The sequence below is a fragment of the Embiotoca jacksoni genome, unplaced genomic scaffold, assembly GCF_022577435.1.
Source record: "Embiotoca jacksoni isolate LCO1_2020_lvr unplaced genomic scaffold, fEmbJac1.0.p SCAF_10, whole genome shotgun sequence".
Classification (NCBI taxonomy): domain Eukaryota; kingdom Metazoa; phylum Chordata; class Actinopteri; family Embiotocidae; genus Embiotoca; species Embiotoca jacksoni.
This window is the reverse complement of record NW_027185230.1, coordinates 12,088,223-12,197,682: the sequence shown is the minus strand read 5'-3', so window position 1 is coordinate 12,197,682 and position 109,460 is coordinate 12,088,223. Positions and strand designations below refer to the sequence as shown.

General features: G+C 45.2%; 1 protein-coding gene across 2 annotated transcripts; it reads right to left on the bottom strand.

The window, feature by feature from the left end:
• Positions 1-9,479: 9,479 nt before the first annotated feature.
• On the bottom strand, positions 9,480-81,759 carry gfra2b (GDNF family receptor alpha 2b). 2 transcript variants are annotated; one of them, XM_069167074.1, is made up of 10 exons: positions 81,037-81,759; positions 76,759-77,058; positions 48,789-48,866; positions 34,624-34,823; positions 33,777-33,964; positions 20,404-20,513; positions 19,853-19,993; positions 17,602-17,786; positions 12,651-12,698; positions 9,480-11,032 (listed from the first exon to the last, which is right to left on the bottom strand). In XM_069167074.1, the coding sequence occupies exons 1-10, from the start codon at positions 81,104-81,106 to the stop codon at positions 10,889-10,891; spliced, it is 1,464 nt and encodes a 487-aa protein (XP_069023175.1). In that variant the 5' UTR covers positions 81,107-81,759; the 3' UTR covers positions 9,480-10,888. The 2 variants fall into 2 exon arrangements, with proteins under 2 accessions (XP_069023175.1, XP_069023184.1); XM_069167083.1 differs by having other exon boundaries at positions 19,853-19,987.
• Between the last annotated feature and the right edge of the window lie 27,701 nt (positions 81,760-109,460).

The following is a 109,460-nucleotide window of genomic DNA, read 5'->3' as shown; positions in this document are numbered from 1 at the left end:
CACGACGCAATAACACAGCAGAACACAATAATACAACACAGCCAATACGAAACAACACAATAATACAACACAACTAATAACACAACACAATAACACAGCAGAACACAATAATACAACACAACGAATAACACAATACAATAGTACAACACGACGCAATAACACAGCAGAACACAATAATACAACACAGCCAATACGAAACAACACAATAATACAACACAACTAATAACACAACACAATAACACAGCAGAACACAATAATACAACACAACTAATAACACAACACAATAGTACAACACGACGCAATAATACAACACAATAATACAACACAACCAATACGAAACAACACAATAATACAACACAACTAATAACACAACACAATAACACAGCAGAACACAATAATACAACACAACTAATAACACAACACAATAGTACAACACGACGCAATAATACAACACAACCAATACGAAACAACACAATGATACAACACAACTAATAACACAACACAGTAACACAACACAATAACACAGCAGAACACAATAATACAACACAACTAATAACACAACACAATAGTACAACACGACGCAATAATACAACACAATAATACAACACAACCAATAACACAACACAATAGTACAACATGACGCAATAATACAACACAACCAATACGAAACAACCCAATAACACAACCCAATAATACAACACAACCAATACAAAACAGCACAATGCAATAATGCAACACAACCAATACGAAACAACACAATAACACAACACAATAACACAACACAACCAATACGAAACAACACAATAATACAACACAATAATACAACACAACCAATACAAAACAGCACAACGCAATAATGCAACACAACCAATACGAAACAACACAATAACACAACACAATAACACAACACAACCAATACGAAACAACACAATAACACAACACAATAACACAACACAACCAATACGAAACAACACAATAATACAACACAATAATACAACACAACCAATGCAAAACAACACAATAGTATAACACAATAATACAACACAACCAATACAAAACAACATAATAGTACAACACAACACAATAGTACAACACAACACAATAATACAACACAACCAATACAAAACAACACAATAGTACAACACAACACAATAATACAACACAACCAATACGAAACAACACAATTACACAACACAACTCAATAACACAGCACAATACAATAATACAACACAATAATAAAAAAAACACAACTAAACAGCAGCGCCCCCCAGTGGCAGCTGCTAAACTGCTGCTCCTCATTCATACAACAATATAACTAACATAAAACATAAAACATAAAGCACAACACAACTAAAATAACACAACAATTGAACAAAACAACAGATTTAGAGCCACTTTCCGCTTTAGTACTTTAATTTTAAAGTTAGCCACCTATTCACGTTTAGCGGCTACAACAATTTCAACTGTTTATCCATTTTAGCTCCGACTCACCATTTCACAGCGTTACCTTTATCGAACTAATTCAACTGTTCTTAAATATTACATTTTGCGAGCCGTTGCAACCATTTATAGATTTCGTCTCTGTATTTTGATTTATTAACTTTTTGCGTGAGGAGCATTTTTTTTACTTTATTCCAACCACTTATCCAACAATTTGTTTGTCTATTTCAATTTAAACTATTGGCTAACCGTTCGCTTCACTTGGTCACCTTTCGTGCGCTCCCGATCACGAAGTTCAGGCGGCCTCCACATTTTGTTTTAATCAAACCGGATGTTTTCATGTACCTTCACACTGCTGAAGTCCCCCTTTAGGTACAAATGTGTCTGCGAATCACTGCTGCACCTTTACCTAAAATATCAATAAGACCAAATTATACTGATACTGAAGCAAATATTTTTGTTTTTTTACTCCATGACAATGTAGTTGACGGGACCGACCACCAGAGGGCGACGGCGGGTCTTCACGCAGCAGCGGCTAACAGCGTTTCTCAAAGCAGAAGAAGAGAAAAAGTGAAAGCGGATAACCAGGAAATTCCCATTCAAACTAAACGTCTCGGAGCAGAACCCAGACGCAGAAGTAAAAACTCTTCAACGCCCTTGTTTGTTTCTGTGGACAAACAGTGAAATATCTTATAATAATTGAAGTAAAAATGAAGAAAAATAAACACTTGATTTTAAACTCTGAGCGGTTTGTGTGCCGTGATGCGTTCCGGTGTCCTCGGAAAAACGGATGCCCTGACATGCACATTTTGTTAGAATATATTAGCGTATAATTGATGAAAACTTCTCAAAGATGAAGATTTCCAGCTTTTTATTTTAAAAATTATTATATTTTTTTTTTCTATTTTCTTTAAATAATTGAGGTTGGACAAAACAAACATTGTTAACATTTCTTCATTTTTTTTTCTTTATTTAATCAATTCTCCTTTTTCAATGCACGATTCAGAAATGAAAGCATCTTACGTTTTGCAATGCCAAAATATAGTTTTTTGCTAATCTATTTATTCATTTACATGATTTACCTTTCTATTGTTATTTATTGTGTAGTGCCTTTAAGGTTTTTTTTCACAGTCTTATTGATACTGTAAATATTTATGATCGTGCTTTTAATAAAGTTTGAAAGAGAAACAAATTATTATAAGGGGGAAACATCTGCAGGAGCTTGAACTGCGATGTAGTTCCTGCTGTGGCCACTGGAGGGCAGCAAGCCCTAACGAGTCTGAGAGGTGTCAACACTTTCCGGTAAGGACTTTCAAAATAAAACAGAGCAGACAGCAGTCATGACATCAATGCTGGGAACAGGAAGAAGCTATTTTTTTTACTGAAGTAAAATAGGAACACCGCGGTAGAAAAATGCTTCATTGCGAGTCAAATAAAAGTATAAATAAGAGTTTTGCTTGTAAACATCTGGATTGAATATCTGGGATTCATAAAAAGTAAAAATTAGGAATTAGACATTTATGTTTAAATCAATCATAAATTTGACCCTAAACCTGTTAGAGGTCATGTTGTGTTTTTTTTTTATTTGTTTTTTTTATCAGCATTCTTGTGTCTCTTTTTGGTTGTTTTGAGTCTCTTTATGGCTATTTCGTGTCTCGTTGTGCGTCTTTGTGATTGTTTTGCGTCTTTTTGTGTCTCTTTGTGGTGGTTTCGTGTCTCTTTCTTGTCTGACGGACGTGTGGCGGCAGGTTTGGACGGTTTCGTGAATTGCAGGGTTGTTGTTGGTTGTTTTCTTCTGCAGAATCCGGCCGAAGTCTACTCGGCTCGGACTTTTTTTAATAAGCCGCTTCACGAGCAGAGTCCCCCCCCCCCCCCCCCCCCCCCCCCCCCCCCACACACACACACCACACATCACGGCTTTCGTGTCGAAGCCTCAGTCCACCTGATTCCTTACATATCTGCCCTTTTGTCCTCCGGCCGACCGTCTGCTGACGCCCTCCCCGATGCGCCGCGTTGCTCCGCTGCGTTCAGCATTTCATCATCAGAAAAAAAAAAAAAAAAGAGGCCGTTTGAGCCAAAGCCGCATCTAAATCTGCTCTTTGATGTTTCACGGGAAACACTCGACTCCTCGCTTTCAGCTCGGTGTCTCCACTCCACAAAGCGTGCGCACACACACACACACACACACACACAGAGACACAAATAAACATGATTAAATGTGTAAAAAGCCAAGCGGCTCCGAGCCGGGCTGCAGGGCCCGGATCGTCACCGCATGAGTCAGGCTCAGAGATCTTCACTCCCTTTTCACACCGATTTAAACTCGATTATTCTGTTCGGAGGCGGGGCCGCTGGGCGGGCGCGTCAGCTCTCGTTAACCGCCGGCCCGCACTCGGTCCCTGCGGCCTCGCCCCCCGCGCTCACCTGACCTCATCTGGTGGCTGATTACGGCTCCCTCCCCGGTCCCCTCTCCGGCCGCCGCGTCCTGATGGAGACGAGGTGGAGCAGCGACACCGTTGCTCCGAGCCCGGCTGACATTAATCATTACAGTAAATGTCCGACCCAGTTAGCCTCTTACCTCGCTCGCCGACCCGCCCCGTGCCGCCGGAGAGGAGCCGAGGACTCGACTGCACGGCTCGGCACGTCGCTCCGTTTACTCGATGGATTTAGTCCTTTCTTTAAAACACGTCCAGCTTCCTGCTTCCATAATGTGACATGTTGATCCTTATTTTTTTTTTTTTTTTTTTTTTCACGCCGCACGAAGTAGAAAAGCACCAATAACACGTGACGCTCGCTGCGTTCAAACGGGGTCGTATTCACCGTGCACGCGTGAAGGGTCCGCGGGAACGGCGCCCTCTTGTGGCGCTCACGATGTCGGCGCTCCGAGTTTTCTTCGGGGCTCGGGTGCACGAGTTGTGACGCGTTTGCTGACGTTTACAGAAACGTCGGAAGTTCGTGTTTGGTTGGGCGTTCGGCTGATACGTTGTAATTTTAGTCACGTAGCGTGTCGTCTTCATAACTTAGATAAATAACCTGCGTCTGAGAAAAAGGCTGACGGCCTCATCTTTTCCCGCATTACGTTACCTGCCTGTTAGCTAAGTTGTTTGCTTCTGCGGCTTCTAGACGCTCGTCCTGGTTGCCGTTGCCTGGCAACGGTGTATTTACGACTTAACCGCTTGAACGCACACGACCGCCCGCGTTGCAACCACGAGCTCACGGGTTCTGTTTGAACGCAGCAAATTATGCCAGCTACTAAAACCAACGAAAACTTACAAATAGCGAAAAAAAAAAAAAAAAAATCAATGAAATTTACTTAAAAGTAAAAACTTTAAAAAAAAATTATATTTTTTTATTAGAGCTCACAACTATATAAAATAAATACAATTCACTTAAAATTTTAATAGAATATAAGACGTAAAAACCAGGTAAAATTGTATAAATAGACAAAAAATGAATAAATGCATAAAATAAGTAACATTTAATTAAAGACCAGATTAAAAAGGCAGGTCAGGTTCCAGAGAACGTGGATCGCAGGAGGTTTTTTTTTTTTTTCGTTTTCACTCTGGGTGTAATTAGAAAACACAAAAGGACCCGAAGGCTCTATAAGGCTCATACAATGAAAGTAAATCTGATAAATAAGTGTCACGGCTGTTAAAAAAAAAAAAAAAGAAAAAGAAAAAGAGATGAGCCTGTTACCTAACGAATCACTGAAAGATACCGTAATTAAATAAATATTCATCTAACAGATAATCTAACACACAGCGCTGACAGATGAAGGTGTGTGTGGGCAAAGACCTGGAACACTCTTATATTTATGGCAGAGTTTGTGAAATGAAAAAAAAAAAAAAAGAAAAGAAAAACAGGCTATTGAATAAATCGGAACTCTCCCACGCATCCTTGGCTGCATTTCTTCTTCTTTTCTTTTTTTGTGATTCTTAATCTCATTTCTTTTTTTTTTTTTTTTTCAGTCACGCCACACAATCCACACAAACGCAGTCCACGGGTCGTACCACGCGGGCGGTTAAGTCAAACACAAACGGCCGTTCGAACGTCCGCTCGAGGTGAAATAACCTCACGGGGGTTTTGTGGCGTTTCATCTCGGACCGCTGCTCTTCTCAGTGAGTGTGTGTGTGTTTGCAAACTGTGTTTTTACGCCAGCACGCAAACAAGATCGAGAGTTTGTCTGAAATCTGGACAATTAAAAAAAAATATATATAAAAAAATAAAACGTTAAATAAAATCGTATCCAAACCACATCTGGACCGGTTTTGAAACGTGACTCCAATCAGATTGCGTCTCAGACCCGACCGCAGACCGAATATAAAACTGGATGTCGTTTCCGGGTCTCATGAATTGCGCCTTATACTGCAATACCACCGAGTGCCACTAGAGGTTGGCTCCAAAAAAGTTAATACATTTTTTTCCACTAGTTATTTTTGGTCTTGTCAGCTAAAATCGCCCCTTCTTATTAGTTGTCTGGCCGTCAATCTTGAAAATAATGCCGTCTAAAAAAAAAAGCTCTGTGTTTTGGGGGTGGTTGGGGGGAGGGGCGTGTCTGTTTGATTGACAGGCCTTACAGCTATCGGTGGGCGGGACGTAGTATCGTCGCGTTTCCAATCGGATCGAGTCAAGTTTCCCCAGCCCGCCCAAATACGGTCACTTCCGAGCGCCGAACGAGCAACGATGGCGACGGCCAAAACATGAACCGTTTACAAACCGGCGGGGTGACGTCGCCGCCGGCCGCCGCCCGGTCGGCGGTATCAGAACGTCTTCTGGGACGTTTCGGAATCAAACCCTCCAGAAGATTTCCACGCGTGGAACTACGCGCGACGACGAAACATACGATCGGCGCCGGCCGACGCCACCTTTAACTCCCGGTTCGAGAGACGGATGAAGGAGGCTTCGAAACAAAGTGAGCGGCAAAGAGACGGATCGGAGAGACGGTGGACGTAGAAAGGAGGACGGAGCCGACGTGACGGAGGGAACGGAGACGGGGCGGCCGGAGGGACGGCTTCGCGCAAACCCTGCCGTCAGCGTCGTCCCAATCGAAACCGAGGGAGAAATCGGCGCCGGGGATTAGGCGGCGGCACAACAGAAAGCGGGGAGAGGAAGTAGATGTAGAGGAGTGACAGTGTGACAGAGCTGTGTGAAAGGCAGAGATAAGAGCTGTGAAATGAAGACGCATCGCCCACACACGTGTACGGTCAGCGGATTCTTTTATTCCTTTTCATTCGCTCGTCTTCTTTTTTTTTTTCTTCTTTGCTGCCAGATTGCAGGAAACAGTCCCAACCTGTCAACACATGCCGCGCCGCACGTCTCCGCGCTAATCTGAGCGCGAGTCGGGGCGGGGGGTGGGGGGGAAGAGGGGGAGAGGGGGGGCGTTTTAATCGCCGCCGTCGTCAAGCGGCTTTCTGCTGACGCTCGGTTAAAAATACAGGCGGCGGAAAAAAAAAAAAAAGAAAGAAAAAAAAAGTCAGGTCAGAGGTCGGATTTTAAAAAGCCTCTTCAGAGCGCATTAAGGGAAGGACGGGGATCGCTTTACGCCCGAGAGCTAAACAAAGCGGCGTGATTCAGCTGAACTGGGAAAGAAAAAAAAAAAAAGGGTGCAATTATTTCAGGGGGTTAAATACGACCGGAACACACAACCGCGAAACGTAAACACGGCGTGAATTTAGATCCCGGCGACGCCGCGACCAAAACACGATCCGCTTTTTTAGAAAGATGCGACGTCAAAACTCTACGTCGGCGTTTTAGCGAGCCCCCCCCTCCCCCCCCCAACCCCCCACGGCGTCCGTCCAGAAGCCCGCCCCGGGGCGAATGATTCGGTGGGGGGGGGGGGGGGGAGATACAAAAGGCACCGAGGGGGAGAAGACGAGGCCGTGATCTAAGTCGTGGAGACCGACTCGACACGACAAGCCCCGAGAGGCTAAAAAAAGCAAAAGAAGGAGAAAAAGTCAGCAGCTGTTGTTACAGATGTTACTTTTATTTAGATCTCCAGACACATATTTCAGTTACACTGCTGTAGCGCTGTTAAAAGTTTACAAATAGATCGGCACACATTGACAACCTCGATGTCACCTTCGTCCTCCGCTCGTCACTCCGTTCCCACTCATCGCGACCTCGACGACGCGACCGCCTTCACGTCGTCGTCTCCGGCACGCGGTCATTATTCTGACGATTTTTCGGGGGGGTTGGGTGGGGAGATTTTTTTTTTCCTCGGAGCCCCCCCCCTCCCCCCGACAGTAGTCGGGGTAGAAACTGTAAAAGTTTGTCCTGAGGGTGGCGCTAGAGATTCAGATAAGATTTGTTTTGTGATTTTTGTGCTTTGGCTTATTAAATCGTCCCGTTATGGCTTGGATTCATGAATAGTAAATCCAGTCGTTTAGATAATCAGACGCTGTTGATGTGAATCTAAGAGTGCTGGTGGTGTTCCCCAGGGACCCGTTGTTGGAGCTTTTTTATATTTCTCGTCTGCGCATCTTCGTCTGTTTATTACTTTTCGCTGATGACACCGTCTTGCTCCTTTTTAAATAAACTCATATTTTGGAGGCAAATTCAGAATTTTATAAATGCTGACACTTTTTAAACTAACGTGTAATTTTTGAATATATACGCTTTCGTGGTATTTTCAAATAAATGATTGTAAACTATTACACGTAGATGTTTCTGATGTTTGCCTGACGATGACCTGAATATTAAAATTTTTAATGAATTAATTGACTTTGAAGTTTTCCTGCCCTGAAAGTTTTGTTGGTTGAAAGGACAATTTGCCCTGGTATTGGTGCTAATTCAGGGCTCGAGGGATCCACAAAATTATCACGACTCATCCTCCAGGGATCATGAATATTTATACCGAATTTAAAAGCAGGTCTCGCTTGTTTAGACCGAAGGGTTGGATATATTCATTACCGTTTCCTGACCATTTTATACCATGATTGTGGCACGAGAGCAACCTCAGAGTCACCATAAATGTTTTAACTTCTCTTCTGGGGACCATGAATTGATCGACTTTAAGCTTACCAGCCGTGAAAATGTTGCCGGTTAAAAGGAAAATTTGCCCTGATATTGGTGCTAATTAAGCGCTCAGGGGATCCACATAATATTATAAATTCATCCTGTGGCGATCATGAATACTCGTACCAAAATGTAAAAGCAGGTGTGGCTAGCTGGGACAATCACGTTCCGGACCACTATGTTGGACATGTTCACGTTTTTTTTTTGGGAACATTTCGGCATGACCGTGGCACCCGAGAAACCTCGGGGTCACCTACAAATGTTTCAACCTCTCTTCTGGGGACCATGAATTGATCGACTTTAAAGGTTTCCTGCCATGAAAATTGGTTCAGAGGAAAATGTGCCCCGATATTGCTTCCAACAAAAATAATTAGGATTCATCCTCTGGGGATCACCAATATTTGGACCAAATTGAACAGCGTGTCTGATTACTTTGGACAATCGTGTTTTGGGCAAAAGTGTCGGGACACCCGAAGGCCGTCTCCCTTGACCGCCAGCGAGGCGGGTAATAATCACTCCTTCTCTTTCGAGCTCGTGAGAAAGAACAGCAAAGTAAGGCCACGCCGTAATCGCAGAAACTGATCTCTCTTTGCCTTCCAGCTGAGGGAGGGCAGGAGGTGACGACCAGCTCCAGACCGACCTGGTGGCCATCTTACAGCACAACAGGTTCATGTTCCACATCCTGGCAGCTTCTATGAAACATATATAAAAAAAAAAAAAAATACCCCACAGAGTGGCCAGAGGTAAAGTACACACTGAGAAACACACACACACACACACACACACACACACACACACACACTCGCGCGCACATACGTTGAACACATTTATGGAAGCGAAACAAAAAAGGGTGCAATTATTTCAAGGGGGTTAAATACAACCGAAACACACAACCGTGAAACGTAAACACGGCGTGAATTTAGATCCCGGAAATATCGGACTCGGCTCGGATTTAAGCGGTTTAAATTTGAACTTAAATCTGCGAAAAAAAAAAAAAAAAAAAAAAAAAATCGGGGGGGGGGGGGGGGGGGGGGGGGGGAGAATTGGCACGCTCCTGCAAATATCGCAGAGATTGCGACAAATTCGACAAACAGACTTTAAAACTGTTATCGCGATATTTCGATTCGTTTCTCAGTTTCTTTATTATCTCTTTAAATTTCCGCGACAGATCGACGTCGGTGTGGGGGGGGGTGGGGAGTTCGAGACGCGTGATTACGTTTCGCCGGTTTTGTTTGCGCGGCCGATTCCAACGATATAAAAGTTCCCTCCTTCGTTCGCTTCCAACACAGATAACGTCCACTTTCGGCCACAGACTCCCATGCAGACGACACGCGCTCGCACCCGCGCTCACGCAACTACACACTGACGCATGTGAAATATACACTCGTCCACCGGGACGACCTTTTTTTTTTGTCTTTTTCTTTTTACATTTTTTGCACATTAAATGAAGTTTGTACAGAATGTCGACAACAAAAAAACAAAAAAAAGAAGAAGAAAAAAAAAAAATGAAGATAAAGACCCGCAAAAAAGCACACTGGTGAACAGCATGAGTGTTTGTGTCCGTGTGGGGACCCTGTTTGCCCGCTAACGAGGTCTAAGGGGAGGGTGACAGTGTGTGTGTGTGTGTGTGTGTGTGTGTGAGTGTGTGTGTGAGTGTGTGTGCTTTGTATGTACTGTATGTCGTATAGATTTCTTGCCGCTGGAGAGGTCCGGGGAAAGTGATGAATGGAGCTGACAAACACCGTGGAAGGATCTGTCCCATCTGTCCAGCCCCGTCGTCTCTGTCTCTCTCTCTCTGTCTCTCCAACGCTGCCAACTTTAAGACTCGTCGTCCGTGTGTGTGTGTGTGTGTGTGTGTGTGTGTGTGTGTGTGTATGTATGTGTGTGTTTTATGTGTGTGTGCGCGCGCGGTTTTCGAGGCTCGACTCAAAGTCCCTGCGTTTTTCAGTCCGGCTGTCTCAGATCCAAAAAGGCTGGAGGGGGTTGGGGGGGTGTGTGTGGTGGGGGGGAGGGTGTGTGTGTGTGTGTGTGTGTGTGTGAGGGAGGGGGGGGGGGTGTTTGAGTCCGAGCCGGGCTCCACGAGAAGCACACAAACCCTGCAGACGTTGGAAGTGGAGTGACTGTGATCCAAAATCCCGAGAGTCTCTCTCTTTTGTGTCCGCCTTCGTTACTCTCACACAAAACACGCCAACGTCCTCCGTCCTCCTTAATGGTGTGTGCGTGTGCGTGTGTGTGTGTGTGTGTGTGTGCGCGAGCGCGTTGCAGAGAGACGGCTTCGAACGTCCTCCAGAAAACTCTCTCCCTCCTCGAAAAGGCCGTTGTTGATGTCTGGACGTCTGTTGGTTGACATTTAGGTGTCTGCGCGCGTGTGTTGTGTGTGTGTTGTGTGTGTGTGTTGTGTGTGTGCGTGCGTGCGTATGTGTTTGTGAGTTCACATTTATGAGACGGAGAGTAGTAACGCTGGCAGAAGGGACACACACACAGTCACAGAGATGTGGCGGAGGAGTGGAGCTGATCGCCGGCTGCTGCTCTTCGGTCCTGCAGAATCCTGAGAGTCTATCGACCCCTGGGCCAACAGAGCCTGAGCGGGGGGGGGGGGGGGAGGAAGGGATGGGGATGGAGGGATGGGGGAGATGGGTAACAAGATGCAATCAAATAGTTCAGAGACCGTTCCTGTTGGACGCAAAGCACAGCGATGCAAGTTGAAACGTCGAGAATAAAGTTAAAATGATATTTCGGGAATGAAGTTGAAATGTCAAAACAAAGAGTCGAAATGTCGAGAACGAGGTCAAAAATGTTTGGAAAAGGTCGAAATGTCGAGATAAAAACGTCGAGCGTGAAGTCCAAGTGTTGAAATAAAACATCAAAATGCGGAGAATAAAGTTAAAAATTGTATTTTGAGGGTGAATTTGAAATGTTGAGGGGAAAAAAAAAAGTCAAAATATGTCGAAAACAAAGTCGAAATGCGGAGAATAAATGTTGAAATAGAAAGTCAAAATGTCGGGAATAAAGTTTAGATTACATTTTTAAGTTAAAAAGTCAAAATGTCGAGAATAAAGTTTAGATTACATTTTTAAGTTAAAAAGTCAAAATGTCGAGAATAAAGTTTAGATTACATTTTTCAGTTAAAAAGTCAAAATGTCGAGAATGATGTCAAATTGATGAGAGCAAACTGAGAGCAAAGAAAAAAAACAGAAATGCCGAATAAAGTTGAAATGTTGAGAATGAACTTAAAATTATATTTCGAGAAAGAAGTCAAAATGTCAATGTAGTTTTTAAGAAAAAGTCACAATGACGAGAATGAAGTTGAAATGATGTTTTTAGAATAACATTGAAAGATAGAAAGTAAAAAAAAAAAATCAAGGAAAAAAAAGTCAAAACGTCGAGAATGAAGTCGAAATGATGAAAATTGACTTGAAATTATATTTCACGAAAAAAGAAAAGACGAGACTACAATTGAAATGGTGACATAAAAAGTCCAAGAATAGAGAAATATTGAAAGTACGGTAGAAATGTTGATATAAAGAGTCAAAATAAAAGTAGAAAGGTTGAGGACAAGTCCAAATGACGACAATGAAGTTGGAAATTATATTTCAAGAGTAACATCAAAATGTCGAGATAAAAGCTCAAAATGTAGAGAAACAAAGTCGAAATGACGAGAACAAAATCAAAATTTATTTTAGGAGAAAATGAATTTGACTTTTATTCTCAACGTTTATACTTTATTCTCGCAAGCAAATTTAAAAAAACCAAAAATCCTCCAGCTCTGTTCCCTAATGTGGCCCTATTACTCGTAGTTGTTTGTCATGTGAATATTTCATGAGATAACTGAAGTATTTCTTTATCTGCTGTTGCAGTTTTAAAAGTTTTAAGTACAAATATGATTAAATATGACATTTTTTTTTTTCCCAGCGGTCTCGTCGCCACCTCCGGCTTATACGGAGGACCTAAATATTTGAATCTGTGTTGAATATTTTAAATTTAACCGGCTAATTATTTTTGCTTTACGTGTGTTGAGTTAGAGCAGGTGATAAAACATTCAGCGCGGTGAATGTTTTACATGCAAATAAGCTGTGAGGCAGAGGTGGGAAACCGACAATAGTTCCTAGGTATCTCTTAATTAAAATGCTATAAAAAAGCGATATAATTAGTTTCTAAACTGTCGAACCACAGGGAGACACGAAATGAAAGCTGCTCACCTCCTCGCACTCGAAGTCGTCAGAGGGAACGCACTTCTGACCTCCATCCTGTAAAACAAGAGCTCGTTGTGAGAAACTTTCAGGTCACAAACACACAGTCAGCCATTTATTCTATACGACGACATGTTTAACGACATAATATACGACGACGTGTTTAACGACATAATATACGGCATGTTTAACGACATAATATACGACGACATGTTTAACGACATAATATACGACGACGTGTTTAACGACATAATATACGACAACATGTTTAACGACATAATATACGGCATGTTTAACGACATAATATACGACGACATGTTTAACGACATAATATACGGCATGTTTAACGACATAATATACGACGACGTGTTTAACGACATAATATACGACAACGTGTTTAACGACATAATATACGACGACGTGTTTAACGACATAATATACGACGACGTGTTTAACGACATAATATACGACAACATGTTTAACGACATAATATACGGCATGTTTAACGACATAATATACGACGACATGTTTAACGACATAATATACGGCATGTTTAACGACATAATATACGACGACGTGTTTAACGACACAATATACGACGACGTGTTTAACGACATAATATACGACGACGTGTTTAACGACATAATATACGACGACGTGTTTAACGACATAATATACGACAACATGTTTAACGACATAATATACGGCATGTTTAACGACATAATATACGACGACATGTTTAACGACATAATATACGGCATGTTTAACGACATAATATACGACGACGTGTTTAACGACATAATATACGACGACGTGTTTAACGACATAATATACGACGACGTGTTTAACGACATAATATACGACGACATGTTTAACGACATAATATACGACATGTTTAACGATATAATATATGATGACATGTTTAACGACATATACAATATGTTTAACGACAATATACGATATGTTTAACGGCAGAATATACGACATGTTTTACGACAATATACAATGACATATTTTACAACATAATATACATGTTTTACGACATAATATACGATGACATGTTTAGCGAGATAATATACGATATGTTTAACGACATAATATACAATATGTTTAACGACAGAATATACGGCATGTTTTACGACATAATATACGACGACGTGTTTAACGACATAATATATGACGACATGTTTAACAACATAATATACGACGACATGTTTAACGGCATAATATACGACATGTTTAACGATATAATATATGATGACATGTTTAACGACATAATATACAATATGTTTAACGACAATATACGATATGTTTAACGGCAGAATATACGACATGTTTTACGACAATATACAATGACATATTTTACAACATAATATACATGTTTTACGACATAATATACGATGACATGTTTAGCGAGATAATATACGATATGTTTAACGACATAATATACAATATGTTTAACGACAGAATATACGGCATGTTTTACGACATAATATACGACATATTTTACAACATAATATACGATATGTTTAACAACATAATATACGACATGTTTAACGACATAATATACGACATGTTTTATGACATAATATACAATGACATATTTTACAACATAACATACGATATGTTTAACGACATAATATACGATGACATGTTTAACGACATTTTTAACGACATAATATACGACATGTTTTACGACATAATATACGATGACATTTTTTCAGAGGTAAGAGAACAAAAGTCCGATCCTTTCCAGAAGAGCTTTTAACGTCTGCTCAGAAGAACAGATACGGTTCGGTTTTATCAGATCGCCACGACTCACCGAGTGTGTTTAACTTTCAAATCTATGAATTCACGAAGACCATAAATTGCTGGTTTTCTTCCACCGGAGCCGACTACAAAGCCGACCGAAACCGACGCTACGTCTGAAATCTGCGACGGCCGACGCTTATGTTCCGCAAAGCTCGCGCGGAGGTCTCCGGGGTTTTTTGACGGCTGCGAACACGAGGCCTCTCAACATCTCTTCAAGCGGTCGATCCCGTCGTCGAGTCTCCTGCCAGACGTCAACGAGAAGGCCGCTGAAGACGACGAAGGCGACGCCGCTCCTGAAAAACCGCTGACGGGACCCGGCGACAGCGAGGAGTCCTCAGATGTTTGACGAGACGATATGCTTCAACTCGTGCGGTAAAAAAAAAAAAAAAAAAAAAAAAAAAAGTTCAGATCTGTTTCTTAAATGCGGCAGAAAAAAAAAAAAAAAAAAAAAAAAAAAAGCGTCGCACGAGACAAAAACCGAACGCCGTCAGAGCTGACTCACTCGTATGAGACACGAAATGAAACCGGGAGGCCTGTTGAGCTTCACTATCATTGAAATGCAGCGCAGTAATGATGACAAAGATGCAGACTTCTGTTTGCTCTCACACACACACACACACACACACACACACACGCACACACACGCACACGCGCACGCACGCACACACACAGCAACATTTATCTCCGTCCTCCATCGGCCTCTTTGTCGCCGCTTCATAAGCATATCCCCCCCCCCCCCCCGCCTCCCCTCTCCGTCGCCTGGGTGGGAGAGCCAATCAGATCTTATCGCCCGACGAGGACGAAAGAAAAATTCTCTTTTCAGCGACGGGGGACAAAAAAAATCATGGAGATGCATCCACACACGCGCGCACACACACACACACGGTTGTTGACGGCGACCATTAAAACATGCAGATGAGTTATTATCCCACGGACCGCTGCGGCGCTAACCTCCTCTGACTCCCGACGCTTTCTGCAGAGCTGCCTCCCGTTTAAAAAAAAAACCCAAAACAAACAAACAAACAAACAACAACGAAAAACGGCTCGCACGAGAATACAATCAATATTCACGTGCGCTTTCCCGTGAAAACGGATACAATTCAGAAAACAAATTTACAATTTTTCAGGCGTCGCCCCCCCCCACACACTCCCCCGTTTATTTCCTTGTAAACAAGCTGCTCCTTAAACCAGAACGGAAACCTGCACCAAAACAGAAATGACTGAAGACTTATCTGCTTCAAACACGTGCGATTAAGCGTTTATAGTCGCCGCGGTTGCTTTCGTAATTAAATAAAAACGATCTCTTCTGTTTCGATTCCGGCCGGATGAGCGCGGCGCGCGGCGCCCGAAGGCCGTTTGAAAGAAAGTAAAAAAAAAAAAGTAAAAAAAAAAAAAAATTCACCGCCAGAGAGACGAGAGCTGCCTTCGCTCCAAACGTCGGACATATAAAACGTCTAATTAAACTGGTTTTTTTTCCATTTACATATCGTGCTCAGCGTATTTAAATGATTCACGTTTGTGCATTTAATGGTGCGAGGGGATTAAACGGAGGTTTACAAAAAAAAAACAGAGCGGAGAGCAGACGCCGCAGACAAGGTTACTACGCTTTCTCAGGTATTTAATTAGTGGTTAGTAGACAAATAAATCCCATGAATTGCTGTATTATAAAGCACGGACCCAACTACCACCTTGAGTTCACCTTGAAAAATATCAAACCGTCTTTTTAACGTCGACCACGAACCTTCACACTCGGTTGCCGGGGGACCGTTTTCGCGGCCCTGAGTTTTGTCTGCAGGTTTCACCGCGAGCCGCCTGCAGCCTCAACGAGCTCCGGCTCGACTTAAAACAAACCCGACGCTCTCCTCTGAACTCGCGTCGTCAAGACTTCCTGGTTGGGATCCGTTTAAAAACCCGCCCGTTCTGTCAAACACCTAGTTATGCATATTACAACACATTACAATATCTATTTTTAAACTTTGGTCCGTGTTTGTTTATTTGTCCTTTGCCCTTTCTGGAACAAAATCGTTTACATTGTAGATTTTCAGAAAGAAATGTGACTTTCTCAGTCGCAGTGATTTAAAAAAAAAAAAAGCACACACGGTAGCAGGTGTAACTTTTCCTCCCCCTTCGCGTCGCATTTCATCATTAAGAGTGGTATGAATATGTAAGCGAGTTGAAAGTGAAACAGCTTCAGTGAAATATCGCTGCATTGTACGTGTGGCGGTATTCTATAATTCAGGCTTTAAATCTCTTCCATAATGGAGAGCAATTTCTGCCGGCCTTTAACCTGCAGCCTTACACCTCGTCTCGGTACATAATGGATGGCTTTCCGCTCTCCCCGACGCGGGCAGGCAGACGTTAATGTGTGCGAAGGTGAAGAAGAGCGAGGCTCATAAATGTGACGGGACATGTTTCCTTTTCTCTCCGTCTCGCTCGCTAATCCAGTTTTGTTATGAATTTTATGACGCAATTCCAAGTTTTCAGGCTTGCCGGGAAAAGTTATAGCCTTTTTTTTTTTTTTTTAGTCTCAGAAATAAAATCTTTGTTAAAAGACTTTTAAGAAGATCTAAAAAAAAATATATATATACCGACACGAATGCGAGAGGAAAAAAAAGGTGGATCGATAAACGAAATGTATTCTTTTCCGTTTCTCTCTCGCTTTCGTTCACAAATGCACCTCTGCTGCGTCTCGTTTTATTGCCGGAAATTACCGACTCAATGCGCTTAATTATTTATTTAGTTATTTTTTTTTATTGCACTTTATTAATCCCCGAGGGGAAATTTCTTCGCTACAGTGGGGGGGGGGGGGGGGGGCTCTCAGGGGGGAGCTGCTGCAGCAGGCTGCCACTAGCGCGGCGCCAGGTAACCTGACGTGCATGTTTTTGGATGATGGGAGGAAGCCGGAGAACCCGGAGAGAACCCACGCAAGCACAGGGAGAACATGCAAACTCCGCACAGAAAGGCCCAGGACCGGATTCGAACCAGGAACCTTTTTGCTGTGAGGCGACAATGCTAACCACTGAACCACCGTGCGAGGGCGAGGGCCTCGGACCGACGTCGGGTTCTTGAAACGCACGGGTTAACCGTCGCTCCCGCGGATATTCATTCGGCAGCCACGAGAACGCGAGCCGCGTCCGTCCAAACTCACCTGCAGGTTGGCACACGTGGAGAACACGCAGGCGCTGTCCATGGGTTTGATTGCGTTGCCGTGCAGAGAGGGGGCGGGCTTAGAGATGACGGGCGGCTGGGCGGGGGGCGGGAAGGTGGACGCGGGCTCGGTCCCCAGAAGAGTTCCTCCTTCGGAGCCGTAACCGAACGACTGGATGGCGTTTTCTGAGAGAGAGAGAGAAACGGGAGGGGGGGAGGGGTCAATATCACCGTATCGCCTTTCACGCCCGCTGAAAGCCACATCACCACGGCAACTAAATGTTCTCTCCACGATGTTTTCGAAAACAACTTTTTTTTTTTTTTTTTTTTTAACCATCTACCGACACTAAATAATAACAAAACATTTGCAGTCAACCTAACGTGAGGAAAAAAGTCAAGTTTAATTTCTGAACGGTAGAAAAACTGAAAAAAACAAAACAGTTTGGGGTCTTACTGGGTGATTTTCTTTACGAACAGGAGGTTGTGTATTTAGTAGGAAGGACGTCCAGATAAAAAATGGGCAATGTTAGTCCCACAAACTGGATGTAAAACTGTTCGTAGTGTCCGGTTCTGAAAAGTGAAGCCTTAAAGTGTAATACCACCGAGGGCCACTAGGGGCTGGCTCAAAAAAAAAACTCCAGCTCCAATAGACTCCCATTCAAAAAGCATCAAGTTCTCTCCTGAGATACAAAGTCAGTAAGTGTTTTCCACGGGTCATCATGGTGTCATTAGATAAAACTTCTGGAAATAATTCCAGCGTTCATCAGATATTAGGACTCAAACACAGCTATGTTCTGGGGGCGGGCCTGTTTGATTGACAGGCCCGTGGTTCAGTCGGGTTTTTGCCGTAGGTGGGCGGGGCATAGCGTCCTCGGGGTTTCCAATCAGATCGAGTCAGATCAACCCCTCGCTCCTCCTCCCACCTCGTCCAAATATGGTCACTTCTGGCTCCGAAAAAACACAAGATGGCGACGGCTGAAATACCGAACTGGAGGCTTTTAAATGACAGCTCACAAATCGTCCACTGGCGCCACGCTATTCCTATGAGAACCCTTTTCCACATGTTCTTCCTACGTTAATCATACGTTGCTCAACATGCGTCGTACATGTGATCACGTGCGGTAAACATGGGAAACTTTTCGGTAAGGATTCAGTGCCTAAAAATGTCAAATATTTTCTTTTGTTTTCTTTGTCACACAGTGAACCGAATATCTTTGTTCACTGAGCATTTGTTCTTTGTTCACTTTCCCTCCTCCGTCTCACCTTTCTCCTCAAATTATCGGGCCTCGCTCGGCTCTATTTTCCTCGTCCACGAGCGTACTGGAAAAAAAAAAAAAATACCCGGCTCGCGCGATCCGAAGAGGGCGGCCCGGCGTCTCCTTTCAAATGCGCCGATTAAGATCTGAATCATTCGAGACGTCGTCCAAGAATAAACACTCAAGTCAGGTAAAATCTGAGCACCGCTGCGATCAGATCGCCGCGCAGCTCAAACGATCTGCCGACTCATCGGAGAAGGAATGAACTCGTCTTTAAGCGTTTTGATCGTTCAAATTCAGTCACGTTTCAGGCAACAACAACAACAAAAAAGAAGAAGCCCCAAAACGCTTCTGATTTCAGCTTCTTAAAAGATGTTTTTCAGTTTTTCTCTGCTCCGTGTTGTAACTGAACTACAGCTGAAATGATCAGCTGATTGATTGCTTAGTTAATGGACAGAAAATGAATCAGCAATTATTTTTAATAATCAATGAGATGAATCATTTTCCAAGGAATGGGAATGTTTTCTGCTTTTTTTTTTCCCCCCTCCACGTCACATCTTTATAAACCGAACATCGGCTGAACTTATTTGTTCGTTGATCGATGAGTGAATCAGTTAATCAACAGAAAAACAACGTAAATCAATACAATTGTTCCAATTTCGCTGCTTTTCAGTTGATTTGGCAGAAAACCATTTCAACTTTTCAAAGCAAAAGATGTTAAATAAAAACGTTATTTTCTACTCTCCGTCACTTCGTTTCAAAATGAATCAGCAGAAACTCAATCGTTCAAAATGTCCTTAATTAAGAGAGAAAAAAAACGATTATTTCATAAAGAGGATAATCGTTAACCGCCCGCCCCGCTCTGACCCCGACTGTAATCGCCTCCCACTTTGGAGGATCTTCTTTCCGTCTTTTCATAATTATTTCTTCTAATCTTTGTGTGTCTAAATTTGGGTCTTTTCTACGTCAGTGCGGCGGCGGCACCGCGGGACTCACTGAGGCAGGTGTTGTGCGTGAAGTCCCGGTGGAAGGCGTCGCACTCGGGCTCCTGGTGGCCGGTGCCCCTGCAGGTGCACCACAGGCTCATGGTGATGTTGGAGGGGCTGCTGTCGCTGTAGTTCGGCGTCACGTCTGAACCTGAAGGGGAAGAGACACGAGGGAGGAGGAGGAGGAGGAAGAGGAAGAGGAAGAGGGAGGGAAGGAAGAATTACCGTGGAGATTAGCCGGGGGGTGAGGGGGCGAGAAAGGGAAAGAGGATTTCTCCAAATTGGGAATTGAACCGCTTGACGATTTCCAGAGAAGAAATGAGTCACTCTAAATTTCTCGAATGGAGTTTTTCCTCCATTCGAGGAATTCAGAGCGACTCGTAATAATCGTCGAGGGACGAAAGCGCCTGGACTACAGCGGCTCGTGTGGTGAACACAGAATAATTCAACAACGACGGCGCATTAACTTTAACATTTCTGCTTCATCAGAAAAAAAAACAACACGCCGATGAACGAGCTCGACCTTTTGCTTTGAAAAGGAGGGCTTCCCGCGGGACTCACCGATGAGGCCGACGTAGGACATGAGGCAGCCGTGGTAGTTGTCGTGAGGGCAGCTGGTGACGGCATGCGGCGTCATCTGGCAGTTCATGTGGAAGTCGGCGAGTCGAGACCTGCGGCGGCAGAAACGACACGCGACAGGTTAGCACCGCTGGAAAAGAAAAGGTGCAGAATGCCGAGTCGTGTTTTTTTTTTTTTTTTTTTGTTGAACGACGCCAGCTGCGAGCTAACTGCTAATACGCTAACCAGCCAGGAGCGCGCTAGCACGGGTCGGTAACAACATGTCAGCTGCTTATTGTTTCTCAGAAGTTTTTTTTTTGTTTTTTTTTGACCGGAGGAGCCACAGCTAACAGAAAGAACATCTTGTCGAAACAGTTTGCTGTTGATTAACATCCAGGTTTCCATCCAAATGTAGCACAAATATTAACGGCTGATTCGGCCAAAGGAGCGTACGGCAGGCAGGAGATTAAATAAATCACAGTGGAAAATCAGACTAGCCCTTTGACGACGTTGTGTTTTGGTTTCAGGAAAAGATCCCTGGTTTGAGTTTCAGATACATATCAGTGAGGTTGTAGGACCTTCGTCGTCATGGTTTCAAACAGGAATTCAAGTTTTGTTGACCCGTCCATCCAGCCCAACCTCCTCCCTTTACCTACATTACCTCCTCTGTTCGTGTCATAACTATTATGGCCAGTAGAGGGCAGTGAATGTCAACAGATGTTTTTTTTTTTTTTTTTGGGGGGGAGGGGGGTGCAGAAAAGACAGTATGCCCCGCCAATCTATACCGGAAACCTGACTGCATCATAGGCCTGTCAATCAAACCACACCCACCCCAGAACATAGGTGTGTTTGAGTCCTAATATCTAATCAATGCTGGAATTATTTTCAGAAGGAACCACCAGAATACTGATCAGAAGGAGGGAGTTTATACAACGACACCATGATGACTCGTGGAAAACATTTACTGACTTTGTATTTCAGGAGAGAACTTGATGCTTTTTGAATGGGAGTCTATTGGAGTTAGAGGTTTTTTTTTTTTTTTGAGCCAGCCCCTAGTGGCCCTCAGTGGTATTGCACTTTACGGCACTTCTTTGGAATAAAACGTAAGGATCATAATGAGTACAAATAACCTCTGGTGTTGATCTTTTTTCATTTTTTTTAATTGATGATGATGAAACAATAAGATGTCGTAAAAAAAAAAAAAAAAAAAGAGAGTTAATGAAGCGAAATCCAAGTGATTATGTTTGAATTACACAACGAGATGCTCCAAGTTCCTGCAAAACCAAACTTCAGGACTCTTTTAGAAGAAGGATTGAGTCGAACAAGGTAAAAACAAGAAAGAAGCAAAATTCGGCCTTCAAGATCGACGGCAGCTCAAACTTTTATCTTCTGTATTCATTTTGTTTGAGAGTAAGTTGACGTATTTGTGTGATTAAAAATGTTGGAAACATCCGGTGGAGAAGTTCTCCAGAGATTTTTGCCACTTTAGCAGGTAAACTGTCTTTTTTGGTTGGTGGAGGTGGCTCATTGAATTTTTGATCCAGTAGACAAAAGGTAATTTAATGTTGTGAGTAATGACGCTGCACTGTTTTGTTTTTGGTGGTACTACTAAATACTTGTGTTTTTTTTACAACTAAATATTTTTTTTTTTTTTAAAAACAAAACCAAAACGGCTCAATTATCCGAGACATTCTCAGCTGAACGAGTTGGAATGAGCGTGTCTAACATTCACCGTCCGTCCGTCCGTCCGTAGCTTTGAGGCCAATTCGAACATCGAGGGGTCTCCGACAACGTCGGGGGAAAAAAAAATATATGTGAAAACGAACAACGCAAATTCACTCGTCCCTTCCCGAAGCTCATCCGTCGATCGCAGCGACGCCACTCAAACAAACCGATTGTCGGTCCGTCGCTTTTATCCGCGCGTTGGCGAGCACGTGCGCGCCCGTTCGACCGCCTGTAATTTCCACCGTCGTTGTGTAACGTCCTTCAGAAATGCAATTCAAATTTAAGCAACGCAGATTGAACAGACGCACGGGGAAGCTCGCCGGAGAGAGAGAGAGAGAGAGAGAGAGAGAGAGAGCAAATCCTCGTGGAGATAAAAGGCTGATTCGCGCAGTCGTTGGGAGATTATCTGCACTTCCAGCGCGCGTGTCCCGCAGTATCCACGACATCATGCATATGTTAACGCGCGAGAAAACTGTCGCAGGTAATAACCGCTCAGAAGAGCCGGCTTAATCTACCGTCTGTCCTAGTTTTTCCATCTCGTTCCCTTTGTCTCTCTGTCCTCCTCCTTTAAAACCGGAGCTTGTCCTCCTCCGTCCTGATGGAAAAAGGGACGACGCGGCGTGTTTATTTATTTTTGTTTTTTTGGGGGAGGCGGGAGGGCGGGGGTGAAGGGAGGTGAAAGACGGCGTATGGTCGGGTCAGCGGGGGCGACAGGGACGCGTGATCCCCTCGCTGTTTGAGGGCGGCGTGATAGATGCAGGTCCACCTGTGTGTGTGTGTGTGTGTGTGTGTGTGTTCTTGTTCAGCTATCTTTGTGAGGACATATCAGATTAGAGGCAGGTTCAGGTGGATGGTGAAGGTGCGTCTCCTCACAGAGAGAGAAGAACAGACGTGTGTGTGTGTGTGGATGCCTGAGTGCTCGAAACAAGTATCAGTGAAAGTGTTTGTGTTTGCTTTGTCTGTCTGCCGCAGAGAGTGATACAGGCTGACAGGTCTGAGTGCTGAGTGTTTGACTTTCACGCAGAGGTCAGTGTGTGTGTGTGTGTGTGTGTGTACGTGTGTGGACAGAAATACGTCTACACAGTGACATTGTGGCGACATCTGTCCCTCACGGCAACAAAAAAACAAGTAAGATGACTGAGCTTTAGTCCGAACCGAGCGGCAACCGGCAGAGACGTCGCCCGCTGTTTGGTGAACGAGGTTCGGAGGTCATCTTCGTCACCATCTTGCGAGTTTGGAGCAGTTTGGAGCAGGAAGTGACCACATCTGGAGGAGCGAGCGGTGGATCTGACTGGAAACCTGGGGACTCTAAGTCCCGCCCAACGATAGCAGAAACCTGACTGCACCACAGGGCATGTCAATCAAACAGACACGCCCCTCCAAAAACACGTCTTTTTGAGGGTAATTTTCGAATTAATGACGGGATTATTTTCAGACGGACCGCTGGAAAACAAATAAGAAGGAGCGACTTTAGCTAACAACACCGAAAGACCTCATACAAAATTTTTTTATATTTCATGGGAGAAGTTGAATGGGAGTCTATGGAGGCTTTTATGGAGTCGCCCTCCAGCGGCACCCGGTGGTATCGCAGTCTAAGGCGCTTCCGCATCGGCCCCACTTTTCAGACACGGAAACTTCGTCCACGTTTATATGCAGTTGGTCCAAACCAAGCAGTCACCTCCGTGGCTGCAACATGAAGCCAACAAGAAAAACTATTCGTGCAAGAAATAAATGCAAGTCAATGTCATGTCCTCTGAGGTGTGTTGCTGTGTGTGTGTGTGTGTGTGTGTGTGTGTGTGTGTGTGTGTGTGTGTGTGTGTGTGTGTGTGTGTGTGTAGTTGGCTGTTGAACTGCATGAGTCACACTGGCGACAAAAGACACAATGACGAACACACACTCTCTGCCAGTTTTCAATTTGGCACATTTATGCATGCGCGCACACACACACACACACACACACACACACACACACACATACACACACACACACACGCTACTATCTGTGTGAGGACCCTCACTGATGTAATGCCGTTCTTCACCTCCCAGGACCTGATCCCCACTTGAACCCTGAACCAGGTCTTTGGACACAGGCTTCAGTCTTCCCAGACACACACACACACACACACACACACACACACACACACACACACACACACACCGGCGCTCTCAAAATCGGGGGTGACACCTCCACCCTCGACTCGTCAGACTGCAGTGGGAGAAGTGACTCAGCCGGTCGACTGCGGAGTTGTGTTTTGTGTTCGGCAGCCCGTCGTTTCAAAGCAACACGAGGAGAGACAAGTTTCCACACACGTGGCTGAATTTTAAAGGACGACTGCGACAGGTCGGCATCGATCAGCCGACGCACCGTAATCATGTTACGCCTGTCAGACATTTTACCGACAGAGGCTGCTTCTTTGCTTTTTGATTTACCGGACGTCGTCCGTGACGGCGTGACAGCGACGCTTCAGACTTTAGGCTTCTCGCGTGTCGTGTTTTGCTTTTATTGTTGACGGAGTCGCTTTTAAATCGTGTGTTAATTGTGCCGCTGTGATGTTCGGGTGCAGCTGAGCTGCTGAACACAGCTTTTTTTTTTTTTTTTAAAGATTTCTAATTAATGATGGGATTATTTTCAGATGCACCGCCAGAAGACTAATCTGGAAGAGTGAATTTAGCAAATGACAAACAGGAAACTTGTGGAAAATTTTAATTGACTGAGAAGTTGAATCGGGTCTATGGAAACTGGCGCTTTTTGGAGCCACCCTCTAGTGGCACTCAGTGGTATTGCAGTTTAAGGGCTCATTTTTCAGAGCCAGAAGCTACGTCCACTTTTATACACAGTCTATGCACACGGCAAAGAAAAAAAAATTCTGATGCTGAGTCTAATTAATGTCCTCATCAGCCTGTAAGGCATCATGGGAAATGCGTGTGAAAATGTGGCACGTAAACCTGCGAGCATGACTTCCTGTGCTCGGTAGAACCATATCTAAGTTTCACGGTTGGCTTGCAACGTCTTTATCTTTCCATCATTTATTACATGTTATAATGAATGTGATTATTTTGAAGGTTTCTGACTCAACCCGTTTGGACTGGAACTAAACCCAGTAACAGATGGTGGACTCGGCCGAAGGTGTTCAAGGCTCCCCCCGGTGTTCCTGACGGCTCTACAGCGGGGCGTCACGGTTACGAGCGCCAGAGGGAGTAAATTAACAGCTTCGTATCTCCTGTTATCACGGATGAAAAGGAAATACGCGCGGTCTCCTTTAAACAAAACACCGTAATTGTCTAAGGAAGCGGATCGGTACCACTGAAGGTCAGAGCGGCGAAGACAGCAGGAAGAGTCACCGAGAGGTTCAATCTGCCGCCTCGGAAACCACTTGATCAAATCCAGGCTGAGCTCGCTCGTTTCCCCGCAGGGCTCGTTAAAGATTCATCTAAACTAATCATCAGCTGGGAGACGGAGAGGAGGACGGAGGGGGGGGGGGGGGGGGGGGGGGGGTGTAACTGTACTTTCTCTGACCTTAGTAGTTCTCCCCCCCCCCCCCAAAAAAAAAAAAAATCAGATTCCAGACATTCGGCTTCAAAGCAAAATTCATGAAAAAATAAACGTATTTGAATAAGACATGACTGACGGTTTTGCAGCCAGCAGAAAGTGCCGAGGGTCTAGAGCACCACGTGGACCTGAACGCAGCGAGGACTTTCATGCGTGCACACGATAGCTGCAGGGTGCTTCTGTGTATTTAAAGTCCAAACTCTGCGGCTCCATCAAAATTTAACCCCCCTCCCCTCCCTCCAAAAAAAAAGAAAGAAAGAAAAAAAAAAAAAAAAAGCCCTCGTCTGCAGGGCAGCGCTGGAACCACAGATTCTGTAATGGACAGACACAGGCAGTACTCTGTTGTCAGTTCGTTAGCCCCGGGGTACGATTTTTTTTTTTTTTTTATTAAGGAAAACTGGGTCGGACCAACTGACCCAGAATGGACCGGACCAACTTACCCGACTGAGCCATCCTGGATCAGATCAATTGATACAGACTGGACCAAGTGACCCGACTGATCCAAACTGGACCAGATAAACTCACTCAAAATGGAACCAACCAACTGACCCAATTGATCCAGGCTGGACCAACTGATGTGGACTGGACCGGACCAAATAAGACCCAAATAATGCAGATAGAAACAGCCCAACAGACCCAGACTGGACTAGACCAACTGACAGCGACTGATTCCGACTGGAACAGATGTTCTTTTAGTATTTTAGCGTGTTCTCGTGTAGATTAAACCTGCCGGGCCGTTTGTCGTGTTGACATTTCCTCGAGTGTACGACGGTTGTCGTGTGCTGCAGCGACGTCTCGACATTCTCTCAGTTTGACCTGCGCGTGAAAGAGAAGGTGAAGAATATTAAAATGAAATTACAGCGAGGCTGAGTGAGTCTAATTGGCCTCATTACTGACTGTCACGCAGCAGTGTGCATTCAGAATGACAGGGAGTCTCTCACACACACACACACACACACACACACACACACACACACACACACACCACACTGGTGCAACAAACCCATCCAATTATCTCCAGTGAAAACACACACACACACACACACACACACACACACACACACACACACACACACACACACACACACACACACACACACATTTAAACATATATGTGCACACAGTCTGCTGCACGTGTGAGCTGGTCCGCCGTCGGAGCTCCGCCCACTTTCTTTCTCTCACCTGTCAATCACGGTGTGAAAGACTCCGAGATCCCTCGAGTGTTATTTAATTATCACGTCTGCATTAACAGGGCAAAAACAAAAGAAAAAAAACAAAGCACACACACACACACACACACACACACACACACACAAAACCTGACACTTCACACACTCTTTCTGTATCATCTGTGATTCATCATTAATACGCAGCATATTAACATTCAATAAATTGTTTATTATGTAGTTGTTTGTAGAGAAAAATACTCAGTGTTATTTAATGTTGTTATTATTTATGTAACTCCTTATATTCAGCATCTGCGACCAGCGTATAAACTGATTACTTATTAATAAGATCATAATTATTGTAACACCGATCCCTGAATCTCTACGACGGAGCAGGTGGAGAGTTAAAGGTTCGCCCTCACGCAAGCAGGCTGCAATAAAGCGCGGGCGTCCTTTAACGCAGCATACCGGCGACTCGCTGAACTCTCAGAGACCTCCCTCTTGAGTTAGAACACTTGAACGCATCAGCTCATCTTTTACAAAAGTCGCAGTGCATCAAAAATTCACTTTGTGTTGCGTCTGAACACCCCGAGACGTCCGCGTGTCCTTAAATGTCATCACGGCGCCCCGCGGAGGATTCATTTTTAGAGGGGCGGCGCTCGAACACGAGGGAGCCGACTTCTTGTTTCTATTTTCCCTCCTCCCGAAAAAAAAAAAAAAGACCCAGAAAGCTCCGGACTTACACACAAAAAAAACCCCCAAAAACCCGGAAGGATACAAGACACTGACCGGAGCCGCCGCCGTAACTTATCTACACCTCTGTAATTTGTGTGAACTGAACCTTTGAGGCCTTCGGCGGGGTGTCGGACGAAGAAAGTCACAACTCAACTTCTAATGGACTCGTCGGCGGGTTTCCATCGGGACACATCTGGCAGATGCGAGGATTTATGTGCATCAGGTTCCTCGTGACCCCCATCAAACCCGGGAACACTCGCTCTAATGATGGTATGTATGCAAACACACACACACACATACACACACACACACACACACACACACACACACAGAAACACACACGCGCGCGCACTGAGGCGTGCGGCGCTAAACTGCTTTTCCAAAACCCCGGCAGCGGCTGAATGGTGTTTTTAAGGCGAGGGAGCCAATCTAGCGACGGCGGCGCTCCATTACACGGTCAGTGAGGTGAGGTGGTGGCGTGATGGAAATATCTGCCTCCTCTCCGGAGGTCAGGGAGGACGCGGCGATGCAACAGGCCCGCTCGCCTCCTCTCCCCCACGCCAACGAGCGTCTGTGCGTGTGCGTCGGTGTGTGTGTGTGTGTGTGTGTGTGTTTACACAGAATCAACCCCGCTGATTCATCTCATTTCCTCCGAGCTCGTCTCGAAAGCGTCCATTTTTTTTTTTTTTAGGGGGGAGAGACGAAAGGCCCCCCCCCCCCCCACCGGAATGAGTCTTTAAAAAAAGGGGGAAATAAGGCCGCGCTCGTCCCGCGGAGAGACGGAGCAGGAAGCGGCGTTGGGTAGGGCGGGGAGGGGAGGCGGTAGAGGGGGTAGCGTGGGCGGGACCGGAGGGCGGAGCATCCTGATGCAGAGCGAGAGCGACACCCGGCTGCTCATCAGCTATGCAAATATGTAAGTATGCAAATGAGAAGCTCCACTGAGGGATTGTTAATTAGAGAGAACACTGAGACAAAACAAAGCAGCTAATCGTCCCACGCACACACACACACACACACACACACACACACGCATGGGCGCGCACACACACACACACACGCACGCACACGCACACAGGCAAGATGAAGAGGAGGAAACTAATCGCATGCGCAGCGAGGTTAAACAAACCTTCAGCGGCGCCGCCGAGTCGTCGCTTCGCATCATTTTCCAGCACGACGACGGCAGAAATCGGAGAGCAGCCGGCGACCCGCCGCTCATCTTCATCACAACAACCACAACATGTCTGTGTTGGTTTAGCGGAACCGAATTAGATCCAACCCCCCCCCCCCCCCCCCCCCCGGAGGAGAATCGTCTCCACGATCGCGCGGGGGGAGACCGAGCCGTCCGCAGGACGGGAGGCTCTCAAAGCAAACAAACAAACAAAACGAACGCGAAGGGCTGCTGGAGTCACCTCTGACCTCCCGTGGTCATTAAAACCCGAGCGATGACGATGACGAGGACGGGAAGTCGAACTTAGGACGACGTTGTTTGCGCGAGTGGAACACGGTTTTGCCGGGGAAAATTCGCTTTTGAAGGTTATCAGAGAGGGAAGAAAAAAAACAACAACAAAAAAACGACGGTGGCCCCGAGGGTCAAACGCAAAAACATTTCAATCGACCGAAACATCTCGGTGTTTTTGCGTTAACCGAAATGTGTTTGCGATTTCTGAGATGTTCTGTGAAATGGTTTTGACCCTCGGGGCCACCGTATAAAACAAGCTCCTTTATTTGGTCGACACTCGGGGAGCTGAAGAAGTTCCGGCGGCGGCGGCGGGATTTCGCCGAGCGGTTCTCACCGGAGAGGAGTTCAGCTTTCTAAAACACGAGAGTTTGGCAAGTTCTCCAAACGGGCTCTGAACGTACCGATCGACCCTCTCATGAGTTAGTCGTAGTTGGATGTCTCCAGTTCTTTTTTTTTGTTGTTGTAGAAAATAGTCTGTTATTTTTTGGGGGGAGGGGGGGGGGGGACTAGCTTTCTACAAGTGAGTATTAAACATAAAAGTCCACGTGTCGACCTTGTAGCTTGGAGAGAAAAAAATGAACGTGACTTGTCCTCGTGAACTCTTCCTCTGCTGCGCGTTCACCGAGGAGTCTGACGGAGCAGCGAGCGTGACGGGAGCGCTTCGCTTCTCGCTGATAATGAACCGCAGGTGCGACTGCGCTCTTATTTGAAATGCAAATGCGGAGCCGCACGTCCAAAAACCTTTCAGACGCTCTCCGTGGGTTTCCCTCTGCGTTACTTGTGGCGAAGACCATATTTAATTACTCGCCGTGTCAATCAGCGCCGCTCCCCCGCTGCAGCCGCTTCCTCCCGCCGGCTCTCGGGCCTCCGCGGGAGACGGGGACGCCCCCCTGCGGAGGCCGTCGGGGACCCGGGGGACCCGCGGTGGGGGGGGGGGGGTGGGTGATTATGCAGCTCTCCGTTCAGAGGTTAATGGAGGCTAAAAGCAAAGAGAAGGAGCTCGCTTCAGGTTTCCTTTTACGGCCAATCAAACGACGGGATTCGCGCTCCGAGAGTGATACCTGGGCCGAGTGCATGGTTGTGGGACCTCTGGGAAGGGCGGGGGGGGGGGGGGGGGTCATGCGGGTACCGAGCTGGGTCCTTCCGGCTCTGCAGTGCTGCTCTCCTGCGTGTGGTCTCATTCCCCCGATATCGATTTATCCGCCGCCGCTGCCGCCGATCTGTAAGTCGCTCGGAGAGAGACTCCCGCTCTGATTACCGGCAGCAGACCAGAGCCCTTGGAGCGGCGGCGAGCCCCTCTGCCGGGGGGGGGGGGGGGGACGAGGCTCATCGTCTGCAGGCTTTTTCAGCTCGGCACCCATCCCGCTCTCTTTGTCCGCTTTTGCGCCGAGACGGAGGGAAACATGCGGGTTGACACCGTCCCGCGTACAAACCGAGCGGCGACGTCACCCGGCCGTCGCGAAGCTTCGATTTCGGAATTTAGCCGTCGGCGTCTCGCCAGTTCCCGGTGGCGGTTTTGGAGCAGGAAGTGACCATATTTGGACGGGCCGGGAGCGGGAGCGAGGCGGTGGGTCTGACTCGATGTGATTGGAAACCCGGCGACACTACGTCCCGCCCACCGACAGCTGTGACCTGACTGCGCCGCAGGCCTGTCAATCAAACAGACACGCACCCAAAAACGCCAGAAAACTAATAAGAAGGACGAACTTAAGGTAACAACAGCAAAAAAAAAACTTGGTGGAAAAAATGTCTTGACTTCGATTCTATGGAGCCGGAGTTTTTTTTTTTTTTTAGATTCATCCTCTAGTGGCCCTCGGTGGTATTGCACTTTAAAGGCACTTCTGCATCGGCCTCATTTTTCAGACAGCTCAAGAGTCATGGTTTTACGAGGGTATTTTAGTTTCCTGGAAAGAGGCGCTGCCTGACAGACTAAGCTCGGGGAACAGTAATCCCGGAGCTTCGAAGTGGATTCTGGAAACACCTTCAGAGTTTGAGTGAACAACTTTCTGGGTTCAAAACAACCTTGAAAGGCGCACGAAAAACAAAAAGTATTTTTTAATCCATCCAGTCGTCAGGGGGTGAAAGTTCTTCTCCACGTAAACAAACACAAACAAAGACAAACAATCCCACTGTGCAGCAGACGGGCTGTTTTCCATCCAGATGGTCAGACGAGTTCGAGGATTCTGCAGATACCTCGAGAGTCTGGGACGAGTTTCCAAAAGGTCGCCCGGTGTTTATTCTCTGAAAATCAGACGTGAGCCGCGTGACTCGAATCTCACTCGAACAGTTCTCCCGTGACGTCGTTCAACTTCATAAAAAGTAAAACTGCATTTCCACACGACGGCTTCCTATTAACACGTCGTAATGGATTAATAATAACACGTCGTCGTGTACTGAGGGAGAAAAAAAAAAAGGTCCATCGGTAACACTTCACTTCAGGCTGAATTCATTATCATGAATTCCTGCATTAATACCTCATGAAACCATCAGGAAGTAACATGAGCTCAACGTCTTCTAATTTGACATTCTCTTGCATGAACAACACACAAATTGAAGCATTAAAGGGGTGAGTACATCATCAATGATTGTGATTTATTAAACACGATTATGATGAACGTGTTGTTGCGTTGTTCGTGCATGAGGTGATGAATGAAAGAGTTTGAACTCGTGTTACTTCCTGATGATTTCACGAGGTACTAACGCAGGAATTCACGATAATTCACGTATTCACCACTTCATCAAACGCGTTTATTTACACATGCCTGTGGTACGAGGAATATGCGATCACTGCCCCTCTCATTGCCGATGAATGTCTCCGAGTTTTAAAATGAAATCTAAAAAAAAAAAAAAAAAATCCTCTTCTGCCGGACTGTAAAAAGAAACTCTTTCGCTGCCTCTCAAGGTGAGACGCTCAGGAGGAAAAACTGCGAGCTGCGAGGACAAAAGGGAAAAAAAAAAAGACAAAAAAAAAAACACTCCTCAGAAAAAAGAAGGGGGGGCGAGGAGCTCGGGCGACCTGTGACGCTTTGCACGCATGAAAATACTGCAAGTGTGCAGCCGCCTCAGCACCGAGAGTCGGCGTGAGAGGAAGCGATCCGATGTGAGCCGACGAGAGGAGCGAAACGCCGAGTCGGCTTTTTTTTCTTCTTTTTTTAAAAAATTTTAAACGGGTACCTTTGACTTGCTCGCTGACAGTCCAGGTCAACGCTCGAGTCAAAGTGACGATGTAAACTTATCACGTGATCGGTCACGTCAGAGAAACGATCTGCTGACCGCAGCCTCAACAACACAGCAAGTCCAGCTGCAGCTACGGATTCATTTCAAACATTTGAATCAGATTTCTTCCAAAATTCTTTTTTTTTTTTTGCCCACATCTTTTACAAAGTCATTATTTTGTTTTTACTGATATATTATTTACATATATACACGTAACTTTTCATACACAGATCAATATTCGGAGCTCATTGATCTTGATTAGACATTGAATTAATATATTTTTTTGAATATTTTTCAAAAATATTTGAGAAATTTCATGAATATATATATATCTTTCATTGTATTTATATTTTCATATATTTGTATTTACATTTTTCTGAGATACTTGGGAAATTTGTGAAAGTCATATTTTTTCATATTTATTCCAGTTTTTTGACATTTTATGAATATATTCTTAAAACATATTTCAGACTTTTTCTCATATTTTTCCTCAAAGTGCATTTATATTTTCAGATAATTTCTTTCAGACATTTTAAGATTATGTTTTTTTAAAGACAATTTTCAGACATATTTGGGACATTTTATTAATATTTTTTTTGAAAAGGACATTTTAGCACATTTTATTCCTTTTACTAACGTTTTTAAGTATCCCATCTCGTTGCTGAACGGTTAGACAACGGCTGACGTCCCCGTTCGCTCTTTTAATCATAAACGATGAGGAAGGTCCGAAGAGATGAAGACTACCGAGAGTCTTTTGTTCACTTCAGTCCGTCAACTCGTCACGGCCCTGCAGAGACTCAACACCTCGGAGTATTTGTGAGCAGCCATCGTAGCACGGAGTGGCCCTTTAACGGCACAAATCAACAGTAAATCTGAAGCTGGGAACGACGTGCCCGATCGCAGTCTGCTTTAAAACCACATCGCCACTCCTGACGATGTGTCTACTGATCAATAACAACTACTCACGGCATCAATCAGTGTGTTTGTGGCCGTTTCCTGTCGGCCACGTGACCCGCTCCTGCTGCTCACCTTCCAACGTCAGACAAACATCTCACTTTGGATAAATGCAGAAGATGTTCTGCCTTTCTGAAACCTCCGCGTAGTTCTGATCGATTGATTGATCTTCCCCTCCCTCCATTTTCGCCCCTACCTCCCCACCCCGCTGAAACCTTCCCTTCCTGCCTCCACCACGGGATTCAGCTCATGCCAAAGCAGCCAATCACGCGCCTGCTTGTTTTCCACCGCGGTGACAGAGGGAGTTTGAGGAGAGTGAGTGTTCCTCACTTCACTTCCTCCACTTCCGAGCTCCCCTAACCTTTTAAAGCCAGCCGTTATCAATCAAATGTGTAATTTGGACCCGAGAGCCTCACGCATTTCTTTCCAATTAAGCTCTTCAGCAGCTGATTTCACTGATTAGTTCCTGAATTCGACCGTAATCAGCGGCGCGGGCTTGCCAGCCGGAGGAGGGCCTCCTCCCGCGGCCGAGGTCGCGCCTGATTGGCCGCCGAGAGGGGCCCGCTCTCACCTGCAGAGGGCGTCGGAGCGGCAGGTGCGCCGGAGCTCCAGGCAGGTGGGCTTGTGCCTCTCCTGGTGCGAGCAGGACGGCACGATGGTGCGGCGGCGGCGCTCGGCGCACGCCTGGTCCGGGCAGGAGCAGAAGAGCAGCGGGTAGCTGAGCTCCCACGACACCCGCTCGAAAAACTGACGCAGCGCCTGCGACACACAGGAGGGACAAAAAAAATAAATAAATAAATAAATAAACCTCAAGATTAACAACAACACAGCGCCGTTTAATCATCGTCTCCTGAAAACATAAAGCTTTAACGGGATCGGGCTGATCTTTGCTACGTTTGTGCACAACATGGTGAAAAAAATAAATAGAGAGGATCGTAAACAATATTTTTGTAAATATTTGCGTGCATTTGTCGCTTTTTTTTTCGTGGCGTTCACTGGCTGATATAAATGCTGCATTTAAATGGAACTTGTGTCCACCGTGTGCTTGGGCATTTAAGTGGTTAAGTCATTGCCAGGCAACAGCAACGTGGACGGCGTCTAGAAGCCACACAGGCTAACAATTTAGCAAGCTAACAGGCGGATGACAAATACGTTTTAGAATTAGTGTATTAGTAATTTGTGACAATAGAGTTTGAAAAAGAAACAAGACAATTTTCCCAGTTTAACATGGCAGGGACATTAAAATACATAATAAATCCAAGGCGTTTTGTGAGGTGAGAGCAACACCTAAAACCACGCCCACCTCAGGCCACGCCCCCTTCTCTGCAGGCTGCAGCCAGAACCGTATCGTCCTTCACAAACACCTGAACGTCTCTTGACTGTCTGTATTCAGCGTTCAAACATCAAACTGCACCGACCTTCTGACATCTCTTCCTGCTGCACGGCTCCTGATTGGCCACAGAGGGCTGCGGGGGCGTGGCCTTGCTGCAGATGGAGTTGTAGGCGGAGCGCAGACGTTTACACGTCTCGTTGAGGTTACACGCCTTCGCCGCGTCCAGGCAGGGGTTGCAGGGTTTCCCGGCCTCGGAGCAGGGGCTCATCTTCGACAGAGACGAATCTGAGAGAGAGAAAGAGAGAGAGAGAGAGAAAAAGTTTCATCAGATTTAAAGTCGCAAACTCATCGGATCTGTTCGAGAGCGCTTGTTAAAGGATAACTGAACATTTTCAGACTTCCTGCTGGTGTTGAACTCAAATCACTCTGCTGCTGTGCAACTGTTTGTCCCAAATTTTCTAATTGTTAGTTTTGTGAGAAACAGCGTTGTTGTTTACTTCTGTTTATCGTTCAGTGATGTAAACACGACCGCCGGGAAACACAGACCGGACCCACACCCGCGACTCAGGACACGTAATTAAAGTGCTAAGTTTTTATTCAGTGCCCACAACCCAGTGTCACTGCAAAGCGTGAAATAGACACGCCTGTTCGCTGCAGCAAAGCGTGACATAGCTACGCTTGGGGCAGTCCAGGCGTGACAGTTACACGCTTAGCTGTCTGTTACACATCTTTGAATCTGACGCAGCAGAAATGTAAGCGTTTTCCTCCGAAATGCATTTCCTCTACCACCTGCTGCTCTACAACCTCTGACGGCTCGAGAAAAAAGCTGTCAGCAAACGTGAACGCGTTTCACGTGCAAACGTGTGTAAATGAGAGCCTCCACCCTGATCAGCACGGCGTCACAGTGGAGCTCCGTCCATCCGTCTGTCCGTCCCCTGCCGACCCGAGACGACGTCTGACACCTTCGCAGACGAGTGGACATCTCCAGAGATCCCATCACACGTGTGAATGTCACAGCAGAGTGCCGAGCGCGAACACACACAAACACGTCGACACCATTAAGCTCCGGCCCAACACATCCAATTCCACCAGTCTAATGGGAGAGGGAACTGGAACCTCGGCCCATAAAAGCCCTTTAAAGTGTGGCGTGATGACCCCCCCCCCCTCCTCCCTTGAGCTCTTACACGTTTTCATCAGGAAACAGCAACAACTGCAGGTTAATGAAGGAAAACCGGAGGCCTGCCTGCCTGCCTGCCTAGAACGAATCGATCGAGCTGTTAACAACCAGATTTCCTACCAGATCCAGGCTTTAAATATCGAAAGGTATTTCCTCCCTCATCAATAAATTCTGTTCAGGCAGGAAAGGTGGAAAAACACGGATTGAACAGCAATTCGAACAGTGTCGAACCCCCAGGAGCCCCTAAGGACCCCTAGAAATATCCAGGAACCCCTCCCAGAAACCCCGTAACCCCCAAAAAAACACCCCAGGAACCCCACCAGGAACCTCCTTAGAACCCCCCCGGGAGTCCTGCACTTTGCTACCGGATCATGTGCCCGGTCTTTAAGGAGCGCTACATCAGATTATACCGATAATAAATCCAGAGCGACGACCGAGTGGGTTAAACCATGATCTCCGAGTCCCTCGTTCGAATCCCGGCCGTGCGCACAATGATCTGATTTATTTCCCCACATTTCCTGTCTGTCGACACAACTATACACCAAAATACTCTGAAAACTCGGCTTCCCGAGAGGCTGAGATGTCTGAAAAGCGTCGTCCGCTGTTTTGTTCTCGGTGAGTCGGAAACGTTGACCGGCCTGCGGTGCTTCAGAGGGAAGAGAAACGCTGCTGCTGCTGCTGCTGCTGCTGTAGCTGCGTGCGTGTAAATGTCTTCTCAGCCTTTGAACCAGAAGAGCGTGCGTATCGTTACAACAAAGAGCGGCGAGCCGAAGTGAGAGGGGTGACGGAGGGTCCACCACCGCGAGCTGCCATCACCTCCACACGTCTCTTACAATTAATTATGAATATTGCCACAATTACCGCACGCGCGGGTGCGTGGTGTGTGTGTGTGTGTGTGTGGGTGTGGGTGTGAGGCAACGCGGTGTTTGTCTCTGGTATCAGTATGTTCCCTTGGAGCTTCACACTGTGTTGTTTTCCCTGCAGATAACCTTGGTGCACGTCAGTCTGAACACACACACACACACACACACACACACACACACACACACACACACACACTGGCAACACACACAAGCTCGGTCTCTCTGTGTACTCAGCATGCAGGAGTTTACAAGATGGGATGTACTGTAGTGCTTTGCAGCATTTTATTATCACTGACAGAGTCGTCTCTAATGGAACATGTTTTTCTTCAAACTCAAACATCCACTGGCAGTTTACTTACACACACACACACACACACACACACACGCACACGCACGCACACGCACGCACGCACACGCACGCACACACATACACACACACAAGAAGCCCCTGAGCTGCAACAAACAGCAGTGCGTTTCCAGGAAAGCGGCGATGATGAGCCGCTGAACGAAACCAGATCTTCTTCTGAATGCAAAAATAAAGACACACCGCACAGGACGGGATGATTTATAATGTAGTATAAACATACCTCGTCTCCATCGAACCCTTTATGTAAATGTTTATGTTCCTTTTGAGGAATCGTTACGAGTCGCTTTCATTTTTAGTATTGGCGCTATTAGTTGTGTTTACTTATTAAACCCGCGTCGATTTATTTTGGTGCTGTTTTTCTTTGAATAATAGAGATAAATTTGTTGACTGTGTTATTAATACCATTACTTTAATGAATCGGAGGAATTGTTGATGCTTTTATTTTGAAGGCACCGGGTCAGCTCGGGCACCTCAGGTGAATCTACAAATATGGGTATGGAGGTATAGCAACAGCAGGCAGGGTTTATAGTCTTTTTTTTTTTTATCGGGGCTAGAGAAGCAGCGGACGCTGTCGTTTTGCTGTTTTGCTTGTTTGAAATGGTCAAATTAATCTTCTGAAACGTTCGGCTCGCCTAAATAGACTTTTTTCCATGAGATTCGTTCGTTGGTGCCTCAGTGGCCATTTGGGATTTGAGCATTGATTTATTTATTTTTGGTTGTTGAGCCACTAGAAAAAGAAAGTCAAATCATTTTAACACGAGTTCGAGAAGACGCTTCAGGCGATGGAGCGACCTGACCGCTTGATTAAAAAGGTGAACTTGTAATGAAAGTAAAAAGCAGCAAATGGTCTTTGGTTTGTTTGTTTGACAGTGTTTGAATTAAATCTTTCTTTTTTTTTTTTTTCCCAAACTCTGAATCATTTTTTCTGCTTTTGATCTGAGGAGAAAGTCAAATATTTGCCTGTTAATTTTGTATTTCTATCAGTGAGAGAACTGGTGATGCAGAAAGCTGAGTAACATTACGGCGATTTAACGGTAAAATAAAAACAGAGCGGGACCCAGAATCGTTCCTTGATGAACACCACATTTTGCTACAAACGTCTGCGACACCTAAAACTGACCACAAATCTTCCTCCTGAGAAATAAAGTAAAAGAATGTTTGATTAAAACGTCATGATCGGTTGTATCGAAGCGGCAACCAGCAGCGACGTCACCGGTTAGTTTGTAATAAGCCGTTATGAAGCGTGGAGTTCGAACTTTGTCCGGCGCCATCTTGCCAGTTCGGAGCGGTGAATCTGACTCGATCTGCTTGGTAACCCGAGGATATTACGTCCCGCCCACCGATAGCCGTAACCTAACTGCACCACAGGCCTGTCAATCAAACAGACACGCCCGCCGTTAGTTTATAATTAATGACGGATTATTTGGATCTGGAACAGTGAATTTAGCGAATGACATAAAGACACAAGTTGAATGGGAGTCTACCGCTAGTGGCACTCGGTGGTATTGCAGGTTAAGGCACTTCTGTACCGGCCTCTATTTTCAGATCCGGACACTGCGTCCACTTTCATATACAGTTTGCGGTTGTATCAAACGCAGCGCTCACGTGCGGCAGGGGGAGGAGGACCTCGCTGTTTGAAGTTTGTTTCCGCCTTCAGCGAAGCCGTTTAATTGCTCTGGTGGGTTCAGAGATCTGTGAGCCCGCTGCTGCGGCGCGGAAGCCTGTCGGGTTTGTTTAACTTAAAAGTACACACGGCCGGTACAACACAATCGTTTGGAGACCATCGGCTGAATCCGGAGGAAACTACACCGTCTTCAACCCCGACAGACGGCGGAGACGGACATCCGGAACAAACGCGGGCTTCTCCACGTCCCGTACAGAGACGGGACGATGCACCGCAGAGAGCACGCGCGGGATTCGACAGCTTACGTCCGGAGATCTTAAAAACGAAGGCACGCCGAGCGTCTTTTACGACGCGTTCGAGGAACGCGCGGGGAAACCGCCGCTCCCAGCAGCATGACTAATTTCTCCAGTCGCTTCAGAGCCTCATGCCGTAATGCACGCATGGTGAAATGAGCATGTTTGGTCTTGGAGGAGCGGCCGACACCTCCTCACGGCCTCACGTCCTCGCTGCCGTATCGATTGTGTGAAACGAAGCGGGCTGGAAGCACGCCTCGGTTGGTGCACATGTCGGAGGCTTGTCCCAACGACTTTCAGAATAAAAGAGTTCGCGGCGGCTGCCGCTCGCAGGTTAACGGGACTTCATTAGCCTCCGAATTGCTTCATTTAAGGCTCGCGCGCCATCTTGATGCACCGGCTTCTTATTGACATATTAAACGAATGACTGACACCGCGTCAGCGAAATATAAAGAAAGACATCTTTTTTTTGTTTGTTTCTGCCGCAGCTGATTCTACCTGATTGCTCCCGGTTAATGGCTTAAATAGAAGAAAAACACTTTCGCTGTCACATTTGGAGGCACAAATAACTTCGTTTTTTTTTTTTTTTTTTTGTCTTTGTGAAAATGTAGCACATTTTAAAAAAATGTTTTCTTCCACATTAAATAAATTCAATTTGCAAGACTTTTTGTTTTGTTTTGTTTTGCAGTGAAATTAAAAACATTAACCACGAACAATTGTTTTCATGTTGACGTGTGAAAGTGCCCGGGAAGATACTTTTATTTTTCACAGAAAAACAGCAGCACTTATAAACTTCTAATTCTCTCATATTTGTAGCTGATAAGTTGTTAAGCCTCCGAACCCCCGGGGCAATTTTTTTTGTTTTGGTCATTGTTGGGGCTAACCATTTTATATCTTGTTTTTTTTTCAGGACAGTCGAGGCTCTTCAGATCTTTCATCATTTAATTTGATAATACTGAGAGATTTGTTTTTATATTAGGCTTTATATAAAAAAAAAGAAAGAATTTCGTCTCCTGAAATTGTTATGTTTTTACATGTCTCACTATAAAATATTGGTGGGAGAGATATCTTTTTATAATTGCGTAGATGAGATTTTTCTACAATCTGGCATTACCTGAACCACGTTTGTGGGACGCTGTATGACTCGTTGTTATTATAATTTTTCACACAAAGTGGGCTGTAATGTCAACCTCTATGTTGGAGACGGTACAGAAGGTCAGCTGTGATTTAAAAACCGAATTAGCTGGAAATCGCTTCGTCGTACAGAGAAACGAGCGGTGTCGTCAGAAAGGGCCAGTTCTGCCGTTTATTTTGATATGCAGCACGTTATGAAGCGATAAGGAGTTATTTGATTAAGCGTAGCGTGGTGGAGATGGACGCAGTGCTACGTGCATGCGGAGTGTAACAACGGTAAAGTGTTCATGCAACTTTAAAGTAGGTTTTCTCTGCAATGCTTCGATACTCAGACGAGGAACTGACATTTTTGGAAAGCTGAATTTGTGAAGTTTCATAGATATTCCGTGCATCCGTCTGTGATAAATACTCATAATGTGCTACTCGACCCGAGAAGAAGGGGTGGGCATATGCACGTTAATAATTCGGACATCTGCATTTGTTCGACCGCCGTCCACACGAGAAAGAGAAGCTGACGAACTGGAGAAAGTGGATATTAGTGTTGAACCGCACTTTAAGTTGAACATCAGCTGTGAACAAACAGCAGAAAAAAAGAGCCCCGTGAATTAAAGATAAGCACACAGGAAAGCATATTTCCCACCACTGGAGACAAAAACCGACCTCAGAAACTGAAATCAGGACCTCGGCTGCCTGCGTTTTAAATCCTTTATGTGGAAACAGCACATTTTGAAAAGAGAAGCTCTAAATGTGTGTTGACACAAGCCGGATCCACAGCTGCTTTCGAACAGGCACATTTCTCCTTTAAATGCGGCATTTTCATTCGAGCCAGTCTCGCTGTTTAACCCTCTCAACCCGAGGCGTCATCTCCGAGGTCCCCCTTCCTCGTCCTCCTCCTCTCTTTGCCTTTAATGCATCGCCTGGCTCGCACTACCTAACAGCAGAGGCAGAGGAGGAGGAGGAGAACGAGAAGGAGACGAACAAGCAGTCAGAGAGTTTGAAAGGGAGCAGATATATATATAGAGAGAACGGGAGCAAGTATTCGGGGCAAGAGTGCGGGCCAATTAGAGAGTTGCCCTGGGTTGTCCTGTTATCTTTCTCACACACAGCCTCAACAGGATGTACACACAAAGCCCTGCCCTGGGGCGCACACACACACACACACACACACACACACACACACACACACACACACACACACACACACACACACACACACACACACAATCGCTCGTTTCGCTCACATGATGTTTTATTAAAACACTGTGTACCCCAGTGTCCGTAATAGATGTATATATACACACACCGCGGAGACATGATCTAACAAGGTCAAAAGCAGAGTCGGAGGGAGGAGGTGGGCGAAGGGGGGGAGTCGGAGGAGGGAGAGGGAGAGAGAGAGAGAGGGGGGATAGAGGGGTTGCGGTTGAGGGGAAACAGGTCGGGCTGTGAAAAGAACGAGGGAAGACGTGAGGAACAACCGAGGGCTGCGAAGGAGCGCCAGACGCTCTTCTGTAGTTAGAAAAACGCTCTGCAGACCGCAGGAGGGCCGAGCGCTTCGGGAGCGCCTGCAGCGAAGCTCCTGCCGGATTCACCTTTTAAGAAAAAATAAAAATAAAAAAAAATAAAAAAACGACCCCGCAAAACTATGTTTCCACCGTGTTTTCCCGCAGACTCTGAGGAGGAACTTTACATGTTAATTTTTTTTACGCCTGCCGATCCGAATCGGGGTGAAAAAAAAAAAACGACTTGGAGCTGTCTTCACAAAAAGTGGACGTATCTTCCGGGTCATGAAAAGTTGAAGCAAGAGCGGAAGGGCCTGAATGTGCAATACCACTGAGGGCCACTAGGGGCTGGCTAAAAAAACAACAACAACAAAAAAAGCAACTCCAATAGCCTTTACTGCTGCCATGACAACAAGGGCTGCATACCATGACAGAAGTATTACATTTTAACACACAACCACAGACTGTCTATAAAAGTGGACGTAGTTTACCGTTTGAAGGGTGGAGCCAAGACAGAAGTGCAATACCAATGAGGGCCACTAGGGGCTGGCTCCAATGGACTCCCATTCAAAAAGCATCAACTTCTCCTGAAATACAAAGTCAGTAAATGTTTTCCACAAGTCATTATTGTGTCGTTAGATAAATTCCGTCTTTCTGCAGTGTTCTGGTGGTTCCTTCTGAAAATAATTCCAGCATTCATTAGACATTAGGACTCAAACACAGCTATGTTTGGGGGTGGGGCTGTTTGATTAACAGGCACAGTGCACTCAGGTTTCTGTTATTGGGGGGGGCGCATAATGTCCTCACTCCTCCGCCAGCTCGTCCAAATATGGCTGGAAAATAACAAGATGGCGACGGACAAAATGCCAAAGTCGAGGCTTCAGAACAGCAGCTATCGGCAAGAAAGCTGAGAGAAGTTGAGCATATACATGTCATGACCTTAACACGCAAGATCTCCCCTCTTTTGTCAATTTTTTCCATCTTTTTCCGACACAACACCGGAGCAATTCAGTCATTTGGAGGAGCTACTATCTAATAAGAATCAAAGTTTCTTCTCGTCGTGAATTTTCGCTCTGAAAAGGGTTTGAAAACGAAATAAAATGTCAGTGAAAAGAGATGTAAGCAGCTGAAGTATCATGTCTTACCACTAAAAGGAATTGCAATGTCATTTGAAGGGTAAGTCGTGAAAGTATTTGAGTTGTCAGCCGAAGAGAAAGATGAAACCAGAGTCAAATAAGAGATGAAAGCAGCTGAAATATCAGAAGAGAAAGAAATCAATACAGTGTGACTGCTGTCATTACATGTCACCCGCTATGTTTACCTTTTTTTTTTTCCCCCAAGCAGGAAGGTTAAATAATTTATGGAAGTGGTCTTTTAGTTAAATCTTCGTTAAACTCCAATGTTTGTTCATCTTTTATAAATTATTCATGTGTATTCTGGGCATCTTTCATCACCAAATAAAGACAACATAATTACACTGCATGTGAAACTGTATTCAAGATGCATCGTGTAGCAGCAGGCTAATCCTCATGCAAGTGCTAATCCAAATCATAATGCCAGTGTTAATCCTAATCTAGCCCATTAAAATCAAAATCAAATGGCTTTTTGTGATTATCTTGCTTTTTACATATTTTCTATCAGATCGTGGTGTCATTTCCAATCTGACCTCAAAATGTACGAACGTAATCTGCAGTTTAAACTCAGAAATATTACATCTAATGTTTGAGTTTGTTTGTCAAACGAGCAGTAGTAAAATAATTTGAAATATTTTTTTACCATACTTTAATAACATAATAACATAATAATAATTTAATAACACTGTATTTGAAAATACTGAAATAAGTCAAATACTGAATACTAAATACAAAATAATGAAATAAATAAATAAATAAATAAATACTAAATACTGAAATAAGTCAAAGTGGTTGTCAAAGTAGAATTACTGAAGGAAGTTGAAGTGGCAGCTAAAATAGGTATTAAATATGCTCTGACAGTGAGAGAAGTTGGTGTTTTAAAAAAAAAAAAAAAAAAATTAAGATGACTTGAGACCTGAAAGGATGTGAAGTGTCAATAAAGAAGTGGAAACGTAATGACTGAAAAGAAATAGGCTAAAATTGAAAGCAGCTGAAATGTCATTAGAGAAGGAGATGAATGCACTGAAAGCAGTTGCAGTGTCATTTGAAGAGTATATGATAAAATCAGTTGAAACGTCAATAGAGAAAGAGACGAACGCAGTGAAAGAGGTTGAAGTGTCAGTAAAGAAAAAGAGGAATGCACTGAGAGCGGTTGAAGTGTCATTCGAAGAGTATATGATGAAATCAGCTGAAACGTCAATAGAGCAAGAGATGAAAAACTAAAATGTCATTTAAAGAGTATAAGATGAAAGCAGTTGAAGTGTAAGTAGAAAAAGAGACAAACGCACTGAAAGCAGTTGAAACGTCAGAGATGAGTGAAGTCGATGTGCAAGTAGTAAAAGTAGTTGAAATTTCCGTCGAAGTGGAAGCACCGACGACAGTTCAGGCGCACTGTTAGGAGCCAAAGTGTCCGCTGCTGTGAACACTTCAGTTGATTTCAGCGTTTCCCTTCAACACTATCACTCCATTCTTTCACAGCATTACCTCGTCAGCTACACACAACGCCTCGCGTCTTTGCGACGTCGAAGCGAGAGGCAGCGAAAGTACCGAAGCCAAAGTAAATGTAAGGAAAGTGTTTTTCGAGGCCGCCTCGAGGACCACATCCTGACCAAACCCACACCGGTGAAGCTGCGTCAGGAGGAAAACGCTTTCCTCCTCTCTCCCCTGTGGATAGATTATCTGCTTTGCTCTCTTTTCTGCTGCCATCGCCTCTCCTCTGCTTTCTGCTTTTCCAAGCTCTCGTATCACATTTCCTCTTCGGCTTTTCGTGTACTCCCTCCTCCTTCCTCACCTGTCACACCCCCCCCCCCCCCCCCCCCCCCCCCACCGCCCCTCTTCATCCTCCTCGTGTCCTCTTCTCCTTTCCTTTTATTTCTCTCCTTTATCATCTTTTTCCTTTTCTCCTTATTGGACACCACTTGGTCCCTCTGAGACTCCTCTCATCACATTTCATCTCTCTTTGTCTCCCCTCCTGTCTTGTTTCCTCAAATCCTTTCTCCTTTCTTCTCTCCTATCATCTATCATCTCCAATGTCTCGTACCGGCTTATCTCCTCCCCTTTGTCTTCTCTCCTCCTCCTCCTGGTCGTCTTTTGTTTTCTCTCCTCTCCTCAGTTTATCTCCTCGTTTCCTCAGGTGTATTCTCCTCTCTTCCTGAGCCTCTTTGGACTGTGCAGCTCCAAAGAGGAAGCAAACATCCCTGAATTCAGAGCCCACGAGTTCAGATGATGCTTCTCTGAAGTCAAATCTGCGAATCTGATAATTTCAGTGTTTAACGTCAATGTGTTCACGGTTACCAACCCGAACACGCGGTTAGAAAGCGGGAGCGTCTCAAGCGGTGACCTCCGAGGGGGCCGAAAAACGAAGCCAGCGCGGAAGTACCTAAAGCTGCAGTTCCTCGAATGTCCACTTTAGGCTCCAGCAGCAAGTCAGTACCCAAAGACCTCAGTGTTAAAACTGTACAGCAGAAATAAACATGTTTGCAGCCCGGGCACAAAAAAAAAAAAAAAAACGGTTTTGTTTTTTTGTAGCTAATATTCATATTGATGACAACTGTACGAATTTGTTTTCATAGAACTCAGTTCGAGTTGTATTAAGGCTTAAAGTTCTGCAGAATTAAGGGGCGGGGCTACTTTGGATCAACCGGTAGTACGGCTGAGTCAGGCGCTGCCAAGATGGAGGCAAGCCTGCTCTAAATCTGTAACCAAGGCTACTTCCTGTTTCTATAAACAGTCTGTTGTATATCTCCAACCTTTACGTTCTCTCTTTGTAATTAGTCCTATCACCAGAGGGCACTGCCACTTTAACGTAAACAGAAAAAATAACATTTTTCGGGAAGATGCGTTTGCTAGAACGACTGACGTGGTCTCACGCGACCACCGGAGGTCGCTCAAAAATGAAAAATGAAAATCAGCTGCTGCACCGAGGACTCGTGGGGCCGTTACATCGTGTCCAAACAAACACACCTCGCAGAGAAAAGTCGGGGATTTAAAGTGACGACATAAATAGGTGTTCACGTGAAAAAAACACAAACAGAAAACTGGACGGTGGAAACCTTGAAACACTCGATAATGGCATTTAAATTCCCTCATCAGATTTGGAGCTGCCTCTATAATTCTAACGATTACAGCTCTTATTGGCTTTACTCACACCCCTGAAATATTCTCACTGCTGCTCTTTTCAAGTCTGTAAACAGTTCACTACTTTCCAAACTCCCTTTGTCATAAAAACACACACACACACACACACACACACACACACACACACACACACACACACACACACGCACACACACACACACACACACACACGCACACACACACGCACACACACACACGGCTCTACATTCGCAAACGCTGTCACGCCTACCCTTTCCCTCCAATCAATTTGTGACACCCTTGTCTGAAACATACTTTAATGTTCCAGCTCTCTTTCTTCTGCCACTGCTATTTAACACACTTCTGTATTATCCTCTTATCTCTCCCTCCCTCCATCTTCCCTCCGTCTCCTTCTCTCTTTATCTACTGGGCGCATTTGGAGGCGCTCTCGCCTCGGATCTTCACATCACGCCTTCCAGACTCCAGTCGACAGGTGATTTGACTGCGAACAGCGATAACAAATGGAATCGGCCGCCGCGCGCCGCCCCGGCCGCCGCGCCGCTCACCTCCGCGTGCGCGAGCCGAACGCGCCCGTTTTGTCGTCGACGTTGTGTTTTTTTTTTTTTTTTGCCGGAGTCCCCGGCTGGGTGTTGGAAATAATTGAAATGTTACACAACACCTGCACAGCAACACCCCCTGCTTGTGTTTGTACGTGTGTGTGTGTAGGTGTGTGTGTGTGCTTGTGTGCGTGTGTGTGTGTGTGGGTAGCAAAGATAGGGACAGAAAATGCTTTTGAAGTTGCATTGGTTGCAGCTCTCCTGCTTTGACCGTGTTTGTACTTGTGTTAATCTGAGAGAGCAGAAGCCAATTTACAGAGCTGCGAGTCTATTTCACAGCTGTTTGACCACACACACACACACACACACACACACACACACACACACACACACACACATGCACACATGCGCACACACAGAGCATAAATGATGATGTATCGCTCGGGGCCCCTGACATTTAAACACTCCTCAGAAACGTGCGTGAAGCCGTCGCAGCGTGTTGCGCGGCAGGTTTAATGCAGCCGACGGAGGCCGAAACATGTTTAACTAAACGTATTTTATTATTTATTGAAGTGTGTGTTTTTTTTGTGTGACTTGGAACTTATTTCATATTTCCGGAAGTGTGTTTCCTTATGGATGAAGCTTCCTTGCTGCAGAGGGACAGATAAGACTAATGCGTACCGGGGATCCTGCGGAGTCTCCGGCTGTGACACTGAGCAACAAACTGGACCTCCAACCCACCTGATCACACTCAGGCTCGCCAGAGAGCTCCGAGTCTGTGTCAGCCTGCTGCTCTTCATTCCCTACACGTTGGAAATGTGACAGAACACCAGCTGCTGAGTCACGATCACCATTAATTATCATACAAGTAATTTTTTTCCATTAACACTTTAATGGTCTTTTTTCCGTTCATTTAATGCCACTGTTACCGTTTAAGTCAAATCATGGTTTAACAGAACACCTAACGAAGAAGAAGACACCGTTATTGGCGTTAAACGTAGAAATAAAACCTCTAACGCCACCTTTCTGCGTTAAAAAACAACCTAGCGTCCACGAGGGGAAAATGTGTAACTTTCACGCCTAGACAGCGTAGCTATCTCACGTTTTGCTGTAGTGGGAGGGCGTGTCTATTTCACGCTTTGCCGTGATGCCAGGCTGGAAAAACCACATGAAATTTCACGTGCAAAAACTCGTGAACACATACTGTACTGTGAAACGTGTGGCTTTTTAACATTTTCATGGTGTTAATGTGTGAAGCCCATGTAGATTCCCGGGTGAAAACCTTTCCGCATGTTTCCGCTACGTTATCGCATGTTGCAACGTGTTGTAAACGTGTGTCATACATGCGATCACAAGCAGAAAACATGGGAAACATGTTGTTTTTTTGGAGGGGAAGGTTTTGGGCTCCTTTTTTTAATTGGCTTAAATCTCAGTCAAATAATTTGGGGATGGCCGTTTCACACTAATTTTAAGGTTTGGCAGTTTGATCCCTGACTGCACCAAGGGCCTGTCAATCAAATAAACACGCCCCCAAAACACATATTTTTGAAGCTTGTAATTGTAATTAATGACTGGAAAATGTTCAGATGGACTGCCCGAAAACTAATAGGAAGGATCGACTTTAGCTAACAACACAAAAATTACTTGAGGAAAATATTTATTGACTTTTTTTATGAGACTAGTTGAACTGGAGACCCCTAATGGCCCGCGGTGGTATCGCAGCTTAAGGCACTTCAGCCTTGGCCTCACTTTTCAGACCCATAAACTACGTCCAATAAAGCCGATTCTAATTATTCGTGTGGGACTTTGACATCAAATCGAGTAAAAAAAACCAAACATTTAAAGGCAACAACATTTAAACAACATTTAAAGTTCAGGTTCGAAGTTCTGATAGGTATCTTTTGAAAAAAGAAAAAAATTGGATCTTGAAATGACCAAATGATTGATTGACTTTTTTTTTTGTAATTTTTTTTTTTAAATGTGCAGAATTATCAATAAAGAAAATAACGGTATAGCTGCAGTCCTGATCAGATTGATACACCGAGGCCGGTACATCTGTGGCGAGAACAGGTTTCCTCTCTGCCCTCCAAATAATGAGAACATTATGCTGCAGCACATACGAACTTTGGAAGGAAAATAGGTTTCTGTGAAAGAACTGCTTCAGCTGCAGAGAGTCTCACACTCAGACACACACACACACACACACACACACACACACACACACACACACACACACACACACACACACACACACACACACACACACACACACACACAGCCTCGTAATTACAAAGACACACATTCATTCACGCACTCACAGATGGAGCGAGCGGGCCGAGCTGTTCAGTTCGTCTTCATCAGCGGGGAATCCGCTCAGTTCCCCTCCCCGACACATCAGCAGTCGCTGCTGCTGATGAGCGTGTGTCAGTCTGTTCAATCTGCTCACACACACACACACACACACACACACACACACACACACACGCACGCACACTCGGCAGCGTTACCTGAGATGATGGAGGCGTGTCTGAATTCCTCGGAGAAATGGATGGGCTCGTACGGAGACGTCTCGTAAAACTCTTCACCTGAAAGACGACAGAAGACAGAAAAGTGTTCAGACGGTACACGCACGCACGCACGCACGCACAAACAAACAAACAAACAAACAAACAAACAGATAAACAAACAGCAGCTTCCACACCGGATCATTTAGATCTTCCTGGAAATTACCTTCAAAGTGTTGCTGCGGGGAAAAAAAAAGCTGCCCGACTCAATTTTAGCTTCAAAAACACGCTTGTGAAATCGAACTTCCTGGTTCTGTGCCAGACGGAAGAAAAACCTCAATCACTCCACATGTCTGTCGGGAAGTAAACACTCTCAAGGTGACAGCTGTTCCACCGTGTCCAGGTGCTGCGCCTGTGCTGGACTTCACACCCACAGGCTGTACAGAAGTGAATTAAGCAATATTACAGGAGATCCCCCCCCCCCCCTCCCGAGTGTAATATTGTGATTACATATCTATCTATATCTATATATTTACCAACTAAATAATCAAACTAACTAATACTAATCAAAATGTATTCATATTGTGGGGCAATTCGCACCCAAAACACACAACTTGTTGTTAGTGTGATCTCCGTTTCCACGGCAACACATGGGGGTGTGACTAAGAACTGGCATCAGCAGAAGCGAGCGCAACGCGTGCAGTGTTTACCACGCCGGGAAGTAGGCCGAGCCTTGGCGACGACCCTAGCAACAGGGAAGAGATCCGCGAGGAGTACCGATTAGGTACAGCACATAGAAACACCGAACTGCTTAGCGAGCTTAATCTCGTCGCAAGTAAGAAATCCACTGAAAAACTTGGACTCGTGCATTTTTTTAAAGATTTTAGCACCGTATTATGTGTCAAAACCAAACCGGTCACGCTAGCCGCCGCTAGGATTTTACTGTAAGTGCGCGACTACGGTGCGGGTGCACGGAGCGACAAAAAAAAGGACCCGAAGAGACCCGATTTCGCCAAATGGGTCACATTCAATAGACCCATAACAAGTAAAAACAACATTATATTGCATATTGTATGAAATTCAGTTCCAATTATATATTCCCATTGAGAAGGCGGAGTGATATTTTCTCGTGATGAGCACGGTGTGCTGTTACGCTCATTTGAGCTCGTTACCAATTGTACAGTTGACCAACCAGATCAGCTGGGTCGGAATTACTTGTTGCATAAATTAAGAATATCAGCTGACATCTCGCGTTGGTGATGTAATTTCCAACGGTGAGCGTGTGCGGAAGCAGCCTCACTGTGGTGGCATTGGAGAACATCTGTCTGTCTGCAACCAAGCTCGTAGCTCATTATGCTACCGGGGGAGGGGGGGAGGCGACGACGACAACAACACTTGTTTGTATTTCTTTAAACCAATCACAATTGTCCTGGGCGGAGCTAAGCCAAGGATGCAGCGCTTCGTAAAATAGCGTCGGGTGGAATTTGCCTGGTGGCACGTTCGCACGCACGTTTATACCAACAGTCTACATCCAGTGAGGCAGACTAAAGCAGGATTTCGGACACATTTTAACGATTAGACTGCTTGTTTTTCCAGCATTTTACAGTAGGAAGAAGTTGATTTAAAATATGAATCAGAGATGAGAATCAGTGAGTGTCCTCCCTCTGTCGAAAAAGAAAAAGTAGATAACCCCAACAAATATCCACTACCAGATATAATAAATCATCAGATCTCTCTTTTCGTATCTGTCCACCCCCCCCCCCCAAAAAAAGTAATTTAATATGAGAATTTGTTGTGACACTAAGTGCGAGGCCCCGTGTGACAGCCTTTATCGTGGAGGCGGCGGGTTCATCAGATTTCTGCCGCCATCAATCACGAAGTAATTTGTCCTTTAAACATCCTCCATGCTGAGCCGAGGCCTGCGAGCGCCGGCTGTCAGCGTTTCTCACGCCGCCGCGGCTTCACCCGCTACAACTTTCTGGTCGGCTGCCAGAGAGCGTCGAGCGCTCGCTTCTGAAAATGCATCAAAGATGACAAACAAAAGCCGCCGAGCGCCCGCGACTGTAAATCACCGAGAGAAACCCGAGCGGGTAGTCCAACAGCCAGAAACAGGAAATGAGCTGTGTTTGGCTCGATCTGCAGACTCCACAGATCACTCGGAGGATAATTCTGCTTTATTCCAACCTGCTGTATTGCCCATTCATGTGGTTTCGTGTGGCTCCGAGGCTTCCAGCAAGCTAATTTTCGTGTTCCCTTTCAGTCGGACTGAAAATTTTAACTGATTCAAGTGGAAATCAGGTTTGCTGGAAAGCTGCAGGGAGTAGATCAGTGAGACTCTTCGTTTGACTCAAGTCTCAAATCTTCCAGGTCGTGGTCTCTCTAAGTCCTCTCTAAAGACAGCTGGACTTTGTTGATAAAGCTTCTTTAGTTCTTCCTGACTGGTGGGGACTCCCAGGCTTTGACCTCTTGTGGGCTGCCTGAGGAGCGATTTCCGTACTGCATTGTAAGTGGTTGATAATTGGTGTCAAAGGCGAAGTTTAACGATGGTTGTTTCAGTTTGACGTTCTTCCACTCGTCTTCAAGAACCTTCAGCCTGTCCGGGGGGGTCTCTGGAAAGTTTTTTGAGTCACTTGCTTTCTTTTCCTTTGAAGGAATTTGTCCAACGAATCCGACTCTTATAAAACACAAAGTTGTTGCCATGACAGCAGACGATGCTTCAAATCTGGATGTTGCTGCAAAGAAGCTACAGTTTCTATTCATTTCAGTTCACTTCAATTCACTATCAGACCAACGGTCTCCCCTTCTGTTCCTCAGTTATGGTGTTGCATTCACAAAAATGTCACAGACATGACTTTCGTGTGATCTTTGACCACCAAAATCTAATCAGTTCCATCGTTAAGTCCCAGTGAATGTTTGTGCCAAATTTGAAGACATTTTCAAAAAGGCGCTCTTGCGATATCACGTTCGTGTGGATGGGAGGACATGAGGTTACTCGAACCTATTACCACTAAAATCTAGCCAGTTTATCTTTGGGACCAAGTAGACATTTGTGCCGAATTCAAAGGAATTCCATCGAGATTAGTTTCACCAATTCAGTATGTGATCACTTTTTAAAATACAGTCACAATCTCCCCTTTTGTTCTTCAGTTACGGTGTTGCGTTCAACGAGAATGGGACGGACTTGAGGTCAGAGTGACCTTTGACCACCAAAATCGAACCGGTTCGTCTTTGGTACCGAGTAAACGTTTCGGTTAAATTTGAAGAAAATGCCTTTAAGCATTCTTGAGATATAACGTTCAGAAGAGATGGTAGAAAAACTAGTAACTAACCTTTACCCTAAAAATCAAATAGGTTTTTCCTTCAGTGAACGTTTGTGCCAAATTTGAAGACATTTTCCAAAAGGCGCTGTTGAGATATCACATTCATGAGGGTGGGAGGACCCCATGAGGTTACCAGAACCTATTACCACTAAAATCTAGCCAGTTTATCTTTGGGGCCGAGTGGACGTTTTGTGCCGAATTTGAAGAAATTCCATCGAGATTAGTTTCACCTATTGAGTATCTGATTACATGTTAAAATACAGCCACAATCTCCACACGGTGTTGTGTTCACGAGAATGAGACGGACTTGAGTGACCTTTGACCACCAAAATCGATTGCAGCTCCGGTTGCAGCAAGTCACCATCGCAGAGGCATACATTTTATTTACACCTGCAGCGTATCATAAATCTGGAGGTAATGTTGAGTAAAAACGTTCAAAAATAATTACCGAGGAATTGCATTTCCTCTGAAAACAGCAGATGGTGGAAACCCAAACCTGCCCTGCGAAAGGTTCGCCTCCTTCACTTGTGCCCATGAAACACTGCACTGATTGTATTTTCCAGTTCCTGTGTGATTCCATCAGATATTTTGCTCTGCGTTGTGCTGCAGCGACGAAGACAAACAGAACGGCTCAGTGTCACTTCGGGACAGAGGGAGACGGCGGGGGGAGCTTATCATCAACTTCCCTGTTTCTGCTGCCGCCGCGCTGACGGTACACAAGCGCAGGGGCTTCTGCACTCCGGCAAAATCAAACGCACCCAGACGCGACGACCACTTTAACCAGTCCCTCCAGTCTAACCGGCCCCGGTATTAGAGGTGTTTTCTGATTATTGCCGTCAAAAATAATTTGAATAAAATGTTTAATTAAGAAATTTGAATTTTACAATTTGTACTTTTTTTCCCCCAAAGAATATATGTATTCATTGTCCTATATTTTCATTTAGATGAATACATTGAGTAATTTAATTTTGTACATCTAATAGTACGATATTTAATTGTTCGGTTGAAGTCGGTCCTGTGATGTTTACGTCGAGCCTTAAACAGACACATCTCCATTTAGAGATTAAAAATACAACATCTTCAGACACGTTAGTGACAGAGTCGGCATTTCATCCAGAGGCCAACAGCTGCCTGCAGCTGTGTGTGTGTCCATGGGTGTGTGTGTGTGTGTAAACATTGTGTTGCCTTTGACATATTACGTGATGTTTACTTCCTTGTGTCCAGCTGGTCGGCCCGCAGCTGCTGAGATATGAGCTTATTGACGAGCCCTTTCAGCTTAAACCAGCTATACGACGAGTGCTAATTAAATCATATTTTGTTTTCTTGTCAACAAACAAACAAACGAGTGCTGTTTACACTCAGTGTAAAAACTGACCAAAAGTCGGCATATGAAATCTTTGAGCTCCAACCAACATGTTAAATTAATTTCCTCCCCAAATAAACATTATTGTTACGAAGACTGAACTCCACTGTCTTCTAGCTCAGGTGTGGTTTAACGTTAAGGGCGGGTTTAAACCTCGGTTGTTTCGGGCAAAGTCACATGATCACTTAAACTCAATTGCTGCGTCCTCAGTTAAACTGCCTCTACGGTTTAGCCTGAACCAGATGCTAAATCCTGTAACAAACTTATCTGAGGTTCAACTTAAACCTGCAGTATACCTGGTTTAACTCAGGCTAAATTTAAACCTTACGCAGACCTGTGTTAACTCAGGTTCAACTTAAACCTGCAGCATACCTGGTTTAACTGAGGTTTAACTTGAACCTGCAGTAGATCTGGTTTAACTCAGGTTTAACTTAAACCTGCCTTAAAACCCGGGTGTGCAGAGGTTTAACTTAAACCTGCCACAGATCTGGTTTAACTCAAGTTCAAGTTAAATCTGCTGCAGACCTGGTTTAATTGAGGTTTAACTTAAACCTGCCTCAAACCCAGCTTAACTCAGATTTAACTTAAACCTGCCACAGACATGGTTTAACTCAAGTTGAAGCTAAAACTGCTGCAGACCTTGTTAAACTGAGGATTAACTTAAACCTGCGGCAACCCTGGTTTACCGGAGCTTAATCAAACACTCAAATCAGAATTGTTCTTCATTCGACAAGGTAACTGATTATCTGACAAAAATCAGAAACATCAGAAATATATCAACACTAATATTTCTTAACCAGTTTGAGGACACGTGCTCTGGCCACAACAGGTTCGCGATTCCTCGGTGGAAATAAATCTACCGTCAGCGCTTCACTGACTCATCTGGTCATCACCGATACAAACGATCTCAATATCGGCGCATAAAGCGTCGCCCACGGTGTGTTCATCGCTGATGAATGTTTTTAATTTTCTTTCGACCGGAGCAGCAGTCCGAACACGACTCTGCAAACACTAAATGCGGACTGTCGAGCTCAGCGTCACTTCAGTTGACCAGAGAGCTCGTTTCCCTTTTTTTTTCTTTCTTTCTTTTTTTTTACCTTTAACGGGAACCGGGCCGAGGATTATGGCGGCCAACATGTCCCCCTTCTATCCTTCAGGTAAACGCTCGGCTCGCTTCGCACCGCATTCAACCGTGCAGCTCGACGCTTCCAAACCGCCGTCTGCAGGAGCTCTCTGTAGCTCAGCCCCGGGGATCCACCCAACCCACAGCTCCTCGCTCATTCGGTGTTTTTGTCTTTAATCTCTGAGCAACACATTAGCATGCCGGCAAAGTATTGCTGATTTACTGCGGCCCCGGTATCAACACTGCCCTAAATTCTCTCTGCAATCATTTGCCACCCCGTGAGCATTTGTCTGGCATTTAGCGGTGACGCGCCCTCCCACTGATCCACTGACACAGCATCCCGCCTGTAGTTACAGAGCTGAGATCATCGCCTCCCGGAGAGCTTCGACTCATTTACTCAGACTCTTCGACTCTCACGGAGCAAAAAAACAAAAAAAAAACAATGCTTCACGGAGAGACGAGCGGGGCCGCCGCCCGCCGCCGCAGCGACAGAACGGCAACCGATCAACCGTAAACCTCCCGTGTTACACCTGCCGCATCCTCGTGTACGTATGTGTCGGTGCTGCCGCAGCTCATTGTGTTTGCGGTGTTTTTGACTCCTGCAGAGGGATGATCTCTTTAAAGTAGCAACGTCTCCAAATGGGGGGGGGGGGGGGGGGGGCGTGCCTCTATTTCTGTCCACAGATTGATGCTGAGGGGAGATGAAAGGAATACTAAAGGAAAAAGGGAGAGGTTGTGGCCGAAGTGCTGCTCCGTGGCTGTGGTTACCGGGCAGGAGCTGCTGTTTGCATCCCCCTAGAAAACGACCTTCATGTGCTCACACGGCGGAGGAAGCCCGACTGTGACTGGATTACTGGAGGAAATGCTAATTAAGTCATTGGCGGTTTTTTTTGGAGGGGTGGGGGGGTGGGGGGTGCGTCTCTGTTTGATTGACAGGCCTGTGGTGCTGTCAGGTTACGGCTATCGGTAAGGCGGGACGTAGTATCGCCGGGTTTACAATCACAATCGGATCGAGTCAAATCCACCGCTAGCTCCTCCCACCCACCCGGCTCGTCCAAATATGGTCACAAGACGGCGTCGGCCACATTCCGAACTCGAGGCTTCACGACGGCCGTTCACAACCCGACGGGTGACGTCGCCGCTCGGTTTGAATCCGGTCCTGCAGAACAACCTCCACCAGCAGCGACTCCACTGTTACGAAACTGTTCCGTTCGGACGCCATCAGCAGTCGGTTAAAGTCCCGCTCAGGCCGACGATTTGAGACGAAACCGATTTTGCAACGGCGCAGGAAACGTCGCAGCAGCGTGAAGCGACCCGTCTCAACCCACGGGCTCGTAAATAAAAGTGGACGTAGCTTCCGGCTCCGAAAAAACACGAGGCCGATGCGGAAAGCGCCTGGCGATTCAACCCGCAGCCGCTGTTAGAAACGCGGCCGGGCCTCCGGTTTCCCTGCAGAACATCGCTGACTCAGCAGCACCGTGATGGCGGGAAACACGAGGACATAGAGCCCAGAAGTAAATTACTCCGAGCGGTGAGGGTCTTTCTCGGCGTCACGTCACGGACCGCTGTGGAGTTAAAATAAACAACAACAAAAAACAACAACAACCCCGCTTCGAACATCAAAGTCCGATTTCATCCAGTCAGCGGTGCGTCACGGGAACTCGTCGCGTCCGCGCGGTCACGCGGTTCTCGAATGTTCCCGCGTCGGACAAACAGACTCCGTTCAGATTAAAAACAACGATGTGAAGAGCAGGATTAGCCCGACGTCGTTCGAAAGCAAATGTTTCTCGTTTAAATGTTCTGCTCAGCCACACGGTTAATGACAACACCGTTTCACCGGGAGCTTCATTATCGAGACACGTGAACCACCTTGAAAACCAGGAGAGTGTGTCAGGAGGAGAGGAGTGTGTGTGTGAGTGTGTGAGTGTGTGTGTGTGTGAGTGTGTGTGTGTGTGTGTGTGTGTGTGTGTATGTACACATATGTTAATAGCGATGCAGTGAGAGAGAGAGAGAGAGGGTGTGTTCAGGTAATCCAGCCTGGGGGTGAAGCAGCAGTGATGGTAAACAGAGCAGCTGTTTATGTATGAAGCTATAACAGTGATTTCAGCCTGCAGGCACGCGCGCGCACACACACACACACACACACACACACACACACACACACACACACACAGGCAACTGGCAGCGCGGCGCTCAGGTCCAATGAAGGTGTGAAAAATGTTATGAAGAACGCTTTTCCGCTGGCGGCGTTTTCCTTATCGCACCTATTGATCCTTTAAGTGTTTGCAGAGGATTCACGCAGCAGTTACTGTTGCCGCAGCTGAACTGCACTTGCAGGAAGCATCCAGGTCCTTCAATTAAAAGTAACAGTGCAACACTAAAGAAATAGACCTGCATTTAAAACTGCTGGGATTCAAAGCCTCGTGTAAATATCACAGCTTCAACTGAAGAGGACACTTCCACCATCAAATATCAGCATGAAGTACTTTTTACTTTAAAAAAAAAAAAAAAAAAAAAAAAAAAACTGGAGAAAACAGACCTCAAATACGTAAAAATAAATAAATAAATAAATCGTAATTAAAAATATGCTGTTTTCTGTAATTGAGCATCTTCATGGATCTTATTCAGGCTGTTTCTCTGATAGAAAATGTTCAAAGAGGTTTTGGATGTCTTGAATGTGATGTAATGCTCGAGAGTGATTTATGCTGATTTATTTACATGTTTGCGAAGATAAATCTGCTTTTAGGTTGCACTCGGGTTCTAACTGGGAGGCCAGTTTGTTGCATTTTGCCAGCTTATTCCGTAAATGCCTTCGTGCAGCAACCGAGAGTGATGTCAGCATTTAGGGCACTTTGGAGCTACAAGTGACCATATTTGGACGAGTTGCGGCGGAGTGAGAGGTGTACCTGGGTCGATCTGATCGGGAACCACTGGGCACTATGCCTATCGCGGATATGTGACTGCTCCGCAGACCTGTCAATCAAACAGCCACGCCCCCTCCTCCCCCTTCCCCCAAACATAGCTGTGTTCGAGGCCTAATATCTAATCAATGCTCGATATATTTTCAGACGGAACCACCAGAACACTGATCGGAGAAGTCGACACTTTTTTGAACGGGAGTCTATTTGAGCCGGCCCCTACTGGCCCTCAGCGGTATTGCACTTTAAGGCACTTCTGCATTGGTCTCACTCGTCAGACCCAGAAGCTACAAACACTTTCATATGCAGTTTATGGTTGCGACCCAAAAGTGAGTCACGGAAAAAAAGCGTCCAACTCTCATTTGGAAGTCGAGCAAATTTCTGCAACTGCGCTTTTATTTTGAAGGCCATGCGTTTTCCACGACACAACACGTCGCGCAGATGCCGTCTGCCGCCGGTGTAGTCACGACAGTAACGTCCGAACCACACCAGTAGCCGTCTCTCATCGAAACACAAACATGACGACATTAAAACCGTTCTTTTTCTTTTCTTCACTGTGACGACCAGAGAACAAAACTTTAGAGTGATGTGTGCAGCCAAGTGCCGGCGCAAGAAGGCACGAAGCAACAAAATAAAACAGCCATTTAAGACATTTTTAAAGACGACTCCAGCAGCTGAGGAGGTGGAATCAACGCTCGGCATCTCAACACGTAGCTCACCGTGTGGTCCCTCTCCGCTGCAGGAAACCAAATCGAACCTGGAGCTGCACTGCGGCTCCTGTATACATACATGCATGCATGCATTTTTAGGTGTCAAACGTGTGTGTGTGTGTAATACGCTGAACTGGAGGAATCACAAAGTGCTGAGTTGCACTCCTCCCTGCTGCCCCTCTCAGCTTTCACTCCTCCCTTTTAATTATTACTGACGGAGGAGAGAGGCGAGCAGCTTCACCCTCTCAAACATCTTTTACTTTCCATCAAACAATCACCTGAAGTGCTGCGACATCACTTCACCTCCTCCTCCTCCTCACTCTTCGTCCTTCCTTCGTTCTTCACAAGAACACAACGTGGGCCGCGCAGCGCTGATCACTTTAGACAGTTCGCGTCCAGTTAAGAGATCGAACCCACACCTCTGTAATAACAATGCTAACAGCCTGAAGCTAACACGTCCCCGCTAACAAGTCTTCGTCCTCACCCGCTGATGATTAAAAAAAAAAAAAAAAAAAAACCTGTCAGATCAGACTGTTATTTCAGTAGCTAGCGGCGGAAACGCGACATTTTTGCTTTACCGAACGAGTATTTCTGAAAAAGAATTCAGCGATGAGGACAAATTGATGGATCTGATGCCAACTACTCAGCTAATGTCAGCCTGAACTCTGACAGCATCCAGGACCGGCTTCCACACAGAAGACGCGCAAACGTGGATGCATTCAGGAAAAATGGAGAAGAAGGAAGAAGGAAGAAGAAGGAAGAAGAAGAAGAAGAAGAAGAAGAAGGAAGAAGAAGAAGGAAGAAGGAAGAAGGAAGAAGAAGAAGAAGAAGGAAGAAGAAGAAGAAGAAGAAGAAGCATTAAAAGGAAATGTACTTGTCCCAAATTTTTCCTTTTATTTCAAATGTCAAGGTGCATTTTTTATGACAAATTAGTACGTCCCAAATGTGTACATACTGCGCGCAACAGTACACACTTTTTAAGGTAGCGGCAGCACGTACTGAAAGTAAACTGAACAAGTACGACATTCGAGATGCGACAAGGAAGTGCATCTAATGTTGTCTTTAAACTTCCTGTCTGCACAGGAAGTCGGGTTGTGTTGCACTCTGTGCGGATGAGTTCATCAGATTAGGTTCTGGGATGAGCTGCTTGTCGGTGGTGTTATTACTGGAGGTTTCTGCATCGTTAATGTGAGCTCATATCAACATGACATCAGAACAGAAGCTGCCTGAAGGGTTTTCCATTCCCGTCGCGTGTCAGCACAATATTCCAGTCTCGTTACAGTCCCGTTTTTATTTATTTATTTTTTTTTTTACAACCTGATCTCACAGAAATGTTTGAAATGACCACGACCTCATCGTACCGCATCACGCGGCAGCGTCACGGCCTTTTTCCGCCTCTTTCTCTGAGATCATCGGAGATCACGCGTGTCGGTGGTTCGCAAAAATGAATGTTTCACAAAGGGCCACAGATTGGAAGCTTGTGAAGGTTAAAGCAGTTATAATTCCTGTCGAGTGTGTGTGTGTGTGTGTTTGTGTGTAATGTGAGGGGGTGAGGAGGAGAGGGGAGGAGCGGGGGGTGGGGGGAGATTTGTTTTCTTTACGCTTAATGAGCACACGCGCACACACACACACACACACACACACACACACACACACACACACACACACACACACATACACACACACACACACACACACACACACACACACACACACACACACACACACTGAGCTGAATGCTGGCAAAGAAGAAAGTGAGAATCATTTCAGGCCTAATCACTGTAATTACAGCGTTACTGTTCTTGTTTTTACTGTTGTGAGGACACAGTGAATGTGTTTACACAGTCACACTGTGGGGATAAAAAGCAACAACATAAGACCATTGTGCAAGGGTGAAGAGTCTTTAGGGTTTAGGTCAGGTTTAAGTTAGATTTAGGTTCTGTTTGGGTCGGGGTTTAGGTCGATTTTAAGTTAGGGTTTAGGTCAGGTCAGCTTAGGTTAAATTATTGTTAAATTTCTGTCAGGTTTAGATCAGAGTTAGGTTCTGTTTAGGTCAGGTTTACGTTAGGGTTTAGGACAGGTATATAATAGGTTTATGCCAGGTTTAGGTCATGTTAGGGTTAGATTTATGTCAGGTTTAGGTCAGGCTTAAGCTAAGTTTAGGTTAGCTCTAGGTCAGGTTTAAGTCCGGTTTATTTGAGGGTTTAGGTCAGGTTTGGGTCAGACCTAGGCTAATTTTAGGGTAGATTTAGGTCAGGTTTATTTGAAGGTTTAGGTCAGGTTTAAGTTAGATTTAGGTCAGGTTTATTTGAGGGTTTAGGTCAGGATTAGGTCAGGTAGAGGTTAGATTTAGGTCAGATTTATTTGAGGGTTTAGGTCAGGTTTAAGTCAGGTTTAGGTCAGGCAGAGGTTAGATTTAGGTCAGGTTAGGGTCAGGTTCATTTTGAGGGTTTATATCAGGTTTAGGTCAGGCTTAGGTCAGGCAGAGGTTAGATTTAGGTCAGGTTTGTGTCAGGTTTAGTTCCTTTTCCAAATTTTGTAAGCTTTGTGATTTTGGGGGTTCAATATTCTAAATACTACATTCAAGTTAATCCCCAGTTAATTACAGTACTCACTACCTGTTGCTCAAAATCAGTTGGTAATTTTCAAATCAAGCGCCGCTGATTTTGATGGAAGGATGGAGCGTGGGTCCGAGAACATTTGGCCTAAAAAAAAACGCCATACATCCTAAAGTCCAGTAGGTAGCAATAGAGTTCGATAGTCACGCCGGGTTCATTCAGTTTGTCTATTGCCTACATCCTTCAGGAGGTTGACTAAAAATCTCTCAGCTGGCACTTCTACAATCAGACAGTGAAACTTTCACAACACACACACACACACACACACACACACACACACACACACACACACACACACAGTGTGTGTTCGATCCTGAGGGCTGTGTAGTCAGCAGTATCTAAAATGAGCCGATGAACACAGAAATCTAGCCACTTAGCTTTCTTTTGTTTTCAGATAATCGATAGAGAGGCCGTGAGGTGGAGAGCCTGGTGGAAGTTTACACATAATGAATCAAGCTCGGTCTGTTACGTTTCCGGGTCAACCAAACGCGCTCCTGTCGGGGGAAACCGTGGCGCTTTTGGCGCCTTGTTTTGGTCCTTTTGCACGTTCGCAAAAATGGTTCGAACCGTGGAACCCTAAAGCCTCGTGTTTGAAGACTGAGGTAGAAGTCTGAACCTTTTGTTCCTACTTGGTTTACGGTCTCTGGTCTCAGACTTGGCAGGACCAGGTGGGTTTGGTTGGGTCTTGAAGGGTTCCAGTACAGGTTCCGGTTTTAAGTTTTGGTTTAAGGCTCAAACAGAACTTTTCCAGATTTGTTTATATGCTTTTTTGGGGGGAGGGGGAAGGGTAGGGGGCTTTTGTGTATGAAATATACTTTACAAACACAAGTTGCCTCTTTGGGACGTAACAGGACATCAAATTCACAGCTCGGTACATTTTCAGCAGAGAAAAACGAACAGAAAAGGTCCGCCATCCTTTCTTGAATAAGAAAAGACTCCGCCCTGCTAACTCACGGCTGTGAAGTGAAATCGTAAATCGAGGAGAGTTAAGCCGACATAAATCGACTTCGCAGCCACGAAAAGTCACAACTCTAACCGAACGCCGAGTACCGAACAGCATTCCTCTACCTTTATAGCTCTGAGAGTCACACACAGAGGAAATAAGTGAGAACGCAAGAGACAGAGGAAATCTCCACGTAATTGCAGCCGGTGATTTGCTCAGAGAGTTGGAGAGGAGCAAGTCTATCCTGCACCGCAACCTTCCAACGATCTGAGGGAAATCAACGGGCCGCGACGGCACGAGATCTGATTTTGAATTTTTCGTTTCTTTTTCCTGGAGCTGTCCCACTCATACATTAAAAAAACAAAACAAAAACAAAAAAAACACACGCACACGCTCTTCACATTCGTGTGCATTCTCCGCTCGCGCTCGGCAGACTCCCGGTGACTGTTTCTGTGTGTGCGTCTGTCAGGCAGCTGAGAATGAGATGAGTAAACAGCGAACAGTGGCGTCTCTCTGCGGAGCAATACTAATCAGCCTCCAGCTCACTCATTAGCCTGCATGCTAAACACATCACTCATTAGTCAGACTGGTAAATTAGCCATTTGTTTGACTGCATGCTAAATACCAATGTCGGTGTTAAATGTGTAATTTAGCAGGCTGAACTCTAAGCACCTCTGTGATTAGGGGTGCTCGCACGAGCCAGTTACGGGACGGAATACTTAAAGCCCCGCACATTAGCTCGCATGCTAAATAGCTTCAGTCGATACGAAGTGCCCTGATCTATTAGCTCGAGGATTTGGCAATCTAGTCTGAGCAATTACTTAAATACTGCCTGGTCACCGTGTGACTGATCCACGGCCTGCTTAAAAACCCTGCATAGCCCGAGGGAGCCGCAGATCCCCAACGATTCTCACTGGACCTGAACATCCACACAGGCAGGGCTGCTATCCTTCTATCGAACAGCTATGGCCCTATTAATGTGATTATTTATTATTATTTACGCCAGAGGCGCGCACATAATCTCCTACGAAGGGCCGAACATGAATCTGGATGGATGACCACGGGCCACAAATAAATGTTTGTGCTACGTGTGCTATGTTTCATTGAAACTTATATGGTTTACAGAAGATCAACATTCTAAATCTGAAATAAAATTTGGGAATAATTCAGACACTGCTCTTTAATCTGCTTAATAGTGATGATGCCACACCATCATTTTCCGATGTCTGAATAGTCATTAAAACAGAATTTTTGTGTGTTATTATACGCGACTCACGTTCTTACTTATTTCCCGTTTTTACCCCGCCCGGGTTGTGATACGATAGTCCCGTCAGAAGGTGGCGGTAAAGCCCCTAAAAGCTGTCTGCCAGCCGCCGGTAAATAACAGAAGAAGAAGAAGAAGAAGAAGAAGAAGACGTCGTCGCCGGGCTCTGGAGCTCCGACAGTCGACGAATGCTGCGTTCAAATGGAACTCGGGAGCTCGCGGCGACAACACGGGTGCGTCGTATGCTCGGCGCTCAAGCGGTTTAAGTAGTAAAAACACCGTTGCTAGGCAACAGCAACACGGACTATGTCTGTAAGCCACGGGGGGGGGGGGGGTAAACATATTTGGCACGCTAACAGCAGGGGGCCGCGTACTGAAGGAAATGCAAAAGGCACAGAGGGGAAGGATGAAAGGATGAAGCTGTTGGGAAGATCAACATACGTTATGGAGACAAACTACACGACTCAAACTACGACACGTCGCGACGTTGACGCGAAACGAAAAATAACACGTTCCCCGTTGGAACGCAGCGTACTCGTCAAATAGTTCGGTGCTGAATAACGGACAGGAATTTTATTTTTATTTTTTACAGATGATGTCGCAGTAAAGTTGACCTTTGACCTGTTCGATAAAAAAAACAAAACGTCATCGCTTCATCATTTATAACATTGACTTTTAGCTCACCAGTTCATTGTTTAACTGTCTATCCATTAGTTTTAGGCAACAATTTCAAATATATATGTTTATCTTTATTTAACGTTTGCACATTGCTACTGGCTAACTCATAGAAGTGTTTGTCCGCTTTTAGCACCTAAAACACTACTACCTTTATAGCAAATTGTTTAGCCGGCAGTTTAACTTTCTATATTTCAGTTTATACCTTATGTTTAGCTAATTATTAGTCAGCTATCAAATTTATGCTTATCCACTACGTTTGGCTAATCCTTTCAACCCGAGTAAACTAACATTTATTCCTTTTTGGCAAACTATTTCGACTTGCTATACGGCACCTTTTGCTATTAAAAGTGTATTAGGATGGTTAATCTCTTTATACACTGAAAAGTCTGGTCGTATCTTTTAAAATCAAGCTACGGTTCCTATATTTTTAAATTAGCTGAAGTACTACAAGTCTTTCCACCTCCGGCAACTCCCCTGAATAAATGTAGGCTGCTTGTGAATCGCAGATAGCCGCAACACTCAATTCCCTGATAGTTTGAATCCATCCCAGCATTGTAATTCTGAATATCATTATTATTTGGAGTCAGACGGGTATAAAAAAAACACGAGTACAGGTTTTTCTTGTCGCTTGCTCGAAATGAAATTCAGAAAATGTAAAAACTGCATCCATTTATCTCACATGATGATTTAAAACTGCTACTAATGTTTTATTCAACACTGTATCAATGTAATCAGCTTATAAGTGACATCGTGTCTTGAACCGTCGCTGTATTTTAAACTGCTGATAAATACATTTGTATTTGACTAATTTGCAACCGTACGTCACCCCCCCTCCCCCCCTCCCCCATCATCAAAGAAAAGGGCTGAAGGCGGTATCTGCAATTTCTATCTGCTGTGATTTCGGAGGGTAAATAATCAGCATATAATAAAAGCATTACAACATTTTCATGTATTTTGCAGTTTGCCTTCGAGCCTGAAAACTTTTAACCATTTTTTATCAACTTTACAGATCCTGCAGTTTTTCCGCTCTCTGGCTTTGCAAGTTGGAATATATCTGAAAAATACTAAACTTTAATAAAAGTCCAATTCATGGCTGAACTGTTGGACTGGACCGCATTTGATTTTAATAAAGTGGACTGTGACGGTCCTTAAACTTATAATAACCTTATAATTCCTACAATTTAAACTGAAAGTAACACCAAAGAGCTCGAACTCTAACGAACTTTTACTCTAATCACATTAACATAATTTAACTTGTTGTTTATCTGAGCTCCGTCTTTCCCACATGACTCTCTTAATGACTTTTTAATTGCATTTCGCTGCAAACTTGGATGATCGCGAGGTCTAAAACCCGGTATGAAGAACAAAAAGTGTCTGAAGAGAAAACTGGCAGGCCTGTTTGAGGATGTTTTGCTCTTATTGTAGAGCTACTTTGTTACATCTGTAATCAGGCATTGTCTGAGGATTATAAAGGAGGATTTCAGCCTCCGACTGTCTCATTTCCTGCAGTCAGACCGTTCACGTTAAGCCACTTGAGACTTTCCATCATCAACAAACTTATTAAAATTCATCACACATGAACAAGGATGTCTGAACCAAATAAAGATCAACCCAACAGCTGCAAGGAATTTAGTTTAGTAGTTATAATATACAAAATGACAGAGCACTGTTGCCTCCAGTTGTTTATTTTAATCCATTAATGTTATAAAAAAGGGCATTAAAAAAGTTGCCGTGGCATCCCTGAGCAGCAAAAAAAACCAATCAGCAGATTTTGTGATTTTTTTTTTTTTTGGTAACCAACATGATAACTTATTAGCAATAACCTGTATTATTGTACTAATGAATTGAAATGAAAGGTTTATCCACAGAAACATCAAGCTTCTACGACAAGACACGGTTAGCGAGATGAGTTGTGACGATAACGCTGTAGGTGAGTGACGCTGTACCAAAAATCGCTTTCAAAAAATACAAATATGGATGTTGTCGTCTCGGGTGATATGAGCGCCTCGTAAATGTAGACGTGTGTTTTAGCGACCAGATGTCAGACAGGCAAACAGGAAAAGGGTATAAATGTAAAAAAAAAAAAAAAAAAAAAAAAAAAAAAAAAAAAAAAAAACGGGGGGGGGGGGGGGGCGCGCGCATGAGGTCAATTTTATCGTCAACTTTAGCAGAGGGCCTGCGCAAACGTCTCGCGTTTCAAAGTGCCACCCTCAGTCGCGGTGGCTCGCCTGGCCAGCCCTCACCGCGGTGGACGCCGCACATTTTGGCACAACCGGCAGCGGGAAATAGAGCCACTTCACCAGCCGGCCCGTCGGCACGCTTTGGTCCCACCAGGAGCTCGGAGCGGAGGTAAAGAAATCAGCTGGCCGTGCAGAGAGCTGCCCGTGACTAATGCTGCCGCCTGCCCTCACGCGCGCGACTCCCTCCGGGGACAGCTTACACCGGTCCCCCGTGCAGATTACTCCAAACCCTGCAGCCTGCAGCCCCCAACCCCCCTTCCCCCCCACAGCCGCACGCGCAGAAATCAATAATTATACACTTTCTGTTGTCTCGTAAGCCTCACGGGGAGGGGGTGGAGTGGGGTGTGTGTGGGGGGGTGGTTTCTCTGAGAACAAATGTGTGCAGCGCGATCATCTGTCGCGCTTTGATGCTGAGAAAACACCTTCAGTTTGGCCCCTGAATTCCGGATCTTAGAGGGATTGAAAATCCGCAAAGAATCCAAAATACATATTTCTCTTTAATCAAAGCTTTTTTTTTTTTTTCCCTCACGGGCGTATCGAATCGATTCAAGGGGAAGTGTTTTATCTTCCCCTCGCTCTTCCTTCGACCCGTTATATCTCCGCTCTCCAGGAGTTCGCCGCAGTTGCGAGGCGGCGCCCGGTGAAACATCTCGAATTTCGCCCGCATCTGCCCGTCTGATCTGCCGCGACTCGATAAGAAACCGCCGGGCTCGATCGCGCTTCAAACAGCTGTTTGTCTGAAAGTCGCGCGTGAGGATGTCACACGGGCGCTTCCGCGGCGTCCGTCTCTCGCGAAGGGAAGCGGCGTCCCCGCTGTGAAACGTGGACGGGGGCTCAGGTGTGTTATTGAGCTGCTTCGCCGCGGCCCTCGAAGAAATCTGAATATTATAGAGGGGGGGCGCAATCCTGGAGAGAGACATTGCGTCCGGCGTCGCGGCCCTACTTATTGTAGGAGAAAATTAAGGGTTTTCTCTTTTTTGGAAACGTAGCTCCCAATAATTTTAGCGTCACCTGTGCGCGCAGATGGTACGTCCGTTGGTCTTTATATATGTTTGTTGCGTTCCTTCCCACAAATGAATGTATCTTCTTTGGGTAATGTGCTGTGCTGCTCTGTCAGCCTCAGCTCCGAATCCTTCCCTCCTCATTTTTTCCCTCCCCGATTGGTACAGCTGGAGACCTGCAGCCAATCAGTGTTTATAATGACTGAGGAGCCACTCTTCCTTTTTCCTTTCTGCCTTGTGTTAGTGTGCCTTCCTGTGTGAGTAAAAGAGCAGCTGTGTTTTACGCTGTCTTTGTCAAAATAGGGCGAGCCACCTTTTTCTTTAACCCTCTTTTCTCCTGTTTTTTGGTGTTGTTAGGGAGGAACTGGTATCCTGGATTTTTCATTCGCTAGTGGCTTTAGTTTTGTGGCTTCAGATTTTTATTTTAAGTTTTGCTTTTTTTTTGGCCTAGGCTCTCCCTGAAGTTAAAGTTTAAAAAAAAAAAGAAAGAATATTTAAACAAAATGACCCATTAGATCATTTATCGAGACTTATGTTACTCCTCTTTTCCCCTGGACTGAGCTGGAGACGTGACATAATTGGGGGCTCGTCCGGGATCATATCTTGGCATCCGATTACTTATTTTGGGCTTTTCTTCTAGATTTTGGTACATCTTTGTTAGGTTGTGTGGTCATAAGTAGCCTGTCTCTCCCTTTTGTGTGCGGTAAAAGTGAACCATCTGAACTGATTTCTCATTTCTTCCAGCGGCTCAATACTTTATCATTTTTGCCCTGTTTGTTCTGAGGTATATCCTGTTTGGGGACACCGGTCCGTTTGCTGGTCTCAGGTCCCTCCAACACCTGCACAACGCGAATGTGAACAGTTCCATCAATTTCTGAAGCAGGACCTCCTGTCTGCTCCGTTTGCCTCCGTCTTCGCTGTAAATGGTTTTCCTCACGAACACACCGGTGATGATCGTCGCTCTCCGGCGTGGTTTAATGGACCACCAAACAGCAAACATCACGGCGCACATCAGAGGCAAAGTGATGGATCTGCGCGGGTCAATGAGAAATCAGATCTCCATATATCACCCCCGACGTGTTTGAGCAGCTCGTAATGAAAGAGCCAGACAGTGATTCATTGACCGTTTCACCGTTTCTGCCACCAAACGGATGATACGACTTTACAATCCCAAAAGTTTTCCAGACAGTTTAAAAACAAATAATCCTCAGAGTGGGCTGTTTGCACAGGGAGACAGTTGTTCAACCACCGTCCGACGCACTTCCCTCTGTCCCTCAATGGACAGAAGGCACGCAAGGGTTCAGATACACAGCGGTTCGATGCCCCTCCGTTTGTTTGATCTCATCTTTCTGCTCTCTACTCCACTTTTTTCTTCTTTCTGCTCCCCGTCCTCAAATTGCGTCTGCCTCCGTCATCCGCCGTTATCACACTTTCATCTAATTCCCTGGATATCGGTGTTTGATCTGCGCTGATCCTCTGTTACCCGCAGCTCCTCTGTCCCGCTGCCATTCACACAAAGACTGGAGTTTAATCAGCGTCGTGTTTTTTTTGTTTAAATAGCCCGCAGACTCGTTCTTTTAAGTAAACGAAGGCAGACAACAGAGCGGATTAATCTGCTGTCAAAAAACATTAGTTACATATTTCAATCACCCATCCACTCACTGCCTGTGAGCATTATGTAAGCAGTTAAATAATGCTTCATCGTGGAGTTGTCAGCCGATACGGCGAGAGCAGTTTAAACTTGTCTGTTGGCTTGTTTGGTAACGATTAGAATTCCTCCCATGAAGCGTCTGTCACTGATCTATGAACTGTTAACGGGTGATTCATGACACAATAATGCAGAGCTGTCATCCATCGGCCTTAATAATCCCTGATTCATGAAGCAGGTTAGTAATTAGATATGTAATGACCGGTCCCCCCAGGAGTTGTTTGTGATTGCTGCGATCAAAAATGCCGGATTTTTGCAGCGTATTTTCGCAAAACTTCTGAAGTTTTAAGTGACTTTTTTGCCTAAAATCTTAGGAATTTCAAAAAATTGCAAGTTGAGAAAGAAAAGGCCAATTTAAAAAAAAAAAAAAAAATTTTTAGCACCCCGCTAAAGGAATAAATATGTAATAATTTTCTTTGGTAATAATCATGCTGCACCTCAGAAATATTTTAGTTCTAATCTTTTTTTTGTATTTATTCAAATGACTGAAAAACCGTTGGGTTAAACGTTACAAAAACTCATAAAAGTGACATAACTTCACAGAACGGCCTCCACAGTGTCTCCACTGTTTGAAAACCAATCCGCACATCTAAGAGTTACGTGTTTTTTTTATTTCCTTTATCTATTTCACATGCATTTGTTCTGTGTTATTTGAGTTTCGGTCAGCTGGAGAGCATTTGAAGTGCTCCAAAATAAAGTTTGATTGAATCATTTAAAACATAAATCACGATAAATCCGTGGTTCCATGCCGCTCGTACGTGCGGAAAAGGAGGTTAAACTAAAGTGTTACTGTAAAGTTGTTTAATAATTTCTTTGTCCTTCATCGCTCTTCCGTTCCGCCGCGTCCTCCTCGGCGTTTTCCTCCTCCTCCTCCTCCCCCTCCTCTTCCTCCGTCTCACGCTTTGTTTCGCGTATGAATATGTTTGTGCAGCTGCTGATTCTCTAGACCCGCCTCACACCTCTGGCCTTTTTTTTTTTTCGTGGTCCACGCTGATGTGATGAATTACATGTCATCAGCGAGCTGTGCAGAGTATCGCTCCCTATCTGCTCTCTCTCACCTGCAGGCTGCTGAATCATGTTTGAAATCAGTGCGATGAAGACCGCAAACACAAATCAGGATGGATGATGGGGCTCTGTGGCGTCGGGGCATTGAAGATGCACGGGACGAGGTGTGTGTGTGTGTGTGTGTGTGTGTGTGTGTGTGTGTGTGTGTGTGTGTGTGTGCGCGCTTCGTCGGTGTGGAGTGTAAAGTAGGGCAGCAGAGGAGAGCCGAGCGCCTTCCTAAATGAGATGTCAGAAATTCGGCATGTTTACCGAAATCAAAGTGAGGCGGTGCTGCGGGAGGTGGAGCATCTCTTTAGCACACGAGAGGCAACGGATCTAGAATTAGTCAAATGAAATGTGTCCTGAGACGCGATGATATCAGAGGCAGCAACAACAACAACGTCGGAACTTCCTGAAGATTCCTTAAAAGCCTCCAGCGCTTTATTTTTTTTTCCGCAGTCCGTGTCCGTTACCTGAATCTGAAGCCGACTTCGGACTTGCGGGATGTCTCGCGTGATGGCCACTTGGCTCCCGACCAATCAGAGGTTTCCGTCGACCTGCGTGAGGTCACCGTGGGAGGAGGAGCCAGGAATATAAACTGCCATAAACAAGGATGTAAACAAACACTGCTGTCCAAAGTTATTTACGTGACGGCGACTGTGGACCCGTCCTTGTGCAGTGCGAGTCGTCTGTCCTTCAGACCGCCTTTACCGTCGCTACAGTAACAGTCTCTCTGCTTTTATTGGTCAAGGTCAGAAACGAGAGGGCGAAAAAGAAAAAGAAAAAAAGAAGTCTGACTGGCCCATCTTTCTGTCGGGACGTTGTGAGGCGACAAAGATGCAGCTGCTATGATCCTCTACTTTGAGGTCGGGTTATTTACGTAAAGATACCGTGGAGTCTGAAAATTTAGCCCTTTGTGTCTGTGAAAAGTGTTTGTACAAATAATCGTGATAGGTCATGATTTCCAAATATTAGAAGTCGTCAAAAATATATATATATAAAAAAAAAATCGATTTGTACATGTGACTCTCGTTCTTCCTTATTATTGCTGTTTTTACCGGCGCCTGGTTGTAAAGTGTTGCTCCCGTCAGAAGGTGGCGGTAAAGCACCCGAAAGCTATTTGATAGTTTTAATAATCAAATAGTAATGAGGGAATTTCAAAACAGTATTTTTGCTTGAAATGCTCATCCCCAAAATAAACTCCAGTTACGGACTTTCTACCCGACAGCTTGTTTGACTTTTTTTGTCAATTTGCCTCCTCAGCACAAGCTTTGAACTGATAATCTGGAAGATTTCCATTAAAATAAAAATAAAATCTTTACAGGATCATGAGCTGAACGAGTGATGAAAAATCACCAACGATGAGCAGCTAAGAGACGCGTTTCCCATCAGCCGGCAGCGGTCGGTCGGCCTGAGAAGGTTGGGCGGGGCTAACGCTGCCGGCTCGCTCTTCAACTGCCGACCGACCAGGAGGTGACGCCCCCAAAAAAACACAGCCGCAATTACCGCTCATCGCCACAGGTGCCGCCAAAGAGACCATCTTTAGACCTTTAATCCTTAAAAAATGCTCCGCAGAGCTTCTTGTCTGGCAGAGGAGCACTTAATAACAGGTGGGAGGAAACTTTTAAGACTTTGAGATACCCTACTCCGCTCCCTCTCAGTCTGTCTCAGGCAGGGAGTCGTGGTCCTCAAAGAACAAATAATGAACAGAAAGCCTGAGGAAAAGGTTGCAGAGCGACTCCGGGTTTTCCATCTCCAGACTCGGCTCTCTCCTCCGACAACCAATTTCCCCTCCCTCAGCTCATTAGTCATATCCACCCTCCCTTTCAACGCCGTCCCAGATCCTCTCAGAGGATCTGCGGGGTAGCGAGATTCAGTGGAGAGTCTGCAGAGTGAAACCTGGATGCTGCTGTCAGTCACAGCCCTCTTCATTAACCAGGAGGCTGACGATTCACTCAGTGACTGACAGAACGGATTAACGTTTAGAAACTAGATTGAAAAATTGATTAACAGCTATAAACTAGATTTAAGACGAGATCAAGGCGATAAACTAGATTTAACATTAAATTAAAGACTAAAAACTAGATTTAAGACTCCGATTAAAGACTATAAAATAGATTTAATATTACATAAAAAACTAGATTTAAGACTCGATTAAAGACTACAAACTAGATTTAACACTAGATGAAAGCGTAAAAAATAGATTTAAGACACGATTAAAGACTATAAACTAAATTGAACACTAGATTAAAGTGTAAAAACTACTAGATTTAAAACAAAATTAAAGACTACAAAATACATTTAACACCAAATTAAAAATTACAAACTAGATTAAAAACTAGATTAAAGATTTTTTAAAAATTTAAGACTAGACTAAAAACTAGATTTAACACGAGATTAAAGACAAAAAAAAATTGATTTAAAACTAGATTAAAGACTAAAGACTAGTTTAAAGACTTAAGACTAACTACGACAGACTAAAAGACCATTTAAGACTAAAGACTAGATACAAAACTAGATTAAAGACAACATTCAACAGGAGATTTCAGACTGAAGAAGAGATTAAAGACTAAAGACTACCTATTGAAGACAAAAGACTACGGGCTTGATTTACTGAAGGTTTGCGTGTGTAAAATCACGTACAAACTCCACACCACCCGCAAACAAATTACCAAGCAGATTTACCAACGACGTGCAGTGAGCATTGCGTCTTTCAAATGTGCAATTTAACACGCGTTGTCCATTTTGCGTGTTGCATATGTAATATTGGGCGTTTCTACCTGAAGGTGCAAAATACCGGGAGGTGAACACGCAAATGGAACAATTTAGCACCCGCGACGATATTCACTAAACCTGAAAGTAGAAATATGAGAAGTGATTGTTGCGTATTTTAGTACGACAGAAAGGAACGTCTTAATCAGGCGCGCAAATCTGGAGACGGCCGCTCTTATTGTGGTTTTACACCCCGTGGAAACATTTCTGAGACGTCAGGGGGAAAAAAATGATTCAGATATATCGTTTGTCCAGGCGACGACGTTTCTTAGTTATTGAATGACAACAACATGGAGGAGCCACGAACTACCAGCAATTAAAAAGAAATTCGTACGACTCAGCATTTTTTCCCCCCCGCCTCTGGGTCGTTCCGGCGTACCGCTGCTAGGATATCCCGCCCGGTCCCGTTATTCAGGTGTGCTGTCACGGGTCCTGAATGTGTCCGGCAGAACTCACAGGGAGCTTCACGAGGTTCTCGAGCACTCGCGAGGAACTGAATTAAACCAATTCACTTGCTCATCGCGGAAAGATCTGGACCTGCTGATCGTTGATCGTCAAGAGGATCTCGCGTTTTATCATGAAGCCTTTTTTTTTTTTTATTCCTCGCCTTTTGGTTTTTCCCACAGTATTGGACTTTCTTGCTAATAATCTACAATGTAGCGTTTTGTTCTTGTTACGTTTGTATTTATTCATTTCAATGGGATCCGATTTCCTTTTCCTTTTCGCGGCCGCTCCGTTTTCCATCGCTGGAATCACTTTGACACGCGCAGACCCCTCATTTAAATACAGCGATTTGCATCTGATCTGAATGACGAAATTACTGGTAACAAATCACCTGCAAAACGGGTGAAAAAAAAAGAAAAAGAAAAAAAAAGTGCAAACTTTTGGAAGGAACACGCAATTTTAGTGCCCTTTATTTGACCTCTTAGTAAATCAGGCGATAAGACCATACTTAAGACTAAAGACTAAATAAAAACAAAAGACGAGATTTAAGACTAAATGAGTGTCTCGTACGTCCCAGTTGTTTTCCCCCCGAGTTGCACACTCATTTCACATTTCAGCATCTTTGTTTTAACATTATTTTGTCTTGCGTAAGTCACCGTAAGACTACATTTAAGTAATATTATTGTCGTGGGGTAAAAAGCCTGCACTCGACTTAATCTCCTTTCCAACACTGACCACGGCTTCTTACTTCTTGAATTTTTAATTCCCCCCCCCCCCCTTCCCCCCACCCCCCAAACTTTTTCACCTGCTGCGCTTCAGCACATCCTCCACCTCGGACGCAGAGGAGCTAGCGAATTATTTCAGTCTCACCTGTTCTGTCCTCCCGCCCGGGCTTCTAATATAAGTTTTAAGCTGAAAAGCCAACAAATCCTCCTCCGCCTTGTTAAATATTCATGCACGAACGAGACACCGAGGGGGAGAAAAAAAAAAAAAATAACAGCGCAGGATAAAACTCTTTTGTTCACATGAAAGACAAAATAAAGCCGGAAAGTAAAACTACAAGAGCACAATTTCTTTTTTTTTTTTTCATAAATCAAACCGTTTATAAAGCCATCGGAGAAGTGATGTAAATATCCGAGCGGCAGGTGAACCTTCCTCTCAGAAACATTCGAAAGCTTCTTTGCAGTCGGACGAACGTGTTGTGCCCGTCTGCCGCTCGCTTTGCCGCCACGCTCGGCGCATTTGTGGGATGTTTTAAGATTAAGGACTCGGAGGCGGCGTCCAACGTGAACCCATTTACCTCCACGGCTGGAATCCCGCCCTTGAACTAACGTGCTCAGGAAGAGTCCATCCAAAAAAAACCAACAACAACGCTGTTTTAGATTTAAACTCTTAAATCATCGTGAAGATTTTTAAACAAAGGTGTAGCCGACCGGCTAGAAAGCTTCGTGAGCACAAACTGCTTCTCAGGTCAGACCAATGGACCCAAACCGGTCAGCACAGTAATCACCGATCACAGATTTAAGACTGGATGAAAGATTCAAAACTAGATTTCAAACTAGATTGAAGACTAAAAGCTGCATTTACAACTACATTAAAGACTAAAAACTACATTTAAGATTAGATTAAAAACTAAAAACTAGTATTAAAACTAAAAATTACACTTAAAACCAGATTAAAGACTGAAAAATACTTGTAAAACTAGACTAAAAACTAGATTTAACACAAGATTAAAGACTAAAAACAAAAAAATTTAACTAGATTAAAGACTAAAAACTATTTTTAAAACTAGACTAAAAACTATTTAACACTAGATTAAACACTAAAAACAAAATTTTAAACCAGATTAAAGACTAAAAACAAAATTTTAAACTAGTTCAAACACACGGACGCATCGCAGTACTGAGACACACGAACGCCCTGTGGTACCGAAACACACGAAACAAAGTGCAGTGCTGAAGCTCAATAATGCACCACAGGCGCACCGTAGTCCTGCGACACCCGAACGCACCGCGCCGCACATCCTCGAACGTGTTCAGCTGCTGCTTGACAGTTACAGATGTCTGAGACGTCTTTATGCTCCTGTACATTGTAGGTTCAGCTTAAATGTGCATCCTGTGCGAGGCTGCCAAGTGTGTGTGTGTGTGTGTGTGTGTGTGTGTGTGTGTGTGTGTGTGTGTGAGTGAGAGATGCAGGGGCTTTGCGAGCATTGCTGGCACTACAGAGACATCCTTGGTGGAATGGAGAACAAAGCGAGAGGCTCTTAATGAGCTCTGCCACTGCTGAGACCCGAACTAGGCCAGCCAACAGGCCGTGTGTGTGTGTGTGTGTGTGTGTGTGTGTGTGTGTGTGTGTGTGTGTGTGTGTGTGTGTGTGTGTGCGCGCGCGCGTGTGTGTGTGTGTGCGTGTGTGTGTCAGCGCCACACAGAACCAGAGTGCAGGACCAGCAGTGGGATCTGAACCAACGCCGCGGGCGTTAGCAGGTGACTTGGAAGACGCAGCAGCTTCCGCCACGAACAGCTGATCACCGGCGTGTCGCTCGGCGCTCACAGGGACGGTTTCAATAAACGATCAATATCCGTTTGAGTTTCCTCCGCAGACACAACAAACACGTTTCCCCTTTCACGGTCGACTCAGCGGCCCAGGACCAGTCCAGTTTGGGTTCGATAGAACACAATCCAGGGTTAAAGTAAGAGTTTCTGCTCTCTTCCGTATGTTTAATTTTCTTTAGTTTATTACTTATCGATCATAAAAATGTGAACACTGCTCGGCTTTAAAGGGCATTAACAACATTTTTTTTTTTTTTTTTTTATAAATGTGAGACGGTTTCAGAGTAAATGCGGAGCTTGTTGTGTTTAACAACTGGATCGAAACAGCAGAATAACAGCAACAGCGACACGAACCAATGGGTCCAAAACCGGCCAGCTCAAACGAACATAATACGAAGTATTTTTTGGTATATGACTAGCCTGACATTTGTTTCTCACTGTGGCTCAACAATAACAAAAAAAAAAATGCTGGCAACTTTTAGAAAAATTCAAATGAATTCTGCAAATAGTTCTCCTCTGGTGATGAAAACATTTCTCTGAAGCTAAATTCTGGGGCTCTTCTGCAAATCGTGGTCTATTAGATAATAAATGTGGCAATTTCGGATGAACCCGTATCAATCCCAGGCTCAAACGAACAATTTACAGTTACACCCCGCCCACTTCCAGATTAAGCCCCGCCCCACCGAGCACGGCTACAGGGCAGCGAGCGGTGGATCTGACTCGATCTGATTGGAAACCAGGCGACGCTACGTCCCGCCCGCCGCCGAAAGCTGTAAAACTGACTGCACCGCAGGCCTGTCAATCAAACCCCCCCCCCCCAAAAAAAAACCCCCACATCTTTTTGAAACTTATTTTAAAATTAACAACAGGACTGTTTCAAGAAGGAGCGGCTTTAGCCGACAGCGCCCGAGATAACTCGAACTAGAAAAAAAAAATGTCATGACTTTTGTATTTCCAGAGAGGAGTTGAACTGGAGTCTCCGGAGGCTTTTTTTTTTTGGAGCCGACCTCTAGTGGCACTCGGCGGTACCGCGGCTCGGGGCGCGTCAACGCCTGCCTCCTTTTCTCAGACCCCGAAGCTCCGTCCGCCGTGACACACGGTCTGCGACTCTGAAACGTGTCGGTACGCCAGTAAGTCCTTTATGACGCAGCGTCGCGCGCCTTCGAAACAAAAAAAGCTTCAAACGACGGCGGAGTTTTCCCCTCGTCGCGCCCCCTGAGGCGCGAACCGACAGGACGGGGACCCGGGTCCGGTATGGACGCGGCACGGCGCTCTTACCCTCGGTCAGGCCCATGTGGATGCTCCAGTAGTTCTGCAGGCACTGCAGCTCCTTCTTCATGCCCCTCTTGCAGCGGCAGTCGTACAGCGGCGAGTCCTGCAGCACCTCCAGCGCCCCCTGGCACTCCTTGGAGGCCAGCATGGCGCTGCGCTCCTTGTCGCCGCCCGACAGGCACTGGCGCATGATCCGGTACCGGGAGCTGCACTGGCTGTTCTGGTTGCACAGTTCGGAGGCTCGGACGCAGTCCAGAGGTTCCCTCCAGCCGGGCGGGCCCAGCTCCGAGTCGCACGCGCACACATCTGCAAAAAAAAAAAAAGAAAAAAAAAAAAGGGGCGGGACACACACACACACACACACACACACACACACACACACACAGGGAGAAGGTTACACCTGTAGGTGGGAGGGGCTTCAATCGGGATCAGGTTTTAGAGCTTCAGAACCAGACTCCGTCTCTAACTGTTTTTAACATTCAAACTTCCCGTTTGATAAAAGTTTACGGTTGGAGCTGCTACGTTTATTTTTTTTTTTTAAAACCGATGTTGTTGTTTTTTTGGGGGGGGTTATTTTTTATTTTTTATTTTCTCACCGTGGTTTCTCTTTGTGTAAACTGTCCCGGGATCACGCCGCACCGAGAACTGACACTTTAAACGAACAGAAAGCTTTTTTTTTTATTCGCGACGGTATCGAGCTGCGTCGACACACGCGCGACTTTTATTTTTGAAGTTCAGATGCCGTTTCTTCTTCGCTCCTTGTTTTTTTTTTGAAATGTCAGTTTTCTTTGGTTTTTTTTACTCACCGTGTGTTTTCACTGGAGTTAAAGGTGGGGGGGAGAGCAAACAAACACTTCCCGCTTCCTGCTCCGCCTGCTGACGCCCTCGACCACGTCACGGGTTGAACCATGTATGGTGCGGGGGTGTGGCGGGGGAGGAAGGGGTATTGATTCGCATAGGTCACGGAGTTTGTATGAGGTTTGGTTTGTTCGTTGTTGGATACGTTCTTTTTTTTCCCTTTTTTTTTCAGAGAACAACCAATTCATTCATTTATCTTTTTTTTTTTTTTCTTTTTTTAAATTTTATTTTATGTTATTTGTGTGGTTTATGTGTTGTTAGTTTTGTTCCTCTCCTTATAAAAGACAGTAAAGCTCTCCCCCTTCAGCCCGACCGGTCGAGGCAGATGCTCCGCCCACCTCTGAGCCTTTTTCCTGTCGGAGGTTTCTTCACCGTTAAAAGGGAGTTTTTGTTTTCACCCTTAAAGGGGAGTTGTCCCCCACCCCAACGGGGGAATTGTTGAACGGTTGGGTTCCTTCTGTATCACGTCATAACGTCCCGTTGTAAAGGACTTGGATGTGTTAAGTGCCAATGAAATAAGATGTGTTGTGATTTGGCGCTGTGTGAATAAAATTGTATTCATTTGACATGTTGAAAACAACAACAACAACAACAACCAAAAAAAGTGTTCTCACATCACTTATTGTTGTTTTATCCGGTGTTTCTTGGAGATTCCTGGCCGTTTAATTTTCAGTGAAGTTCGGGCCAGGGGCCTCTTGACTGCACTCAAGTTCAAAAAGCTTCCGTTAACGGCGGAGAGGTCTAATTTTAATGGAGCGTCACGGAGACGAGAGTTACTCGGGTGTGAATGTTTACCTGCCGACAGCTCAGGCAGAACTTCCGGCTGCCAGGTGTGCGCCTTCTTTATCTGCTGGGATTTAAAGAAACAGGGCGAGTTCACGTCCTGCACAGCGCATTATGTACGCACGGATTAATCAAAGGTCCCATAATTCGAACCTTTTTCCAAGTCTTGTAATCTATATTTCTGCCATTTTAAGAGCTAAAAATCATCTCCTCTCTGCAGCTTTAACACCAACAGGCTCTTTGTACCTATGTCTTGAACAGCTCATATAGATATATATATATAAAAACATATTGAGTTTGTGACATCACAAACTTACAGGGAGTCCAAACTGGATGAACTGGGACTCATTTTTAATGGGCATCTTTCAAAGACTGTGAAACAAAAACATCGTTTGTAACGAAAAAAAAAATGGTTTTGGACATTTTTCAGCCCCGAGTCGAGTCCGCAGGCGCTTTGTCTTTCAGGGCGCATCCAGCCCGAGAGGCGAAACTCAGGGGGCCACCAAAGCCCCAGTTACCGCAGATTTCTCTCTGCAACTCCGTAACACAACTTATCGATTTACATTATTCCACCCGTGCAGCCGAACACCTGGAAACACTCGCTGAGGTGGAAAACCCCCGCTGCAGTTCACCTTCAAAATAAATGTAACAACAGCTGGCTTTCGCTTTCTCCTCCTCTTCCTCCCCCTCCTCCTCCTCCTCTTCATCCCTTTTTTGCACTTCGGGCAAAAATCAAACCGGCGCCCACACAACAATCGATGCGGAGCGTCTCTGACCTCGACACGCGTGAAGTTTCTCACAGAAAAATCTCAAAAGTTTTCCCGTTCGACAGCTCAAAACTCGGAGGACGAATCAACAGGCAGCAGCAGGCTTCGTTAAGTCAGACACCGAGTTCACCTTCAAAGTTGCTGCCGGAGATAAAACCGCCAATAATGCGTCTCCCCCCCCCCCCCCCCAAAAAAAAAACAACAACAACAACAACAACAACAACAAAAAAAAAAACAGACTCACAATAATAATCCGCCAATCAATACCTTGGGGCGTCGCCGACAAACGTCACCGTAAAAGTCGCCGTAGCCGCCAGGAGGAAAACACCAAAAGAAAACAACGATCAGCTGACGCAATCAAACAGACACGCCTCCAAAAGCTTCATTTTCCCATTAATGACGGGATTATTTTCAGATGGAACTACTAAGAAGGAGCGACTTTAACTAACAACACCCGAGATAACTCGTTCAGAAATTGTATTGGCTGAGAAAGTTGAATGGGAGTCGACGGGAGGCTTTTTTAAAAAAATTTTTTAGCCACTCCCCCCCCTAGTGGCCCCCCGGCGGTATTGCAGCTTCCGCATCGGCCTCATTTTTCAGACCCGGAAGCCACGTGTCCACTTTTACATGAAGTCTATGATTTGTGATTATCCGATACAGTCCTCCATCTCAATTGATTCGGACCACGAGCTCACTTCAATCGCTGCACAGCAGCGCCGCAGAGGAACGAAGTAGTTTTGACTCGAGTTCGGAGGTAGTTTCACGTCACTGCTTGCCACTCGTCTACGTCTAAAGAGGAAATATTGTACTTTTCACCGCGTTCATTTCACTTCGCTGTTTATTTTTGTGGACGACGTTAGACCAAAACCTCCCGTAAGACACAGTGTAAGAACTGCAAGGAGGAAATAATTCACCCAGAATCAGCTGCAGCTAAAACACAAGATAAGATAAGATTAGATAACATCAAATAAGATAAGATAAGATCAGATTAGATAACATCAAATAAGATAAGATAACACCAAATAAGATAAGATAAGATAAGATTAGATAACATCAAATAAGATAAGATAAAATAAGATAAGATACGATTTGATAGATCCATAACAACAGGGACAGAAAATAACAAGCACTGCCCACAGTCATACAGCAGTACTGTATATACTCTGTGTACTCTGTAGTAGTACTACAGGCTGGTATGGACGAGAAAAACACAAGGTGAAATGTACAAAATGTTATATAACGTGACGAAGGACAGCAGAACAGTCTGGAATGATGTCCTGTCATGAGAGGCCTAAATATTTACGTAATTAAAGGAAATAAATACATGACACCTAAATATTAACGTGAGGTTTTTCCACAACATATTTATGGGAACCAATTTACTTGGGATAGGTTAGTTAAGAGAGTTTTTTACAGGTAATGGAGTATTTTGTGTGTTTACTGGAGTATCAGAGTACTTCGACACTGCTGTACTGCGACCACAAGAGCGCACCCCCCCCCCTCCCACACACACACACACACACACACACACACACACACACACACACACACACACACACACAGGTGATTGTCCTTTTAAGCCAACATTTCATTTCACCACTCAAGTGTTTTTTCTGCTTCAAGTGAACATCAGACCTTCATCTGAACGCAGCTTCGATCCGAGTCTCACACGCGCGCGCGCGCACACGCACACACACACACACACACACACACACACACACACACACACACACACACACACACACCTGAATGATGGGGGTTGGGGAGCAGTAGGGGGTTCAGTGGCTGACATCTTAATGATCCCCAGCAGGGTTCCCGCGCGGTCACCCTGTGCTCTCACCTGTGTGCGTGCGTGCGTGTGCGCGCGTGCACTCACCCAACATGAACAGCAGACAGAAGACTTGGATGAGGCTCATGTCGCGTGCAGCTGTAATCCCACAGGTCATGATGGAGAACGGGGGTCGGTTTCCCGCGCTGCACGGTCTCTCCGTGTCCCGGTGTCTCTCTCTCCCTCTCTCTCTCTCTCTCTCTCTCTCTTACTCTCTCACTCTCTCACGCGCTTTTTCTGTCTGCGCTGGAATCCGGTGAAACTACCACCGACATGGTGGCGCGAGCGAATCCGCGCGGAGACGGTGGTAACGGGGAGCCTGCACCCCCACCGGGCCCCCGGACTCAGACCGGCACGGAGGAAAACGTGTGGGCAGAGCCCGTTAACGATCGCATATTCCGGTGAGGCGCAGCGAGCGTCCACGTTTTATCCGGTGAAGTCGGTCCATGAACGGTGAAATAAGCACTTTCCTCGGTGATGAGTCGGTGGCTGTCACCCGGTTACCGTCCCGGTGTCGCCTCTCTCCGCCCTCCCCCCCGCGTTACTCCCAACTTTCCACGGTGGTCGGTGTGCTACCGGAGCTGGACTTCGGACTCGGTTAACGGTGGTACCACGTCTCTGCCTCCTCCTCCTCCTCGCCTCTTCCTCTCGCTAACATTAACAGCAGGAAGAACCACCGGAACCGATTCAGCAGCTCGATGCGTAATGGCACGCGCGTCTCTCGGTAACATCCACTCCAGCTGCCTCGTGCGTCTCCTTCAGCGAGCCCGGCGCGTGTGACCACAGTTGAAAACCTCGAAACCGTACCCCGTCTCTCCTCCTCCTCCTCCTCCTCCTCCTCCCCCCGCCTCCCCCCGAACACACTGAGAAACACTCGAGGCGCGTGTCAGCCCGGGAGGAGGCTCCGTTATTACTGACTCTCTCACACCAGGTGTCTAACTAGTACCACGCACGCGAATTGACTCCGCGTGATGACCCGGGGTGATGGCGCCATTAAAAATAACGACCCCAACGGAGTTACATGCACGTGCCCTCCCACGTATAATATACAGGATTATTATTTTTTTTAATGTTAATCCTGTCCCCCCCCCCTCTTTACTTCTTTTATTGTTTGTTTCATTTATCTTTTCTTCTTTCTTAATTTGTATTTCCAATATTAAAAATTGTTTTGAAAATTAGTGTCAAAGTTCATTTATTATTTAAATTTTTCCCTTTTCAATTTTTTTTCAATTTGTATTTTTCTCCTTTGTCTTTATTTTTTTTATGAACTTTTATTGTCCCTTATCATTTATTCATATTTTATTTTAATTAGGCCTACATTTAAAATGTTCTTTCATTAGGCAATTCTTTAAACTTTTATAAATATTAACAAATAATTTATATTTCATTATTCATTACTTTTTCTTCATTTTAAACTTTTATCATTTATTCCTAATAATTTCATTTCATTTACATTTGAGAGTTTTCTTTCATTATTCATCAGTTTCATAATTACGTAATTTTTTTTAGACTTTATTATGTTTATATATGTTGGATTCTTATTTAAAATTGTATCATTTATTATTATTTTATTTGGATTTAAAAAATTTCTTTAATTACTCATTAAACTTATAATAATTACTTACAGATTATTTTTATTTTAGTATTTCTTTCTTTTCCCATTTTATTTATTATTTATACATTCTTACATTAATGAAAGTTGATGGGTTGACAGCTGTTGACTTGAGGTCGAGGGTTTGATATTTTCTGCTTGAGGGCCTGGTTTTACCACCTGAGGCACATCGTCCACGCTATGAATATATCACGTGAAACTTGTAAAAACTGTTTGTGCCTGAAGACGCTCGTATTGATCAAACCATTCCTCGAAATGATCAATAAAATATTGCGGGAGGATGGACTGTATGAGAGCCAACGTGTCACTCTCAGTTTGATGCCGGGCTTTATTTACTTCTTTGTTTTTCGAGTTGAACAACAACACTCCTCAGTAGATGAAGATGAATAGACAGTCAGTGTCTATCGTCCCGGGATGAGACGTCTGTATTCACAATCAGCAAAGGTTCCTGTCTCACAGGAGAAGGAAAAACATGCAGAAGCCCAGAGCTCATAAAGAAGACGTATTAATACAGCGACACGTCTGTGCACACATACGAGGTGATCAGTCATAAAGCGCTGGGGACCAAAGTCTCTCTGCAGACTGACTGACGGACTAACAGCCCATCAACTTCTGCTTCATCAAACTGTTTATTCCCTCAGAAAAAAAAAAGGCTAGCTTCAGAGGTGTGGTAACGCAAAAATAATTAATTATGATAAACTGTTCTAGTGTGCCATCACAAATAACGAAACGTAAACTTATGTATTGTGGCTCCACGTAGAAAACTTCATTTATCTTTATTGGGGGGGGGGTCTGTATTATTAATAAGATACTAACTGTAAGTAAGAAGAGCAACATGCTTTTTACAGCCATGGTTGCAGATTTTACACGGCTAAAAGCTTATATATAGCTTGCTCGCAGTTATTGATCATGTTTGTCTAGAAAATAATCAGCATACGGTGAGCGACCACGACAGTCCAACACATTCGAGATAATAGCGGAGCGGAAGCTGGGCTACGTTGAAGGGGTGTGGCTTCACATTTGGGCGGGGAAGAAGGCGGGACCTCAATACCGTGTCTCCACCCCACTCGACACTAATGTACACACTCAGGTTGTCTCAAGCGGCCACCAGCAGTGACATCACCCATTGGTTTGTCAGCGGCCGTCATGAAGCCTCGAGTGGCCGGCGCCATCTTGCTAGTTCGGAGCGGTTTGGAGCCGGAAGTGACCATATGTGGACGGGCCTGGGGGGGGAAGCGGAAACCCGACGACACTACGTCCCGCCCACCGACAGCCGTAACCTGACTGCACCACAGGCCTGTCAATCAAACAGACACGCTCCACAAAACACAGCTTTTTTTTAAAGATAATTTTGTAATTAATGACGGGATTATTTTCCGATGGACGGCCAGAACACTAATCTGGAAGAATGAATTCAGCGAATGACATACGGGAAACTTGTGGAAAAGGTTTATTGACTTAGAATTTCACGAGAGAAGTTGAATGGGAGTCTATGGAAAACGGCGCTTTTCGGAGCCAACCTCTAGTGGCACTTGGTGGTATTGCAGCTTAAGGCAATTCCGCATCGGCCTCAATTTTCGGAGCCGGGAGCAACATTCATTCTTTTATATACAGTCTGTTAGTTGTCTATAAAAATGTTCTTAGTCGGGGCCCCTCAGGAGGTGAATCTGGCCCTGCTGATAAGATACAACCTGTTTCAATGAGCGGACCACCTGTGCTTTACTGCGCTGTGGTCAGTGAGTGTCTTCTTAAATAGTCCAGTAAAAAGTATTGATCGTTCACTCTTCCCTTTGGGCCTCGAGTCGGAACTTCACCTCAAATTTGCACAATGAAAGGGATAAAAAATGTGCGCCATGGTGAAAGCTGCCCCGCTGCTTATTTATACATATTCTTAGCTTCTAAATTACAGCTCATTTAGCTATTAAATTATCTGAGAGATGTCAGCAGGTCCACCTGGACACAGCGCTCGCTTCTCATTAGCTGCCCATTCAACGCAGGTAATATGGAGCCACAAGCTAAAAGGGATTATTTCAGAGATTCACAGCGGGACACCGAAACCTCACACTGATAGAAGAAACGCCGTCGGATCTAGACTCTAGTTCCCTAGAAATGCACCGTCCCCATACCATCATACTATTAAGTGAAAACGACTTAGTATGTCCCAATACATAGTATTGGAAATGCAGTATGTCAAAAGTACTTATGTCCTTATGTAACACAACAGGAAGAAGAAGAAGAAGACACGTTAAAAAGAAGTTTAACGTTAAGTGCAGCACTCGTACAAAATCCTTTTTCTTTTTACTTCAAATGTCGCGCTGTAGGTCGTGACGGATTTGACCAAGAAGGTCAAAGGTCAAGGCAGGCTTTTTTTTTTTGTAACAAATTAATATGGGATTCGTGAGCTCGGGGTTACAACACGGGAAGTCGTGTGCACCGTATACGCTTGGCGTTCAAGTGGTTAAGTCGTCAAAAAAAAAAGAGAAAAACGTTGCTTGGCAACGTGGACGGCGTCTAGAAGCCACCAAGGCTAGCAATTTAGTAAGCTAACAGTGCGGGGAAACGTTATGCAGGAAATGCAAAAGGGACAGAGGGAAAAGATGAGGCCTTTGGGAAGATCAATATTTTCCTCAGACGTAGAATATATCTAAGTTATGAAGACAAACTGGACATGACTAAAATTACAATATATTAGCTCAACATCCAACGAAAAATGAACTTCCACGGCCTCTGGCATTTCTGTAAACGTCAGCAAGCCCGTCACAACTCGTGAACTCGAAGCTTGTAGAAAGTTTTAAGTTTCCCGACGTCCTGAATACCACAAGAGGGCGCCGTTCATACGGACTCTTTTTCGCGTACACGGTAAATACGATCCCGTTTGAACGGCGCATCGGCACCAATTGTAGACACGCTGCGCGCAACAGTGCAGACTGTGAAAGGGCAGCTGCAGTACAGTTCGTCGTTCGTGATGCTCATGAGAACCTGGTGGCAGTGCTCATCAAAGACATTCGTTGCATCGTGAAATTCAATATTTAGGACTCCGGTATTGTATGTGTTCCCACATACAATACCGGAGTCCTGATATCAGCGGGGCCCGTCCTCCTTCCTATAAACGGGATGATACGTTCGGTTTGAGATGTGTTCATCGAACCAGCAGACTGGCACAAAGGGCAGCACGCAGCCCCTCATTATGTCAAATTTACCAAGACAGATCAAAGGAGCTGCAGCCGAAATCACGGAGCTCGAACACAACTCATTTAGATGGGAGACGAGCGATCGACCAAAACACACGTTCGTAGAATCCTCGAGAAAAAGCCAGACCGTCTGTCTGTCTGTCTGTCTGTCTGCCAGCAGCATCGGAGGAGAAGCTGCTCTCCTGGTTTTAATGAGCCGCAGGTGAAGACTTTACATTTATAATTTCACTGTTTAACCCGGAGGAAGGATTACAGCAATTAGTTGACTTCCTGTGACACAGACAATTCCCCTTCCTGCCACAGAATATGAGTCTCATCGTGGGAAACTAGTTTGTCGCACAACCGTATAAAAACTTCCCGCGGATGTTTGAAACCGATGTATATACAGCATCAGGTTTCGTGTTGAGGTCGATTTATATTCGCGCAATAGAGTTGCAACTAGGGATGGGCATTTCCAGCAAAAAAAACACTATTCGAAATTTGCTCGAAACCAAGCGGCAACCAACGGGGACGTCACCCGGCCGGTGTGTGAACGGCCGTGATGAAGTTCGGATTTTGTCCGGCGCCATTTTGCTAGTTCGGAGTGGTTTGGAGCAGGAAGTGACCATATTTGGACGAGCTGGGGGGGAGGAGCGAACGGTGGATCTGACTCGATCTGATTGGAAACCAGTCAATACTACGTCCCGCCCACTGATAGCTGTAACCTGACTGCACCACAGGCCTGTCAATCAAAATGACCCACCCCTCCCCAAAACAAACAAACAAACAAACAACGTGTGTTTTTGACGTAGATTAATGATGGGATTATTTTCAGATGGACGGCCAGAAAACTCATAAGAAGGAGAGATTTAAGCTTGCAACACCGAAATAAATTGTACACTTAAACATTTTTACATTCAGGAAAAAACTGTTATGGAAGGTAAACTAAAGAACATGGTTAAGGTTGGTAATGTCAAAGACTTGGAAATCATAATCATATTTTTTTTACACTTTTTTTGGGGGGGCTGTAAACTGTGGCATTTAATTTGACCTATTCGATAATTATTTGTTGTATTCTTACAATGTTAGGCTTGCTAGGATTATTTTCAGATGGACCACCAAAAAACTAAAAAGAAGGAGTGACTTTAGCCAACAACACCGAAATAACTTGAGGAAAAAAATTCATTGACTTGAAGTGGAATGGGAGGCTTTTTGGAACCTGCCCCTGGTGGCCCTCAGTGGTATTGCACGCTAGAGCGATTTTTGCACCGGCTTCATTTTTCAGACCCGAAAGCTACATCCACTTTTAACATAGTGTTTTGGACGATGTGACACGGCTACAAACGCGACGTTCGTTGGGATTGCGAGAACTCGTTTTGAGGGGTTCGTGAGGCGTGAATAACGAGCGCAGGTTTTCCGGATGGAGCTCAGAAGAGAGTCGCCGCCTGGTTGCCGGGTTGAGGCGGTTCGGGCTTCCGATCGGGATTCCTCCTGGACGGCTTCCATTTGAGGTTTTCAGGGCTCATCAAGCTGGTAGGACCCCCCCGCCCCCTCTCTCTCTCCCCGGGGTAGACCCAGAACACGCTGGAGAAATTACATATCTCATCTGTAGTAGGAACGCTTTGGGATTCCCCAGGAGGAGCATGGAAGACACCGGGAATGAGAGACGCCTGACAAAGCAGCGGAAAATGAGTTGATGGGTAAATATATAAAGTATGATTTTCGAAATACCTCTGTGTCACTTTGCAACGCGTGCATCCACCAGCTGCAGTGAAGGCAACCAGCTGGCCCCACCACCAGGGTTCATTAGGATTCTGCGCGGTTTCACAGGAGTTTTCTGCACATCCTGCCCGGATCGGCTGGAAATCGCAGCCTGCAGCAGAGCAGCGACCGATGCCAGATTTCAAACACAATCACTGGAGGAGGTTTCTTTTTTTCTTTTTTTCAGCTGCCGGTGGCTTTGGCTGCACCACAATCACCCCCCGACATCACAAGACACGAGAGGTGTTTGAGATAACGGCTCGCACAAAGACCCCGCGTTTCTGAAGAGACCACAAAAAAACAACAAAAAAACCCACCTCTGAACGTTATTAGAGCTTCCGAAAATTCACAAAGACTTTGTCAAAATGAAACGTTCCTGCGTTTGAAAATTAAGAAGAGAAAGTGTGACAATTCAATACAGACGCAGTGTGCTGGGAAATCACTTCTTACAACAAACTCTCGGGATTAGTCTGCCATGATTTCCCCCTTCATCATCCTCCCTGTTTTCACGCCCTCTGCCCGTCCACGCTGTCCTTCCTCCTTCCTCTTTCCTCATCCTCCTCGCTCAGACCTCACCTCTCTGATTGCCCTACTCTCTGTTTCCATTTCTCTGCAGCACAGAACCTGAATGTCCCGCGACACCGACCTCTCCTACCTTGGCACTAATTCAATTACAGCGACCACTAGGAAAGGCAATTATAATTAACACTGATTAATGAGGTGAAGTCAGAGGATACATCGGCGATAGAGTGATTGGGCAACATTAGCGGGGAACAATTAGGGAGCCCAGGAATTAAGTGAATCGCGGCCGTGGTCGTTAGAGGAGGAATCAGCGCTCGACATGAGAGGGAGAGAGTGAAGGCCAGAGGTTCATGTTCGGGTAAACGAGTCCAAATCAAGACCAAATCAATTGGCTTTTCATCAGAACCAGCAGGTGTGTGTGTGTGTGTGTGTGTGTGTGTGTGTGTGTGTAAAGTGTGTGTGCAGGTTTTTCAGAGAAAAGCACACGAAGAACTGGGTCAACCTATTAAATCTTCTACGATCTTAAAAATGTACAAAAATATGTAAAACAAAAGTCACTCAACAAATGCAGAATATTTTTGACTTAATTGTGCCTGCATAAAAACGGCAACTAACCGCGACCTTGAGTTCCATATTTTTCCCGCCCACCTATCGTTGAAACCTGACTCGAACCCCAGGCCTGTCAATCAAACAGCCACGCCCCCAAACATAGCTATGTTTAAGTCCTAATACCTAATCAAAATTAATCTCAAATTAATTAACCGTGACCTTGAGTTCCATATTTTTGCTGTCGCCATCTTGTTCTTTTTTTGGAGCCAGATGTGACCATATTTGGGATGAGCTGGGGAGGAGCAACGACAGTATGCCCCGCCCACCTATAGTTGAAACCTGACAGCATCCAAGGCCTGTCGATGACAAAAGCCACTCCCCTAAACATAGCTGCGTTTTGAGTCCTAATATTTAATCAAAATTAATTCAAAATTAATCTAAAATACTGGGTGGGAGCCGCCTAGTGGTTATTGGTGGTATTTCACCCTTCATACCATCAAGACCGCATGAATCCTTACAATACTCCTGACTGAAAAAAGTAATCACATGACTGGAACCCTCGCTGGTCTCCAGCAGCATGCCTGGTGACGGGCTTGAATTAAACGTTTGCATTATTTAAGTACATGATCTCGTACTGGAATCAGAATTTAATCACGTGGAGGGACGGCGGCAGGAACAGACCCGACATCCTTCTTTTTACAGCTGTTTTATTTTTTTTCAGAACTCTCTCCAGGCTGCTTTTGGTCTTATCCCCATCATTAATTCATGCGGACCTGTATCACGTTCACGTGGCAGATGTGACTCGTCACATCTGTGTCTTCAGCCCTTTCTTTACAGCCAATGTCATCTCCAGTTACACACAGCTTGGCTCATTTAATAAAGATGCAATTATATCTGAAGATACAGACATGTACTGGGGAGTTCTCTGCAGGTTTAATATTACTCATGCCCCCATCACGCAGGGCAAATTCAATCTTCTTTAAACTAAATCTAAAATTAAATCTGGGATCAGTCTTAAATCAAATTTGTGCTACTTTGAAGTGAGTGCATTATCTGCAGTTTGGTGGCCTTAAAGAACTATTTTGTTGTACAACAGAGATGATTGAAACTGAGATTTGAACCAGAGGTTATTTTAGCAATTGCTGACGTCCACGCTAAGTGTAGCAGCTAAATGAGACCTGTGAGGTAACTATGTGTGGATGTAATTAATCCAGTTAACTTGGTGGCGAACCAACCTGCGAGTCCTCGAGGTGGATCGTTCAGACTAACAACTATTTGAGAGTGGACTTCCCTTCTTCACTTCACTGTGCGGTAGGACGGACAAAAACACAAACACGGATCAAGCCCAGCGATCAATCCGCTAACTGACAATCCCAGATTGGACCCAGAGACAATTATTTATTTTATTTGTGCGCACTTTATTATTTTTGTTTTGTTATTTTTGGGGTGAATTTTTGTCATCTGGTCTTTAACCATCTGTACTGACAATCCCAGACAAGACCCAGAGACAATTATTTATTTTATTTGTGCGCACTTTATTATTTTTGTTTTGTTATTTTTGGGGTGAATTTTTGTCATCTGGTCTTTAACCATCTGTACAGTTGTAAATACAGTTCACGAAAAGTTCATTCCTGTGTTGTGCCTCTTTACTGACGTTCAATTCCTGAGCTCCTGCGGTCCCAGTTCTTTCTGATACGGGTTCACATTCCTTTCTAATCATTAAACCTAACCAGGGTTACACAGGTTTACAGGTAGTTTTCCTTTAAAATGATGTTGGTGCAGAGTTCAGCTGCTCCTCTTCAACCTTAAGATCTGGTGGATGGTTTGGATTCTCCGTTCGAGCCGCCCCAAGCGGTTTAAGTCTTTAAACCCTTAAAACTCCCCCCCCCCCACATCTGACACGTTGCCGGCAAGAACCGAACGTTCATCCCAGACTTTGGCACGACCCGTTCTTACAAGATAAACAATGTTGAATTTTTCCCTCAATGTGTATTTACAAGAAAAAAATTACAAATATGAAGTCAATATACAACCGTTTCCAAAAAAAGTTGGGCACGTGTAAAATGTAAATAAAACTAGAACGCGATGATTTACAAATCATGTAAACCGATATTTAGTTGCAAATAGACTAAAGAAAACAATTAAAATGTTGAAACTAAGAAATGTTATTGCTTTATTAAAAATATATGCTCTGAACTGTGTTCACAGACAATAGTTTTCAAAAGTGTTCCTGAGCCCATGCAGTGATTTCCACTCCAGAACTGTGTATTGGTTTTCAGCCTCGTCCCTCGCGTACAGCGATTTGTCCAGCTTTTCTGAATCTTTTAATGATATTATGAACCGTAGATGATGACATCCACAAATTCTTTGCAATGTTATGTTGAGGAACACTATTCTTAAATTGTTGCACGGTTTGCCCAAAGTCCTTCACTGAGTGATGAACCTCTCCACCATCTGGGTAACATTTGTGGTTTTGGTTAATATACCTGAAAATTTGAGCCATATTGATTTTTTTTCAACGTACAAAATATGAACAATACAAAATACAACATTCCAAATTGCATGAGACCAGTAAACGAAACTTTAACAGTGACATATCATAGCTCAGCTGCGATATTAACACGCTGAACGGTTCAGAGTGAAGCGATCATCTCTTGTGCACAGACATATATCTAATAGCAAAGATATGGCAAACTGAATGTAAAACCAAATAAAACCAGCTCAACGATACAAGTTGGTTTTAGTTAGTTATTTTGTCTGCAGACTTTCACACATTACTTCGTAAATAAGTCCCGGTCTGACTGTGTTTCCGGCGCTGACGTTAGCATTTAGCTCAAAGGTTCTACCATGTTTTTATTTCACGTGAAATACGTGTGGAGGATGATTCACCGACCGACACGAGATTCTTTGGTGAATCTCCATAATGAACCACACAACTGCTCATTCAGCACTGCACGCACAAAGAAAGAGGTTTGAGCAGAATTGAGCCGCGGCGGTAATTACCTGCAGACTGTAATGCCCGTAATGAGCTCAGTGAATTTTACCTGCAGCGTTATCCAGGCAGATACAGTCAGAGGTAATCTCTTCCCTCTGCCTTCACAACCTCCCGCACTATCGACGAGCTACGATCGCTTTTCACGAGCGCTTGGAGTGATCTCAGGCTGCGGTGCCCTCTGCGGGGTGGGAGGGGTTACCCTGAGGTCACCCGGGGCCACCCGCGTCGATCAATGGCTTCGGGCGTTTTGGACTCACTGCAATCCCACATCTGCAGATGTGAATTGATCGGCTCATCATCCTCCCGCCGACGGCGAGACACTCAGTTTTCCTCGCAGATCGTCCTCCACCTGCTTCAACGGACGGAAATCCTCTTTATTTATAATAAATGCATGTTGTTGGGTTTTTTTTGTGTGCAATATTTGTATGTCATCTGCCACACAGCAAGTTTCCCATCAGGCTTGAATTATATTATTTTGTTTGTTCGTTTGTTTGTTTTAGCTCCTCTCGTTTTTATCCATTAGTCCCATAAATAATTTCATATTGCCAAATATTATGGCATAAAACACGTTTTATTGTGTGTCTGGTATCATATCAGAATTGATTAGAGACAGTTTTATTTGGTTAATTTCTGTGTGAATACATTTACTTCCTTTGTTAGTGACGTCAGCTAAATGATGTGTGCGTATGAGTGCTTTAACGCTGGTTTGTGGTAGATCGGATCGGCCGGAGTGACACGCACTCAAAACCCTAAGCTACTTTGCTGTTGCTGCGTTCATGCACATATATGCATTTCTGTATACGGGTGTATGTGTGTGGTTATATATTATACTTCGTTTGTCTTTGTTTTACCCGATTTTGCTGTTATCTCTGCTGTTTATTTATGGTTGCTGTTGTTATTCACATGTTCTGTTTTGGAAAAAAACTCTGTGTGTGTGTCGGTTATTTCCCGACGGAAAGAAGATAACATTTTTTATTTTTTGTTTCACTGTGACTCAACCCTCCCACATCTCAACTGTCAATCACAGGCCGAGCCTCCCTCCAGCTGATCCAATTCAGCAACAGCCTTCAGTTTTTGGCAATAAAAGTTGACCCGGAAGCTGCTCTCCGATTGGTTGCTTTTGATCTTTCATGGACACGCCCACTTTGGACAGTTTTACGCCCCAAAAAACAACTCTCGCACACTACATCGCAAGTCGTGAGCAAAGTCAGCCACATTTTTTTTTTTTTATAGTTTTGCAACAATCCTGGAGTGAATTCTTTCATTACAACAGTGGGCAAAAAAGTTTCAAATTAAAAGCATACAGTAAGAATAACTGCTGTTACAGTTACATGAGCACGCTCCTCCTCTATAATTATGTCTGAGGCAGTTATTCCGCACTGGAAATCCATCTGGCTGTTTTTTCCAACAAGCTTCTTTTTCCATCCTGCTTTCTGCCACACACACACACACACACACACACACACACACACACACACACACAGACACACACTCTCAGGTGTATGAACAACAGGCCTGTGAGGCAGTATCAGTGTGAGACATGTTGGTTAGGTAACAAAGCTCGGAGCTGTAATTGGGGACTCATTCGCTGCCTATGCAGAGCCGACGCTGATTTAATTCAATTTAATTTTGACTTCCCTCCACGGGGACGTTCAGATAACATTAATTAGGTTTTTCTCTTTTAACTTTTCTACCGTCATGTTCCTACTTGCATTTCTGCAGAGCCTTCTCCACCTGTCTATCTCCCTGTCGATCCGTCCATCACCGCCCCGCCCGTCTCTCCGACCGATCGCCTGTCTGTCCGCCGCCGCCTCTAACACACATTATTTTTCAACCTTTATCGCAACCCGCAGTCCTGACAGGAGCTATTTCACTCGCACATGTAAATGTTTTCCTGACGCACACAGTCAGGGTGGTAGGCATGGATACAGTCGAGCTTTTAAATGTTTTTTTTTTTTTTTTTTTTTTTCTCCTAGAGGCCAGGACTGATGCTGCAACTGCTGTATAATTATAGTTGACAGGCGGGGAGGTAGACAATAAAAGCAATAGCTGCAGTGTGGCTTTTATCTTTGAATACTTAAAATCCATCCAATGGCTCACTGGGGAGACCTTCGTGGCCTCAGAAGGATACAGCGCCGAGTGCTCAGACCTTTATTCTGGAAGGTCGCAGTGGCTGTTTGGTTAAATTACACCTCCCGAGGTCAGAATCTGCTTCCACTGTTGAATAAAGATTAGTAATATAATAGGGGTGTTCAACTGCAATAATATAATTCACTCGCACTACTCCGCTCCTCCGCTCCCTTCGCTGGTTACCAGTGGCTGCCCGAATCCGTTTCAAGACATTGGTACTTGGGTACCGTGCTGCGAACAGATCGGGTCCAGTCTACATCCAGGACATGGTCCAACCTTACACCCCAGCCCGCTCCCTCCGCTCTGCATCTACCAATCGGCTTGTTGCTCCCTCGCTGCGAGCTAAACACTCAACAAAATCACGACTGTTTGCTGTCCTGCCTCCTAAATGGTGGAATGAGCTCCCCAACGACATCAGGACAGCGGAAAGTCTAGACATCTTCCGTCGCAAACTAAAAACACACCTCTTCCGACTACATCTTGAATAGGAAAAAAAAAAAAATGAAATTAGCACTTCGTAGCACTTAAATGGCACTTACTGATAGCACTTTGTAGTTTGGCTTTCTTGAAGAAAATTGTATTTTCTTGATTCTTGTTCTGGGTTTTGTACCCTCATGGTTGAAATGCACTTATTGTAAGTCGCTTTGGATAAAAGCGTCAGCTAAATGAAATGTAATGTAAAATAAGTTTGACATGGAACTAAACTGTAAAATGTAAAATTATAAATATAATAGGCTATATTTACTTTTAGGACAGAAACTCAGCTGTTCAGAATTATCCCCCCCCAAAAAAAACACTGCTGAGGAGAGGAAAATATTTGCTTGAAACTAAAACTGAATAAAAAAAGTTATTGGAACGACGTGTTTTCTTTTGCCATACCCTAAATAGTTGATTTTTACCAAAGCCGGCAATATGTTTTGTTTACCAAACCCTAACCGCGTGTTGTTGTTTTGTTTTCATTGTAAATAAAAAAGGTTAACGCCTCGCCCACCTACAGCGCAAACCTGACTGCACCACAGGCCTGTCAATCAAAGAAGCCCTGCCCCCAAACGTAGCTGTGTTTGAGGCATTTTGAGGAATTTAGCTAATGACATCATAATGACTTGTGGACAACATTTACTATCTTTGTTGTATTTCAGGAGAGAAGTTGATGCTTTTTGAATGGGAGTCTTTTTTTTCAGAGCCAGCCCCTGGTGGTCGTCAGTGGTGGTGTACTTTGAGGATCTTTTGCATTGACTTCATTTTTCATTTTCATACAGAGTCTGTGAGAAAAACGATGTTTTTGCTGAACACAGACGTGCTTAGAAATTGTTTCATGTGGATTTCCTCTCAGTCATGAACCCGCAGAGTGTCAACCTGAGTGTCACTCGGGTGTGATGAAGCGTAGGAAGATCTGTTTACTCACGTTCTATTGTTTTCCTCTGTGGTTCAAACACGTCAGCTTAAACAGTTAAATCAAACGAAACCAAGAAGTCAAAGATTTTCCAGCTATGATTTGTTGAGTTTAGTGCAAAACAGGGCGAAGGAGTTTCTCCGGCTCGACGATGTCTCCGGCGAAAGCGTCGCGGCCTCTGCTTTCTTCGATCCATAAAAACACCATCGCTCCACCGACTTTTCATGTTCGTCAGTGAAGCTCTTCGTTTGCAAAGATGTTCAGTCACAAAACTTCGGCTTTGTGTCGAGATGAAAGTGTTATTGAATCATTCAAGGCCAACAGACACAACTGAACACGAGCCACGGCACTGAAGCAGTCACACGAGGCGTTCGGGGAAAACCTGGTGTCTCCAAAATGATTGTAGAGACTTTAGAAAAGAAGAAAAAGCCATTTGAAAAAGTTGCTTTGATCATGAGAACTAAAAGAATGACAACACTGAAAATGTAATGTTTTCATCTGACTGCAGCGCCAACATTATTTTTACATGTTTTGTACCTTCATTTATAGTGGAAAAAAAACCAACCCAAAACAACAATCTGTTTGTTTTGGTCTCATGAAAAAAAAAACAAATTATACAAAAGCAATTACATTGATTTCCTTTCATCAGCGGGACAGCTCCGGCGTGTTTGCATGCAGATACGTCGAGGAAATGGAGACGACTCTTCCCTCGCATCTGAATGTGGTTGACTTCATTCCGCTCCGCCGGGCTTTGACGCTGCACTCACACGTTACTGCAAACCAAACTCGCCAGCGTGACACCAGCAGGAGGTAACGAGATCACGACTAGTTGACTCTGACGGTGTTCACGCAGGTACTGGATACGGCGTGCAGTCATACTAGTGTCCATCCGGTCTGTTGAGTAAAATACGGGTACTTCCTGTTGTTTTCGTGGGTTGAGTAGGGAGGGCCTAGCGTGGCTCCGCCCACCGGTCGCTCACATCTTCGGTTTTCCTTACTGTGATTATCAGTCTGGATACGCTGCTCAGTATGAGCGGGACCAATTTGCGACCAGTGTCGGGGAGAGGTCCGGGGGGGGGGGGGGGGGAGAGAGAGAGATTGAGTGTGTTTGTCCCCCCCCCTACCGCCCCCTCCTCACTGTGATTGGATGGCTGGGTAAAAAGGGAGAATGACAAGTGCAGCAGTGGAAGAGTTTTCAACTCTCAGCGACCAGAAAAAAAAAAGAAGCCCTTTAACCTCACCTGAACCATCACGACTAAAGATCGGAAAGCCAAACTTAAACCCGATTCTAAACCTAAAACCAGGTCTTCACCCTCAAACAGCAGACTTTCCCTGCGAGGACCTCACGGTGACACACGTCCCCGGGTGTTGGTGTTGGTGGGTATTCAGGTTGGAGTCCACACCAAGATATAAGTCCCCAAACACACACACACACACACACACACACACACACACACACACACACACACACACACACGCACACTTCATGCTTTTCTGCCTCCTGCTGTTATCGCAGCACATCAAACAGTGAGCCTGCCGTCATCTCCCCGCACGCGCGCACACACACACACACCATCAGAAAGAAAATCACTCCCGGCTCTGCATCATGCGTTTCCGTGCGCTCGCGCACATTATCCGTGATTTCAATACACGTCAGCCGTGTTAGCCGTGTTTGTGCGGTCAGTGCTTCTGAGAGGCAGATGCAGGCGGCGTGACCGAGCTGAAACGACAGCCCACCGAGTGAACTCGTGCACCCTCCCGCCGCTGAATACCAAAGAGCGGCCCCCACTGAGGGTAAACACGGGGCGCAGCGGGGCCGTGACGGATGACGCCGCCGCCGCTATAAACACATCCGCCATCAGATGCTAAACGTCATCGGAGAGGAGACAATCACGGGCGGGGAAGGTAAGGGAAAGGGAGGAAGTACGGAGGCAGAAGGGTGAAGTGCAGGGCAGCAGAGCGAGGAAGAGGAGGGCAGTCAGTGTGAAGACGGAGTTGCTGGAGGGAAGCAGCGAGCGCTCTCACAACCTCGCGGCAGGACGGCGGCCCGGGGGGGATGGGAGGAGGGGGGGGGAGGCCTGCACACCGCGCTGCTCCCACAACCCCCGCCATCACGCCGTCTACCACCCCGGGGCAGCTCCGCCGAGGAGCGCCGCGATTTCTCGGGCCTCGCAACACACACCGAGGCGACGGGCAAGCCAACAAAGAACGCTATTCGATATTCACTCTGAACCAGTCGACTATGAATTGACTATTAACCCCCACGCCCCCCGCTAAAATTAGAGAGAGAGGGAGAGACACGTTCACGCTCTCCACAACTGTCATTATATGGTTCTGAATGAGGTGGAATCCAGACTCCACATAAAAGTGGGCTTAGCTTCTGGGTCTGAAAAATGAGGCCGATGCGGTTGCAATACCACCGGAGGCCACTAGAGGTCGGCTCCAATAAGCGTCCATTGACTCCCGTTCAACTGGTCAACACTAATCCTTATTCGTTTTCTGCCGTTTCATCTGAAAATAATCCCGTCATTAATTAGAAAATAAGCTTCAAAAAGCCGTGTTTTAGGGGGAGGGCGTGTCTGTTTGATTGACAGGCCTGTGGTGCAGTCGAGGTTACAGCTATCGGTGGGCGTTACATAGTATATCGTCCCAACGTCACGGTTCGAAGGCCGATGTCTTTCTTGGTGCTGCTGGGGCTGAAGGAGGCCGTTTGTTTGTCAGGAGGGATCAGTCGAGCATGAGAACGCGGCCGCACGTCAGCCGGTTGATTCACATCGACCAGGACAGATCACCTATTAGTCGACTCGCGGCTCGGCCTCTCGCGAGCCAACCGTTAAACTTGTCGCACGCTTTCACATGTTTCCCTTCTGATTTCATCCGATCACGCCCCGCCCCCCTCCAGGGAGGGATCTGATTAGCCCCAGATTCACCTTGCAGCTGGACGACGAGCTCAAACATCCAAACAGAGTCATAAAGAACCATCTTGGGCGACAAGAAGAACAAGATGGTTAGATTCACCTACAAAAAGGCAAAAATAACTGTTATGGGAGGAGGACTATCTCTAACATCTTTCAGAAGCTTCTTCTTTATATCACGATGATCAAACACAGCCAAACGTCTCAGCTGTCATGCACATCGTTGCATCGTCAGTGGTTGAATCAAAACCAGTCAAATAAACCGAAAAAGTACGAACGAGAAATAACTAACCAACTGTGTTGAAGCTCAATAATAACAGTTCATATTTAAGTTTTTCATTCAGTCCATAAGGAGACAGTGTGTTTGATTTGTGTGTCTAAAGTGTTTAATGTTTTAATGAATGTTGAAAACTGTGCAAACATTTTGCAGAAAATATTTGACCACACTAGAAGTTAAATCCTGTTTCTCACAGAAAATGTGTTTTCCGAAATCCCAAATAAATGTTCTTTTACTGCTTCGTCTTGTCCACATATAATATAAAAAGCCCCGTAGGCATTCTAGAGGTAAACAACAAGTACGTCCTCTCGCTACAACAGTCCTGAGTGGGGACGCCTGAACTCCTGAGTGCCCGCTTTAATGCAACGAGTACATGAAAAACAAAGAGAATTCCGATTTCAATGAGCTCAAAGAGGAAAATATTATTTTCTCAGTTTCTCGTTATGAAGAGAAAATGTTCTTGTTTTAGTGACGAAAGTGTCCTGTTGTAACAAGAAACAAGAAAAGTAAGTAGGGTAACCTGAAACAACAAAAGTATTTTGTTTTGACGTCGTATAAAAGTACCTTGTTTTAACGTAAGAGAAAATATCTTGTTTTGAGGTGAAACAAAAGTATCATTATTTAACGTGAAACAAAAGTATCATTTTATTTTATTTTTTTAACGTGAAACAAAAGTATCTTATTATAATGAAAAATGTATTCCTGCCCACAGGGCGCCTACGTTTTAAAGTGAAACTTTGACAGGAAAACAAAAGAAGCAGCTCTGTTAATGAGAGACAATAACAGCATCTTGTTTTAACAAGATTCTTTTCTGCTTCTAATGAGAAAAACTGTGCATCACAAAAGTTCTGCAGCAGAACGTGTTTAACATGTATCCGGAGCATGAACAATCCGCTACATCTGGACCTCGCGTCATTAGATGAAACACGAAGATAATGGCCGCGTATTAATGAGCACGTGCTTAAAAAAAAAAAGAAAAAAAAAAAGGCAGAAACAGCCGGTACAGAGGCCGACCTCCACATCACGGAGTCAGTCTGAGATTAACTCGACAGGTCCGGACCGAACAGGGTCAGAGTTAGTCTGAGTGAAGGCTTCTAATTTGAAAGGAAATCAGGCCCGGTTAATTGTTCAGCCATGAACACGCGGCTCTGAATGCGATTTAGTTGTATTTCTTGTCATTCATTTTGCATTTGTTCATCTCCATTGTCACATCTAAATAATGTGGCTTAGATAATAGAGAGTTGCTATTTTGGTCGCCCCTGTTTCAAGCTCTGAGAGGCCTATTTGTTTTCACAGACAGCGTTGGTGACTCACTTCTACAGCTTGAATGGACATGACACACTTCTGGTTCTGTCAACAGTACAAAGGATGGCCAGCTCTGTTTAAAAATAAGTGATACTTGGATTAAAAAAAAAAAAGGAACAAATTTAAGAAGCCTGTCGACGTAAAACTGGAGAAAACTAAACTAAGAATCGTTCACTTAAAACGTCTTTTACCGATGTCCTGTAGCAACGGCGGCCGAGGCTCATGGGTGCTGTAGTAGTAAGAGCCATCCACTAAACTGATGGACCGAAGACCTTTTTTTTTTTTTTTTCCAAGATGTTTGTAACTTGCGTGATGGTCCAAATCTGTTTTAAAGATTACAACTAAACTGTTCAGCAACACTGAACTAAAACCGTCTTTCCTAAACCTTCACCGAAGTGTATTTAAACACAAAGACCACAGCCTTGATGTGAAACCTCAGTCTCTGTAGCTAACCGCCCACCATCCACCACATCACAAGCTCAATAACCAAAACTTTGTCTGAATGGATATTTTTCATTTACAGATAACAATTACAGGAAAAAAAAAAAAGAAAAAAACCCCGAGCTTTCATTTTAGTTCGTGCAGCTATATATTTTGCTTGCTCTGACATTAACTGTGTAGTTAGCTGCGTTTATGACATTGGCTGTGTAGTTAGCTGTATTTATTGTTATTGTTCAAGAGCGCTCAAGAAAACACAAATAAAATGTTTTAACTGTATACTGTGTTTTCCATTTGGATCATCTAAATGTAGAGCATGATTTTAGTAACTTTCAAGTGAAGTCCGTGACATTCATTATGATTCAAGGAATGGAATTAACGTTATTTAGCGTATATACCGGTGACATGATTCGGCTGACAGCCTTCGAAATTCAAACCTTTTTCCCCCTAATTTACCTTTTCTGCAGCTATTGCTGCTTTACTTTGAAAGCCAGCGCAGTCGGGCGTCCTTCCATAACGACATAAAAAAACCTGAAATGGCTGGGGTTTCCGACATTTGCAACGATATCAGTGAAATTATCCATTCATTTTCTTGCACTCCCCCACTGACCGTTTGCGACAGACGCAATGACACTGAAAGGCTTTTATGATATTCGCAGATCTCCGCTGCCTGTTCTCAGGTAGAGGAAACAAAGGGGAAGCACCTTGCTCCTTCTAGCTCTCCTCATGCAATGTGACCTCCTGTGATTTGGCTTCACATGTCAGAGCAACTGGGAGACAGCTCCCCTCACAACAGCGAATTACCTGGCATTATTCACAGGCTGCGGCTCTGCGCCGGTTCAGGTTCTCCTTCACTGACCTGAGGGCAGCCTTCATATTGTTCCAGACAGGCTGGGAGAACATTCAGAAACCGCTGCAGAGATCCAAAAAAAAACGTGAGTCTGACATCTCATGAATAACAGCAGCTATCCCAACATAAATGCCGGTAATAAAGAGTCCGTTTTGGTCTGTAACAGATTTGGTAAAATGTTGAATGTTTTTTTTATTTTTTTTCCAACCTGGCATATTTCCCATAAACGTGTCTGCTGTGTCTGTATGGATCAGGCTAAAAGTGTACTCTCCACCTCCGTTGTAGAGAGTCGTGGAAACGAAGAGATCCTTCGTAGTTAGCAGTGAGCAAAATGTCTGTTTCAGGTCGGCTAACCCTTGAAAGACTGAAAGTCGAGGAGTCAAATCAGACAGTCGACAGAGAGTCTTTAAATCGAGCAATTTTTCTTTTTTCCCCCGTCTTTCTTCGCGGCCGGAGGCATTGTTGCTTTTGAACCACGTAAACAATAAAAATGGCAACGATCGAGGGGGTCAGTACTTTGCTGACGCCGAGATCCCAGAGGGGACAAAACGCCATCGGCTCCATCTCCACACTGCCCTCTACAGGTCGGATGTATAATGCATCTTGCGGACTCTGGAGTTTATGAGGATGTGCGCAACCAACGCTCCAAACAGATGCAGGATACGTGAGGCAGCCATCGTGCTGGACTAAAGATTAAAGCAGGTGTATCGCCGACAGTCGGGGGTATTTGTCGCGGACATTGAAGGTGGAGGTGGTTGAGGACGTAGGAGGTCACCAGGAGCGCACCAGGCGAGAGACCCTCGGATATCTCGAGACAAAGGAGAACGCACTGTGGGTTTTCTGATGTCTGGATTAAATAGTTTGTGTTGAACAGCCAAATCAAATTGGACATACTTTTGAGTCACATTTCTGTGTTTGTTTTCAGTCCCAATTCAAAAGCAAATGTTCTAAATAGTTATGTAAAATGAATGTAATTAAGCAATGCTATTTCCTAAAGCAAAAATAAACTCCAAAACCAAAGTCATAGAAAGACAGCATTACACTTTGTGTAAAAAAAAAAGTTTCTCATCTGTTCAAACAAATGACGCTTAATATGGAAAGATAAGGCATAAGTTTGGCTCACAACCACAAGCAGAGGGAAAAAACAACCCTGAAAATAAATGCCAAGAAAACAAACCCAAATTGAAATGAAGCTCGTATTATATTTAAACACATATCCCAGTAATGTCCCCGTGATTAACTCTCAATGACTCAACCGGTTGACGAGCTTTTGATTGACATTTCTAGTCGTCGTCAGGACTTTGACGTGATCGATATTTACGTCAGAAATGTATCAGTGCGGTCGAACTCGGGCCGACCCGCCCGCTCGCTCCTCGGCATCCTGTCGGCAGCGTTACAGTAACATCCTTCAGAGCGCTCACTCCGTCTAAAACGTCTCTGAGATAAATGTGAGAAAATGTCAGGCGCTCTACATGCAAAGGTCAGAGTCAAGCTGTTTGAACCGCTTCTTGATGGATTCAGGATGCTTTGGATTGGCTCGTGTCGGACACACTTCACAGAGGCTCGTCTGGGTCAAAGCAGGACATCGACCCTTTTCGGTTTTTTAGTTTAGTCTGATAGTTTGAAAAAATGAAGTGAAGTGTTGTTGAGAGTGAGAAACTCCCCCGTTTTCAACGCGCCGTGAGCGGGGCGTGTTCTCACGTTGGCGAATCTTGTTGCCATGGCGACCGCAGTACAGGTGGTTTGTGTTCTCTGGGTTTCAAAAGACGTGGTAACGGACAGGTGACTGAAATAAACTGACAAAGAGGGAAGAAGAAGAGCATACAGACTAATAAATACAGCGGGGAGGGAAGGACAAGGAGGGACAGGTGAAACTAATCAGTGGGCGGGGCCAACAATCATACAAAAGACAGGAAGTGAAACCAGACAGACACAAGAGGTAAGTCATTTCAAAATCAAACAGGAGGCACAAAACCCAGACTGACCTGAAGACTACGAAGCAGAAAATAATTCCAAACCAGAACAGAACCTCAGGAGGACCCAGTAGAACTCGGTGTTGACAGTCTGTCCCTGGGGGACGAATTCACGGCGACACAACCCCGTCGACGTCAAAGGAAACCCACGTAGTTGCTCCTGACCCGACGCGTCTCCTTCGGACTTGGGACGGTGAAGCTCCGCCTCCTCTTGAAACATTGAACGTGTCACAGAACACCTCGCCCGGCTCGTCGCTTCATCGCCGCAGACTTTCCGAAGCGTTCCAAGGGTCTCTGTTTCCCCAAACTCTGAGGACTTTCACCAACCAAACCGAAATGCAAAGAACGGATATCGAGGTGATTGGGTCAGACAGGAAGTCTCCCCCCCCCGGATGTACATCACGGTCAGTAAAATGTCAAATTTCTGTGTTTCCTCGACGTTTAAACGTGAAAACGTTCAGTTGCTTTTGGCCCCGATATGCGACATGCAGCACTGACCCGTAGAGACACCGCAGGAGGAAATAAAGCGTAATCACCCTTTAACATTGAAACTCAAAGCAATAATAATGGATTTTCTTTCCCGGTGACGGAGCCTTTGTCACCACTTCTCGTAAAAAGACGTCGCTAGCTGTCAGATGACGTAGGAGTTGTCGGGCAATTAGCCTCCGAAGGAGATGACGCTTGCAGACGATGATCTGATTGACTGAGTGCTACTCGTGCTCCGGGCTCCGTGATTGTGTTTGAATACTTTCGTCTCGGGCTCTCTCCGCAGCTGAAGTGTCCGTCTGTAATTTGTGTGAATGTCAGCTGCTGTCTTGCGGCTGAGTCGGAGCAGCCTGGCATCTTTAAAAGCTCAGCCTGACAAGTAAATCGCAGAAAATTGCCTCAGAAGAGATTTGTTTGGGCTTTTTTGTTTTGATTTCTGCTGAAAATTGCATTCCTTTTAGGAAATGGCAGGAAGATAGCTGCGGGGAGAGCGTCGGCGTCGGGGAGACGGGGGGGGGGGACAGGCACGACCCTCGTTTAAACCTCCGGGACATTTCAAACGCTGCGTCTTTGTCTCTGGCATAATGTCAGCCGGTCCCTTTCCTCAGGACGCAACATCGCATAGGTCTGATGATGATGATGATAAGAATATTATTAACACCTGACACGGCCCGCGCTCCGTTTGTCCTCTGGACATGGGAGGTGAGCAGGCCGTCTGTCCAGGAAAACATTGATTCAGAATCCGTCTCCACGTTTCCAGAGCCGTTTATTCTGCCGGTGAGCGGAACGGGACGACATGTCGACAAATATACACGTGGAGTTCACCTGCAAATGAAGCTGCGGTGGGAGAAGGAACCATTACATGAAAACACACGTCGTCATCGCATCATAGCGAATAACACGCTGGGATCATTTCCATCGGTTCCGTCTCTGACACGGTCGCCTGAAGCTGATCCCGTCGGGTCGCGCCGGGCGGCAGCGTCCCAGAGGGAGGAGAGCGGCGGCGACCGACAGTGACGTCACCCGTCGGTTTGTGAGCGGCCGTTATGAAGCCTCGAGTTCGGATCGACCTGATCGGAAACCTACCGATAAACACCGGTAGCTGCAACCTGACTGCACCACGGGCCTGTCAATCAAACAGACCCGCCCCCCACCCGGCCCCTCCCCCCTCCAAAACAGGCTCGTTTTCGAATTAATGACGGGATTACTTCCACGAATGTCACGAGCTAACGGGCGACGTCACCGCCGGTTGCCGCTTGGTCTCCACCCACCGCAGCCTTGGTTCTTTTTAATTAATCGTCTGAACGAATGTAAAACAGCGTGCCTTCTTCCCCGGGTTTGATTTATAAAACAGGGCAAACAAACTCGCCAGCTGGGCTTCTTCATCCTGCTGGCGGATACGAGAGGGTTACGGTCCGTGCAGACCACAACGGGGGCCAGAATAAGGCCTCTCTGCATTAGTGAAGTAATAAATTGTCCGCGTGGCGACTTCCAGTCCGTATCTGAATAAATGTCCCGCGCCGTGTGTCCGAAGCTCGTCCGATTCCCGATCAGCTCCGATCACATTATTGCGGCCGCGCTGCGGGCATTTCGGGCCTTTTCAGCCGCCGGGAAAAAAAAAAAAAAAAAAAGAGCAGCAGAAACTAACCCTTTCAACCGCACTTTGTTCTCCGTCACGTCGAGGCCTCCGCGGGAGGAGGAAATTGGAAACAGGAACTCTTGCTTTCATCCGTCCTCCCCCCCCCAACCGGCTCCGGCGAGGGACAATACTCTGACACGCGGGTACCTTTACCCTCGGCATCGGGGCTCCGATCCCAGCGCGCCCATCGCACTCCGATGCTCCACGCGTCATCAAGAAACACGCCTAACGAGCGATTATTGCCGCTCCCACGCGGAGACGATGAAAGACTCTGGGTTGATAACGCCTGCGTCTTCACCTTCAGAGCTCCGCCGCCCTCTCAGCAGCCCGTTAAAGGACGAGGCAGCGGAGGAACTCGGGAGGTGGGCGGGCCCCAGTTCATGAAAGCCTAACTGGAGGCGACGCGTGCACACCAAACACCGAGGAACCCGAGCGACACACTCAGCACAAATCAAAGCAGAAAACAAAAGGGAGACGACAACGCGCTTGAAATTTAATTGGATTTGAGTCAGCAGCTTTTTTTCTCAAATTCTTTTTCGTTCTCAATGTCACCGACACGGCGATGAAGAGGGAGGGAAGGTGGGGGGGGGGACGGAGGGAAGGGGTGCTCGTCCCGCGCTAACCTGTAATAAACACCTGCGGCCGGCGGTGGGCGGAGAGAAGGTGACGGGAGGAGGCCGACGTGACTGTTTCCATTTTCTGCTTCTTTCCGGAGAGAGAAACGGCAGCGCAGCGCGAGATCTGACAGCTGCAGCAACATTAAACAGACGGCAATCGGATCATGAAGCGATGATGTCGTTTAATAAATATTAGAACATCATTGTGTGACAACGGAGATCAACGGCGGCGCAAACTGCAGCTCCAGACGAGGTCAAAGACGCCAGCCAGCCTCCCCCGACAGACGGAATCCACAATCAGATGTGTTTCATGTAAACTTTAACGGATGCAAAGCAGTCACAAAGTTCACAGAAATCAGGAGGCAACCAGGTCGGTTTTCTTTGACGTCGGCGGTGGTTGTGTCACCGTGAATTCGTCCCCCCCAGGGTCAGACTGTCAACACCGGGTTCCACCGGGACCTTCTGAGGTTCTGTTCTGGTTTGGACTTCTTTTCTGCTTCGTAGTCTTCAGGTCAGTCTGGGTTTTGGGCTTCATGTTTGATTTTTGAAATGACTCACCTCTTATGTCTTGTCTTGTTTCACTTCCTGTCCTTTGTATGATTGTTGACCCCGCTCCCTGATTAGTTTCACCTGTCCCTCGTTGTCCTTCCCTCCCTGCTGTATTTAGTCTGTGTGCTCTTCTTTTTCCCTCTTTCTCAGTTTGTTTCAGTTACCTGTCCGTTACTGCGTCTTTTGAAACCCAGAGAACAGAAACCACCGGAACTGTGGCGCCATGGCAACATGTTTGGTTGTTACCAAGCGCCAACCAGCAGTGATATCGCACGTTGGTTTGTGAACGGCCGTTATGAAGCCTCAAGTTCGGAATTTGGCCGGCGCCATCTTGCTAGTTCGGAGTGGTTTGGAAGAGGAAGTGACCATATTTGGGCGATCCAGGGAGGAGCGAGCGGTGGATTTGACTCGATCTGATCTGATTGGAAACCCAGCGATACATCGTCCCACTCACCGATAACCATAACCTGACTTCACCACAGGCCTGTCAATCAAACAGACTTGCCTCCAAAAACACGTCAGCTTACTTTATAATTATGACGGGTTTATTTTCAGATGGACCACAAGAAAACTAATGAGGAGTGACTTTAGCTGACAACAGAGATAACTCGTGGAGAAATTTTATTGACTGAGAATTTTAGGAGACCAGTTGAATGGGAGTCTATGGAGGCTTTTTGGAGCCGACCTCTAGTGGCACCCGGTGGTATCGCAGATTAAGGCGCTTCCGCATAGGCCTCATTTTGCAGAGCTGGAAACTACGTCCACTTCTAAATACAGTCTGTGGTTGTCACAGACACAGTCTCTGGTTTAAGGTGCTTCAGTCGAATGTTCTGGTTAATTTGCTGCGGCTGAAGTTATTCGTCATATTTAAGATGTGATCCACTGATATGAAACAAACCAAGAAGTGTGTCAAGAAGTTAAAAATCTGCCTCCTCGCGACCTCCTACGTTCCCCTGAGCCGTACACGTTGACAAGAAGACGACCCTGATATCAAACATCTGTTTAAGAGAGAAATCCAGGTGAGATCGGGTCTTTGTGGATTCATTCAGATGCGATGCCCTGAACCCCCTGAAACACTCGGATAAACTGTTGACCTCTCATGTCATTATGAAATATGTGCATCTGTCAATAAAGTTTTTACCCGCTAATTAAAATATAAACTCACTTCTGGTAGCATATGGTCCTGCAAGAACATTTATCCCCGGCTGTAACTTTCCACTTTATTTATATCCCATTTATTTTGTACGCGTCATGAGTTTTTAATGATGCTGCACACTGAACTCTGTACATGAGTTCAAGTTTAATGAAGTCTGAATAAAATTGAAGGCCGAGAAATAACAAACATTTGCAGGCAATCTATTTTATTTAAAGCAAATATAATCATGACAACACGAAATATACACATTCTGTACTCTGTGGACTTGTTTGCTCGTATCCACATCGTCGATAATAATCTCCCCCCCGCCCAGGTTTCCCTGCACACTCGCATCACCGCAGCGCCGCTGGAGGCTAACACATTAGCCGCATACACGTTAGCGCTCAACAGGTCACCTCGACTATTTTCTCAGGACTGTTCACTCCCACTGACGCGTCGTTCTCAGAATCACTTCATTCAATAAAGACTTTCCTGAAATGACGTGTCAAAACGTCTCTGGTGAAAAAGGTTTACAAAATAAGAGAGAGGGGAAAAAAAAAAAAGGTTTCCGAGCTAACGGGTTGTTAACCAGCAGAGAGGTGAAGTCCCGATGGAGAAACGAGGCAAAACCAAAATCCGGCTCAACGAAAATGAATCAGTTTGAAAATCAGTCGTTTTAACGTGAGATTGACCGAAGGTGAAACTGAGCGGTCTTTCTGTTTTATGGGCATCAATAAGAGACCGGGATGCATTCACGTTCCCCCGCATGCTTTCAAGGAAATCACGATGCATTCAATTGGTCATGCAAACGATGACACCTTCGTAAAACATGGTCACATCACAGACTCGGATTGACCGTCTGTGACAGAAATGTAAAACGAGACTTTCTAGCAGGGTTTGACACTCACGGGGAGACGAAGCGGTGAATCGTCGTGTCGGCGCCGCCGAACGTCGGCGGGAAGCTGGTGAGGGATCCCCGTCTATCGGTTCCTCTTCCCGGTCGGTCGGTCGGTCGGTCGGACGAGGTGGAACACCGTGGCGTTGCCTCCGTTGAATCCTCGAAAGCAAACCTGATGGAGAAAAGTAAAGCACCAGAGTCACCTTCGGAGAATAAACTCTTTGTGTATTCACATATTTCCAGGACTGGAAGAATTCAAATTTCCTCGGAGCGGTGAAAGCGTCGAGAAAGTCCCCGCTATGAAACCTGAAAAGTGTCATTTTCTGAAGCGAGTGTTTGCTGTATTCAGTCGAGGGCTCCCAGAGCGAGCAGGATGACGGAGCGACTGTAAAACAGCTGACGGAAAACTCAAAAGCAAATGTGCAGCGACCAACCTCTTTTCCAGGTGAAAGACCCGGCACTACACTTTTGAGCCTCTATTCGTTGTTTTATTTAGCTTTCATGTTTCACCACTTGCATGCAGGTACATTTGTCGATGTTTTAACTCTCTGCTGCTCGGAGAAAAAAAAAACATTTCTTCTCTTCATTTCATAGAAGAGTCATGTTCACTGCAGCGAGGCCGTTTGTGTCCTTGGTTTGTCATTTCTAAAAAAAAAAAAATTGTTGTCGGAGCGAAAAACATTTTCAGCCAGGGAGCTGAAATCGCTCCTGTTGGAGGCCGACGGATGACGGGAGGTGACGCCGCGGTTCTCACAGGTGATCCGCAAATGATGATGGTGATGATATGATGATGATGGTGGTGTGGAGGTAAGACGAATGCCGGGAAGCGATCTGTAAAATATCAGCCTCTTGTCCAGGAGAGAGTCGGGAAAACAGCAGGTGAGATTGCGTAATTAAGCTGTGAACCAGCACAGAAGTGGGAGTTGGAAGCAGCATTTAACACACTGCAGCCTCATTTTAATTCTCCGTCTGCTCGAAATGTATTTCACGTTTGTAAATGTCTGAACACTTGAGTTTGTAATTCCCAACCTGAACCGTCAGACTCGATTTGATCAAGTCGGTTCGGGCGGGTTTGAGAGGGTCGGGCTCTGCGATGAGGTGCATCAGTGAACCGTGTGAGAGGGCGGGGCCTCTTCAACAGCTGTAGGTCCAATGTGTGTCAGAAATTACAGAACAGGGCAACTTTGGTGAAGCCAGGTACAGCCCGAGTTTTTCTTCGGTAAACAGCTGCTTTATAGACACCAGTTCAGTCTGCAGG

Coding starts and splice junctions, on each gene's coding strand:
- gfra2b (XM_069167074.1), bottom strand. CDS start 81,106: ATGACCTGTGGGATTACAGCTGCACGCGACATGAGCCTCATCCAAGTC. Junction 20,514..33,776: donor CGCTCCGACGCCCTCTGCAG/GTGAGAGCGGGC, acceptor CTGCCGCCGCAG/GTCTCGACTCGCCGACTTCC. Junction 19,994..20,403: donor GTCCTACGTCGGCCTCATCG/GTGAGTCCCGCG, acceptor CTTCCCCTTCAG/GTTCAGACGTGACGCCGAAC.